This window comes from Pelophylax lessonae (assembly GCF_965119305.1).
Source record: "Pelophylax lessonae genome assembly, chromosome: 6".
NCBI classification, from domain to species: Eukaryota; Metazoa; Chordata; class Amphibia; order Anura; family Ranidae; genus Pelophylax; species Pelophylax lessonae.
This window is the reverse complement of record NC_138773.1, coordinates 34,173,379-34,317,557: the sequence shown is the minus strand read 5'-3', so window position 1 is coordinate 34,317,557 and position 144,179 is coordinate 34,173,379. Positions and strand designations below refer to the sequence as shown.

At 46.4% G+C, this 144,179-nt stretch overlaps 4 protein-coding genes across 6 annotated transcripts; 2 read left to right on the top strand and 2 right to left on the bottom strand.

The window, feature by feature from the left end:
- Nucleotides 1-108: 108 nt before the first annotated feature.
- On the bottom strand, nt 109-1,610 carry LOC309558523 (tripartite motif-containing protein 14-like; the record flags this gene model as incomplete). The annotated part of the gene is made up of 1 exon (XM_082261603.1): nt 109-1,610. One exon carries the CDS (start codon nt 1,608-1,610, stop codon nt 117-119), a length of 1,494 nt encoding a protein of 497 aa, XP_082117729.1. The 3' UTR covers nt 109-116.
- A 24,505-nt stretch (nt 1,611-26,115) lies between these two features.
- NUDT9 (nudix hydrolase 9) lies at nt 26,116-64,850 on the top strand. 3 transcript variants are annotated; one of them, XM_082260966.1, is made up of 9 exons: nt 26,116-26,264; nt 38,125-38,241; nt 39,291-39,509; nt 42,184-42,279; nt 42,361-42,447; nt 43,797-43,908; nt 50,806-50,949; nt 64,513-64,597; nt 64,678-64,850. In XM_082260966.1, the coding sequence occupies exons 2-9, from the start codon at nt 38,171-38,173 to the stop codon at nt 64,821-64,823; spliced, it is 960 nt and encodes a 319-aa protein (XP_082117092.1). In that variant the 5' UTR covers nt 26,116-26,264; nt 38,125-38,170; the 3' UTR covers nt 64,824-64,850. The 3 variants fall into 3 exon arrangements, with proteins under 3 accessions (XP_082117092.1, XP_082117091.1, XP_082117093.1); XM_082260965.1 differs by lacking the exon at nt 38,125-38,241; XM_082260967.1 differs by lacking the exons at nt 38,125-38,241; nt 39,291-39,509 and having other exon boundaries at nt 26,134-26,264.
- A 7,939-nt stretch (nt 64,851-72,789) lies between these two features.
- Nucleotides 72,790-106,170, top strand: GDPD3 (glycerophosphodiester phosphodiesterase domain containing 3). The gene is made up of 11 exons (XM_082261187.1): nt 72,790-72,881; nt 85,624-85,932; nt 91,983-92,025; nt 97,116-97,251; nt 97,383-97,428; nt 97,713-97,831; nt 98,069-98,158; nt 99,259-99,392; nt 99,578-99,637; nt 105,167-105,218; nt 105,782-106,170. Exons 2-11 carry the CDS (start codon nt 85,794-85,796, stop codon nt 105,971-105,973), a joined length of 1,011 nt encoding a protein of 336 aa, XP_082117313.1. The 5' UTR covers nt 72,790-72,881; nt 85,624-85,793; the 3' UTR covers nt 105,974-106,170.
- A 1,469-nt stretch (nt 106,171-107,639) lies between these two features.
- LOC309558522 (uncharacterized protein) lies at nt 107,640-123,279 on the bottom strand. Its single transcript, XM_082261602.1, has 7 exons — nt 123,242-123,279; nt 120,252-120,519; nt 118,056-118,199; nt 116,321-116,391; nt 112,797-112,849; nt 109,903-110,299; nt 107,640-108,191 (listed from the first exon to the last, which is right to left on the bottom strand). Exons 1-7 carry the CDS (start codon nt 123,262-123,264, stop codon nt 107,981-107,983), a joined length of 1,167 nt encoding a protein of 388 aa, XP_082117728.1. The 5' UTR covers nt 123,265-123,279; the 3' UTR covers nt 107,640-107,980.
- Nucleotides 123,280-144,179: the final 20,900 nt, after the last annotated feature.

The window sequence follows — 144,179 nt, the reverse complement described above, 5'->3', positions numbered from 1 at the left end:
ATTTCAAGGGTCCCTCTGTGTTAAAAAGGTTGAGAAAGTCTGATTTACATCAATTGATTCAACAAATCAGTCTTTTATGTCCCAACATTTAGCAGTTTCATCACTGGTCACCTTCTCTAGCTCGGGATTCTCACCCAGGCATCATCTTCTATGGTAAAGACGGCATTAAGGGGCTCTGTGAAGTGTGCCGTAAAAGTATGCAAATGATTGAGGGGGTTGCTAAGCTGATAGAAGGACAACTGCCCGGCGTCATAGTCCAGATATATAAAAAACCTGTGACAGGTCAGTTCGGCATCTACGAGTGTTTCCCTGACGTTATGCTTCACTGAATATTTATTGTTCGATTTTCCTAGGCACCAGGACTTGTCGTTGATCCCAAGGTAGGAGAGGGGTCCTTTCCTTTCTATGCTGGGATAGGCCACCCCTACCATCCAGTCCCCACTGCCACCAGCCTCGACCTCCCAGGCGTGTTGGCCGGCAGAAAATCTCTGGATGCTGAGCACCTGAGGACAGCAAAACTTTTCTCGGGTCTCTGGACGAAGCTGGTTCAGCTTTGACTTGCAGGCAGTTTTCCCGTCTCCCAAAATGAAGACGAAATCCCCAGCTGTGTCTGTGTTGAGCACCATATTGGAGGCCTCTGGCATGCAAAACCTTTGCTTTGCTTTATTTAGAATTTTAATCAAATTAGTGTGCAAAGTCATAGAGATGAACACATCGTCCAGTTCTTTGGTTTCTGGTTCATCACTCATTCTTCTTAAGACCTCCTGAACCAGGGAAGTGCTAGAGTTCTCAAACATCCGCCCTTGCATGACTGCCAACGGGTCGGTCATTTTGCACAGCTCCTCCGTGTACGATATCTGCTCAGAAAGATCCTTAAGTTTTTTTTCCAGGATTTGGATCTGCTCATGAATGGAGTCTATAACCCTCTGCCGTTGGCTTAAGACCTCCTGTACCATCTGTCTCTCCAGAGCATCAAGTTGTCCCCTGAGGTCGGTAAAAAGGGATGTTATGTTACCGGTTATAACATTTCCTTTTCTGCTGGTGTCGATAATTTTTTCCTGCAAACTCTTGATTCTGTTTTGAGTCCTCTCTTCTCTCAAACGACGTTTTTTCAGAGCATTTCCCAGTTTTTCCTTCTTCTTCTCAGAAGCATCATGGAGAGACTCCACCATGTGCCCCCTGTGTTCTTCAACCACCAAGCAACCATGACAGAGAATGGAGGAGTCATTGTAGCAATAGTAGGTTAGAGGTTTCATGTGAATGGGGCATTTTCTTGTGTGAAGGGAAGCCGTGGGTTCAAATAGGTCATGGTTACTGGATCTGCTGTGTTTCGTTAGGTGCTGCTGGCAAAGCGAGGCCTCACAAGTCCCGCAGGTCTTCACAGCGGGTACAGGAGAGTGGATACAGTAGGTGCAGAAGACGGGACTTTCCCTGGTTCCTTCCACAGAGCTCTGAGATGTATTTGTGCTGCCTCTCAGTGAGGCTGTATTGAAGCGGTGCCTCGGCAGGTGTTGAAGATCAGGACATGCCATCATAGAAGAGAGCTGCGAGCAACTGAAATGAGAGGCTCCTCTGCTGCTAGAAATACACCAAACCTTGTTCTTCCACATTCTGCAGAGAACCCAGGGAATTTCCCTTGAGGCTTTGGTTTTTCTGCACTAGAATAACAAAAACATTAAAGGCATTGTCTTAACATTTGCAAAAAATGTACGTTGTATAAAATGCACCCACAATTATATTAAAAAATATTATATTTATTATTTAAAAAAAAAAAGTGCAAGTAATACATTACTAGGGCATTACTAGGGCCACTAGGGCAGGTCAACTGAGCAGTTACCCTTTACACACTTTGCTGACATCAGGGAAGTAAAAAAGGGACACAAACAAGACTAGGTGCAATTATTGTGAGTTACACCCTATTAAGGGGAAGTTAGTTATTCCATTATTACACCGTATCTGGTGTGGGTCAGAGAACATAGTACTCACAGTGTTTATGAAGAAAATAGGAGGAAAGACCCCAAAGAAAGCAGGTACTTTATGCAACCCCAAATGGTATTATTATATAAAAATATTCTTTATTATGGACTTCACAAAATATAGAAAATGACACATAATGCAATCTATACCTCCACCCGACTCTAAAAATTACAACTCTGTCAATTCTTAAACCAACACCAGTCTGGACTCAGAAATGAGTTAAAGTGGTTGTAAACTCCATTCATTAAATTTTACTTGGGCACATATATCTGTAGTGTTTACTTATCTATCTCCAAAGCTCTAAGTGCCGTGTCTTTCTGCTGCTCCATTCCTCTGGTATCAGTAGAGTCACTTTTGACAAGTTCTTGGACACATGAGATTACAGCAGCTGAAAATTTGTGTAGAGGAGGGAGCTTAGAGGGAGAGTAGCAGGGAGCTTGTCTATTCAGCATACAGCTCTGCACGTTCCTTTGTTCCTCTGTCTATGTAGAGGGGGGGGGGGTCTCCCTTTCCTCCAATCAGCTCACACACAGTGTAAGCCCAGACTCTCCACCCACTGCTGAATGAGGAAACAAGATTTCTAACACGATCTGCACTTTTCAAAGAGTGTAGAAAGGGAAAGAGAGCACATACCCAAGTAAAACGTATGTAGTGAGATTTATTTCATCTCTGTATATCATCTGAGGCTATTCACTTCACTGGGTATAGGAAAGGGTTTACAACTACTTTAATTAATGATATACAGTATGGTCACCAAAGCACAGGGAACTCCTTCAGTACTACCAAGCTCAAAAAAGAACATACACAAATGTATCAAGATATATACATCAATAAAAAGGGATAACATGAGTCAATAAATGATAGTGACGGCTCTAATATCTCATCAAAAAATAAACATCAAGCAAAAAGCTATATGATAGTAAAACTGTAAGCAAAAACAGCATGGACAGCAGTGAAATTGGGCCATATGGGCAGGCACTGGACTCGGGACACTGAACAAAATTATAAATGCAACACTTTTGTTTTTGCCCCCATTTTTCACAAGCTGAACTCAAAGATCTAAGACTTTTTCTATGTACACAAAAGGCCTATTTCTCTCAAATATTGTTCACAAATCTGTCTAAATTTGTGTTAGTGAGCGCTTCTCCTTTGCTGAGATAATCCATCCACCTCACAGGTGTGGCATATCAAGATGCTGATTAGAGAGCGTGATTATTGCACAGGTGTGCCTTAGGCTGGCCACAATAAAGGGCCACTCTAAAATGTGCAGTTTTACTGTATTGGGGGGTCCGTAAACCAGTCAGTATCTGGTATGACCACCATTTGCCTCACGCAGTGCAACACATCTCCTTCACATAGAGTTGATCAGGTTGTTGATTGTGGCCTGTAGAATGTTGGTCCACTCCTCTTCAATGGCTGTGCGAAGTTGCTGGATATTGGCAGGACCTGGAACACTCTGTCATATACGCAGATCCAGAGCATCCCAAACATGCCCAGTGGGTGACATGTCCAGTGACAGCGAGTATGCTGGCCATGCAAGAACTGGGATGTTTTCAGCTTCCAGGAATTGTGTACAGATCCTTGCAACATGGGACCGTGCATTATCATGCTGCAACATGAGGTGATGGTCGTGGATGAATGGCACAACAATGGGCCTCAGGATCTCGTTACAGTATCTCTGTGCATTCAAAATGCCATCAATAAAATACACCTGTGTTCATTGTCCATAACATACGCCTGCCCATACCATAACCCCATCGCCATTATTGGGCACTTGATCCACAACGTTGACATCAGCAAACCGCTCACCCACACGATGCCATACACGCTGTCTGCCATCTGCTGTGTACATGTACTATCGCCTATGGATAGTAAACTTTTCTTTTGTCTGTTGGATGTACTGCCAAATTCTCTGAAACGCCTTTGGAGAAGGCTTATGGTAGAGAAATGAACATAAAATCATCAGGTACTGTGACAGACCCATCCGGGACAGGGGCTTTTGGAGGGGACTACAGGGTAGCCTCTTGCCTACTATGGGATTCGGAAGGGGCTGTATTCTTTGGAAGGTGTGTGCCTGGGGGGCCTTTGGATCCAGGTCCATGTCTCCCCGAAACACACAGACTCTGGGAACCTTGCTACAGATTTGGGGCTTCTGTGCCCAAATCAGCAATGACTCCTTCACCCCCTTCTAGACTCAGAGCCCCAGAATAGATGTTAATATAATCAGTTCAAAACAACCTGATGCTTGGGTCTCCTGCTATAATCTATTTACTAAGGTGTCTTTCTCTCATGTTATAATTTCCCAAATGTGTGCCTCCTAGCTGTGAATTCCCATTGTTAAATAAGTCACCTATTGTTTCTGTCTGTCTGCTAATCCTCTTGGAGATGTGACTAGCATTGTGTCCACTTTACCTTGTTACCGAACCATTGTGGGATGTTTATGTGTTTACGTTGGCTGTTCATTAGATGTACTGTTAGATATACTGAAGATATTACTGTTTACAGTTTGCATTGCTTAGAATAAATTGATACCTGATTTTGTGTGGTATATATTCTGTGTATATATTCTGTGTGAGTTTACAATAAAGAGTTCCAGTTTGCACCTAAGCTAGTGTCATCTAGTTCTTGGGTGCAATGCTCAGCTATAGTACCTTGTTCCTGAGTGGAGGAAGCTGTATCTTGGCGGAAGCACCCAAGCGGGGTGCCTAACGGTCCATCACAGGCACACCAACTGTTCCTCCCAAAGACCAAGGTGTACCCTTCCACAATGTATCGGACTCATGTTTCGGCATGGGTAAGATACACTGATGATGTGCTATTGGTATGGAATGGATCTAAAATACAACTTGTTGATACAAGATTGCATCATCACATCCTTTAAAGTCCTACTATTTTTAGCAGGCGTGATTGGGGTGTACTCACCTACCACCAGTCTACGCAGGTCATTTTATGGTTCTTTATGTTTATCGGGATGTTGATGTGATTGTATGCAATGTTATACTGACACCCAAAGAAAATCTATTTAGCTACCTATGTGTTGCTTGTAAAACACCCAGAAAAACCTGGTGCTGAGAACTGACAAAGACCAAAAAAAGAAATTATGAAAACTAATAAATAAAAAATAATGGTGGATAGAAATGTTATTGATAGAAAATGACCATAGATCTTGTTAGGGGTGCAGCTGACCCATACTCAGTCCCAATGAAATAAAGACACGAACAACAAAAATGGGGAAAAAAGCGCTCCCCCCCCCGACCAAGGACAAAACTTGCTTGAAGATTAAAAGTACAAAAGTCACAGTTTATTGAAAATATCACAAATAAATGATCCAAATTGTTAAATAAAGAGCGCTGGCCACCATGTGGAACAACATAGATGGAAATGAGCAGTACCTTAGCAGGAGCCAATGCCGGTTGCAATATGCTGTGAGGGAGGTGACACTCCCAACAGGGGGGATGAGATGGAAAGCGGGCCTGGCAGAGATGGAAGAGAAGTCAGACAGAGGGACACCACATCAGCAGAAGTAAGCCCGCAAGTGCCGACCACTGGGGAGGCAATACACCTGAAAACCCATTTTTGTTGTTCTGTGTTGCTTGTGTAGCAATATTTCCAGGCATTAGGCCTGAGATGGGTCTGCCATTGTTACTGGTGACACTCCCAACACATTTAAGTTGTGAACCCAGGTGTGATAACTGAGACAATGACCATTCCGGCATCTTTGGTTTGTTTTGTTTATGGGGGATACTCCTCTGGCTCAACTAGGTTTGACTGGGACTCTATACAGAAAAATGCCCGTTGGCGCTGTCTTGACGCCAGCTGAATGCTGAACAGCGTTTCCTGGCGTTTAAAGATACTGTTATACTGAACTTGTGCTAGAACTTCGATTTTAACTTGTTTGTTAACTCAGAAGATCCAGGACTGTAGAACACTTGACTCCTGACACTCAATTTAGCTCAAAAGTCACTGAACAGCACCCTTCAGTCCTTCACTGGCTGAGGTAGCTCCTTATCACTGCTTGTGCTGCTGCAACTCTTAACTCTGTACACTGCACACTGTACACAGACTCTTCAGGGCCCAACTGCTGGCGCCCCCTTTACACTTCAGGGTCCTCTGACTAGGCATCCCCTCTAACACTTCAGGGTCCTCTGATTAGGCACCCCCTTTACAGCTAGCTGACTCCTGGATCCCTGGGACCTTCACTGGAGTAGTCCCCTCTACACTAGGCAGATCCCTAGGGGCAGTTCACAGTACTCACGACCTTGGCAGGCTTTCTTGGAACTGAACCCCTCTTCCTCCACTGGTCCCAGGCACATCGGATCCCCTCTGCAGCTCAGCTCAGCACTCTCTGGATTCTCAGGCAGCCACCCGAGACACCCGCTCCTTCTGACAGGAGGAGAGACAGCCGTACTGTCCCTCCTGGGACTCTGCTTCCTGCCAGAGACACTGCGTCATGCATTCCCCTCAAACTTATACCCACTCCCAGAATCCTCTGCGGCAGAATCTGCCTTCTGGGGTAGATACAAGCCTGAATGGGCCACTGATTGGGTTTCCTCCACTGCCCAATGAGAATCCTCTCACAGAGCCAGTGGGGAGACTCCCCTCTCAGTAACCTCACTTGGGAGACATGACAGCCCAGCTGAAAATCCCGGCCCTGCTGTTAGGCAGCCAAGGCCCACTATACTTTACCTAGCACCTATTTGTAGGGTCCTACACATCAAGAATGATGTTTGACTTCATTAACACCTCCCTTACTTTGTTCCTTTATGAAATTTAGAGATCTATATGGACCATATGTCAGTTTGCTTGGAATTTTACATGTTCATGACTTACAGTAGAAATGTAGGTCCTTTCCTATTAAAGAGGCTGATCTTTATTTTTTTCCACAATAAAAGTCAAATACTTTTTACATTATGGTATGTAAAAATTTACGAACATAAACATCGAATATCAAGCATCAAAAATCCAGTATTGAATCCAATCTCTTATTTATGCATCAAAGTATGAACAAGAATAGAAGCTCAAGTGAAGGGACGACTGTAATTAGACAGGTCAGATCTAACACAGAAGTAATTGATAAATTTATCAGACATTCTAGGCTTCGAGCTTAGCTGACTGGAGTATATTGTGTAAAATTAAGATTCAGTATATTAGCGGTATCAAAATCTAGTTGATGAGAAAAGAAAGAAGAAAAGGAGGGATAAAGAGATAGGTGAAGTAGAAAAGGAGGATGGGGGGGAGAGAGAAAAAAAAAGGGGGGGGGGGGAATGCATGGTTTCTAGTTGTCATTGCTTATTGTCTTTTGTGTGTTAGAGATGTTGAAGATGATAGGTTTGTATAGGGCTCAGGTGTTCAAAAGTGAATTGTACGCGCTGGACAACGTCAACATTGTCCAAGCGTCTCCTTCATTTCATAAATAGTCTTTACTTTCATAGGCCAGTTTTGAATAGTTGGTATGTGTGTAGAATGCCAATGTAATGCGATGAGTGATTTAGCTGTATTCAGCATGTGTCTGACCAGCGATTTTTTATATTTTCTGTATCAGTAATCATTCAAATGTAATAGACAGCATGCCACGTCCAGATTAGGTTGCGCGTTGGTAATCTGTGTGGTCCAGCATTTAACCTCATTCCAGAACTTCTGAATATCCTCACACTCCCACCAAATATGAAGGAACGTACCCTTGTATTTGTTGCACCTCCAACACATATCTGAGTTTAAAGTGGAGTTCCACCCTCAAAAACGTTTTTAAGATAAAAATACCCCCCGGGACAGTCAGGGCTAGTGCATTTCAGAATGGATAGCCTCTGAACTGTCCCAGGTTGCATTTACCTTTTAGAAGAAATACTTACCTTGAAAATGTATTGCCCAGCGCTACCAACTCAGGTGTGGGCAGCTGAAGCCAGGGCGTCCTCTTCAGTGTCCTCTTCTGTGTCCTCTTCGGTCCCAGAATGCCCTGCACCGGCCCCGCTCGTCAGTTCCAGGGCAGGCGCCTCATCCCTGCACAGCTTCTGGGCATGCCCAGAAGCTGTTTAGCAGGGAATGACGCGCACCGGAACTGACGAGCGGGGCCGGTGCAGGCGCATTGACTCCTGGGAGCGATGACGTTCAGCTCCCAGGAGTCAATGCAAGCAGGAAGTGACGGCGGCGCCGTGTCCGCAGAGGGAGGAAGAGGAAGTAAGGTAAGTATATTTTCTTCAAAAACAAGGTAAGTAAACAGAAAAAAAAAATCGTCATTATCCATTTCTTTTTCAGGTGACACTGAGCAAGTGCTCCAAAACGATATGGTGATACCACCTTTCTCCTGCGCTTAGGATCCAAGCTCCCCGACCACACTTCCCACGGGACTCACATATAGCGTCTCGGATGGCTAGAGTCTTGCTGCCCTAAAAGGACTGGGGTAGTCCAACAGTAGACACTGAGCAAGTGGATGGGCCAAAGTCATGTTTGAGGGTGGAACTCCAGTTTACGTTTGACCAGGATTTCTGTTTCACAGGGGTAATATACCACTGGGTTCTGACTTTGTAAGAATTTTCTTGTAGTTTAGTACTATTGGAGCATTTATAGGAGAATACCTTCTCCCAATCATGATCAGAAATTTTGTTTCTTAGTTCAGATTCCCAAACAAGCTTGTATTTATCTGCAGCTTCGGTTGTTGGTTGTGTAAGAATATTGTATGCCGAAGAGGTGCCACCTCTAATAGGCTCTTGTTTTAGGCACAATTTTTCAAATTCGGTGAGAGGTCTAAAAAGAGAGTCTTTATGTTTATTGTTTGTGATGAAATCGTGTAGCTAGTATGACCAAGCTGACAAGTGTAAATTTGGCATTTCATTAGACATAGCTAAGGATGTTTTTATTGTTGATCCTACTGTGCATTGTGCAACAAGAAGTGGTTTGAAACTATCTTGATCTTTCTGCTTAAGAGCCGGTTCACATTAGCGCGACTTGTCAGGCGACTTGTCAGTCTGACAAGTCGCGCTCCCTCGCGGTCCATTGACCGCTACAGGACCCGTTCTAATAGGAGCGACACAAGTTGATCCAACTTTGAAAAAGGGTCCTGTACTATTTCGGGGCGACCTTGGATAGACTTCCATTATGTGAAGTCCCTGCAAGTCGCTCCGAAGTCGTGGTGCAATGTAATGCACAAGTCGCCCCCGAAGTAGTAAGGAGTCGTGTCGCCTCAGTGTGAACCGGCTCTCAAGAGTGAGTTGTTTAATCCGGGTGGGAAATCTGGATTGTTAGACAGTGAGGTTAGCGGGCTGGGGTTAGAAGATAGATTATAGAGGCATGCTATTGTATGGAAGATTTTTATAGTAGTAATAAGTGGATGTTCCTTAATCGTGGAGGGGAGGTTAGAAGCCTTGGTCCACAGTAAGAAATGTGTTTGACCCTGATACCATCTTCTTTCTAAGTAGACCCAATCTTTTGTTTTGCTGTGACAATGCCAATCTAAAATTCTGGTGATGTGAGTTGCTATATAATATTTCCGATAAACTGGTAGTCCCATCCCACCTTTGTTTTTGGGCAATTGTAGATAACTCAATTTAATTGGGGCTCTCTTATTAGCCCACACAAATTCCCTTTGCAAAGAAGTGATTACTTTGAAGAATCGTCTTGGGATATCCATGGGGAGGGCATGGAACAGATATAGTAGTCTGGGGAGAATAGTAATTTTTAATATGGCTGCTCTACCAAACCATGAAAATAGTTTGGAGTTCCATTGTGTCAGGTCTGATCTGATTTTTTTTAGAGCTGGGGTATAATTTGCTTCAAATATATCATGTAGATTAGCCGAAAGGTTTATGCCTAAATATTTTAGGGACTGTTTTTCCCATTTGTATTAGCAGTTAGTGATTGTCAATTCCTCCGTTTCTCTGGACAGAGTTAGATTAAGAGCTTCAGATTTGCTATGATTGATTTTAAAATTTGATATATAACAAAAGATTTGGAAATTTTCGGTTTAGATTGGGGATTGTGATGGTGGGTTGGGTGATATAAAATAATAAACCATTTGCATAGGCAGCCACCTTAAATTGTTTTTTGTGAAAAGTGAATCCGTTTATAGCATTGTCCAAATTGATTGTTCTGAGTAGAGGCTCCAAAGCTAAAATAAAAAGCAAAGGGGACAACGGGCAGCCCTGTCTGGTGCCATTCCGTATAACGACGGTTTCTGACAGGATGCCATTAATTTTAATTTGGACGCCAGGGTGATGTGATCCAGGACATTAAGTTCTCATTGAAACCTATGTGTCTACAGGTAGCAAATGGATAGTCCCAGGCCACTCTATCGAAGGCCTTTTCTGCATCCGTAGATAGCAGAAGGCCCTCGATGGATTTTTGTTTCGCTATGTGCATGAGATTCAGAGTCTTGATTATGTTATCTTTTGCTTATCTGCCGGGCATTAAGCCAACTTGTTCTGGTCCAAATAATTTATGGAGAAGTGGCCTTTTGGCGATTACTTTCAATTTACTATCAGTTTCAAGTCCAGGTTTAATAAAGAGATCGGCCTGTAGTTGGAACAATGATCTTTGTCTTGTTTTGATTTGAAATGAACGTGATATGGGCCATTAAGGAGTCTTTGGCAGGGGGGTGGTATTCTTAGTAATGTGGTTCAAGGCTCGGTTAAGGGGTGGAATAAGGGACCTGGGCTTTTGCCAGGTTTTAGTTCCTTAATAGCCTGGTTAATTTCTTCCTCCGAGATATCTGCTTCAAGATTGAGTGTGTCTGTTCGTTGAATATAGGCAGTTGGCTGTGTGTCAAGTAGTCTGCGATAGATCGTTATCTATCTGTTTTGAGATCAGGTGGTTTGGCTTGCATTGGAATATTATATAATTTAGTATAGTACTGCTGGAATATTTCTGCAATTTTAAAGGAGTCATGTTCTAAAGTACCATCTGGCTTACAAATGCCATGAATGTTACCAGACAGGGTCGATTCTCTCGGGACTTTCGCCAGTAATTTGCCGCCGTGCTTGTAATATAAAGATTTTTCAAAAAACTAATTTTGTTTTATTTTGTTATCTTATAGGTCTTTCAAGGCCTTTGTTGTCTTTTGTAATTCCGGTTCTAGATTTAGGGCTACAGAACGTTTGTGGGATGCCTCAAGTAGGGTGATCTTATCTGCTAAGTCATTGAGGTGTTTCTCTCTTTCTTTTTTCTTTCTGGCCCCAAGTTTTATCAGTTCTCCCCTAATAACACATTTATGGGCTTTCCATATTGTCATAGGAGAGACATTAGGATCGTTGTTGGTATGAAAGTAGTCTGTCAATTAATTTTGAATTTGTAATTGTGTTTCTAAGCCTATTAAAAGGGAGGCATTAACTCTCCAGTTAAAGGCTGGTTTGATGTCGTACGTTTTTAGTGATAAGGAGATAGGGGCATGGTCAGAGGAAGATATGAGGCTGATCTTATGATGCCGATTTCCTCCATGCTTTAGTCTTCACATACACTATATCACCATAAATATTGGGACGCCTGCCTTTACACACACATGAACTTTAATGGCATCCCAGTCTTAGTCCGTAGGTTCCAATATTTCGTTGGCCCACCCCTTGCAGCTATAACAGCTTGAAAAACTCTTCTGGGAAGGCTGTCCACAAGGTTTAGGAGTGTGTCTATGGGAATGTTTGACCATTCTTCTAGAAGCGCATTTGTGAGGTCAAGCACTGATGTTGGAGAAAAGGCCTGGCTCGCAGTCTCTGCTTTAATTCATCCCAATAGTGTTCTATCCAGTGGTGGGATTCAGCCGGTTCGCACCGGTTCCATAGAACCAGTTACTAACTTTCTGCAAGTTTGCAAAACCGGCTGAATCCCTCAATCCCAATTGAATGTCCCGCGCTCGGACCGCGCAGCCGCAGATGTGGCGGCCAGGGAGCAGAGCAGTGCGCCCCGACCCGCCCATTCTATGACAATAGCGAATGAGAATTCGCTATTGTCACACGGATCCTCCTCCTGGCCAATCAGGGAGCGGGTCCTCCCACTTCCTGATTGGCCGAAAGGCAAACACCGTGCCATTGGACGAGGAGGAGGCGCCGCGGGAGGACTGAAGACTCTGAGACGCGGGGAGCCGGGGACTGAAGAGAAGCTACGAGACCGTCCGTGAGGTAAGTGCGGGGGGATCGCTGGCACTCTGCAATCATTGGGGGCAATGCTGTGGCTGGCACTCTGCAATCATTGGGCATTGGGGGCAATGCTGTGGCTGGCACTCTGCAATCATTGGGGGCAATGCTGTGGCTGGCACTCTGCAATCATTGGGCATTGGGGGCAATGCTGTGGCTGGCACTCTGCAATCATTGGGGGCAATGCTGTGGCTGGCACTCTGCAATCATTGGGGGCAATGCTGTGGCTTGCACTCTGCAATCATTAGGGGCAATGCTGTGGCTGGCACTCTGCAATCATTGGGCATTGGGGGCAATGCTGTGACTGGAACTCTGCAATCATTAGGCGCAATGATGTGGCTGGCACTCTGCAATCATTAGGGGCAATGCTGTGGCTGGCACTCTACAATCATTGGGGGCAATGCTGTGGCTGGCACTCTAAAATCATTGGGGGCAATGCTGTGGCTGGCACTCTGCAATGATTGGGGACAATGCTGTGGCTGGCACTCTGCAATCATTGGGGGCAATGCTGTGGCTGGCACTCTGCAATCATTGAGGGCAATGCTGTGGCTGGCACTCTGCAATCATTGAGGGCAATGCTGTGGCACTCTGCAATCATTGGGCATTGGGGGCAATGCTGTGGCTGGCACTCTGCAATCATTAGGGGCAATGATGTGGCTGGCACTCTGCAATCATTAGGGGCAATGCTGTGGCTGGCACTCTGCAATCATTGGGGGCAATGCTGTGTTCTGGCACTCTGCAATCATTGGGGGCAATGCTGTGGCTGGCACTCTGCAATCATTAGGGGCAATGCTGTGGCTGGCACTCTGCAATCATTAGGGGCAATGCTGTGGCTGGCACTCTGCAATCATTAGGGGCAATGCTGTGGCTGGCACTCTGCAATCATTAGGGGCAATGCTGTGGCTGGCACTCTGCAATCATTGGGGGCAATGATGTATCTGGCACTCTGCAATCATTAGGGGCAATGCTGTGGCTGGCACTCTGCAATCATTGGGGGCAATGCTGTGGCTGGCACTCTGCAATCATTGGGGGCAATGCTGTGGCTGGCACTGCAATCATTGGGGGCAATGATGTGGCTGGCACTCTGCAATCATTGGGGGCAATGATGTGGCTGTCACTCTGCAATCATTAGGGGCAATGATGTGGCTGGCACTCTGCAATCATTAGGGGCAATGCTGTGGCTGGCACTCTGCAATCATTGGGGCAATGCTGTGGCACTCTGCAATGATTGGGGGCAATGCTGTGGCACTCTGCAATGATTGGGAGCAATGCTGTGGCTGGCACTCTGCAATCATTGGGGGCAATGATGTGGCTGGCACTCTGCAATCATTAGGGGCAATGATGTGGCTGGCACTCTGCAATCATTAGGGGCAATGCTGTGGCTGGCACTCTGCAATCATTAGGGACAATGATGTGGCTGGCACTCTGCAATCATTAGGGGCAGTGCTGTGGCTGGCACTCTGCAATCATTAGGGACAATGCTGTGGCTGGCACTCTGCAATCATTGGGGCAATGCTGTGGCACTCTGCAATGATTGGGGGCAATGCTGTGGCACTCTGCAATGAATGGGGGCAATGCTGTGGCTGGCACTCTGCAATCATTGGGGGGCAATGATGTGGCTGGCACTCTGCAATCATTAGGGGCAATGATGTGGCTGGCACTCTGCAATCATTAGGGGCAATGCTGTGGCTGGCACTCTGCAATCATTGAGGGCAATGCTGTGGCTGGCACTCTGCAATCATTGGGGGCAATGCTGTGGCTGGCACTCTGCAATAATTGGGGGCAATGCTGTGGAACTCTGCAATGATTGGGGGCAATGCTGTGGCACTCTGCAATGATTGGGGGCAATGCTGTGGCTGGCACTCTGCAATGATTGGAGGCAATGCTGTGGCACTCTGCAATGATTGGGGGCAATGCTGTGGTCACTGTGCATTGAAAGGGGGCACGCTGGTCTCTCTGCATTGAAAGGGGGGTACGCTGGTCACTGTGCATTGAAAGGGGGCACGCTGGTCACTGTGCATTGAAAGGGGGGCATGCTGGTCACTGTGCTTTGAAAGGGGGCACGCTGGTCATTCTGCTGGGAAAGTCGGAACTGGTTACTAAAATTTTTGAATCCCACCACTGGTTCTATAAGGTTGAGGTCAGGACTCTGTGCAGGCCAGTCAAGTTCCTCCACCCCAAACTCGCTCATCCGTGTCTTTATGGACCTTGCTTTGTGCACTGGTGCTCAGTCATGTTTGAACAGGAAGGGGCCATCCCCACACTGTTCCCACAAAGTTGGAGCATGAAATTGTCCAAAATATCTTGGTATGCTGTCGCCTTAAGAGTTCTCTTCACTGGAACTAAGGGGCCAAGCCCAACCCCTGAAAAACAACCCCACACCATAATGCCCCCCTCCACCAAATGATTTGAACCAGTGCACAAAGCAAGGTCTATAAAGACATGGATGAATGAGTTTGGGATGGAGGAACTTGACTGGCCTGCACAGAGTCATCAACCTAATAGAACACCTTTGGGATGAATTAGAGTGGAGACTGCGAGCCAGGCCTTCTCATCCAACATCAGTGCCTGACCTCACAAATGTGCTTCTGGAAGAATGGTCAAACATTCCCATAGACACTCCTAAACCTTGTGGACAGCCTTCCCAGAAGAGTTGAAGCGCTTATAGCTGCAACGGGTGGGCCAAATCATTATTGAAGCCTACGGACTAAGACTTGGATGCCAATACAGTTCATGATGTGCATTTAAAGGCAGGTGTCCCAATACTTTTGGTAATACAGTGTAAATCTTACCTTTGGTTTCGTGAAAATAGTTACTAACTCCTTTGATGTACTATTGTGGTTTTTGCTCTTATGGCGCCACCTGCAGTTTATGAGCAGAATAGCAGTAATGTTATCCTACAGCAGTGGTCTCCAAACTGCTGCCCGGGGGCCAGATGTGGCCCCTTGCTTGCCTTTACCTGGCCCCAGGGGCTCTATTACACCAACTGACACCAGTGATGGGGCACCATTCCCCCTACTGGGATGTGAGAAGGTGGAAATGCTTAAACACCTGTATTCATTCCCCCTACTGATGTCATCAATGGCACACTATTCCTCCCATTAAAACCAATGATGGGGCATTTTCTACTACCAATAGCCACGGTCCGGCCCCCCTAAAGCCTGAAGGACAGAAAACCGGCCCCTTGTTTAGAAAGTTTGGAGACCCCTGATCTACAGTATGCCTGCTTGAAGGCCAACCCTTCTCTGGCACTTCTACAAGTTTAAAGCAGTTTTTTTTTGCTAGAAAATTACTTATAACCCCCCTTATATTATATATTTTTTTTTTTAAGCAAAGGCCCTAGGGAATAAAATGGCGATCCTTTAAATTTTTTATGTCACACGGTATTTGCCCAGCGATTTTTCAAATGCATTTTTTTGGAATAAAAAAAAAAAAACATGACACTATACCGCAATTTTTTTTTTTTGTAAAATATGAAAGATGATGTTACGCCTAGTAAAAAGATAAATAATATGTCACGCTTTAACCGCTTGCCGACCGCCGCAAGTACATATAATGTGGCGGTCAGCCCCGTGCAGGCAAAGTGACGTATGGGTACATCACTCGCCTGCGAGGCAATAGGGGGCGAGCGCGTGCCTTCGGAGGCGCGCTCCCGCCCCCGCTCGTTCACTGTGGTCCCGGCGCGTGTGACCGGCGGACCCGATGTCCGCTGGTCACTCGCGATCGTCTGTTACAGAGGGAGAAAGGCAGGCGGCTAATGTAAACAAAGCCGCCTGTCACTCTCCCCTGTGTAACAGCAGAGATCATACGATCCTGCTATGTAGGATCGTAGATCTCTGCTGTTACATGAAAAGCCACATCCCACAACAGTAAGAATCACACCCCTAGGGACACACTTAGCCACTGCATCACCAATAAAGTAAACCCCTTCCCTGCCAGTGTAATTTTTACAGTAACAGTGCATATGTATAGCACTGATTACTGTAGTAATGTCACTGGTACCCCCAAAAGTGTCAAAAATGTCAGTCAAGGGTCCGATCTGTCCGCACAATGTCGCAGTCCCGCAAAAAAAATTGCAGATCGCCGCCATTACTCGTTAAAAGAAAAAACAATAAAAATTACGAAAATCTTTCCCTTAGTTAGTAAATGCAATAACTTTTGCTCAAACCAATCAAAATACGCTTATTGCAATTTTTTTTACCAAACAGATGTAGCAGAAAACAAATTGGCCTAAAATGTTAAAAATTTTGATTTTTACATTTTTTGGGGGAATTTCATATAAAAAAATTTGAAAAATATTGTTATTTTTGCAAAATTGTCGCTCTTTTTTTGTTTATAGCGCATGATCAAAAAATCCCACAGGTGATCAAATACCACCAAAAGAAAGCTCTGTTTGTGGGAAAAAAAGGACGTCAATTTCATTTGGGTACAGCGTCGCACGACCGCGCAATTGTCCGTTAAAGTCACGCAATCGCAAAATACCCCCTGGTCAGGAAGGGGGTAAAATCTTCCGGGGCTTAAGTGGTTAAAATTGCACACGCTCGTGGAATGGCGACAAACTACGGTACATAAAAAGCTCCATAGGCGACGCTTTGGGCCCCCGCACCTGGGAGGGGGCAGGCGGCAGCTTCCACAGTCAGCAAATAGATGTTGCATTAACCATTTCATGGCTGCAGAGGAAGTTTTTGTAGACATAAAAAACTGATCTGTTAAACACGTTACACAAGTGTTTGGATATCTGTTCAATCAGATTATTTCATGTTTTGTTTTTGGCTCTTCAATTCTGTTAAGTTAAGCCCCCGTTCACACTAAGGCGACCTGTGAGGTGACCTGGTCGTCTCACAGGTCGCCGTAGGTCGCCTCCCATAGGGAAGCTGTGGACCCGTTCTAATAGGAGCGACACAAGTCGCTCCGACTTAGAAAAAGGGTCCGGAGCTTCTTTGGGGCAACCAGGAGGCGACCGCCATAGACTTCAATGTTATGAAGTCCGTGGCAGCCGCTCCGAGGTCGCGGCGCGCTGCTCGCACCGCGACCTCGGAGGTCGCGGTGCGAGGTAGCGTCGCCTGCATGTGAACGGGGGCTAAATAGTAATCACAGTAATCTTCTTAAAGGGATATGTCCAGAGTTGTATAAAGTACTCGAAACCCATACTTGAGTAGAAGTGGAAGTGCTCAATCAAAACGCGACTTGAGTAGAAGTACTAAAGTATTCAACATTTTTTGTACTTAAGTATTGCAAGTAGTTTTTTAAAAATTTTGCTACTCAAGTACTGAAAGTAAAAGTACAAGTACTGTGTTATGTGGTTATTAAAGAAAGAAGTCAAAAGTTTGAACATCATATTGTTTTTTATTATTTAAAATGCAGCTTTTATTTATACATACAGTAGCATTTATTTTCGTATGCGCTGATAATACACATGTTTTGAGCTTCATGAAACCTGCCATCTACTGTTCTGGCAGTGGTAATTTTTATAATAGTAACGAGTAACTATGCAGCACAAAAAAAAAAATATTGGAGTAGAAGTATTGAAATCATTGAAAAAATGTAGTGAAGTAAAAGTGGAAGTAGGAGAAAAAAATTCTACTCTAGGAAAGTACAGATACCGCCTTTCCGTACTTAAGTACAATAGTGAAGTAGTTCTACTTAGTTACTATACACCTCTGGATATGTCACATTCTTCATTCCGATCGAAGGGACAGGTTTTCTTGAGAGCCCACACTCTTATACCCGCATTATATCCCCCCCCCCCTTTCATTCCCATGGCAGTGTTGGGGCCAGGCTATTGGCTGCTCAGGCCCAAGCACTGCATTCAGGGAAGAAGACAGAAGGTTCCTTGCTGGGAAGGATTAGTATATAATGCACAGGGGTCTGTAGTATATAATGCACAGTGCAGGAGTGAGGAGTAACACAGAGTGTAGGGGTCAGTAGTATGTAATGCGCAGTGTGGGGGTCAGGAGTAACAGAGTGTAGGGGTCAGTAGTATGTAATGCACAATGCAGGGGTCAGGAGTAACACAGAGTGTAGGGGTCAGTAGTATGTAATGCATGGTGCAGGGGTCAGGAGTAACACAGAGTGTAGGGGTCAGTAGTATGTAATGCGCAGTGCAGGGGTCAGGAGTAACACAGAGTGTAGGGGTCAGTAGTATGTAATGCACAGTGCAGGGGTCAGGAGTAACACAGAGTGTAGGGGTCAGTGGTATGTAATGCATGGTGCAGGGGTCAGGAGTAACACAGAGTGTAGGGGTCAGTCGTATGCAAAGCACAGTGCAGGGGTCAGGAGTAACACATAGTTCAGGGGTCGGTAGTATATAATGCACAGTGCCGGAGTCAGGAGTAACACAGAATGTAGGGGTCAGTAGTATGTAGTGCACAGTGCAGGGGTCAGGAGTAACACAGAGTATAGGGGTCAGTAGTATGTAAGGCGCAGTGCATGGGTCAGGAGTAACACAGAGTGTAGGGGTCAGTAGTATGTAATGCACAGTGCAGGGGTCAGGAGTAACACGTAGTTCAGGGGTCGGTAGTATGTAATGCACAGTGCAGGAGTCAGGAATAACAGAGTTCAGGGGTCTGCAGTATATAATGCACAATGCAGGAGTCAGGAATAACAGAGTTCTGGGGTCTGTAGTATGTGATGCACAGTGCAGGAGTCAGGAATAACAGAGTTCAGGGGTCAGTAAAATGTAATGCACATTGCAGGGTTCAGTAGAATATAACGCACAGTGTAGGGGTCAGCAATATGTAATTCACAGTGTAGGGGTCAGGAATAACATAGTTCAGGGCTCAGTAGTTCATAAGGCACAATACAGGGGTCAGGAATAACATAGAGTTCAGGGGCTTGTAGTATGTAATGCACGGTGCAGAGGTCAGGAGTAACACAGAGTGTAGGGGTCAGTGGTATATAATGTGGAGTGCAGGGGTCAGGAATAACACAGAGTGTAGGGGTCTGTAGAATATAATGCACAGTGCAGGGGTCAACAGTAACACAGAGTATAGGGGTCAGTAGTATGCAATGCACAGTGCAGGGGTCAGGAGTAACACATAGTTCAGGGGTCAGTAGTATGTAATGCGCAGTGCATAGTTCAGGAGTAACATAGAGTGTATCAGTGTAGGGGTCAGAAGTATGTAATGCACAGTGCAAGGGTCAGGAGTAACACATAGTTCAGGGGTCAGTAGTATATAATGCACGGTGCAGGGTCAGGAATAACAGAGTTCTGGGGTCTGTAGTATGTGATGCACAGTGCAGGAGTCAGGAATAACAGAGTTCAGGGGTCAGTAAAATGTAATGCACATTGCAGGGGTCAGTAGAATATAACACATAATGTAGGGGTCAGCAATATATAATGCACAGTGCAGGGGTAAGGAATAGCATAGTTCAGGGCTCAGTAGTTCATAAGGCACAATACAGGGGTCAGGAATAACATGGAGTTCAGGGGCTTGTAGCATGTATTGCACGGTGCAGAGGTCAGGAGTAACACAGAGTGTAGGGGTCAGTAGTATGTAATGCGGAGTGCAGGGGTCAGGAGTAACACAGAGTGTAGGGGTCTGTAGAATATAATGCACAGTGCAGGGGTCAACAGTAACACAGAGTATAGGGGTCAGTAGTATGCAATGCACAGTGCAGGGGTCAGGAGTAACACATAGTTCAGGGGTCTGTAGAATATAATGCACAGTGCAGGGGTCAGGAGTAACACAGAGTGTAGGGGTCAGTAGTATGTAATGCATGGTTCAGGGGTCAGGAGTAACACAGAGTGTAGGGGTCAGTAGTATGTAATGCACAGTGCAGGGGTCAGGAGTAACACAGAGTGTAGGGGGTCAGTCGTATGCAATGCACAGTGCAGGGGTCAGGAGTAACACATAGTTCAGGGGTCGGTAGTATATAATGCACAGTGCCGGAGTCAGGAGTAACACAGAATGTAGGGGTCAGTAGTATGTAGTGCACAGTGCAGGGGTCAGGAGTAACACAGAGTGTAGGGGTCGGAAGTATATAATGCACAGTGCAGGGGTCAGGAGTAACACAGAGTATAGGGGTCAGTAGTATGTAAGGCGCAGTGCATGGGTCAGGAGTAACACAGAGTGTAGGGGTCAGTAGTATGTAATGCACAGTGCAGGGGTCAGGAGTAACACATAGTTCAGGGGTCGGTAGTATGTAATGCACAGTGCAGGAGTCAGGAATAACAGAGTTCAGGGGTCTGCAGTATATAATGCACAATGCAGGAGTCAGGAATAACAGAGTTCAGGGGTCAGTAAAATGTAATGCACATTGCAGGGGTCAGGAGTAACACAGAGTGTAGGGGTCTGTAGAATATAATGCACAGTGCAGGGGTCAACAGTAACACAGAGTATAGGGGTCAGTAGTATGCAATGCACAGTGCAGGGGTCAGGAGTAACACATAGTTCAGGGGTCTGTAGAATATAATGCACAGTGCAGGGGTCAGGAGTAACACAGAGTATAGGGGTCAGTAGTATGTAATGCGCAGTGCATAGTTCAGGAGTAACATAGAGTGTATCAGTGTAGGGGTCAGTAGTATGTAATGCACAGTGCAAGGGTCAGGAGTAACACATAGTTCAGGGGTCAGTAGTATATAATGCACAGTGCAGGGGTCAGGAATAACAGAGTTCTAGGGTCTGTAGTATGTGGTGCACAGTGCAGGAGTCAGGAATAACAGAGTTCTGGGGTCTGTAGTATGTGATGCACAGTGCAGGAGCCAGGAATAACAGAGTTCAGGGGTCAGTAAAATGTAATGCACATTTCAGGGGTCAGTAGAATATAACACATAATGTAGGGGTCAGCAATATATAATGCACAGTGCAGGGGTAAGGAATAACATAGTTCAGGGCTCAGTAGTTAGTGATGCACAATACAGGGGTCAGGAATAACATAGAGTTCAGGGGTTAGTAGTATGTAATGCACAGTGCAGGGGTCAGGAAAAACAGAGTTCAGGGATCAGTAGTATGTAATGCATTACCTCCCAACAGTCCCGGATTGGGCGGGACTTTCCCGCATTTACACCGCTGTCCCATCCCGTATTATTCTTCGGATTATTTCCTAAATTCTAGCTCAGAAGAAGCTGCAGCACTGTGTACATGTAGCAGAGCCAGGGATTGGTGAGTAAATTGGCTGGGTGTGCACTGTGCAGGCTCAATGAGAGACTGCACGTGTCAAAACCAAGGTGTGACGTCTGGAATGGGCGGGACTGCTACCCAGACCCGCCCCCTCCGTCAAGCAACAAGTGAATAGAGAACGAGGAATCTGTACAGTGCTGGCTGGGGAAAAGGTGCCACGCCCCCTGCTTAGCCTTCTGTAGTTGAAAGTGAAAGCAGAGCAGCTCTCCCACTTCCCCAGCCACCCCTGCTCTGCACTCCCATCCTTATCTCCTATCTGCATTCCCATCCTTATCTCCTATCTGCATTCCCATCCCTATCTCCTATCTGCACTCCCACCCCTATCTCCTATCTGCACTCCCATCCTTATCTCCTCCTATCTGCACTCCCATCCTTATCTCCTATCTGCATTCCCATCCCAATCTCCTATCTGCACTCCCATCCCTATCTCCTATCTGCACTCCCATCCCTATCTCCTATCTGCACTCCCATCCCTACCTGCACTCCCAACCCTATCTCCGATCTGCATTCCCATCCCTATCTCCTATCTGCATTGCCATCCTTATCTCCTATCTGCATTCCCATCCTTATCTCCTATCTGCACTCCCATCCCTATCTCCTATCTGCACTCCCATCCTTATCTCCTATCTGCATTCCCATCCCTATCTCCTATCTGCACTCCCATCCTTATCTCCTATCTGCACTCCCATCCTTATCTCCTATCTGCATTCCCATCCCTATCTCCTATCTGCATTCCCATCCCTATCTCCTATCTGCACTCCCATCCCTATCTCCTATCTGCACTCCCATCCTTATCTCCTATCTGCATTCCCATCCTTATCTCCTATCTGCACTCCCATCCTTATCTCCTATCTGCATTCCCATCCTTATCTCCTATCTGCACTCCCATCCTTATCTCCTATCTGCACTCCCATCCTTATCTTCTATCTGCATTCCCATCCCTATCTCCTATCTGCATTCCCATCCCTATCTCCTATCTGCACTCCCATCCCTATCTCCTATCTGCACTCCCATCCCTATCTCCTATCTGCACTCCTATCCCTATCTCATATCTGCACTCCCATCCCTATCTCCTATCTGCACTCCCATCCCTATCTCCTATCTGCACTCCCATCCCTATCTCCTATCTGCACTCCCATCCCTATCTCCTATCTGCACTCCCATCCTTATCTCCTATCTGCACTCCCATCCCTATCTCCTATCTGCACTCCCATCCCTATCTCCTATCTGCACTCCCATCCCTATCTGCACTCCCATCCCTATCTCCTATCTGCACTCCCATCCTTATCTCCTATCCGCACTCCCATCCTTATCTCCTATCTGCACTCCCATCCCTATCTCCTATCTGCACTCCCATCCCTATCTCCTATCTGCACTCCCATCCCTATCTCCTATCTGCACTCCCATCCCTATCTCCTATCTGCACTCCCATCCCTATCTCCTATCTGCACTCCCATCCCTATCTCCTATCTGCACTCCCATCCTTATCTCCTATCTGCACTCCCATCCTTATCTCCTATCCGCACTCCCATCCTTATCTCCTATCCGCACTCCCATCCCTATCTCCTATCTGCACTCCCATCCTTATCTCCTATCCGCACTCCCATCCTTATCTCCTATCCGCACTCCCATCCTTATCTCCTATTCGCACTCCCATCCCTATCTCCTATCTGTACTCCCATCCTTATCTCCTATCTGCACTCCCATCCCTATCTCCTATCTGCACTCCCATCCTTATCTCCTATCTGCACTCCCATCCCTATCTCCTATCTGCACTCCCATCCCTATCTCCTATCTGCACTCCCATCCCTATCTCCTATCTGCACTCCCATCCCTATCTCCTATCTGCACTCCCATCCCTATCTCCTATCTGCACTCCCATCCTTATCTCCTATCTGCACTCCCATCCTTATCTCCTATCTGCACTCCCATCCTTATCTCCTATCTGCACTCCCATCCCTATCTCCTATCTGCACTCCCATCCTTATCTCCTATCTGCACTCCCATCCTTATCTCCTATCCGCACTCCCATCCTTATCTCCTATCCGCACTCCCATCCCTATCTCCTATCCGCACTCCCATCCTTATCTCCTATCCGCACTCCCATCCTTATCTCCTATCCGCACTCCCATCCCTATCTCCTATCAGCACTCCCATCCCTATCTCTTATCTGCACTCCCATCCCTATCTCCTATCTGCACTCCCATCCCTATCTCCTATCCGCACTCCCATCCTTATCTCCTATCCGCACTCCCATCCCTATCTCCTATCCGCACTCCCATCCCTATCTCCTATCCGCACTCCCATCCCTATCTCCTATCTGCACTCCCATCCCTATCTCCTATCTGCATTCCCATCCCTATCTCCTATCTGCATTCCCATCCCTATCTCCTATCCGCACTCCCATCCTTATCTCCTATCCGCACTCCCATCCCTATCTCCTATCCGCACTCCCATCCCTATCTCCTATCCGCACTCCCATCCTTATCTCCTATCCGCACTCCCATCCCTATCTCCTATCCGCACTCCCATCCCTATCTCCTATCCGCACTCCCATCCTTATCTCCTATCTGCATTCCCATCCTTATCTCCTATCCGCACTCCCATCCTTATCTCCTATCTGCATTCCCATCCCTATCTCCTATCTGCATTCCCATCCCTATCTCCTATCTGCACGCCCATCCCTATCTCCTATCTGCACTCCCATCCCTATCTCCTATCCGCACTCCCATCCCTATCTCCTATCCACACTCCCATCCCTATCTCCTATCCACACTCCCATCCCTATCTCCTATCCGCACTCCCATCCTTATCTCCTATCCGCACTCCCATCCCTATCTCCTATCCGCACTCCCATCCCTATCTCCTATCTGCACTCCCATCCCTATCTCCTATCCGCACTCCCATCCCTATCTCCTATCCGCACTCCCATCCCTATCTCCTATCCGCACTCCCATCCTTATCTCCTATCTGCACGCCCATCCCTATCTCCTATCTGCACGCCCATCCCTATCTCCTATCTGCACTCCCATCCCTATCTCCTATCCGCACTCCCATCCCTATCTCCTATCCGCACTCCCATCCCTATCTCCTATCCGCACTCCCATCCTTATCTCCTATCCGCACTCCCATCCCTATCTCCTATCCGCACTCCCATCCCTATCTCCTATCCGCACTCCCATCCCTATCTCCTATCCGCACTCCCATCCCTATCTCCTATCCGCACTCCCATCCTTATCTCCTATCTGCATTCCCATCCTTATCTCCTATCCGCACTCCCATCCTTATCTCCTATCCGCACTCCCATCCCTATCTCCTATCCGCACTCCCATCCCTATCTCCTATCCACACTCCCATCCCTATCTCCTATCCGCACTCCCATCCCTATCTCCTATCCGCACTCCCATCCCTATCTCCTATCCGCACTCCCATCCTTATCTCCTATCCGCACTCCCATCCTTATCTCCTATCCGCACTCCCATCCCTATCTCCTATCCGCACTCCCATCCCTATCTCCTATCCGCACTCCCATCCCTATCTCCTATCCGCACTCCCATCCTTATCTCCTATCCGCACTCCCATCCCTATCTCCTATCCGCACTCCCATCCCTATCTCCTATCCGCACTCCCATCCCTATCTCCTATCCGCACTCCCATCCTTATCTCCTATCTGCATTCCCATCCTTATCTCCTATCCGCACTCCCATCCCTATCTCCTATCTGCATTCCCATCCTTATCTCCTATCTGCATTCCCATCCTTATCTCCTATCCGCACTCCCATCCCTATCTCCTATCTGCATTCCCATCCTTATCTCCTATCTGCACTCCCATCCCTATCTCCTATCCGCACTCCCATCCTTATCTCCTATCTGCATTCCCATCCTTATCTCCTATCCGCACTCCCATCCTTATCTCCTATCTGCATTCCCATCCCTATCTCCTATCTGCATTCCCATCCTTATCTCCTATCTGCACTCCCATCCCTATCTCCTATCCGCACTCCCATCCCTATCTCTTATCTGCATTCCCATCCTTATCCCATGATCACATGTACAGCGTTTCGTGGGAACCTGCTGCCATATATCTGCGGTGGCTGGTCAGCAAGTGGTTAAAAAAGTTTAAAAAGTGTAAAATAAAAATTAAATAAAATAAATAAATAAAAAAAATGTAAAACACCCCCCCCCCCTGTGCTCATGAGTAAATGCAAACATGCACGTAGGTCCGACACGCACAGTGATCGCAGCACACATGTGAGGTATCGCAGCGAACATCAAAGTGAGAGTAATAATTCTACGGCCATTATTTACAATTTACTCCAAACCAATGACCTGTAATAGCTTTTTACACATCACCTAAGGACAATTTTAGGTTGTTATATCATGGGTGTGTTTTAAATCTTGACATGTTTGGTATCTATTTACTCGACACGCCATCTTTTATATTTTTGGGGGTTATTATAATGTGTTTGTTTGCACTAAAATTCATTCAAGCCTATATTTTTCCTGAAAATTTACGTTACATAAATGGCTGCGCAAATATTGTGCGGTATAAAAAATTGCAACAACCGCCATTTTATTCTGAGGAAATAGACCATGTTTGGGGGTTCAAAGTCGTTTCCTAGCAAAAAATAAAATGCAGTTTGTAACACATGTATGGGAGATGTCAGAATTGGTGTGATGGTAAGTGATTAGAGGACACCAGCAGCCACTATGCAGTTTTCAGTCTTGGATAGAACAGAGAAGTGTTATGTTTAGCCACTTCTGCAGCTTAGATCCATTCAGACAACCTAGACTGCATTTTGCGCATGCGCAGTACAATGCAGACTTTATTTCCGCACCGGACGCAACGTTGGTAACCATGGAGAAGCGCACAGAGCCCACCCACAGTCCTTCCCTCCTAGCAACGCCGGGTGCGTGCAAAGGGAGGGACAGGGCTGCGCATGCGCAGTATGGTTCCGGTCAGTCGTCTGAGGAGTGTTGTCGGGCTGTTCACTACCTCGCTCGGATTGTGCGGACTCCGCTCCTCGTGCCAAGGACTCACGCCTACAAGGTAAGAGCGGGCCGCGTGTCACATTCCCTCCCTCCGCCTAGCGCCCTACCAATGCAGGACCGCGCCTTGTATGACTGGCAGCTCTGCCAGCCAATGAGGTCCCAGGGGAGAAAACTCAGCAGGTGTTGGTAGCTGTCAGTGGAACCACAAGTCCTAGAAAAGGGGCTGCAGTGTGATTGGTTTAGAGGGACTGGAGCAGGGAATGCTGGGACTTGTAGTTCCGTAGCAGAAAGATAAAATTAATTACAGTACATTACACCCCACTCACACAGTTGGTTTCCTGGCATAGTCCCTGCCCCCTCCCTGTCCTGGCATAGTCCCTGCCCCATCCTGTCCTGGCATAGTCCCTGCCCCCTCCCTGTCCTGGCATAGTCCCTCCCTGTCCTGGCATAGTCCCTCCCTGTCCTGGCATAGTCCCTGCCCCCTCCCTGTCCTGGCATAGTCCCTCCCTGTCCGGGCATAGTCCCTGCCCCCTCCCTGTCCTGGCATAGTCCCTGCCCCCTCCCTGTCCTGGCATAGTCCCTCCCTGTCCTGGCATAGTCCCTCCCTGTCCTGGCATAGTCCCTGCCCCCTCCCTGTCCTGGCATAGTCCCTCCCTGTCCGGGCATAGTCCCTGCCCCCTCCCTGTCCTGGCATAGTCCCTGCCCCCTCCCTGTCCTGGCATAGTCCCTCCCTGTCCTGGCATAGTCCCTCCCTGTCCTGGCATAGTCCCTGCCCCCTCCCTGTCCTGGCATAGTCCCTCCCTGTCCGGGCATAGTCCCTGCCCCCTCCCTGTCCTGGCATAGTCCCTGCCCCCTCCCTGTCCTGGCATAGTCCCTCCCTGTCCGGGCATAGTCCCTCCCTGTCCGGATATAGTCCCTGCCCCCTCCCTGTCCTGGCATAGTCCCTCCCTGTCCGGATATAGTCCCTGCCCCCTCCCTGTCCTGGCATAATCCCTGCCCCCTCCCTGTCCTGGCATAGTCCCTCCCTGTCCGGATATAGTCCCTGCCCCCTTCCTGTCCTGGCATAGTCCCTGTCCCCTCCCTGGCCTGGCATAGTCCCTGTCCTGGCATAGTCCCTGTCTCCTCCTGGCATAGTCACCACCCTCTCCCTGTCCCGGCCTAGTCCCTGTGCTGACATAGTCCCCGCCCCCTCCTCCCACGCTGAGTTATTTTTTTGGGAGGTAAAATACTCCTGCTAACCCCACAAATGTTAAAATACTTCACACATAATACTACTTTACCGGAGCACGAGGACCTATAAAGGGATGGGCTTTGACACTTCCAGAGGGGTGGATGTCATGCTGGGTAGCTACTAAGTTACCCGGGGGGCAGATAGGAGTGGGAGTGTGTCTGTCCGGTGTCTGATAACCCAGCCCTCCTCTGAGGATCGGTTGCAGTGGGCTTACTGGTTGCTATGGGTTACCGCACTCTGCCTTCGCATCCTTGCTGGTTGCTAGGGGTTGCCTCACTCTGACTTCTTATAGTTGCAGGTTGCTGTGGGTTACCCTGCTCTGCCTTGGCATCTTTGTTAGTTGCTTCAAGTTACTTTTCTCTGCCTTGGAACCCTTGCTGGTTGCTATGGGTTACCTTGCTCTGCCTTGGCATCCTTACTGGTTGCTATGGGTTACTTCGCTGTGAGTTGCATATTGCAGTATGTACTGGATTGTATGATAGGGTCGGACTCTCGGGGGGGAAAACACACCCAGGATCCATCTCACCATCCATCTGTTTACTCCCCCGCCGTGTCTTCTTCTGGCCGGTTATTCAGCTATTTAGTGCAGGAAACATGAAATATTAATGGTGAGAAGCGGTCTTCTCATGTACACTCCATGCTGATCTACACAGACAGGCCACGTCTGACTCAGTTGCAGTGATAACCATGCAGTTGTCATGTCTCCGGGGTTATCGGAGAACGCCATCAGAAATCCTTCCAGTTGTGGATGGAGAGCTCCACTGAGGAACCATTTCCTTCATTGTGGGGATGAATGTGTTATGTTGTGTGTTAGTGTGTATTGGGCTAAGGCAACACATTCAAAACAAATGGACTATCCATGTGGAGGAGAGGAGTTCCGGGCCCGGCCTGTATTCCAATACCAGAACTCCACCCCACTGTGTGTCCTCTCCATGTAGAGGAAATCCGGGCCCGGCCTGTATTCCAATACCAGAACTCCACCCCACTGTGTGTCCTCTCCATGTAGAGGAAATCCGGGCCCGGCCTGTATTCCAATACCAGAACTCCACTGTGTGTCCTCTCCATGTAGAGGAAATCCGGGCCCGGCCTGTATTCCAATACCAGAACTCCACCCCACTGTGTGTCCTCTCCATGTAGAGGAAATCCGGGCCCGGCCTGTATTCCAATACCAGAACTCCACTGTGTGTCCTCTCCATGTAGAGGAAATCCAGGCCCGGTCTGTATTCCAATACCAGAACTCCACCCCACTGTGTGTCCTCTCCATGTAGAGGAAATCCGGGCCCGGCCTGTATTCCAATACCAGAACTCCACCCCACTGTGTGTCCTCTCCATGTAGAGGAGTGCCGGGCCCGGCCTGTATTCCAATACCAGAACTCCACCCAGCTGTGTGTCCTCTCCATGTAGAGGAGTGCCGGGCCCGGCCTGTATTCCAATACCAGAACTCCACTGTGTGTCCTCTCCATGTAGAGGAAATCCGGGCCCGCCCTGTATTCCAATACCAGAACTCCACCCCACTGTGTGTCCTCTCCATGTAGAGGAAATCAGGGCCTGGCCTGTATTCCAATACCAGAATTCCACCCCACTGTGTGTCCTCTCCATGTAGAGGAAATCCGGGCCCGGCCTGTATTCCAATACCAGAACTCCACCCCACTGTGTGTCCTCTCCATGTAGAGGAGTTCCGGGCCCGGCCTGTATTCCAATACCAGAATTCCACCCCACTGTGTGTCCTCTCCATGTAGAGGAGTTCCGGGCCCGGCCTGTATTCCAATACCAGAACTCCACCCCACTGTGTGTCCTCTCCATGTAGAGGAAATCTGGGCCCAGCCTGTATTCCAATACCAGAATTCCATCCCACTGTGTGTTCTCTCCATGTAGAGGAGATCCGGGCCCGGCCTGTATTCCAATACCAGAACTCCACCCTACTGTGTGTCCTCTCCATGTAGAGGAGTTCCGGGCCCGGCCTGTATTCCAATACCAGAACTCCACCCCACTGTGTGTCCTCCCCATGTAGAGGAGTGCCGGGCCCGGCCTGTATTCCTATACCAGAACTCCACCCCACTGTGTGTCCTCTCCATGTAGAGGAGTTCCGGGCCCGGCCTGTATTCCAATACCAGAACTCCACCCCACTGTGTGTCCTCTCCATGTAGAGGAGTTCCGGGCCCGGCCTGTATTCCAATACCAGAACTCCACCCACTGTGTGTCCTCTCCATGTAGAGGAAATCCGGGCCCGGCCTGTATTCCAATACCAGAACTCCACCCACTGTGTGTCCTCTCCATGTAGAGGAAATCCGGGCCCGGCCTGTATTCCAATACCAGAATTCCACCCCACTGTGTGTCCTCTCCATGTAGAGGAGTTCCGGGCCCGGCCTGTATTCCAATACCAGAACTCCACCCCACTGTGTGTCCTCTCCATGTAGAGGAGTTCCGGGCCCGGCCTGTATTCCAATACCAGAACTCCACCCACTGTGTGTCCTCTCCATGTAGAGGAAATCCGGGCCCGGCCTGTATTCCAATACCAGAATTCCACCCCACTGTGTGTCCTCTCCATGTAGAGGAGTTCCGGGCCCGGCCTGTATTCCAATACCAGAACTCCACCCACTGTGTGTCCTCTCCATGTAGAGGATTTCCGGGCTCGGTCTGTATTCCAATACCAGAACTCCACCCCACTGTGTGTCCTCTCCATGTAGAGGATTTCCGGGCTCGGTCTGTATTCCAATACCAGAACTCCACCCCACTGTGTGTCCTCTCCATGTAGAGGAGTTCCGGGCCCGGCCTGTATTCCAATACCAGAACTCCACTCCACTGTGTGTCCTCTCCATGTAGAGGATTTCCGGGCTCGGTCTGTATTCCAATACCAGAATTCCACCCACTGTGTGTCCTCTCCATGTAGAGGAGTTCCGGGCCCGGCCTGTATTCCAATACCAGAACTCCACCCCACTGTGTGTCCTCTCCATGTAGAGGAGTTCCGGGCCCGGCCTGTATTCCAATACCAGAACTCCACCCCACTGTGTGTCCTCTCCATGTAGAGGATTTCCGGGCTCGGTCTGTATTCCAATACCAGAACTCCACCCCACTGTGTAATCAGCAAAAAGTACTTTCAGTTTCTGTTAAAGGTGAAGCGAAACTGAAAATGCAGAATGCACTTGGCCAAAAGTCAAAACCGAAAATTACAGTTTTTTTTTTAAAATACTTATATTTTTATAAAGAATTGTATTAGATTAAACTTTTTAATTATTATGCTGAATTTAAATGAATATGAATTTCTTGTTGGCCATTATTGGCACATTAAGCGCAAGAAAAGCTCAAGAAAAATGTATCCCTTTAGGCTGAGTTCACACTGGTGTGATTGTAGCCATCGCATGTGATTCGCACCGCGTTGCTGTGAAGATCAAATGCAATGTCTGTGCGATGCCATTTTAGCCATACAGTTTGTATGGTTGAACTTTCGCCACATTCCGACCAAAATGGTACAGGACCCTTTTTTTTGGTCCACACTGGAATTGGAACACCCATACGATCGGGTTCCTGTACCATTTCACCAATCGGGGGTGTCAATATTGATACATTGACACCCGCAGCAGTTCACAGATGCCAGTGCGCACCGTCTGTGATTCAGGTGCGATGCGGGAGCCCACACAAGAATCGCAGTGTTTCCTACATCGCACTAGTGTGAACCCAGCCTAAATTCTATGTATGCTTTCACACTGGTCCGTTACGCTTCCATTGTGGTGCTAAAAAATCCTGCTTGCTGCATTTTTGGTCAGCTAAAAAAAATTCACAAAAAAACGCACCTCCCTGTTGAAATGCATTGAAAATGCAGCAAGAATGCATCACTAACGCACCCGTGTTGTGTTGTTGATGCGGTTTTCAGGGTGGATTAAAATCTATTTTTTATTTTATTTTTTTATTATTTAAATCGGATTTCTTTTTTTTGATTGATTTTTATCAAATATATTTTTAATAAAATGCTTGTGTAAAATTATATATATATATATATATATATATATATATATATATATATATATATATATATATATATATATATATATATATATATATATATATATATATATAATATAAATTTTTTTTTTTTCTGCAATATTTACATATTTGGTAAAGCCATTCAATGAATCCAAGCTGAGATGCCATGCACTGCATTGATGCATGCACACAATTTCACACTAACTACCAGCAAGAATGAGTCCTTCCATTTAAAGAGCCCCTGTCATTTCAGATCCATCATGGCAGCGCCTGTTAGCGGGCATCCACTCACCTGCTGCCGCCACATCCCTCTCCTTGTTGTGTCACTGCCGCATCACCAGCCGTCCCATTAAAGTGAATGGAACTGTCGATGAGTCAACAGCAGGTCAGAGGAGCCGCTGCGGGACAGAGATGACAGTTGCTCTTTAAAAATTATGATTTAAATCAAATCCTCCCTGCCCCCACGTAATCTGCGGTTTGTCCTCAAGCTTTGCCGCCTTTCCCCCTGGCAGCCCTGTGCTACTTGATTGACAACGGAGCATTCCCTTAAGTCCTATGTGTCATTCTGCGGCCCATCCCCAGGCAACGCAATTCTATATTCTATCCGTTGTAGCAATGACCTTTTAAATGGAATATGTCGTATTCAGCGGCAGTACACAACTGGGTAAAATTTTACTGCGGCATGTGTACAGCCCTGAGGGGCTGCATGTTCTCCTTTAGGTGGGCAGTAAAACTGCAGCACAACCACATGTTTTTACCGCCATCTGCGTGAATGAGGCCCAAAGGATGATGATGCCCTGATGAATACAGAGCTGCATTATTTTGTCTTTCATTTCTGATTGCAGTTCAGCTTTGACCTTTTATAAAATCTGCAGTTTCCATTTAAATAATCCCTGCCATGGAGGTCTTTGTTCAGGGCCAGGCACTTCCTGTTGTGGGATGATAACTATCCCCTGTGTTCTACCGTGCTGTCAGCCTGTCTCATCCACTCCTGGTGGACTACGGCTGGCTGTGCAGACAGACATTGATCAGACATGGTCACTGTCAGGAAGACGGTCCAGAGCCATGATGTGCAGTCGATAATGGCGAGGGTGCAAGTAGACTGGAAGTGGCTGTAGGAGGCTGTAGGAGATCAGCAGCACTGAGATATAAAAAAGGATACAAATTAAAAAGGGGAAAACCTGGTACTTTATGCCAACATGGCAATTGTTTATGACACATAGAGCTTTACCAAACCAGATGTGATCCAGGTAGGGCTCTGATCTACTTTAACTGACCAGCCAAAACAGAACCCTTCCCTCCATAGGAGGAGGCAGATGTCTCCCGCCTGCGCAATGTTCAGGTACAGAGGTGGTCAGACAGGTTTTCCCATCCGTACAACATCTTCCTGTACGCGGCTTGACTTCATTGGACATTGTCTATTGTCAGCCTTCTGTGCTACATCAGAAAGACAAAGAGGAAGAACTTAGTGTAGAAGACACTTACCATCAAGAAGGCTGCAGAGGTAAGTGGAACATTCATTGTATTATAAAATGTCCACTGGAAACTGATTGTAGTGTTTGGTGGATGCTGGAGAGGTAACCCCTGACAGTCTCCTCTGTCTCTTGTGACTCTGTTGGTGAAATCTCTACTCTGGGGTTCCCACGTCTATACAGGTGCTGTGTCCATTATGAGGGGTTCCCACCATCCCTGTGCTGAGTTCCTGGGTCTGTACACCTGCTGTGCCCATTATGGGGGTTCCCTCCATCCCTGTGCTGAGCTCCTGGGTCTCTCCACCTGCTGTGTCCATTATGAGGGGTTCCCACCATCCCTGTGCTGAGTTCCCAGGTCTGTACACCTGCTGTGTCCATTATGAGGGGTTCTCACCATCCCTGTGCTGAGTTCCTGGGTCTGTACACCTGCTGTTCCCATTATGAGGGGTTCCCTCCATCCCTGTGCTGAGCTCCTGGGTCTCTCCACCTGCTGTGCCCATTATGAGGGGTTCCCACCATCCCTGTGCTGAGTTCCCAGGTCTGTACACCTGCTGTGTCCATTATGAGGGGTTCCCTCCATCCCTGTGCTGAGTTCCTGGGTCTGTACACCTGCTGTTCCCATTATGAGGGGTTCCCTCCATCCCTGTGCTGAGCTCCTGGGTCTGTACACCTGCTGTGCCCATTATGAGGGGTTCCCACCATCCCTGTTCTGAGTTCCCGGGTCTGTACACCTGCTGTGCCTATTATGAGGGGTTCCCACCATCCCTGTGCTGAGTTCCTGGGTCTGTACATCTGCTGTGTCCATTATGAGGGGTTCCCACCATCCCTGTGCTGAGTTCCTGGGTCTGTACACTTGCTGTGCCCATTATGAGGAGTTCCCACCATCCCTGTGCTGAGTTCCTGGGTCTGTACATCTGCTGTGTCCATTATGAGGGGTTCCCACCATCCCTGTGCTGAGTTCCTGGGTCTGTACACTTGCTGTGCCCATTATGAGGAGTTCCCACCATCCCTGTGCTGAGTTCCTGGGTCTGTACATCTGCTGTGTCCATTATGAGGGGTTAATTTTGTTTATTGGAAATTCTTACAAACAATCAACTTATATACAATAAAACCATAATAAATAAATTATAAATAACATATTTACAAAATAATTGAATATAACTATACAAAACAAGAACATAATAAATAAACCAAATTGCACACAGCATAAACCCTACGAGAGAGCCAGACTAAGAAACTTCACCATGCATGGAGCCTTTAATCAAAAATTATATTTTATGACTGATTTTCAGCTGATAACATTATTGGTTGCCACTTTTAACGGATAATTGAGGCAGCCGTTTCTTAGGCTGACTACTCTCTCCCCCTGGAGAACCAGTGCGCTTCAGTGCACCCTGCGACTCATCATCCATGGAAGATTCTGTACTCAACAAGTCCCATTCATCATCATCATCTGACAGGACCCCAAACTTATTTGTCAAAGGCAAAACCTCAGGACTGTGAGTAGCTGAACCCTTTTTTTTCCTTCTTTTGCCCTTCTTTCTTTTCTCCTCCAACCATTCCACATCATCCTTGGACAAATTGGAAATAACAGTTTCCCCACTCTTACCCTCCCCTTCACCCCCACTCTCCCTTACCTGATCTACCACCAGGCCAGCCTCTTCACCATTCTCCCCACTCCTCTGCACCCCATGGTCCCTAATAGAAGCCCTGCAATGTCTAGGGGAGGGGACTGGCACTGTACTTGATGCCCCTGCCTCAGCACCTCTTGCCGCCTCTGCAATTTTGGAAGACATAGACACAGAAGGATTGGACACATTCTTAGTAACCGATACCTTACATACAGACTGGGAAGACACTGACACACTGGGAATCGGCACAGACTGGGGCACCACAGACTGGGAAGAGACAGGCACACTGGGTATTGGTACAGACTCGGAGGGAATCGCAGGCACCCTAGCTGCTGAGCTCTGAGCATCCTCCATGTCCAGGCGGAAGAACTCTCTCATGAGCTCAGGCTGGTTGTGCATTGCCTCAGGACACTGACTATAAGGATGCCCCACCACATTGCACAGGTTGCACCTTATAATATTGCAATCTTTTGCCAAATGCCCTAAATCCTGACACAGAGAGCATTTCATTACTGGACAGGAGGATGCAAAGTGCCCTTTATCCCCACACTTATTGCACAGCTTTGGCTGGCCTGGATAGAATATGGTCAGTCTGTCCCTCCCCAGGAAAGCTGAGGATGGCAGATGCTGGATGACATTATCCATGACTCTTAGTTTTAGCTGCACAGACCATCCCCCCGTCCATATTCCTCGATCATCCATAATTTTGTGTAAGGGGCTCAGGATGTCTCCATATCTCCTCAGCCATACAGATAAATCCCCTTGTGGAATGGACTCATTGCGCACAAGAATTGTCACTATTTTAATAAGTGGCTGACGTGACACAACTTTGGGGATGAGCCCTTTCCAGTCCGGCAGGCTCCTACACACATGCTCATATTTCTCCCAAAATATGTCCAAAGACTCCGGACGGACAAAGGACAAATCATACTCATAGGAGCCGGTCGGACTGATCAGGGCAAAGATATCTGCAGGTTTAAAGCCCATCTGCAGAATCTTATCCACCACAGCTCTCCTATATGGCGGAATACCTTCGCCTTCCCATCTGAGCTGAACCACATTCCTCCTTTTAAATAATGAGGAAGATAAAACATTTCCATGCTCCTTCCCTGCTTGCACCCCCCTCCCAAACCCTTCAGCAGCACCAGCATAGGTTTTCCTCCCAGACATACCACCAGCAATTGCAGCATTGTCTTTGGACACAGACACACCTGATGACAAGAAGCCTGAATCAACCCTTGCAGTCTTTGGAGCAGCAGAGACAAGACCCACCCCCTCCCCCTTCTCTGAGCACTCAGCTGCTTTCCTGGGTTCAATCACAGCCTTGTCTACTGCAGACTCCAAAAAAGTTATAGTACTACTGCTCCCAGCATCTCCTCCACCATGCTCAGGAACAGCCACTGTATTTGGTCCAGGCAAAGCCTCTGCAATGTCCGAGGTGCTCCTCTCTGCAGACTCTTCAACCAGAAGCTTAATGTTATTTTCAGTTTTCTCACCACTTGCATTTAAAAGTGGAGTTTTTTCAGCAGGTGTATCAGGTTGCACTGCATGCTGCACTTTGTTTATGGGTGTGGGCTGACAGCCCATAGCACTACAACCCTCAGCAAGCATATTGTCATTAAAGTTCACATCACCACTTTGCACACACACTGTACCTGCTTGCTGTGTTACCTCTGCAGTGTCATGGCTGATGGTGGGATCAAACTCCCTCCTGGCTGTTACAGATTTTATGGTGAATCTTCCTCTCTCCACAGGTCTCTCTCTCATAGGGCGAGGAACGGTATCCATCTCCTCATCTGGGGAATCTGCAGAAAAATGGAACTTTCTTCCATCCAGAGGGGATTCCAGCTCAGCGACGAACTCCAACATGCCAGTACCCCCCTCAACCTCCTGCTCAGATGTTCCACATTGCTGCTGCAGAGGGAGGGAGACAGAGGCCTCCGCCATTGGGGGCTCAGCAGATGCCTGAGGTGTTGAAGAGCTGGGCTCATCCTCCGGGCCCACTTTCTCACTCTCTGCTGACTCTGTCGGTACCTGAATCTCCTCACTGACTGGGTCACTCTCCATGCTGGAAACGGCTCCTCTCCTCATACGGCTAAAACGTTCCTCATTCCTGTATTTCTCCTGAAGTGCTTCACAGCTTTCCTTCAGAGAGCTCACCAACTCTTTCTGCTTCTTCAAAGCTTGCTCTAAGTCCTTCAATTCAGGCCTCAGAGCCGGTCTCTTCTTACTGTACAGTTTGGCACAATACAACTTTTTCTTTTTAAATTCTACTTTCAAAGTTGCCAATTTCTCCTCCTCTTTCTCAATCTGCCTCAGCTTTTCAACAGTCCTTCGCCTAAAGGTAGGCAGGGATTCACCCCTCCTTGGGCCGAGCTCCATGTCTTCCTTAGACTGAGGCCTAGTCTCAGGCCTATCCAGGGGGCCCCCGCCAGGGTCCTCCCCAGGATCCAGCATCCTTCCTGGGGCAGAGAAGCAACTCTAGCCCCTGGCTTCTGGAAGCACACGAGCTAAGGAACCAGCAACCTCACACCTCGCTGTCAGGGAGTGGAATGGCAGTTTCCCACCATCCCTGTGCTGAGTTCCTGGGTCTGTACACTTGCTGTGCCCATTATGAGGAGTTCCCACCATCCCTGTGCTGAATTCCTGGGTCTGTACACTTGCTGTGCCCATTATGAGGGGTTCCTACTAGGGATGCACCGATCCGACTTTTTTTGGACCCGATACCTGGCGTAGTGAAATCACCGATACCGGAACCAATCCGGAGCTACACATGGCTGCAGTACAGAGCAAAGCCGCTGCTTCATGTGTACGGCTCCTCCATTCATAGGCGGAGTGCATCTGATATCACTCTGCCTGGGAGCCGGACCTATACAGGAAGTAGCGGCTCCCATCCCATACTACTACTGCACTCAGTAAGGGATGGCTGAGCCGTTACCAAACAAAAACCGGATCGGCATGTGGATCGGTCAATGTTACCGATCCCCCGATCCATCTAAAATGGCCATATCGGCGCCGATATCCGATCCGAATATCGGATCGGTGCATCCCTGTGCTGAGTACCCGGGTCTGTACACCTTCTGTGCCCATTATGAGGGTTCCCACCATCCCTGTGCTGAGTTCCCGGGTCTGTACACCTGCTGTGCCCATTGTTAGGGGTTCCCACCATCCCTGTGCTACGTTCATGGGTCTGCACACACTCATGCCCAGTATGAGGGGCTCTCGCTCTTCATGTTGGTCATCCAGTGTTTCAGGGAATGCAGTAATGGAAACACCCAAAACTCTCTGCTTGCCAGCAATGTGTAGATATTTCAGAGTTCCCAAAAAACTATAGAAAGCCAGTGGGTGACTCTGCCCCCCGGGGTTACCAACTGTAACTGAAATCTCACTTATAATTGGGCTGACACTTTGGGGATCCTGTTCACAAGTTGATAAAGTTCCCTACAGTAATGTGTATGAAGTTCAGAGGCCACCATTGGGATGTCTTCCATTTTGTTGTAGCCTGTGCCACACTTTTCTTTGAATTATATAGGAAGCAAGTCATTTGGATGTTTTTTTCTTTTCTCTGTTTGATTTGTGTCTTCATATCCCCCACCTCCACAGCTAGGAAGACGGGCACTACTGTGATTGGTGGATCGGAGTCGCGTAGATGGTGTGGCGTAACCTTCCTCGTTTTCTTACCACAGTTTCCATCACAGCTGCACTAGCTGCTTTTGGAAGGTGCAAATCCAATCCATTTGATTTACATGTTGTTTACACAAGTGACAGTTCAGTTATAGGTGGGGTCTGGTGGGTTAATCTTGGGGACTCCAGATGTAAGATCTCCCTGCCGTAGTTCTATATAGCTTCTGTCCTTGCCCACCTTGGAACTCGAATGATCCCTTGTTCAAGCAAGGATGGTGGGAGCTCTTCATAATGGGCACAGCAGGTGTACAGACCTGGGAACTCAGCACAGGGATAGTGGGAACCCCTCATAATGGCCACAGCAAGGGTACAGACCCGGGAACTCAGCACAGGGATAGTGGGAACCCCTCATAATGGGCACAACAGGTGTACAGACTCGGGAACTCAACACAGGGATGGTGAGAACCCCTCATAATGGGCACAGCTGGAGTGTAGACCCAGGAACTCAGCACAGGGGTGGTGAGAACCACTCATAATGGGCACAACAGGTGTACAGACCCAAGAACTCAGTACAGGGATGGTGGGAACCCCTCATATTAGGCACAGCTGGAGTGTAGACCCAGGAACTCGGCACAGGGATGGTGGGAACCCCTCATAATGGGCACAGCAGGTGTACAGACCCGGGAACTCGGCACAGGGATGGTGGGGATCCCTCATAATGGGCACAGCAGGTGTACAGACCCGGGAACTCGGCACAGGGATGGTGTGAACCCCTCATAATGGGCACAGCAGGTGTACAGACCCGGGAACTCAGCACAGGGATGGTGGGAAATCCTCATAAATGAGCACAACAGGAGTAACTCCTAAACTAATTGAGTGGTTACCAGATTGTGTGTCTCTTGGATACAGCAGAGTCCCCTCCTGCAGAGAGTCCCATCCCCGGGTGATGGAGCTAAGCAACTGCTCCTTGACTATTTCAGTCCGTTTTGCCCCATAGCAGCCAATCTTAGATTGTTGTCCTGGTAGAAGCTTTACAGTTATTGTTTGCTGCCACATGATTGTCATTTGTCTTCATAAATCATGAATAGCTTATGGGCCGAGGAGAACCAGCAATCTGATGTCTGATCTTATTGTTCTTTCCACAGTTTCGTGTTTGCATACTGGTACCGTAACCGCAGTCGGCAGTCTGCCATGACGTGTCACATAAAGGCCCTCACCTCTCCGTATCCAGGCTCTCAGGTGGAGAGGTGGCCAGTTCCCCCTGAAAAGGTCAGCTGGTCTGTGGATTGGCCGGATTACCAGCCGGTAGAGTACACAGCTCGCCCTGTGCTCGCCCGGCCAGTCTGGGCAGACCCAACACACAGGTGAGAGGCTCCGCGGCTCTTCTGTTAGTTTACCTGACTGGTTTTTCCTCTTCTATTTTTGTCGTTATCTTCATCGGGATCTAACATTTTGTATGTTTAAAGTCTGGCGCCGGTAGCTTTAAGCATTTTAACCACTTCTGGACCGGAAGGTTTTACGCCCTCAGTGAACAATCAATGCTGCGCTATGTGAATGCTAAATGACTGTACAATTAGAATATAACAATATCAAAAAGTGCATAAATAGTGAAAAATTGTCCAACATAAACGTGCAATCACCATATAACAACGAAAGAGTCCATGCAAATGATTGCTTGCAATGAAAATATAAAGCAAAAATCAAGAAAAACACACAGTGCTTGATCCGCCATGCAATTCTTTTTCAGTGCAAACAACCAATAATGTGCCACCTCAATGTGCTTCCCCACCACCAGGAGTATTCTCACTTGGGGTAATGTGATCACCGCGATTTAGGCGTTAAACCAAACCAGCTTTTTAGCCCACTGTTGACTATGTCCAACTTCTCCAACCTCTTTCTAGGCTCCTCCCATTACAGATTGTAGTATCCCAATATATTGATTGAAAGATAAGAAAAGCCAATAGTGCTTATACCCTTTTTAAAATTGCATTTATTAAAAAAATCACAGGGTACTCACTCTTTACTTCATTTTTGGGACAATCCAGTGTAATCTTTGGATTGTGAATGCTTGTGTTGGTTTGGTGCGCTGCAAGCACCTGTAAAGAGGGTGTGTGTGTGTGTGTGTGTGTGTGTGTGTGTGTGTGTGTGTGTGTGTGTGTGTGTGTGTGTATATAATGTTTATGAACAAAATGCTGCTTTTCTTTTTTTTTTCTTGCATATTTATTAGGTTATCTTGGCAAAATGAAATTTCACCTCATTCACTAAGCTCTGGGGCAGTGTTGGCGAACCTTGGCACCCCAGATTTTTTGGAACTACATTTTCAATGATGCTCATGCACTCTGTAGTGTAGTTGAGCATCATGGGAAATGTAGTTCCAAAACATCTGGGGTGCCAAGGTTCACCATCACTGCTCTGGGGAAAATTTATTTTGCAAAGTAAAGCGCTTATTTGCCTTTTGTAAATGTAGCACCCTACAAGGTAGGTGCTAGGTAAAAGCATAATGGGCTTTGGCTGCCTAACAGCAGGGCCATGATGTTCAGAGGGGAGTCTCCCCACTGGCTCCATGAGAGGATTCTCATTGGGCAGTGGAGGAAATCCAATCAGAGACACATTCAGGCCTGTATCTACCCCAGAAGGCAGATTCTGCCTCAGAGAATTCTGGGAGTGGGTATAAGTCTGAGGGGAAAGCATGACGCAGAGTCCCAGGAGGTAGGTCACGGCTGTCTTCCCCTCCTGTCAGAAGGATCGGGTGTCTCGGGTGGCTGCCTGAGAATCCGGAAAAGAGAGCTGAGCTGCAGAGAGGACCAGCGGAGGAAGAGGGGTTCAGTTCCAGGCAAGCATTCCAAGTTTGTGAGTACTGTGAATTGCCTCTGAGGGTCTGCCAAGTGTAGAGGGGACCACTCCGGTAAAGGTCGCAGAGATCCTGGAGCCTGCATGCAGGGCAGCCATCAGGGGGGGACAGCCCATACACATGTAAGGGGCCCAGGCGTTCCGAGGGGCCCGGCCGCCCAGGCCCCAACCAAGGAGACCAAGTAGTTGCAGCTGCAGTAACTAGCAATTGCTAAAGCATAGCACCTGCATAGTAGGGATGTCTCTTTGCTGGATTGCATTGTCTCTTTGCTGAAAATATGAGGCTGTCTCTTTGCTGGATTGGGATATCTCTTTGCTGAATATATGAAGCAGTCTCTTTACTTGATTGGGATGTCTCTTTGCTGAATATATGGGGATGTCTCTTTGATGGATTGGATTCATTTTCATTTATTAAGTTGTAAGAGAGTTAAAATAGAAGTAGGTGCACTGAAGGACTCGGTGGGATGGCCAGTGGGCGGATTCGGTGGGACGGCCAGAGGGCGGGCCCTGCGGAATGTTGGTGGTCAGGCCCGGTGGGGCCCAGGCCTTAAGCTGTGTAAGGGGCCCCAAAATTTCTGATGGCTACCCTGCCTGCATGTGTCAGGGGGGTGCCTAGTGAGAGGACCCTGGAAGTGTAGAAGGGGCGCCAGCGGTTGGGCCCTGAGGAGTCAAGAGTGCAGTGTTAGGAGTTGCAGCAGTACAAGCGGCGGAAAGCACGTGTGAAAGGGCCCTTAAGATTACCTAATCGCATGCAAGGAAAAAAAATAGAATTTTTGCATTCACATGACTGGATGATGAAAGTCAGCAGAGTTTCCTTACAGTACTCCGCTCTCAGAGAAAATTCCTTTCAGGGTGCAGGTTCCCGACCAGTCTGTTTGCCTTTAGTAAATTAACCCTATAAAGAGAGAAACCTAATAAGAGACTTCTCTAGATCGCTGCTCTTACAGCCAATTCTTCCACATTTGTGTTCCATACAGCCCCCAAGATTCATTATACAGAACATATACTGTACAGTACAATGCAAAGGGATGAACTGCATTAGAAGAGGTAACAGTGTAAAGGAAATAAGGGGGCTCTGAGGAGCGCACGAAAAGTGTCCTCACTTCTCTGCCCCCTGTTCCTGCACACTGCTCCCTGCAATGCTTATTAAGCCTCCTATGTGTGAACCACGGTCATTGTGTCTTGTAGCGAAGAAGGCTTCCAGCCGCAGTACAACGCCCTGGACGGCCATGTGGAGAGGACAAGCTTTGAGGGGGAGTACCTGATAAAGGACGGGAAGCCCAGGTAAGTGCACACAACAGGTCTTGCTGTTTAAGTTGTGGTTGTGATTCACCTCTGACGTCTGTCACAATGTGTTATTGTCAGGAACCCCAGTGGAAGGACGGGGGTGACAGGAAGAGGGTTGCTAGGAAGGTGGGGACCCAACCATGCAGCCGACCCCATCATAACAAGGTAAGGATTTCCTCCCTACGTTTATGTTGCATACAGATTAAAGCTGAACTCCCAACAAATACTAAAAACCACCATGAATGTATTTATTAGAGCGGATGCAAAACCTTACCTATACCCAGTGAAGTGACTGGCCTCCTGTGATACACAAATCCTCCTACATAAGTTGTACCTGTTTATCTGCAGTGTTCTCTACATCAGAATTTATAAAGCTTGTTTGAGCTGTCAGAAAAAAGGGGGCGGAGAGAGATGAAGTTATACTCTGCAGAGCTCAGTGCAGGGAGCTGAGAGCGCTGATTGGAGGGGAAGGGACACACCCCTCTTCATACAGCACAAAGGAACAGAGCTGGGGCTGTCAATCACAGGCTGTATGCTGGAGATCCCTGCCCCTGCCATCACATTTTTTTTTTTCACTTGGTGTCAGGAATCCAGACACATAGCAGACAGAAAAAAAACTTAGTGCTCTGGATTGAAACAAGTACACACTATACAACCACTTTAAATCATCATTAAAACCACTTGCCAATCAGCGATGTACCGGTACATCGCTGGACTTTGATTATACTGGGATGATGCCTGTCAAAGCAATCCATGTGGCTAATTAGCCGCTGGATTGCTTTTACAAGCTGCAGAAAACTGGGCTCAGAAAACTTGTTAGAGTCTGCAAAAGACTTGACTGGGGCGGAGGTTCACCTTCCAGCAGGACAACGACCCTAAAAATACAGCCAGAGCTACAATGGAACGGTTTACATCAAAGCATATTCATGTGTTAGAATGGCCCAGTCACAGTCCAGACCTAAATCCCATTGAGAATCTGTGGCAAGACTTGAAAATTGCTTTTCGCAGACGCTCTCCATCCAATCTGACAGAGCTTGAGCTATTTTGCAAAGAAGAATGGGCAAAAATGTTCCTCTCTAGATGTGCAAAGCTGGTAGAGCCATCCCCAAAAAGACTTGGAGTTGTAATTGTAGAGAAAGGCGGTTCTACAAAGTATTAACTCGGGGGAGGGGGGGGGGGGGGTGAATACAAATGCACACCACACCTTTCACATGTTTGTAAAAAATGTTGAAAACCATATATAATTTTCTTGCTACTTTGTCGGTCTATCACATAAAATCCCAATAAAATACATTTACGTTTTTGGTTGTAACATGACAAAATGTGGACAATTTCAAGGGGTATGAATACTTTATAAAGGCACTATAAATACAAATCATTTAGCTCTGCAAATTATTTTATATTTGTATTTTAGTCATTTGCCTGATCAACACTGAAGGTAGATTATTAATATTATTATTATTATTTTTCCCCGTTTGGTGCAAATATTAGTAATGAGTTGTCTCCCCCTACAGGTGGAAGAGGAACACTTCAGGAGAGAAAGTGACTAACCCAGAGACAGGGAAAGCCATCCTACAGTTTGTAGCCATACAGAGGAAGGACTGTGGCCAGTGGGCTATACCCGGAGTGAGTACACTGCTTACACTCCAACTCTCTCCTAATGTCACCTTACTGGGCTCAGCCACTCCGACTCTCACCTAATGTCACCTCACTGGGCTCAGCCACCCCGACTCTCACCTAATGTCACCTCACTGGGCTCAGCCACCCCGACTCTCACCTAATGTCACCTCACTGGGCTCAGCTACCCCGACTCTGACCTAATGTCACCTCACTGGGCTCAGCCACCCCGACTCTGACCTAATATCACCTCACTGGGCTCAACCACCCCGACTCTGACCTAATGTCACCTCACTGGGCTCAACCACTCCGACTCTTCTCTATTGTCACCTCACTGGGCTCAGCCACCCCGACTCTCCTCTAATGTCACCTCACTGGGCTCAGCCACTCCGACTCTCCTCTAATGTCACCTCACTGGGCTCAGCCACCCCGACTCTTCTCTAATGTCACCTCACTGGGCTCAGCCACCCCGACTCTCACCTAATGTCACCTCACTGGTCTCAGCCACTCCGACTCTCCTCTAATGTCACCTCACTGGGCTCAGCCACCCCGACTCTCCTCTAATGTCACCTCACTGGGCTCAGCCACTCCGACTCTCACCTAATGTCACCTCACTGGGCTCAGCCCCCCTGACTCTCACCTAGTGTCACCTCACTGGGCTCAGGCACCCCGACTCTCTCACCTAATGTCACCTCACTGGGCTCAGCCACCCCGACTCTCTCACCTAATGTCACCTCACTGGGCTCAGCCGCCCCGACTCTCTCACCTAATGTCACCTCACTGGGCTCAGCCACCCCAACTCTCTCACCTAGTGTCACCTCACTGGGCTCAGCCACCCCGACTCTCTCACCTAATGTCACCTCCCTGGGCTCAGCCACCCCGACATGTACAGGACTTTATACCCTGCAATCCTGTACATGTTTCATGTTTTTTTATTACTTAATTGGATGATACAACAGGAAATAATTTCTGTATTTATAAACCTGTGATAACCCCATGGTGAGTCACCACACACAACTGAACTGCAGGCAATGTATTGTCTAATGAGGGACTGCAGAGAGGCTCCATGCTTCACCAAGAGTCCAACTTCCTGAGGGTGGGGGCCGACACCCCAGGGGTCAGCTGTGCCCACCAATAAAATTTTAAAGCCAAACTCCACTCAGAACTAGTAATTCAAATTTGTTCAGTGTGTTCTCTTACCCTGAATCAAGTAGTGTTCCGTTGACCAGGGCAAAGTCAGAAGACCAATAGCTGCCATTCTTTCTCCCGAAATGCAGCTGCCAGTCGTGTAACTGCCCTCCATGCTTTGTAATGACATCACTACTCTCAGAAATTGGGGGACCTTGGCTGCTGAGACTCCTGTTCTGTCCTCCCCACCCCCTGAATGATTTTATTACCATTGCTGGAAATGCCCTTCTGAGCTCAGCAGGGCGACTATGTGACCAGAAACCGAGGAGTAAGAAAAGCTTACTGTCCCCTCCTACAATCCCGCCCACCACCATTGCTAATATCGTAGTGCATCATGGGACATATAATTCACTGGGATGGGCGGTCTTCTAGCCAAAGGATATGAGTCGTCAGGTGCCTCATTGATCCTAACCCCCCTCCCCAGCAGCCAGATGTTCTTAAATTTTCTCCTACCTACCACAGCTATAAAAATTTGCATTTTTTTCCCCCTGTAACTGACTTGGTTTCACTGAAACGCTGTGATGTCACCCTCTTTACTCTCACTTTGGAAGTATTTTGTATTCTGGAGTTCAGCTTTAACAACTTGATTACCAGGCCATTTTTCAGTTTTAAGTGCTGTGATAGTTTGGCCGACAGTTACTTTAACCATGCAATACTGTATCTAAATAAATTTTGTTTGTTTGTTTTTTTTGGGGGTTTTTTTTTTTTTTTTGCTTTTGTGTAATTTTATTTATTTATTTTATTTGCAATCACTTTTGTTTTTTTTTTTTTTTAACCAAGCTTTCTTTAGGTGGCATTTATCCATTTGCTTATCCGTCCTATAGCAGTTTTACTGCTCTGCTACAGGGAGGCAGCTCTGCGCAGGATCACGTGTATACAGTATATACGTGATCCTGCACTTCTGCCTGCAGGGGGCGTGGACCGCTTCTGTTGTGATTATTCACAGCCAACCTGTGGGTGCAAGGCACTGTGTTCACTGGTACCCATCGAATGTCAGTAAAACATACAGAACGGGTATCTGCCTATATAAACCAGGCAGTTCTCCGTTCTGTCAGTAGAGAAGGCATGGATCTTGTGTTCCTGCAAAGCAGAGACTAGAATCCATCTCTTCCCCTAGTAAAAGCACCTCCCCCGCAGTACACAAAACGCGTTACGCACACAGTTAACCCTTTTGATTACCCAGATGTTAACCCCTTCCCAGCCAGTGTCATTAGTACAGTGACAGTGCATATTTTTAGCACTGATCACTGTATTGGTGTCACTGGTTCCCGCAAAGTGTCCATGTCAGATTGTCCGCTGCAATATCGCAGTCCCACTATAAGTTGCTGATCGCTGCCATCACTAGTATGGAAAAACAAAAATGCATATATGCCATAGTTTTGTAGAGGCTATACCAATCGCGTAAACCAAAAATATGTAGCGGAATACTTATTGGCCTAAATTTTATAAAGAAAAAAAAAATGTTATTAGCTATGCTTTATAGCAGAAAGCAAAAAATCGCTTTTTTTTTTTTTGTAGCACAAAAAAAAAAAAAACCACAGTGGTGATCAAATACCACCAAAAGAAAGCTCTATTTGGGGGGAGGGACATTACATAAATATATTTGTGTACGGCGTTGCATGACCGTGCAATTGTCAGTTAAAGTAAAGCAGTGCCGTATCACTAAAAATGGCCTGGTCATGAAGGGGGGTAAATCTTCCAGAGGTCAAGTGGTTAACCACTTTACCACTAGAGCATTTTGCTGTCTTACGTCTGGGCCACTTTTTGCGATTCGGCGCTGTGCGAATTTAACTGACAATTGCGCGGTCGTGCGACGCCGTACCCAAACGAAATTGACGTCCTTTTTTCCCCACAAACAGAGCTTTCTTTTGGTGGTATTTGATCACCTATGCGATTTTCACTTTTTGCGCTATAAACAAAAAAAGAGCGTTTATTTTGAGAAAATAACAATATTTTTAACATTTTTTTTTATATGAAATTCCCCCCAAAAAAGATGTAAAAATCTAATTTTTTTTAAAATTTTTGGCCAATTTGTTTTCTGCTACCCATGTTTGGTAAAAAAAATCGCAATAAGCGTATTTTGATTGGTTTGCACAAAAGTTATTGCGTTTACTAACAAAGGGAAATATTTTTGTCATTTTTGGTGTTTTTTTTTTTAACGCGCAATGGCGGCGATCTGCGATTTTTTTTTTTTTTTTTTTTTTTTTTTTTTTTTTTTTTTTTTTTTGCGGGACTGCGACATTGCGGCGGACAGATCGGACCCTTGACTGACATTTTTGACACTTTTGGGGGGACCAGTGACATTACTGCAGTAATCAGTGCTATAAATATGCACTGTTACTGTAATAATGACACTGGCAGGGAAGGGGTTAACTTTATTGGAGAGGGAGGGGTTAATGTATGCCTGGTGCTTACTGACGTGTGGGGGGGAGGTGACTTTGTGAGACAGGGACAGATCGGATGTCCAGCTAAGCTGAACACTCCGATCTGTCACTCCCTGTCACTGAGGAGATCCACCCGCTTGTGTTTACACAGGCGGGCGGATCTCCACACTAGATCCCCGACGATCGGGGCAGAGCAGCGGCAATCGCCGCTGCTCCTCCCCTGGCCCGACTCCCGCTGTGAATGAAAACAGCGGGAGCGCGCCTCCGGCGGCGCGCGAGCGCCGCCTACAGGGGAGGAGTCTGACGACGTAGGTCTACGTCGTCAGACGGGAACGAGCCACTTTGCCGCAGTAGTATTACAGTACTTAGCGGTAAAGTGGTTAATAAGCACTGAGTTTTTTGGGGGTTTTTTTGTATAATATTAAGGAAACTTTTTTTTTTTTTTCTAATTAATCTATTTTTACTTTATATTCAAAAAAGAAGAAAACCTAAAAAATACATCACACAAACCTCCACCCAAAATGCAGATTTTAACCTGTACTGCAAGTAACTACTGTACTATACAATAATAATAAAGTACACCCAAAAACAAAACAAAGGTGGAGTGATCCCTACCAATGCAATGGAGTTATTGTTTACAAACAAAATAAACATCGTTCTAAAAATCAATAGAAAAAAAGGAAAAGAAAATAAAAAATTGTTCCAACAAAAATTCCAGGAAAGTACAAAAAAAACTCCCAAATTACTTCTTTTTAGAAAGTAAATGATCTCCTTTTTCCCACAATTATTTGGAAATAAGGAAGCATGCTGGTATTGAGGGGGTTAGAAAAATAGTGAGTGATAATCTAAATTGGCCCTACTATGCATGTATGAATGTGAGTTAGGGACCTTGGATTGTAAGCTCCTTGAGGGCAGGGACTGATGTGAATGTACAATGTATATGTAAAGCGCTGCGTAAATTGACAGCGCTATACAAGTACCTGAAATAAATAAATTGTTCATTAGATACATTACATATGCAGAGGAAGCAGAAGGTGAGGGGTTAATGTACAGGTCACATACAGGAAGGGGGGAGGATGGAGAAGAAGGGGTTAATTTGCAGGATACGGCCCTGTGCATGCTGGGAATTTTGCCCAGGTGCATTCGTTCCAGGAGGAACAGTTGTGGGGTTCAGCCCCGCTGCCTGCAACCTGTCAGCCTGGCTGTGATGGACTGAAATAATGTGCCGCGTGGTATTCCCATTTAGGTCTGCATGCCAGGAATGCAGAGTTATAGAAAGGAATGGGGGGGGGGGGGGTGAAAATGATCTCTCATTCTTTGATTACCTTGAATATCTGCTGTTGCCTGAGGTCTGAAACTAAAGAATGAACGATTCATTTATTAATTCCATCTTTCTCCCTTTTCTCCTATGTAGTAGAAAGGGGGTGAGCTTTCAGGTGTAAACACTACACTGTTTGCATCTGTGATCACTTGGTAGAGAGCCACTCCGATCAGCTCTGTACACTGTTTTTAATGTGAGACATCACTATTTAAAGCGGGGTTCCACTCATTTTTGTGTTTTATTAAAAGTCAGCAGCTACAAAAAGTGTAGCTGCTGACTTTTAATAAACACACTCACCTGTCCCACGATTCAGAGATGCGGCCGCCCGAAGCCTCAATCCTCTCCCTGTCCTCTTGGCGGCGCCGGCATCTCTAGTGTGAAGCTGCCACAGCCGGGTGCGCACTCCGCATGCACCAGTCGCATGGCCGGGCAATCTTCTGGAACCTGTGACGTGTCCCAAAAGATTGCAGGATGGGAGGGGGAGAGGAGAACCTCTGCTCAAGCCTCCTAGGCGGCCCGTGTAGAAGTGGGAGCTGGTACTTGTCAAATCTAGGTACCCGCTCCCCCACCAAAAAAATGACATGCCAAATGTGGCATGTCAGGGGGTCAGCAGTATTTAAAGCGGCAGTTCCACTTTTGGGTGGAACTCCGCTTTAAAGACGTACGGTGATACTAAAGAGGAGGAGAGAAAAGCTTTGCTGCTTCTTTGAATGACTGACTGAGCAGGTCTGTAGGACTTCTTCTATAGGATTAGAATCTTAAAACAATGAGCCACCTCCCCCAACCCCTGATATATAAAGTAATGCCCCGTACACATGTACCGATCGGCCGTCTTTTTGTCCCCGGGCTGTCGTGTCCGCTGAAAAGTGCAAAAGACTGCACACGAATTTTGTCCGCCGACTGCAGAAGTGATGTCATGTAATGGTTAACTTTCCCTGTGTTTTTTCTTTTCTGAGCATGCCCAGTCTTGCAAATCTGCTGTCTGTCGGCCGAATTCTGTACTGACTGGCGAACAATCGGCCGTTCTGGTGTCGGCATACAAAAATTTTAATGCTTGCACGACAGATTCTGTTCGGCCGAAAGTGCGCTGTCGGAAGCATCATACTAACAAGCCGAAAATCGGCCGATCGTTCGGCGGCCGAACATTTTCGGCCGACAATCGGTACGTGTGTACGGGCCTTAAGAGCTCAATTCTGCTGCTACCCACATCACTTGGCACACTAGTATACGAGTGGTGCAAGCAGTGGTTTCCATAGACAACTGTAATTGTTTATGGTCACGCTGCAGTGCTAAATTTCACCAGCAGGTGGCATGTGATATCTGTAATAGCAGCAAACTTAGGAAGTTGGGGATCACGGTTCCCTTTTTTTTTTTTTTGGGGGGGGGAAATATGCTGATGCCATTAAAGACTGGTGTTTCAGGTGTCGAGGGCCGTGGGTGGAATCAATTATGGTGAGATTGCTTGCAGTAGCTTGTATCTCAGATTAGTAGCCGCAGCAAGTCACGAAGAACCCGCTTCATTGGTCATCTAGCACTTTCCTCCCCAATTTGACTGTCCCTGGCCCGCCCCCTTTTATAAATTCGATTTCGGTTCTGTCAATAGTAGAGGCTCCGCATCACATGTGGGCGTTACCATACAAATGCAGCCTACCTAGAAACACCCACTCCTCCAGGCGCAAGACATTTTGATATTTGCATAACCAGCCCACTGCTTGTATCAGGGCTGAGGGCACCTAAGGAGTACTGAGGCATGGTGCCCTGTTTTCAGGAAGCTACGTATAGCACCCTGCTGGCCCCTCCCACTAGCCATGATCTGCTCACATTGCATAGGGAATCACAGAGAGTAAGATAATGTATGTAATGAAATTTTATTAGTATGTGGATAAGGGGGGAGGAAAAACACATAAGCAGCAGCAAGAAACTGATTTCTGTGGGCGGCAGTCATGTTTCTTTTCCCCATTCTTCACTATGAGGACGTCATTCATTGATGGGTGTTGTTTTCCTCCCTTGCAGGGGATGGTGGATCCTGGAGAGGTGATCACGGCGACACTGCGCAGGGAGTTCTGCGAGGAGGCTGTGAACTCTCTGGAGAAGACGGGAGAAGAGGGCGACACACAGGAGAGGATTCAGAGCATATTCTCACAGGAGCATTTACCGGTACGTCACACCCTTACATCAAACAAGGAGAGGGACGTGTCGTTCCAACACTGGGTCAGGTCATATCTGCCTCACCTAAAGTGAACCTGCCGCCAAGTTTCAGTTTTCTACTTGATGCAACTTATACAAACATTTTAAATGTTTATTATTTCTAATCAATACTAGACAGTGATATTTGCCCTCCCCAACTCACTTCTGTGAACTACAAGGGGAGCAACAGGTCCTAAGGCCACAATGGGGGGGGGGCTGTACTGGGAGGTTGGATTGGGAAGGGTTTGGGCTGCACTGGGTGGTGGATTGTACTGGGTTGGAGGCTTATGAGTGGGATCTGTATAGTGGGGAATTTAAGCTTGGGAAACTTGTACTGGAAGGAGGGGTCATTGTACTCTGTACATTGGCCTGTGTGTTATATATACTGTATGTGACTTCTGCACTCCCTGTGCACTTTGCATTTCATATTCCTGACCAGAGCTTTTTTTCAGCAGGAACGCGGGGGAATCCTCCAGCACTGAATGTATGTAATGGCAAGGGGGGTGGTGGGGCATGCTGGAGGGTCTATTGATGGCTGCTGGGGGACGTATTGTTTCTTGAAGGTCTTATGCTGCTGCAGGGTCATTTGTTGCTTGGAGGGATCTACTGTTGAGGGAGAGGTCTATTGATGCTGGCTGCTGGGAGATTTGTTGCTGCTGGGGGGGGTCTAATGGTGCTGGGGTGGATATTTTGTTGCTGGTGGTATTTTGTTGTGGGGGTCCATTGTTCGTTGGGGGGACTATTATTAGCCGGGGGCTATTGTTTCTGGGAGATCTATTGCTGCTGGGTGGTGTCCATGGTTTCTGGGGTGGTTTGTTGCGTGTGAGATCTATTGTTGCTGGGGGGGGTCTATTGTTGCTGGCTGCAAGGGATCTATTTTACTGATTTTTTTTATTTTTTTTTGTTTTCATTAAATTCCATAAAAAAGGATTTGGCACCACAAAATACTTGGTGTCGTTTTGTGTATTCTTCAAACGGGGTGCTACTGGGAGGTAGGTAGGGGGTGGAACCAAGGGATGGTGCTCCGAGGTAGGTGGGTGGAGACCATGGGTGGCTCAGAAAGGGGGAGATCCTGTACCTATTCTGTGAGGGGAAAAAAGCCCTGTTCCTGACCCTTGTACTCTGTGCGCGAAGTACTTCGGACTCCTTCTGCGCACCTTTTCCTTCTACACCTCTGACCCCCATGCACTCTGTTCCTTCTACACCTCTGACCCCCCTGCACTCTGTTCCTTCTACACCTCTGACCCCCCTGCACTCTGTTCCTTCTGCACCTCTGACCCCCCTGCACTCTGTTCCTTCTGCACCTCTGACCCCCCTGCACTCTGTTCCTTCTGCACTTCCGACCCCCCTGCACTCTGTTCCTTCTGCACCTCTGACCCCCCCCCCCCCTGCACTCTGTTCCTTCTGCACCTCTGACCCCCCCCCCCTGCACTCTGTTCCTTCTGCACCTCTGACCCCCCCCCTGCACTCTGTTCCTTCTGCACCTCTGACCCCCCCTGCACTCTGTTCCTTCTGCACCTCTGACCCCCCCTGCACTCTGTTCCTTCTGCACCTCTGACCCCCCCCCCCTGCACTCTGTTCCTTCTGCACCTCTGACCCCCCCCCCCTGCACTCTGTTCCTTCTGCACCTCTGACCCCCCCCCCTGCACTCTGTTCCTTCTGCACCTCTGACCCCCCCCCCCCCCCTGCACTCTGTTCCTTCTGCACCTCTGACCCCCCCCCCCTGCACTCTGTTCCTTCTGCACCTCTGACCCCCCCCCCTGCACTCTGTTCCTTCTGCACCTCTGACCCCCCCCCCTGCACTCTGTTCCTTCTGCACCTCTGACCCCCATGCACTCTGTTCCTTCTACACCTCTGACCCCCCTGCACTCTGTTCCTTCTGCACCTCTGACCCCCCTGCACTCTGTTCCTTCTGCACCTCTGACCCCCCTGCACTCTGTTCCTTCTGCACTTCCGACCCCCCTGCACTCTGTTCCTTCTGCACCTCTGACCCCCCCCCCCCTGCACTCTGTTCCTTCTGCACCTCTGACCCCCCCCCCTGCACTCTGTTCCTTCTGCACCTCTGACCCCCCCCCCTGCACTCTGTTCCTTCTGCACCTCTGACCCCCCCCCTGCACTCTGTTCCTTCTGCACCTCTGACCCCCCCCTGCACTCTGTTCCTTCTGCACCTCTGACCCCCCCTGCACTCTGTTCCTTCTGCACCTCTGACCCCCCCCCTGCACTCTGTTCCTTCTGCACCTCTGACCCCCCCCCCCTGCACTCTGTTCCTTCTGCACCTCTGACCCCCCCCCCCTGCACTCTGTTCCTTCTGCACCTCTGACCCCCCCCCCTGCACTCTGTTCCTTCTGCACCTCTGACCCCCCCCCCCTGCACTCTGTTCCTTCTGCACCTCTGACCCCCCCCCCCTGCACTCTGTTCCTTCTGCACCTCTGACCCCCCCCCTGCACTCTGTTCCTTCTGCACCTCTGACCCCCCCCCCGCACTCTGTTCCTTCTGCACCTCTGACCCCCCCCCTGCACTCTGTTCCTTCTGCACCTCTGACCCCCCCCCCCTGCACTCTGTTCCTTCTGCACCTCTGACCCCCCCCCCCTGCACTCTGTTCCTTCTGCACCTCTGACCCCCCCCCCCTGCACTCTGTTCCTTCTGCACCTCTGACCCCCCCCCCCCTGCACTCTGTTCCTTCTGCACCTCTGACCCCCCCCCCCTGCACTCTGTTCCTTCTGCACCTCTGACCCCCCCTGCACTCTGTTCCTTCTGCACCTCTGACCCCCCCCCCCCCCGCACTCTGTTCCTTCTGCACCTCTGACCCCCCCCTGCACTCTGTTCCTTCTGCACCTCTGACCCCCCCCCCTGCACTCTGTTCCTTCTGCACCTCTGACCCCCCCCCCCCTGCACTCTGTTCCTTCTGCACCTCTGACCCCCCCCCCCCCTGCACTCTGTTCCTTCTGCACCTCTGACCCCCCCTGCACTCTGTTCCTTCTGCACCTCTGACCCCCCCTGCACTCTGTTCCTTCTGCACCTCTGACCCCCCCTGCACTCTGTTCCTTCTGCACCTCTGACCCCCCCTGCACTCTGTTCCTTCTGCACCTCTGACCCCCCCCCCCTGCACTCTGTTCCTTCTGCACCTCTGACCCCCCCCCCTGCACTCTGTTCCTTCTGCACCTCTGACCCCCCCCCCCCTGCACTCTGTTCCTTCTGCACCTCTGACCCCCCCCTGCACTCTGTTCCTTCTGCACCTCTGACCCCCCCCCTGCACTCTGTTCCTTCTGCACCTCTGACCCCCCCTCTGCACTCTGTTCCTTCTGCACCTCTGACCCCCCCCCTGCACTCTGTTCCTTCTGCACCTCTGACCCCCCCCTGCACTCTGTTCCTTCTGCACCTCTGACCCCCCCCCCGCACTCTGTTCCTTCTGCACCTCTGACCCCCCCCCCTGCACTCTGTTCCTTCTGCACCTCTGACCCCCCCCCCTGCACTCTGTTCCTTCTGCACCTCTGACCCCCCCCCTGCACTCTGTTCCTTCTGCACCTCTGACCCCCCCCCTGCACTCTGTTCCTTCTGCACCTCTGACCCCCCCCCCCCTGCACTCTGTTCCTTCTGCACCTCTGACCCCCCCCTGCACTCTGTTCCTTCTGCACCTCTGACCCCCCCCCCTGCACTCTGTTCCTTCTGCACCTCTGACCCCCCCTGCACTCTGTTCCTTCTGCACCTCTGACCCCCCTGCACTCTGTTCCTTCTGCACCTCTGACCCCCCTGCACTCTGTTCCTTCTGCACCTCTGACCCCCCTGCACTCTGTTCCTTCTGCACCTCTGACCCCCCTGCACTCTGTTCCTTCTGCACCTCTGACCCCCCTGCACTCTGTTCCTTCTGCACCTCTGACCCCCCTGCACTCTGTTCCTTCTGCACCTCTGACCCCCCTGCACTCTGTTCCTTCTGCACCTCTGACCCCCCTGCACTCTGTTCCTTCTGCACTTCTCACTCCCTGCACTCTGTTCCTTCTGCACTCCTGCCCCCTGCACTCTTGACACAGAGGGGTTGATTTACTAAAACTGGAGAATGCAAAATCTGATACTGTTGTGCATGGTAGCCAATCATCTTCTAACTTCAACTTGTTCAAATAAGCTTTGGCAATAAAACCTGGAAGCTGATTGGTTTCTATGCAGAACTGCACCAGATTGTGCATTCTCCAGTTTTAGTAAATCAGTCCCTAGGTTGTATATTTCACAGTCCTGAATACTTGTATACTGGTCTTTATATGACACATTCTTGACTGCTGCCCCCTAAGTCCATTATATTCTCCTGAAGTCCTTCAGGAATGCAGAAAAATGTATGTAATGGAAGACTTTTTTGTATATTTAAAAATTAGTGTCCCCACGCTCCAGACAATTAGGGTACATGTACACGTGTATATATGTGTGTGTGTGTGTGTGTATATATATGTGTGTATATATATATATAATTATTATTATTATACAGGATTTATATAGCGCCAACAGTTTGCGCAGCGCTTAACAAAATGAGGGCAGACATTACAGTTACATTACAATTTGGAACAAAAGGAATCAGAGGGCCCTGCTCGTTAGAGCTTACAATCTAAAAGGGAGGGTATATATATATATATATATATATATATATATATATATATATATATATATATATATACATATATATATATATATATATACATATATATATATATATATATATATATATTACTTTTTTTTTTTTTTAATTGGACTTGACTTTATGCGATAATTTATGCAAATTATTCACCTGACCGCGTTATAGCATGCGATAAACCTTAATGAATGTGTCATGTAATATGGAGCACAGCTTCCTAAAGTTGGCTCTTTTTAAAATTGTGTTCTTGTCCTACCCTCATGTGTCCTCTTCCTACAATTTATGGCAAATGTAATTACTCTGTGATCAGTTACCTAAATTATCCCAATCAGCTCTTTTTTTGTAATTAGTAGGTTGAGCAGAACATTATCTCTGGTTGGGGCATTCACAGTTTGACTCAAGAAATTTTTTTGTATTACTGTACATTCAAGAAATGATGACCTTTTGTTGAGTGTGAGTTCCATCTGCCCAGTCAATATGAAGATAGTTGAAGTCCCCCATAGTTATAACATTGCCTCCCGGCTATCTCTTACTGAGAAAGTAGGAGTCTCTTCCTCCACCTTGATAGGAGGAGGCCTATAGCATAGTTCCTACATTTTATTAACTAGACTTCTAGCATTTGTGTACATACCTTTTTGAATCTTGTATATCTGTTTGTTAGACTCTAGCTTGCGGCACAAAATGTAAAGCATATTTTGTGGGTATAAGGACTATGACACGTGTAGTGTGTATACAGTTAGTAGGCACACCCACCATCCTTCTCTGGGTTCCCAGAGGTGATCCAGATCTTTCACAATCCTAGCAACGCCCCTGTGAACAATTATGATTGCATTGTACTCTGTCGGGACGTTGCAAGGAAAATACACGGTTTGTTAGTATGTTGGGTCAGTTAATGCAGTGTTTGACATTGTGATTAGCAGCTACCTACAATCTTTTAAAGAGGTTGTAAACTCGCATTTTTTTTTTCACCTTCAAGAGAAAGACATAATGAGCTAGTAGGCATCGCATACTAGCTCATTATGCAATACTTACCTTAGCCCCCGCCGTGCCGCTCACTCACCTCTATGACGGGCGACATGTCCAGTCGCCCGTCTTCCGGGATCGCGGTGACGTCACTCCCGCGCGAGAGCCGACAGGAACGGCACGGGACTCTGAAGGAACGGCACGGGACTCTGAAGGAACGGCACGGGACTCTGAAGGAACGGCACGGGACTCTGAAGGAACGGCACGGGACTCTGAAGGAACGGCACGGGACTCTGAAGGAACGGCACGGGACTCTGAAGGAACGGCACGGGACTCTGAAGGAACGGCACGGGACTCTGAAGGAACGGCACGGGACTCTGAAGGAACGGCACGGGACTCTGAAGGAACGGCACGGGACTCTGAAGGAACGGCACGGGACTCTGAAGGAACGGCACGGGACTCTGAAGGAACGGCACGGGACTCTGAAGGAACGGCACGGGACTCTGAAGGAACGGCACGGGACTCTGAAAGAAACGGCACGAGCGGCCGTTCCTTCAGAGCGCATGCGCCAGTGACGTCACTGGCTGCATGTAAGGTAAATATCTCCTAAACGGTACAAGTTTAGGAGATATTTACAGTACCTATAGGTAAGCCTTATAATAGGATCACCTATAGGTACAAGTTGTAGAGGAGGGTTTACTTCCTCTTTAATGGAAAGCTATATCCGTGTATCTTGATTTACACCCAGCATGGCAGAGGAAATATAACATGAAAACCTCTGGTCCCCTTTAAAGGGTCAGTCCATCCAAAGTTGGTGTTTGGGTGCTGGAGAGTTCAGCCCCTGACGGGCTCTTCTATCTTTCGGGGACTCTTTTTTTTTTTTTTTTTTTTTTTTTAAGGTGCACACACCTGCTGTGCCCTTTGCGGGGGTTCTAGCATCCTTGGGTTGCATTCATGGGTCTGTACACCTGCTGTACCCATTATGAGGGGTTCCCACCATCCTTGTACTGGGTTCCCAGGTCTGTACAGCTGCTGTGCCTATTATGAGGGGTTCCCACCATCCCTGTGCTGAGTTCCTGGGTCTGTACACCTGATGTGTCCATTATAAGGGGTTAATTTTGTTTATTGGAAATTCTTACAAACAATCAACTTATATACAATAAAACCATAATAAATAACATATTTACAAAATAATTGAATATAACTATACAAAACAAGAACATAATAAATAAACCAAATTGCACACAGCATAAACCCTACGAGAGAGCCGGACTAAGAAACTTCACCATGCATGGAGCCTTTAATCAAAAATTATATTTTATGACTGATTTTCAGCTGATAACATTATTGGTTGCCACTTTTAACGGATAATTGAGGCAGCCGTTTCTTAGCCTGACTACTCTCTCCCCCTGGAGAACCAGTGCGCTTCACTGCACCCTGCGACTCATCATCCATGGAAGATTCTGTACTCAACAAGTCCCATTCATCCTCATCATCTGACAGGACCCCAAACTTATTTGTCAAAGGCAAAACCTCAGGACTGTGGGTAGCTGAACACTTTTTTTTCCTTCTTTTGCCCTTCTTTCTTTTCGCCTCCAACCATTCCACATCCCCCTTGGACAAATTGGAAATAACAGTTTCCCCACTCTCACCCTCCCCTTCACCCCCACTCTCCCTTACCTTATCTACCACCAGGCCAGCCTCCTCACCATTCTCCCCACTCCTCTGCACCCCATGGTCCCTAATAGAAGCCCTGCAATGTCTAGGGGAGGGGACTGGCACTGTACTTGATGCCCCTGCCTCAGCACCTCTTGCCGCCTCTGCAATTTTGGAAGACATAGACACAGAAGGATTGGACACATTCTTAGTAACCGATACCTTACATACAGACTGAGAAGACACTGACACACTGGGAATCGGCACAGACTGGGGCACCACAGACTGAGAAGACACTGACACACTGGGCATTGGCACAGACTGGGGCACCACAGACTGGGAAGACACTGACACACTGGGTATTGGTACAGACTCGGAGGGAATCGCAGGCACCCTAGCTGCTGAGCTCTGAGCATCCTCCATGTCCAGACGGAAGAACTCTCTCATGAGCTCAGGCTGGTTGTGTACTGCCTCAGGACACTGGCTATAAGGATGCCCCACCGCATTGCACAAGTTGCACCTTATAATATTGCAATCTTTTGCCAAATGCCCTAAATCCTGACACAGAGAGCATTTCATTACTGGACAGGAGGATGCAAAGTGCCCTTTATCCCCACACTTATTGCACAGCTTTGGCTGGCCTGGATAGAAGATGGTCAATCTGTCCCTCCCCAGGAAAGCGGAGGATGGCAGATGCTGGATGACATTATCAATGACTCTTAGTTTTAGCTGCACAGACCATCCCCCCGTCCATATTCCTCGATCATCCATAATTTTGTGTAAGGGGCTCAGGATGTCTCCATATCTCCTCAGCCATACAGATAAATCCCCTTGCGGTATGGACTCATTGCGCACAAGAATCGTCACCATTTTAATAAGTGGCTGACGTGACACAACTTTGGGGATGAGCCCTTTCCAGTCTGGCAGGCTCCTACACACATGTTCATATTTCTCCCAAAATATGTCCAAAGACTCCGGACGGACAAAGGACAAATCGTACTCATAGGAGCCGGTCGGACTGATCAGGGCAAAGATATCTGCAGGTTTAAAGCCCATCTGCAGAATCTTATCAACCACAGCTCTCCTATATGGCGGAATACCTTCGCCTTCCCATCGGAGCTGTACCACATTCCTCCTTTTAAATAATGAGGAAGATGAAACATTTCCATGCTTCTTCCCGGCTTGCACCCCCCTCCCAAACCCTTCAGCAGCACCAGCATAGGTTTTCCTCCCAGAAACATCAGCAATTACAGCATTGTCTTTAGACACAACCACACCTGATGACAAGGAGCCTGAATCAACCCTTGCAGTCTTTGGAGCAGCAGAGACAAGACCCACCCCCTCCCCCTTCTCTGAGCACTCAGCTGCTTTCCTGGGTTCAATCACAGCCTTGTCTACTGCAGACTCCAAAAAAGTTATAGTACTACTGCTCCCAGCATCTCCTCCACCATGCTCAGGAACAGCCACTGTATTTGGTCCAGGCAAAGCCTCTGCAATGTCCGTGGTGCTCCTCTCTGCAGACTCTTCAACCAGAAGCTCACAGTTTTTTCCAGTTTTCTCACCAATTGCATTTAAAAGTGGAATTTTTCCAGCAGGTGCATCAGGTTGCACTGCATGCTGCACATTGTCTATGGGTGTGGGCTGACAGCCCATAGCACTACAACCCTCAGCAAGCACATTGTCATTAATAAAGTTCACATCACCACCTTGCACACACACTGTACCTGCTTGCTGTGTTACCTCTGCAGTGTCATGGCTGATGGTGGGATCAAACTCCCTCCTGGTTGTTGCAGGCTTAATGGTGAATTTTCCTCTCTCCACAGGTCTCTCTCTCATAGGGCGAGGAACGGTATCCATCTCCTCATCTGGGGAATCTGCAGAAAAATGGAACTTTCTTCCATCCAGAGGGGATTCCAGCTCAGCGACGAACTCCAACATGCCAGTACCCCCCTCAACCTCCTGCTCAGATGTTCCACATTGCTGCTGCAGAGGGAGGGAGACAGAGGCCTCCACCATTGGGGGCTCAGCAGATGTGTGAGGTGTCGAAGAGCTGGGCTCATCCTCCGGGCCCACTTTCTCACTCTCTGCTGACTCTGTCGGTACCTGAATCTCCTCACTGACTGGGTCACTCTCCATGCTGGAAACGGCTCCTCTCCTCATACGGCTGAAACGTTCCTCATTCCTGTATTTCTCCTGAAGTGCTTCACAGCTTTCCTTCAGAGAGCTCACCAGCTCTTTCTGCTTCCTCAAAGCTTGCTCCAAGTCCTTCAATTCAGGCCTCAGAGCCGGTCTCTTCTTACTGTACAGTTTGGCACAATACAACTTTTTCTTTTTAAATTCTACTTTCAAAGTTGCCAATTTCTCCTCCTCTTTCTCAATCCGCCTCAGCTTTTCAACAGTCCTCCGTCTAAAGGTAGGCAGGGATTCACCCCTCCTTGGGCCGAGCTCCATGTCTTCCATAGTCTCAGGCCTATCCAGGGGGCCCCCGCCAGGGTCCTCCCCAGGATCCAGCATCCTTCCTGGGGCAGAGAAGCAACTCTAGCCCCTGGCTTCTGGAAGCACACGAGCTAAGGAACCAGCAACCTCACACCTCGCTGTCAGGGAGTGGAATGGCAGTTTCCCACCATCCCTGTGCTGAGTTCCTGGGTCTGTACACCTGATGTGTCCATTATAAGGGGTTCCCACCATCCATGTGCTGTGTTCCTGGGCCTGTAAGCCTGCTGTGCCCATTATGAGGGGTTCCCACCACCCCTGTGCTGAGTTCCTGGGTCTGTACACCTGCTGTGCCCATTATGAGGGGTTCCTACCATCCCTGTGCTGAATTCTGAGTCTGTAAACCTGCTGTACCCATTATAAGGGGTTCCCACCGTACTTGTACTGGGTTCCCAGGCCTGTACACCTGCTGTTCCCACCTACCCTGTGCTGAGTTCCCGGGTCTTTACCCCTGCTGTACCCATTATAAGGGGTCTCCACCATCCCTGTGCCAAGTTCCTGGATCTGCACACCTGCTGTGCCCATTATGAGGGGTTCCCACCATCCCTTTTCTTTGTATTGCTGTTTGCGTCTCCAATTCGGAAACCATTTCTTCTGAAAATACCAGCCGCCTTACAAATCCTGCAGCTTCAGTCAGTTTGAGTTGGCAACCAGGAAAAAACATGCAGATTTGGAGCTGTAAAGTGTCAAACTAGATTGACATGACAGCCAGCCAAGGCTGTGTGCGCTTCAAAGTGAAATCATGTATCGGTGTTGTCACCCTATGGGGGATAGGGGAATCTTTGCTGCATATGTAGTCCTTAGATGAACTATAAATAAGCGGCAAACAACTTAAAGCCCAACTCTAGCTAACACTTATTGAGCAGTTACAGCAACGTGGATTCTGTTTATTTTGGAGCCATATTAAAGCCTACTGTTATCAACCCCGCCAACGAAATGTGGTTTTTCCCAACCCTTCCATCTACCTGTTTTGCTGGACAACTGGGCCTGTTGCAGGAAGAGGAATAATAATGGTTCTACTGGCAGAAATGACAAGTAATAAAACTGTTACAGGGAGAACTGAGTTGCACTGTAACTTTCATTTCTCTTGTCTATCCACTTGCAGACCAGTGGCATACTGGTACATCGCTGGACTTCGGGTGGTTATATGGAGATGCAGGCATCACCCCGGTATCATTTTTTTAGATCTGACAGTCAGCTTTCTTGTAAAAGCAATCCTAGTGGCTAACTAGCCATTGGATTGCTTTTACAAGCAGCTGGAGGGGACATCCCCCCCTCTGCTGCTGCCTTCTGTGGCTTTCTCAGGCTGTCCTGTCCCATCTGGAGACCCGAGTGACCAGCTGGTGCATCCGCCAGCTGGTTGAAAAGCCAAACAAAGCTCAGATTGGCTTTGATTGGCTCTCGGCTACGGTACCCCCGAAGCAATGACCTGACTCCCTTCCGGTTTACCCGGATGTAAACGGCGCCATTTTAAAAAATCCAAAAGCATTTGATCACACTGATCTTGGTGTTTTTTGAATGCTTTTAGGTGCGGAGGAGGGATTTGGGGTCTTGTAGACCCCAGATCTCTCCATAAAGAGTACCTGTCACTGCCTATTGCTGTCACAAGGATGTTTACATTCCTTGTGACAGCAATAAAAGTGATAAAGAAATAAAAATCAACAGTGAAAAAATAAATTAATATTAAAAAAAAAATTGAAGTGCCTCCATCCTCTCTTGCTCGCCAAGGTGAACGCACGTGTCTGTCCCACACTCACTCAAACAGCTATCATCCCACATATGTGAGATATCACCACGCACGTCAGATCATGGGTAATAATTCTGGCATTAGACCTCCTCTGTACATCTAAAGTGGTAACCTGTAAAGGCTTTTAAACCGTTGCCTAGGGATAGGAAAATTTACCTAGTTTGTCGCCGTTGCACCGGCGTGCGCAATACTAAAGTGTGACTTGTTTGGTATCTATTTACTCAGCATAACATCTTTTATATTTTACAAAGATTTGGGTTATGTATTGTGTTTTTTTGCATTACAATTGAAAAAAAAAAAAAAGTGTCTCTCTCTTTTTCTTTGATGGACACAGCTCCTGATATTCATAACTTATTGGGCTATGCTGCCCCCTACAGAAGTAGGACACTAGGCAGAATAAAACTCTGGCTACACCTATGGACAGTCCCAGGGGGTATACTCCCTCTCTCTGCTATAGCCACTTTTTTATGCTTAGTCAGGAGAAAGGACCTAGTTCCTTGCTGGGATCTTTGGTCCTGGCAACATTTTTTAGATGGAAAATGTTTTCCTCCTGAGATCTACAGTCAACTGCCGGACTGTGCGATGGACTGGATAATCTAGATCCAGTGGTCACCACAGTCTGGACAGCGAGCGCGCGCAGACCTCAGCTCCAAGCTAGGTCAGCTGTGACATAGCCCCACTGGACAGGGGCTGGCCTGCGAGGTAAAAAGCCTCGCGAGGTCGCATATGACCGGGTCTCAGCCTGAGTCTAATCGTTCCCCCCCCCCCCCCCCCGGCCGACAGCTTCCCCATTTCGATGGAGAGGGGTTCTGTCTGGAGCAGTGCCCGTCTAGTTCCTGGTATGGTGGGTAGCTGTCCCTCCTCTCCCCGCGCAGGGTTTTTGGGTGGACGTGGACCCCTCCTTGGGGTGGTCAGACCCCCGGGTTCCCCTCCATCCTGCAGGCACCCCCTGGGGGGTGTGCTGCCAGCGACCAGACGATCGACTGTGCGGGAATGGTTGTACCAGGTGGGGGGCTCCTGCAAGGACCCCCTGTCCTGGATCTGTCCTTGAGGCCTGGTCGCCCAATCCTGGGTCCCTTTATGCCTTGTGTTACTGCCATTTTGTTGAGTCAGCGATTCCTACCCTGTTGAAAGCTAGGAAATCTACTTTTAGGAAGATCTACCATTGTATGTAGATGTACGTTGTGTAGTGTGAGTCTCCTTGGGGTTCCTCTTCGCTCGTTCTTGGTGGCTCGGATCTTAACCTTCCTTAACCTACCTGAGACCAAGCTGGAACGCAGCGTACTCTGCGTGAGCTCTGAAACGCGTTGTGTCATCGCCTGCTCCGGTGACGTCATGCAGCGTACGCTGCGTTCCAGCTTGGTCCCAGGGACGATCCGAACCCGGAAGACGGGAGTTTCTCTGGCCAGCTTCTTCCTGTCCACAGCAAACATCGTATCGGCTACTCTCCATCTTTCCGGGACTTCTAGATTAACATCTCCTACTTGACGAACCACCGGAGCCTTTTAAGCCTATCCATGTTCATTACCATGTGAGTGTATACCATTGTGTGTTCACATTATCTTCATTAAATACTGCACTTAGAGGCGCTCTGTTCTTTGTCTCTCATTGCATTCATTCACAGAATCGACTTCACTGTGTCTCGGAGCCAGCCCTTGCAGCAGTAATGAACTCTTACCCCCCCCCCCCCCCCACTTCATACAGTTACTCTTTCCATTGGGACATTGTTTTTATTTGAATTTATTTGGTTTTATGCAATTTTTTTGGACCTGATTATTTTCACTTTTTCATGTAACTACCAACTTTTGACCAACTATATAGCCCATAGTTCCTTGTTGGTCCTTTTTGACCCACTAGCACTGATTCCACCCCTATAAGCTGAATCTTCAGAGCGCTTGTTTTTTCCTATGTCCTTTATCAATTTTATTTGGGTACATCATCGCATGACCGCGCAATTGTCAAAGTAACGCAGTGCCATATTGCAAAAAAATGTCCTGGTTATCAAGGGGGTAAAACCTTCCAGTCCTTAAGTGGTTAATGGCTATGTGATTTACAGGTCTACAAGGGGTATGTGGATGACCCACGGAACACGGATAACGCCTGGATGGAGACACAAGCAGTTAATTACCATGATGACACAGGTGGGGATACTGATACCTAACGCAAGTCTTCCCTCAAGTTGCTTCTTTCCGTTTACATCCATGTTCTTCTTGTCTGACAGGCCACATATTGGACCAGCTGGCCTTAGAGGCGGGCGACGATGCCGGGAAAGTGCAGTGGGCGGATATCAGCCAGAACTGCAGTCTGTACGCCAACCACGCCCACTTCATCCAGATCGTGGCTGAGAAGAGAGGTGCACACTGGTAGACCCCCATAAAGGGCCGGCCGTGTACTTTTCATCAATATGGAAGGTCCAAAGCTTTTACTGCATTTCTAGGCATGAACCAAAGAAGAACTGATTTTATGGTTCTTTTTTTAATATAAGATGGAGGTTTTTAAGCCCAACACCGGACAGAACATATGTTTGGTAGGAGTGGTGAGGGGTATAAATCTCTGTCAGGTTTTTTTTATATTGCTGTTCTTTTGTTGTAGGTGTGGTAATACTGGATTGGGATACATAAAGCTGGCCATAGATGAAGCAATTTTCTTTCCTGCAAAGAAAACCCCTTGATTCCCCCATCAATGCACTCAGTGTTGATGGAGGGAATCCCTCCCTTTGATCCATTATGTTCTCACGGCAGAGGGATGAATCTGTCTCTGCCAGGAGAACACACTGCTAGCAGCTATAATAGCTTCTAGCAATAATGGCATGTAAAATTCGACAGGCTGGTTGTACCCATGTTGATTAATCAACTTGGGTACATCAGCCTTGCCCATACATGGCTCAAAATCTGGGCCGGTCCCTGTTGAACTGTCGGTCTATGGCTGACTTCAGGTTTCCTTAAAAAGTTTTGTGAAATTTGGATTTGTTCATATATGTTTTGGCTGCACACCTGGATGGGAACCTTCCAAGAGAAGAGTTCTGTAATTTATGCCTGTATGTTGGTGTATGAAATGCCAGAGAATATATGATTAGAGAGGAAGAGGCCAAAATCTGATCTTTAATTTAATGAAAATGATGAAGGCAAGCCAACATGCTTTCGGGATTCTCAGAGCACTTCTTCAGGGCTGGGTCAGATGATAATATACATTAATCTAAACCAGACTCCATGGAAGCACATGCTCCAATCAGTCCTAGGTGCACAGGGCTCTTTGGGATCCTCCTCTTCTCCTTAAAGCATAAAAACACCTAAACGTATAAACCGCACTCCTCTGTGACACGTTTTTATTGATGCCGGATTAGGTCACACATCAATCCACACACTGATGCATTTCACCCAGTGAGCCTAAAGCGGTGTGCCAGGTATTTTTGTATTTATTAAAATTAAGCAGCTACAAACTTTTGATAAACACACACTCATCTGTTCCATAATACAGCGGTGCGGCTGCCCAAACCCTCGGTTCTCTGCCCGGCGCCGGCATCACAAATGTGGGCTTCTGGCTGTGACCACTTGCAGCTTAATAGCCGGGTGTGCACTGCACATGGGCGAGTTGCGCTGCACCTGTGACGTGTCCTAGAAGATTGGAGGGGGGGGGTTGGAATTTCCACTCAGGGTGCCGGGTACCTGTCAAAACTAGGTACCCCGCCCAAAAAAATGACATGCCAAATACACCTTTTTCTGCAAATATATTGAATTTTTTTTTTTTGCAAAATGTGGCCTTTAAAGTGAAACTGCACTGCGTTTTTTATTTATTCATTTCTTTTCACAAATTGTCATTTGTTTTTGCTGGCTGCTGTTTTCAAGTGTTTGGCGCGGTAAATATTTCTAGAAACATTTAAAGTGAAACAAAAAATTGGAATTCTACTTTTAAAGGTTAACTCCACTTTCGTGGGGAAGAAAAATAGCAAATAAAGAAAAAAACAATATAGCGTATACAATTGCAACACAAATCATATTGTAATTGAATGTTATTAAAAATGACCTTTCCTTTTGAATCTGCAGCTGTTGTCATTTTCTGGAAATGCAATGCAATATGGCCGCCTGGAGCTGTACTGTACACAGAATGTATACTGACCACACCCCCAGAAACATAATTTCCTGCTTGTGTGATTGGCTCACCAATTTTCCCAGAAGTCTGCAGTAAGATACAAATCAGATTTCTGGCATCCCCTGCAACAAAAATGTCATTTTTGGTGAGATACTCCCAATAGGAACACGTCTAAAGGGATGCAGGCCCAGCAGATTTCCTTAATAGTGCTCTGCAGCTGCACAGCTGATAGATAATTATGAAACCACTCCCATTAGACTCACTCAGCACAGAGGAACAAAAAATGATTTTTTTCACAATAACAAAAGGTAGGAATCTGCAACAAAGTTTGCTAAAATCCTTGTAATGTACCGAGATCACCCAGAGGGGAATGTTTTTTTTTTTCCTCAATAAAAGTGGAGTTGCCCTTTAATTATTGGAGCCACGGGAGCAACTGTGAATGAGGGTGGGAATAGCCACCAATTTACCAATCCCAATCTTCTGAATAAAGCTTAGTCCTGAAGACCGTAACAAAAAATTTGCAGCAGCCAGACACCAAGGTTCTGCACTTTGGGGTTAATGACTGTATAACCTGACGGAGTATTTTCCATCTGTTCTTGGCAGGAAGGGATATAATGTATTCTGCAACCTTTGGAATGAGATGTAATAAAATGTAATAAAATATTCTAAAAGAAATTGTCGGTTACTTTCTGTCCTCTTCTCTGGTCATGAAACAACACAACAGGCTCAATCTCAGTGCTATTCTGGGGGCTGAAACCATCCCTTTTGTATTTGTGCTTCTATTAATAAAATGTAAAAGTGTAGCGCTAAAGGTAAAAAATGATAAATAGTGTCCAAATGAATAAACAGCTGATAATCAGAATACTGTGTATATGAGAAAAAAGGAAAAAATTAGTGTCCAAATGAATAAGTCCCATAGAAAACTGGTGTGAAGTCAAATCAATCCGCATGCACAATAATCCAAGGGGGGATCTTCCCGTGACACCAAGGGTATGTGGAAGAAAGGAACACCTCTGTGATGGGATAATAAAAGCAGCTTACCAAATTTCCATGGCTGCTCAACTTAATGAGTCAGCCTCTCCCAGTTCTTAATCAAGACCACTGAAGATCTGATATTACATGGATGCTTATTCAGTACAGATGGACCACCTCTCAAGATGTGTAAAGGGATCAATACAGGATAAAGTTTCCTCAAAATTTTCCAACAGTCATAAATGAATATGTAGGGAAAAAGAAAACAAAGCCCATAGCGTGATCCCGTTTAAAAATACAATCTTATTTATTTAAAATGGTACTCACAATGTGGCATGAATAAAAGGCAAATCGATTGGTATTCCAAGGGATGGAGGTGCGGCGTCCCGCAGGTTATCCCAGGCAATAAGAAAATGAAGGCCGGCAAAAGTTGCAAGGGGCGTGTGGACGTTGCGTCTGGAGTCGCCAACGTTTCGTCTCAATAGACTTCGTCTGGGCGTCTATTGAGACGAAAGTCTCATTGAGACGAAACGTTGGCGACTCCAGACGCAACGTCCACACGCCCCTTGCAACTTTTGCCGGCCTTCATTTTCTTATTGCCTGGGATAACCTGCGGGACGCCGCACCTCCATCCCTTGGAATACCAATTGATTTGCCTTTTATTCATGCCACATTGTGAGTACCATTTTAAATAAATAAGATTGTATTTTTAAACGGGATCACGCTATGGGCTTTGTTTTCTTTTTCCATACATATTCATTTATGACTGTTGGAAAATTTTGAGGAAACTTTATCCTGTATTGATCCCTTTACACATCTTGAGAGGTGGTCCATCTGTACTGAATAAGCATCCATGTAATATCAGATCTTCAGTGGTCTTGATTAAGAACTGGGAGAGGCTGACTCATTAAGTTGAGCAGCCATGGAAATTTGGTAAGCTGCTTTTATTATCCCATCACAGAGGTGTTCCTTTCTTCCACATACCCTTGGTGTCATGGGAAGATCCCCCCTTGGATTATTGTGCATGTGGATTGATTTGACTTCACACCAGTTTTCTATGGGACTTATTCATTTGGACACTAATTTTTTCCTTTTTTCTCATATACACAGTATTGTGATTATCAGCTGTTTATTCATTTGGACACTATTTATCATTTTTTACCTTTAGCGCTACACTTTTACGTTTTATTATTAATTTGAGTCATTGTTGGTTGATTTTGTGTTGGCTGCTGACATTTATCATTATCTCACCTATCACACTAGCGCGGAAATTTTTTTGAATTTTATTTATATTTGTGCTTCTATTGTCCGGTGAACAGCAGGAAAAAAAAAAAAAACAATAGTTTTGTTGCTTTACTTAAAAGAGAAATATTGCAAAAAATGATTTGGTCTTCTTTTGTGGGTCACAGAAGTGCACTCCTGTGACCCAGAATTAGCCGATGCCTCCTAAAGCCCGTTGACGTAACAGAACCGCTCCAATCTCTGATAGGATCCCGACAATAATGTTGGGATTTACCCAGATAATTTACAGGCAGCTGGCTCAGCCTATCAACATCCCACTGAGAGCCTAATGTGGTTCAGCAGAGGACTGGCCTAGATTCGTTCCATGTATGGGGAGACTGATTGTATCCAAGTCGATGGATTGATAGACTTTGTTACAACCAGCATGCTGGATTTATACAGGCAATTATTGCTGGCAGCTTTAGTCCCTAGCAATAATCACTGCGTTCTTCCAACAGGGACAGCTCCCCGCTCTCCACCACTGGGACGACTCCACACTGTCCACTGCTGGGGCGGCTCCCCGCACTCCACCGCTGGGACGGCTCCCCACTGTCCACCGCTGGGACCGCTCCCCGCACTCCACCACTGGAACGGCTCCCCACTGTCCACCGCTGGGACGGCTCCCCGCAGTCCACCGCTGGGACGGCTCCCCGCAGTCCACCTCTGGGACGGCTCCCCCCACTCCACCGCTGGGACGGCTCCCCGCACTCCACCTCTGGGACAGCTCCCCGCTGTCCTCCGCTGGCACGGCTACCCTCACTCCACCCCTGGGATGGCTCCCCTCTGTCCACCGATGGGACGGCTCCCCGCTCTCCACCGATGGGACGGCTCCCCGCTCTCCATCGCTGGGACGGCTCCCCGCTGTCCACCGCTGGGGAAACACAAGAGCTCCGCCGGAGGGATTCCTCTATCAACAGTAAAGAAAAATTGCATCATCTATGTCCTCCCTAAGCCAGCTGCTCCCACCCCTCTCCTGCCGGGCGTTCCAGTAAGCGCTGGAGGGGAGGAGCAGAGTGCAGTGACTGACAGTCACCACCTTCGGTGCATATTTGCACCGTATCAAAATTGAAAACTGATTGCGAAGTGAATCTTATGTTAAGGACACCCCACAATCAGTTTGCAAAATGCAGTGCGATCCAATTTTGGTGCGGACAAAAAAAGGTTCCTGTACAGTTTGTATGGCTGAATTGGCATTACACAGACATAGCATGTGATCTACACAGCAATGCGGTTGCACTGTCATTGTGTGGTGAGGAGATCTGATCAGCGGCTCCTCCTCAAATGATCAGTGCCCTGGTTACAGAAAAGTAAAAAAACAGTGCCCACAATCAGTGCCCATAGTGCTGCCAGTCAGTGCCCACCTGTGCTGCCCGCCAGTGCCGTCTTTCAGTGCCCATCAGTGTGGCATATTTGTACCTCCTCATCGGCGCACATCAATGAAGGAGAAAAATTACTTATTTTCAAAATTTACTGACAGAAAATAGGAAAAACATTTTTTTTTTTTTTCAAATTTTATGTCTTTTTTTTGTAATAAATAAAAAGCCCAGTGGTGATTAAATACCACCAAAATAAAGCTCTATTTGTGTTAAACAAATGATACAAATTTCATATGGGTACAGTGTAGCATGACCGCGCAATTGTCATTCAAAGTGTGACAGCGCTGAAAGCTGAAAATTGGCCTGGGCAGGAAGGGGGTGAAAGGGCCCTGTATTGAACTGGTTAAAGTGGTTGTTAACCCTTCCATATACCCAGTGAAGTGACTGGCCTCAGGTGATACACAGAGATGAAGCAAATCCCCCTACATAAGTTGGACCTGTTTATCTGCAGACTTTTCTTCTCTATATCTGTTCAGAGTCCAGAATTTATAAAGCTTGTCTGAGCGGTCAGAGATGTGAAGTTAAACTTTGCGGAGCTCAGTAAGCTGATTCACACAGAACAGAGCTAAGGCCATCTTTCAGCTGGAGGTCCCTCCCCTGTCACCATTTTTCTCTTGGTGTCAGGAAAACTTGTCAGAAGTGACTCCTGCAGAGGACAGAAATGACACTTTGTGCTCTGTGAGACAAGTGCACACTATGGCCTCTTTCACACGGTCCGCCTCCATAGGCGGATCCGTGTTGCTCAGCGGGGATCGATCCGCGTTCCATGATGAGCCGGCGGATGACAGCTCCGTCTCCGCTTGCAGAGCGGAGAGGGAGGTTTCTCAGCCCCCCGCTGCTCTCTATGGGGGATCGGATGAGAGCGGACCGCCTGTCCGCTCTCATCCGATCCCCAGGACGGATGGAAAATAGGGTTTCCATCCCTCCGGATTTCACGGACAGGATCGGATACGGATGGCAGCGGGTGTCAGCGGAGGGGTCTCCGCTGACATCCGCTGCCCCATAGGGATACATGGAGGATCCGATCAGGTCTGCCTAAAAAACTGACAGGCGGATCTGATCAGACCGCCCGTGTGAAAGAGTGTATTTCATGTGTGAGATTTACAACCACTTTATGTCTCAGTCTCTTAAAACAGGCGGTCACAGCCCCAGGGGTTGAAAACATTTTAGCAGTGTGAGGAGCTTATGTTAGTGCTCATTTGCTGTCCCTTCCTTCTTGTCCTGCTGACAACTTCTTCACCTATTTCTGGTCCTGGTGTCACCGGGGCGGGAAGTGTAATAAAGTCAGTTTATAGAAAACTGTTACTGCAATACTTCTCCAGGACAGGAGGTGATGGGAAATCTCCAGGATGAGCACATGGGGGAAAAAAGTACTCTATCCAAAACCCTTTTCTATACATGCACCTGTACATGCTGTTAATTCCATGGGTTTTCCTATAACCATTATTTTAGTAGCAATTGATGACATGCTCTATACCAGCTTCCCACCAGCTTATCTAGATATCTGCAGGCTGCCCTGGGGACGGGCAGGAAAAAGTCACAACTCCCTGACCCTAGGCTGCCTCCCAAACAGGTTCTGTCCATGTGTGATCAGGTGAGCGGGCACATACCTGCCCAAGAATGCGGGTGGGTGTGTTTGCAATCGAGATAGGGAGTTAACCTCTCAGCTGCCTGGGAACAGACTTTGCTTCTGTACAGGTATGAGACGTGGCTTCAGAAGCCCAGCAGAGGAGATTTGACATCACACCTGAGCCCCGTGACATCAGAAGAGGTCAGTGTCCGGTGCTGGAACCTCTACAGGGCCAACACACTGCTGACCTTAAACTGCTGATTGCTGCTCTTCTGTTCTGCTGATGCTCAGCATTCCCTTCCAGTCCAGAGAACAAGTAGAAAGATGGCACAGCAGAGTGCCAGGACAAAGAGAGGGGGGGTAGTGTGCTCTGTACCAAGAGAGGAGCCAAGGGCAGTTACACTGTAACAAGGGAGAGCACAGAAGGACTCTGCCAGGAGAGGAGCTGGAAATCTGTGCCAGTAGAAGAGCTGGAATTCTGTGCCAGGGGAAGACCTGGAATTCTGTACCAACGGAGGGACTGGAATTCTGTGCCAGTAGAAGTGCTGGAATTCTGTGCCAACAGAGGGGCTGGAATTCTGTGCCAGGAGAAGACCTGGAATTCTGTGCCAACGGAGGGGCTGGAATTCTGTGCCAGGAGAAGAGCTGGAATTCTGTGCCACCGGAGGGGCTGGAATTCTGTGCCAGTAGAAGAGTTGGAATTCTGTGCCAACAGAGGGGCTGGAATTCTGTGCCAGGAGAAGACCTGGAATTCTGTGCCAACGGAGGGGCTGGAATTCTGTGCCAGGAGAAGACCTGGAATTCTGTGCCAACGGAGGGGCTGGAATTCTGTGCCAGGAGAAGAGCTGGAATTCTGTGCCAACGGAGGGGCTGGAATTCTGTGCCAGTAGAAGGGCTGGAATTCTGTGCCAACGGAGGGGCTGGAATTCTGTGCCAGTAGAAGAACTGGAATTCTCTGCCAACAGAAGGGCTGGAATTCTGTACCAGGAGAAGAGCTGGAATTCTGTGCCAGAACAGGAGCTCAAATTGTCTCCCAGTGGAAGGGCTGGAATTCTGTGCCAACAGAGGGGCTGGAAATCTGTGCCAGGAGAGGAACTTGCTTTTTGAGCCAAGAGAGGATCCAACTTATTATACCAGGTAAGGAATCGGTACCGTGTATCAGAGTGCATCAAGATACTTTGTGCCAGCAGGGGAGCTAACATGAGCAAGCAAAACCTCGAAGTGGGTGTTTTTTTTGCCTGGAACAGAGGACATCTTAGGACAGAAAGAAGGGCCAAGGTTAGGAGGGAAGCAAATACATTATGCCATTAAAAATCAGGAAGTACCTTTGATCTAAAAGCACAGCAAGTGCTGAATATCAGAACACCACTAGGCTGCAATCTACCAAAAGAGGAAAAAGGACCCAGTACCACACAGTCTAGTACTAGATGAGAAATTACCCAGTTCCAGGTCAGTATAGATGTACACAGCCCAGCACCAGCAGAGAAGGTACCAAGCGCCAGGACAGTGTTATATGTGCACAGCCCAGAAGGTGCCAGGACAAGCTAGATGTACACAGTCCAGTACCGGTAGAGAAGGTACCCAGTGTCAGGTCAGTCTAGATGTACACAGTCCAGTACCAAAGGAGAAGGTACCCAGTGCCAGGACATCCCAGTAGCAGTAGAGAAAGTACCCAGTGCCAGGGAAGTCTAGATGTTCACAGCCTAGCACCAAAAGTGAAGGTACCCAGTGCCAGGACAATGTTATATGTGCACAGCCCAGTACCAAAAGTGAAGGTACCCAGTGCCAGGACAATGTTATATGTACACAGCCCAGCACCAAATGTGAAGGTACCCAGTGCCAGGACAATGTTATATGTGCACAGCCCAGCACCAAAAGTGAAGGTACCCAGTGCCAGGACAGTGTTCTATGTACACAGCCCAGCACCAAAAAAAGAAGGTACCCAGTGACAGGTGTTCTGCCCGCCAGACTTCTATTCAGATCACTTGTATTTATGTTGCTTAACCTCCCTGGCGGTCTGATTATGTCAGGATTTCTGTGCTAAAAGCGGTACATTGTTTTGCATGGAAATATGTTGTTTTATTTTTTAAAACTCACCTTCCCCTGCGATCCCCCGCCGCCCTCCCCCCCCCGCCATCCTCCCCCACCGTCCTCCAGCCATCCTCCCGCTGTGTGCTCGGCCGATGCGGGCACCTGTCTTCTGGTTCCCTTCCCTGCGAGCGTTGCGACGCAGGGGGGTGGAACCAGCGGCAATTTAAAAAATTTAAATACACGACATGGCATGATAGAAAGCTGTGATCCTAACGGATTACACTGTATCATCCCATTTCTCCACAGGATTTCACCTGGTGACTTTTCCAGTGCCCTGCCTGTGCTTTTCCAGTTCTTTGTGCCTGGAAAATAGAGAACGACCATGGCGTCCAAAAAGCGTTCTTTTTGCGCAAAATCGCTTTTAGATGAACTGGAAAACAGCGACAGCTACTTTAGAACTTGAAGAAGTTACTTAAAGAACTGAGCGATAGCGATTTGTGGGAAAATTTGTCATCAGGTACGGAAAGTGACGACAGTGACGATTCTGATGTCTCTTTCTGGCACACCGTTCCGTTGGAAATTCTGAATAATCATTTGATAGACTTCCCAAATTCCACAAGCGATGTGCCAGAAAGAGACATCCGAATCGTCGCTGTCGTCACTTTCCGTACCTGATGACGAATTTTCCCACGAATCGCTATCGCTCAGTTCTTCAAGTAACTTCTTCAAGTTCTAAAGTAGCTGTCGCTGTTTTCCAGTTCATCTAAAAGCGATTTTGCGCAAAAAGAACGCTTTTTGGACGCCATAGTCGTTCTCTATTTTCCAGGCACAAAGAACTGGAAAAGCACAGGCAGGGCACTGGTAAAAGTCACCAGGTGAAATCCTGTGGTGAAATGGGATGATACAGTGTAATCCGTTAGGATCACAGCTTTGTATCATCTCATTTGTGTATTTACACTTTTGAATTTGCCGCCGGTTCCACCCCCCAGGAAGGGAACCGGAAGGCAAGTGCTTGTATCTGCAGAGCACAGAGCGGAGAGAGAGTGTGAGGATGCCGGGGGATCGCAGGGAAGGTGAGTAACATTATGGGGTAATCCTGAGTGTGGTTCGGGGTTACCGCTTTTGGTACTGAAAGTTAACCCCGAGCCACACTCGGGAATACCGCCAGGGAGGTTAAAATAACATGTTGGGTTTTCTTGATTCACACAAGTTAGTTATATGCAGAGCGCCGGCGCCATCTACTGTCCTTTTTTGATATAGCTTCAGTTGTTCTGCAATATTGTAAACTCAGAATGTGTTTAATAAATTTGTTGGGTGGGTGTATGGCTGTGTTATACACTCCCGGGAGACTAGTCCTGACTCCAGATGAGGCTGTCCAAGGTGAGGAAGGCGGCCTAAGAAGGCAGAAGGTTAGGCTGATCCCATGCCCACATTGTTTGTGCACGTGTTGCACACTGCTGCTTTTCCTGGAGATGGAGACGAGAAATAGTCCCAGATCACACTTTTACCTTTTCTATCTGCATCCATCTCCATTTGAAAGACACTACTGAAATTGAATATAGGGTTAAAAAAACTGGCTGGCTGGCACCCTGTGGTGGGTGGCTGGCTGGCACACTGTGGTGGGTGGCTGGCTTGCTGGCATCCTGTGGTGGATGACTGGCTGGCTGGCACCCTGTGGTGGGTGGCTGACTGGCTGGTACCCTGTGGTGGGTGGCTGGCTGTCTGGCACCCTGTGGTGGGTGGCTGGCTGGCTGGCACCCTGTGGTGGGTGGCTGACTGGCTGGTACCCTGTGGTGGGTGGCTGGCTGGCTGGCACCCTATGGTGGGTGGAAGGGTGGCTGGCACCCTGTGGTGGGTGAGTGGCTGGCACAGGGGCTCTGCGTGGCTGGCTTGCTGGTATAGGCCCTGTGGGTGGCTGGCTGGCTGGTACAGTGCCTGTGCCTGGCCGGCTGGTACAGGGCCTGTGGGTGGCTGGCTGGCACCGGGGTGCTGTGGGTGGGTGTATGGCTGTGTTATACACTCCCGGGAGACTAGTCCGGACTCCAGACGAGGCTGTCCAAGGTGAGGAAGGCGGCCTAAGAAGGCAGAAGGTTAGGCCCAGTGCGCGGAGGCGCGTGGCGCAACATACACAATGACATCACAACAATATCGGTAATATTGTCAAGTTCCGGGGCCGATACCGATATATAGGGAAAAGTGAATATCGCCCCTTCGATAATCGGTCGATCCCTACTATGCAGAATCCATACAGTCAGAAGCCTTAGATGAAACAGGCCTTCAGCAAGTTAAGCAAGCAGCCAGGCTATGCAGAGATGCGCTCCGTCACGCACTCGACACTACAGCAGTCTCTACACAGCAGGACAGCTTCTTCCCCGCAGCCATGTCTCACAGTGGAGCATCCTCTTACAAAACACGATCACGAGCAAGTTCATCCAAGTCATCTGTCGCAAATGCAGCAGCATCACTCGTCTGAAAGCAGAATCAGCGAGGGCCAGGGTCGCATTCACAGACCAAGAGTTGCAGATGAAAAAAGAAAAGGCTCACCTTGAAGCAGAAAAGGTGAGGCAGGAGCAAGAGAGAGAGAGAAAGAGAGAGTACGCATGGAGCAAGAGAAAGAACAGCAAAAAATACGCCTGGAGGCTGAACTAGCTCAGCAAGAGGCATCTCTGAAAATGCAGCAGGCTATCCTAGAAGCTAACATGGAGAGACTGGCAGGGGACTGAGACGCTGCTGCCGCCATTGCAGAAGCAGAAGCATTAGAAGCAGCTGTCTACTATGAGCCAAGAGTAGGTAGCATCATACTGGGTCTAAAGGAGGACCACCAAGACCCCATGCAGCGCACTTCAGATTATGTCTACCAGCACTCTAACCCAAGCAGTTCTCCACAGCAAGAAATCAAACATGACGACAGTGAGTCACATCAAATAAAGCGGCAAGAAGCCGACCTTGAACCCCAGTGCTACAAGCAAGAAAAATCTGACCGAGATCCATGCTATCCAGCTCCAACCAAACCTTCTTCTCAGCAGGGTACTCAGCCTTCATTCAAGCATCAAACACCTGCTTTACCTCCAAGGAAGTATGCAACAAGCTGGTACGAGCCGCCAACCTTATGCAAGTATGAGCCCAGCCCACCTAAAGAAGAGACTTCTACCATTACACGATACGCCAGCAGCCTACCCCAATGCGAATCAGGCTACTGTAGACCTTGCTAAGTTCCTTACAAAACGTGAGTTAGTTACCCAAGGACTTGTCAAATTTAGTGATCACTCCCAGCATTACAGGGCATGGCGATCTTCTTTCTAGAGTGCCATGAAAGGTCTAGATCTATCCTGCAGGGAACGGATAGATCTCCTCCTAAAGTGGTTTTGCAATGATTCTGCTGAGCATGCCAAAAGGATCAGAGACATTAACCACTTAAGCCCCGGAAGATTTTACCCCCTTCCTGACCAGGACCTATTTTGCGATTCGACACTGCGTGAATTTAACGGACAATTGCGCGGTCGTGCAATGCTGTACCCAAATTAAATTGACGTCCTTTTTTCCCCACAAACAGAGCTTTCTTTTGGTGGTATTTGATCACCTGTGCGATTTTTTGATCATGCGCTATAAACAAAAAAAGAGCGACAATTTTGCAAAAATAACAATATTTTTCAAAGTTTTTTTATATGAAATTCCCCCCCAAAAAAATGTAAAAATCAAATTTTTTTAACATATTTTAGGCCAATTTGTTTTATGCTACATATGTTTGGTAAAAAAAAATCACAAAAAGCGTATTTTGATTGGTTTGCGCAAAAGTTATTGTGTTTACTAACTAAGGGAAAGATTTTTGTCATTTTTATTGCTTTTTTTTTAACGAGTAATGGCGGCGATCTGCGTTTTTTTTTTTTTTTTTGCGGGACTGCGACATTGCAGCGGACAGATCGGACCCTTGACTGACATTTTTGACACTTTTGAGAGAACCAGTGACATTTCTACAGTAATCAGTGCTATACATATGCACTGTTACTGTAAAAATGACACTGGGAGGGAAGGGTTTAACTTTATTGGAGAGGGAGGGGTTAAGTGTGTCCCTAGGGGCGTGTTTCTTACTGTGATTGGATGTGGCTGTGTGTGTAACAGCACAGATCAACGGTCCTACATAGCAGGACCGAGTGATCTGTGCTTTTACACAGGGGAGAATGACAGGCGGCTTTGCTTACATTAGCCGCCTGCCTTTCTCCCTCTCCACACGACGATCGCGAGTGACCGGCGGACATTGGGTCCGCCGGTCACACGCGCTGGCTTCTTCGAGTACGAGCGGGGGCGGGAGCGCGCCTCCGGCGGCGCACGCTTGCCCCCTATTCGCTTTCAGGCTAGTGACGTACTGGTACGTCACTTTGCCTGGGAGGGGCTGACCGCCGCCGTATATAGTCGGGCGGCGGTCGGCAAGTGGTTAATATAAACCACCCTGAGATAGGCCTTACAAACATCTGGAGCAGACTGGATAGATGTTATGGCTCACCAGAGGCCATAGAGAGTACACTATTTAAAAGAATAGAAGACTTCCCAAAAATACCTGGCAGAGGGTTCCAAAGACTTCAGTGACCTGCGTATGGAGTTACAAGTCGCTAAAGCAGAAGGAGACATACCTGGCCTTTCTTATCTTGACTCTGCTAAAGGTATTAACTCCTTAGCAAAAAACTTCCTTATGAGTTGCACGAAAGATGGATCGCTCATGGCTGTAACTACAAACGAAAACACAATGTACCTTTTCCACCCTTAAGAGAGTTTTTGGACTTTGTAGACAGACATACAGGAGCGAAAGATAACCCCAGCTTCATTTTTCCAGTGTCTTATGACACTTCTTCTGGCCTTAAGCAACACAGGGTTCGTGTAGCAGTGCACGAAACTAACATTTCTTCCCACAGATCTGCAGAGTCACAACCAGAGGACCAAGACTGTGACCTTGCTAAGTTCTTCCCTCTGCATAAGATGCCACATCCTCTTCTGAAATGCAGAACCTTCAGGACAAAAACCATTCGGGATCACAAGACCTTCCTCAAAGAAAACTTCTGTTACAAGCGCTGCTCTTCAACACATTTCGCCAAGGACTTCGCCAAGGACTGTAAGGTCAGTGTTAAGTGTACCGAGTGTGACAGCCCCAAGAACCTTCCCACCTGCCCATAGTGACAAGGAGCAAGGTTGGAGGCCATAGACTCTAGTACAGATGCAATAGAAATCTCTTGACAGTGCACTGGAGTCTGCAAAGGAATTACAGGTGGCAGATCCTGTTCCAAAATCTGTCTAGTAAGAGTTTACCCAAAAAGACGAAGAGACAATGCAGTCAAGCTCTACACCATCTTGGATGATCAGAGTAATAAGTTACTAGCTAGAGCTATGTTTTTTGACATTCTGAACATTAAGGGCTCCAGCAGTCCCTACTCCCTTAGGACCTGTGCAGGTACAGTGGAGACAGCGTGATTGCAGACTTTAGGCAAAAAATGCCATTGTTCTGGGCGGGTGGCAGCCTACAAATCGAATTTATGGACAACAGATCTGAGATTCCCACACCAAATGCAGCAGTTCACCAGACTCACTTGAATCACATAGCACATCTCATACCAGAACTAGATGATCAGGCTCAGACAATCTTACTCCTAGGGAGGGATATCTTGCAAGCCCACAAAGCAAGAAAACAGATCAATGGTCCTCACAACACCCAATATGCCCAAAAACTTGATCTTGGGTGGGTTATACCCATTATACGTGATGTTTGCCTGGGGGGCGCACACAAACCGACATCTGTTAATAACTTGTTCACTAGTATACTAGAGTATGGTCGTCCTTCTCTTTTCCAGTCCTGTCAAAATCTCATCCTCATAAAGGAGTTACCACACAGCAACCCTGTACCTCTTCCTTTCCTAAGTTCCCTCTGTGACAGCAATACCTATGACGGTGACCAAGACAACTAAAGCCCCGTAGAAATTCGGCTGGGAAGTTTCGTCCGACGACCGATCTGCCGATTTTCGGCTTGTTAGTATGGTGCTTCTGACAACCGACTCCGACTTTTTGGCCGAAAAAATCCTGGTGTGCAGGCTATAAAATTTTTGTCGACCATCAAAACACGTCCGATTTTCGTCTCATTAGTACAGATATCGATGGGGAAAAATCTTATGAGCTAGACTAGGCATGCTCAGAGATGAAAGAACACAAAGAAAGCAATCCAACACATGACATCACTTCTGAAGTAGAATTCTGTCGTGCGGGAAAATTTGTGTGCAATCTAGAGCACATTCCAACCAACAGACACCACTCTGGACAAAAGACAGACGACCGGTCCGTGGAAATTCGTTGCGTGTGTACGAGGCTTTAGGATGCACAGTGTTCAGGAGAGCAAGGGAAGACAATCGGGTAGCAATGTCCATTGAGGATAGGCTCTTCCTGGAAGTTATGGAAAAGAGTATAGAAAAAGACGAGTTTAAGAGCCGGTTCACACTACCACGACCAGAAAGTCGCCCCGTGACTTGAAGAGACTTGTTTAGAGACTTGTTTAGAGACTTGTTTAGAGACTTGGAAGAGACTTGGAAGAGACTTGGAAGAGACTTGTGCACTACTTTGAAGAGACAGGCGACTTTGTCTGTGGGGAATGCCTGGCTAATCTCTTTCTTCTTCCTGGAAAGTCTGATAACAAGTCGTGTCAATTAAGATAAGGAGGCGACTCCCATTGAAGTATATGGGACAGTCGGATCACAGGTCACCTCAATGTAGTACAGGACCCTTTTCTGAAGTCGGAGCGACTTCAGTAGTGCCAATTAAGACGGCACTGATTGATTAACATTGCTTTTGTTATGTCAAGCGACCTGGGGCTACACAAGTCGCCTCACAAGTCGTGCTAGTGTGAATGGGCTCTAATAGCTGGGTTGCACCTCTTTCCTTTTGGCCACAAAGACGACGTTTGCCTAACAACAGGGAGCAAGTAAATAAACGCTTCACTTCCCTAATGGGCCATACACACTATACAATCGTCTTTAGATTTTTTTCCTTTAGATTTACCAAAACCATATAATATGAGGTCAAATCTTAACACTTTCAATTTGTATGCAATCAGGCAGGCCCTTGCACTACATAGTTGCATAGTTGAAGGTACAGTAATTGTAAAGGAAATCTAACAATAAAAGTTGTATAGTGTGTATCCAGCTTAAGACACAATCTTTAAAGAAAACTAGAGATGAGAGAACACTTCTTTTCCTTCATGGAGAAAATATTCCAGAATGGTCATGCTGAGATAGCCCCAAACCTCAAAGACTCAGAGGAATGCTGGTACTTACCAATATTTGGAGTCTTATCACCCTAAGAAGCAAGGGCAGATCAGAGTGGTGTTCGACTCCAGCGCCAAGCATGAGGGTGTCTCCCTATATGATGTCCCTTTCTCTGGCCCTGACCTTAACAACAGACTGTTAGGAGTACTCTGCTTCCGTAAAGATTCAGTTGCATGTATGGCAAACATACAACAAATGTTCTTTTGCTTTCTTGTTAAAGAACACCAAAACTTTCTGAGGTTCCTTTGGTTCAGGGGCAACAACCCCTCTGGAGACATCACAGAATACCACATGAGGGTGCACATATTTGGCCAAAGTCCTTCCCCTATAGTTGCTGTTTATGGCCTCAGACACAAAGCTAGAGTTGGAAAGTCAGAGTATGGTTCAGATGTCAGACAATTTGTGGACAAGGATTTTTATGTAGATGGCTGCTTGAAATCACTACCCGCAAATGAAGCCGCAATCAGTCTCCTCAAAAGAGCTCAGGCAATGCTTGTTCCAACCTAAGACTCCATAAGACTGCTTCCAACAGTAGGGAAGTTATAGAAGCTTTTCCTGCCCAAGATCATTCTAGCGAGTTAAAGGACTTAGATCTAGGCACAGACTCACTTCCCATGCATTGCAGCCTTGGTTTGCTTTGGGATTAAAATCGGACACTTTTACCTTCCAAGTAAACGCTGACCCATAGAGGTGTCCTGTCTACCATAAACAGCCTGTATGATCCTTTGGGCTTTGCAGCACCTGTTACCATCCGGGGTAAAGCACTACTAAGTGCCGGTTCACAATGTTCCGAATTGTCAGGCGACTTGGTTGCCTGACAAGTCGCGGACCGTGCTGTGCAATTGGAACCGTTCTAATAGGAGCGACTCAAGTCGCTCCGACTTAGAAAAAGGTTCCTGCACTACGTTTGGAAAAAGTCGGAGCGACTTGCATTGACTTCCATTATTTGAAGTCGGTGCAAGTCGCGCCGAAGTTGCGGTGCACGGCGACTTCATTAAATCGCCCCAAAGTTGTGTCGCCATAGTGTGAACCGACACTTAGAGATTTAACCTGTGAGACATTAGACTGGGATGACCCTCTCCCCACCCTCAAGAAGTACCTATGGGTAGAGTGGAAGGACTCCCTAACAGCTGTATCTAGCCTCAAAGTCCCACGCCCATATGCCCCCGTGTACTCTACAGAAGTTCAGATGCAAAGACTTTGTGTGTTTTCAGATGCTTCTGTTAAAGCAATTGCTGCTGTAGCTTACCTCCAAAACCATAGACACTAAAGGGCAATGCCACATAGGGTTTGTAATGGGTAAAGCAAAACTTGCACCACTCCCCGAACACACCATACCTAGATTGGAACTTTGTGCTGCAGTATTGGCTATAGAGCTAGCTGAACTACGGTAATTTCAACAGAGACAAACCTAGAAATTCAGGAAGCTGAGTTTTACACAGACAGTAAAGTAGTTATATCTATAATGAAACTAGGCATTTCTATGTCTATGTAATTACAGTGTTGAGGATAAAGAGGTCCACCCGCCCAGGACAATGGCATTTTGTGCCTAAAGGCTGCAATCCTGCAGACCTAGCAACCAGATCTGTTGCGGCCAGCCACCTCAAAAGTACTTCATGGTTTACAGGTCCCACCTTTCTGCGCAGTCCAGACTGCAATACTAATGACCCTGCCACATTTGATTTAATAAATGTAGACAAGGATCCAGTGATTCTTATACCTGCCATGTTACTCACTCAAAAGACTGGCCTTGCTGGTGCTCCAGCTGGAGAGTTTTGTGAAAAGGACCTTTACAAACGTCAGTGGAGACAAGTACAAACCCTTGCCAATACCTTCTGGAGTCGGTGGAGGAAACAATATATCTCTACCCTTCAACCAAGGAGAAAGTGGCACATTGAAAATCAGAATCCTAAACCTGGTGATGTACTCATGAGAGATTGCCAGACACAAATGAATGAGTGGCCTTTAGGAATGGTCACCAGAGTAATGCCAAGTGAGGATAAGCGTGTCTGTAAAATTGAAGTCAAGATCTTCCAGCAGAATGAGGCCAATGTAGTTTTAAGACCAGTGGCTGAACTTGTTTTGTTGCTTTCTGCAGAAGACTCTGTTAGTGACGTCACATGGTGTCAGGCGGGGAGTGTTCTGCCCACCAGACTTCTTTTCAGATTACTTGTGTTTATGTTGCTTAAAATAACATGTTGGGTTTTCTTGATTCACACAAGTTAGTTATATGCAGAGCGCAAGCACCATCCGATCTGCTGTCCTTTTTTGGTATAGCTTCAGTTGTTCTGCAATATTGTTTGTGTTTAATAAAGTTGTTAGGAACCATAGCATTATGGGTAGGATTTCTACAGGAAATGTATCCGCCACCATTTTGAGAAGATACAGCAAGGCAGCAAGACATGTTTTCTCAATCTCTCGCCATCATCGCTGAGAGAGCTTAAAAAAGAGTGTAAAAAGTTAGTTCTTGTTACCTCATCCTGTATTATAAATCATTGTTTCTTTATTGTATGCAATTTTGTACTGATTGATGTTTATTTTTATCAATTTATAGTTTCACCTGGCTTGTAATAAATTTGAGATCAAAGAAATATGGTATCTGAAGTTTATGGAGCAGGAGGTTTAGCTCTCTGTCCTAGAGACAGAACAACAGGACAGTTTAGATGTACACAGCCCAGTACCAGCAGATAAGGTACCCATTGCCAGGACATTGTAGTTGTACACAGCCCAGTACCAGCAGATAAGGTACCCAGTGGCAGGACAGTCTAGATGTACACCACTAGGCTGCAATCTACCAATGGAGGAAAAAGTACCCAGTACCAGGACTGTCTGGTTGTACACAGTCTAGTACTAGATGAGAAATTACCCAGTTCCAGGACAGTATAGATGTACACAGCCCAGCACCAGCAGAGAAGGTACCAAGCACCAGGACTGTGTAGATGTACACAGCCCAGTACCAAAAGAGAAGGTACCCAGTGCCAGGACAGTCTAGATGTACACAGCCCAGTACCAGCTGAGAAGGTACCCAGTGCCAGGACAGTGTAGTTGTACACAGCCCAGTACCAGCAGAGAAGGTACCCAGTGCCAGGACAGTCTAGATGTACACCACTAGGCTGTAATCTACCAAAGGAGGAAAAAGTACCCAGTACCAGGACTGTGTAGATGTACACAGCCCAGTACCAAAAGAGAAGGTACCCAGTGCCAGGACGGTCTAGATGTACACAGCCCAGTACCAGCAGAGAAGGTACCCAGTGCAAGGACAGTGTAGATGTACACAGCCCAGTACGAGCAGAGAAGACACCCAGTGCCAGGACGGTGTAGATGTACACAGCCCAGTACCAGCAGAGAAGGTACCCAGTGCCAGGACGGTGTAGATTTACACAGCCCAGTACCAGCAGAGAAGGTACCCAGTGCCAGGACGGTGTAGATTTACACAGCCCAGTACCAGCAGAGAAGGTACCCAGTGCCAGGACGGTGTAGATTTACACAGCCCAGTACCAGCTGATAAGGTACCCAGTGCCAGGACAGTCTAGACAGCCCAGTACCAAAAGAGAAGATACCCAGTGCCAGTACAGTCTAGATGTACACAGCCCAGTACCAGCAGAGAAGGTACCCAGTGCCAGGACAGTGTAGATGTACACAGCCTAGTACCAGCAGAGAAGGTACCCAGTGCCAGAACAGTCTAGATTACCATCATTCTGATTGATAATAGTATCAGTTTAGTATCTGTACAATTTTAACTTGCGTTATTATGCCCTAACTGATATTTGATTTTGTTCTTGAATCGTGTTATAAAGAGATATATATATATATATATATATATATATATATATATATAAAATAAAAGTTGGTAAATGATCAATAGGATTTGAAAAAAATTTTTCAATATGTACACATATTTATACATAAAATTTAGGGTAAGTCACTTTTTTTATATGTAGTTCAAAATTAAAGTATGGCAGCAACCAGAGGCTCCAATATACCATCCATGCTAGAAAAGCCTTATACAGTGGTTGCTAACTGCCAAAATGTCCAATTCCGGTGCAGCCAATGGGACTTGACTGATTTGGGTGACTCAACAATAAGTTCCCCAGACGTTACAGACATGTTATCCATGAACGCAGCGCTGCACACACTGATGCAGCAAATATCATTTTTTATTAAAGTACTTTGAACTATTTTGCATCTGGTTTTATTAAATGCATTTTTTTTTAATTGCAAAAATTATAACTTTGATGGTTAAACATTTTATGCACAATGTTATAAGAGGGCACCAAATATATATACAGTCTAATTCAAATTCATTTCTATTACCAGAGTAAGAGGGTCAAATGTGGCGCAAAAAAAAACAAAAAACTGGTTTGCCATATTTGTCCCAGGCAGTGTTCCAGTCCAATGACTGTGGCGGGGGTGGAGGAGGGAATGAGGCAGAGCCAGTATTGCAGGCAGAGTAACAAGTGAAAGGGACATCAAGAGGACGGAGTGGCGGGCAGGCAGGGGTTAATTGCTGGCACATCTAACCTGCTTCCATCTTCTGTTCTCTCCGTCAGCTGCTGCGTCTCCTCTACAGATCCACCCTGCAGCTCCTATTAATGATTATTTTCCTCCGCATCATTGCTGAGACCGTCTCGCTGCCAAGATCCAATCGGAGCCTCCCCGCTGCCTACCTGGAGATCTCCCCCTGCAAACCCGTCATCAACCCCACTGAGCCCCTGACGTCATGCTGCCCTCATTGTACTACCTGGTGCCAGTTCTGGGGGGCTACGCCGCCACCTCCTATTACCTCCTGAAGAATCCTCACGTTCTGCACCGGAAGAAGAGGCTACCCTTTCATTGCCGGCACATTTCCCACCGAGGAGGTGAGTACGCACCCGGCCACAGGTAGTGGGGGGGGTTCACTCACTCTACACCCAAAAGAGGAATGTCAAGCAGCTCTGTCAACTGTAACAGGCAAGGTAGGTGCCTGTGGGGGCTGCCAGTCATTATATGTGTCATTACAATTCCCAGGGAATAGAAGGATGGGATACCTTCTCCTTCTGGAAATGCTAAATATCTGGCTGTCATGCTGACCCTCTGTGCCTAGTACTTTGGGTCAGTGACTTAGAGCAAGCACTGGCATTTTCAGAACAAGGTGAGCAACTTCAGCCCCCTCTAAGGATACATTCAGGGCTGGGACAAGGGGTGGGCAGGAGCAGGGCCGACGCTACCATGGGTCCCGCTGGGTCCATTGGACCCAGGCAGCACTTGGAGAGGAGCGGCGAATTGACTCCCAAGATTTTTTTTCAAGCAGTTTTGTGTGTCATCAGTTTGCGGCGGGTTACGGGTGGCATTTCCCCATCTCATACTGCTGCCCGTAGTGGAAACTGATGAGTATGAGGCGGCGAGGCGTCTCCTCGGGGGAACGTCCCTTGCGTGATCGTGGCGTGCAGACGTCAGCGCACTCCATCTCATGCAGGACAGGCTGGATGTTCTAGGGCATTGGCCGCGGCAGACACAGTAGGACTGAGGACAGACAGTGGGTGTTTGGTGGACCGGTCCAGTGGTGAGTCATGGAAGAAGATAACTGTATACCTAATATTTTCTAAATTTTAGATTTATATAAAATAATGGATATGGGTGCCTTTTGTTATGTATGATTTTTTTTTTTTTTTTTTGGGGGCGGGGGGCAGCATTTTATTCTTGGTCCCAGGCAGCACAATGTCCTGGGCCAGCCCTGGGCAGGAGGTGTAGTTGCCCTGGGCAGAACGGAGCAAGGAGGCAGAGAATGGACATAGGGCAATAAACAGGTTCTACAGCATGCATTAATAGTGGGGGATGGGGCGCAGTTCCTCATCTTTACCCTTGGCGCTAGACAAACCTGTCCCAGTAATGGATACATTTAAAGTGTGTATTTTTTTTTTTTGTTTTAGAGCTGGTCCACACTAGCGCGACTTGTCAGGCGACTTGTCAGCCTGACAAGTCGCGCTCCCTCGCGGTCCATTGACCGCTACAGGACCCGTTCTAATAGGAGCGACACAAGTCGCTCCGACTTAGAAAAAGGGTCCTGTACTATTTTAGGGCGACCTCGGAGCGACTTGCATAGACTTCCATTATGTGAAGTCCCTGCAAGTCGCTCCGAAGTCGTGGTGCATGGTAATGCACAAGTCGCCCCCGAAGTAGTACAGAGTCGTGTCGCCTTAGTGTGAACCGACTCTTAAATGGAGTAAGAAATAATTAGAACCCCTGTCAGGTCTGTGCCCCCGTGGGGTGATTCACTCCTGTCTATTTGTCCTTTGATCAAAATTTTAAAGCTGTCACCGGAACAAGAATACCTGTTCCAGTCATAGCTGTCTAACAGTGGACCCCCCTTTACCATTCACTTCCTGTTGTGTCTCCAGAGCAGGAAGTAAATGGAAATCTCCATAACAGGATACAGTTTAAAGCTCCAGGTGCAAAAACTTTCATTTAAATATATTCCCTAATACCCACAAAGGGTATAAATACACTTTGTGTGCACCAAATGCCTTTGCAAATCCAGATATTGCTTTGTAATAGTAGCAGTGACATCACTGCGCTGTATATAGCCCGAGCAGAGCTGTGGGAGGGACCCAGCAAGCTCCACCCACTACATGAGGGGGCGGAGACAAGACCAGTCACCCTGCACTAGGAGAAAGCGCAGCAGTGAGCGGTCTTTATTACAGGAAGTGGATTACTGCACAGGTCTGGAGGAAATACAAAAAGCACACCGAGATTCAAGGAAGAATACACATGATGAATGAATTTAGACAATATTTACTAAATGCATGTTTAACCCTTTCCTACTCCGTCCAAAACGTTAAGGCTTTACACTTTTCTATAAAAGCTGTAGCTAAAGTTTTACCAAACTTTGAGATATCAATGCCCAGGGCTTTTTTTCAGGGGGAACGTGGGGGAACGCAGTTCCGGCACCTCCAGAACTGAATGTATGTATGTAATGTATGTTGCTGGGGGTCAGTTGTTGCTGGGAGGAAGGTACTGTAGAACAGTGGTCCTCAACCCTGGCCTACAGGGCCCACTAACAGGCCAGATTTCCAAGATAACTGAAATACATCCCAGGTGATATCATTTGCTGCTCAGTGATTGCAGTACCCTAGTCTGCATCTCCCCAAGGTAATACCTAAAATCTGGCCTGTTAGTGGGCCCTGTAGGCCAGGGTTGAGGACCACTGCTGTAGAGGAAGGGGTTTATTGATGCTGGCTACTGAGGAACCTTTTGTTGCTGGAAGGGATCTATTTTTGCAGGGGGGGGGGGTCTATTGTTGCTCGTAGGGATCTATTTTTGCTGGGGGGTGAATCTTATGTTGCAGGGGGTCAATTGTTGCTGGCAGGGATATACTGTTGAGGGAGGGGTATTTGTTTCTGGCTGCTGGAGGGTCTATTAATGTTGGCTGATGGGAGTCTATTGTTGCTGGGGTGGATCTATTGTCGTTGGAGTGTCCATTGTTGCTAGATCTATTTTACTGTCTTTTTTGTTATCATTAACAAATTCCATACAAAATACTTAGCGCCACAAAATAATACTTGGGTCTATATTCTCTAAAAGGGGCGGTATTGGGAGGTGGGTAAGGGGCAGAACCAAGGAACGGTTCTTGGAGGTGGGTAAGGGGCAGAGGCGAAGGGTGACTTAAAAGGGAAGAGTTCCTGAACCTATTCTCTGAGAAAAAAAGCCCTGTCAATGCCACAATTTTCCAAAATGTATAGACGCCACACTTCACATTAAGGGACATTTGTAGAGTGCGGTCCAGCTCTGACTCCATTCTAGAGGAGAAAGAGAGTACAAAGGTCAGTTGTATAGTTACTGGTCCCTTTGATAGCCAATCACAGCGAACGTGTTCTCAAGCTTCCAATCGTTAGAACAAGACCCAAAGCTGTTAATGATAGCTTGATCTCCATGCAGGGAGCGTGCTCCCAACACAGACACAAGGGCACAAATATATTGTCAGGGCCGGCCCTACCATGGGTCCTGGTGGGTCCATTGGACCCAGGCAGCACTTGGAGAGGGGCAGCAAATTGACTCCCAAGATTTTTTTTCAGCAGTTTTGTTTGTCATCGGTTTGTGGTGGGTTATGGGTGGCATTTCTCCATCTCATACTGCCGCCCGTAGTGCAAACTGCTGAGTATGAGGAGACAAAGTGTCTCCTCCATGAAACTTCCCTCACATGATTGTGGTGTGGGCAATGACCTCAGACATCAGTGCACTTCATCTCACGCAGGGCAGGCTGGATCTTCTAGGGTGGTGGGCACTGCAGACACAGGAGTGACAGGAGGACTGGGGACACACATATATTGTCAGGGTCGGCCCTACCATGGGTCCTGCTGGGTCCATTGGACCCAGGCAGCACTTGGAGAGGGGCAGCAAATTGACTCCCAAGATTTTTTTTCAGCAGTTTTGTGTGTCATCAGTTTGCGGTGTGTTGCGGGTGGAATTTCCCCATCTCATACTGCCGCCCATAGTACAAACTGATGAGTATAAGTGTCTCCTCCATGAAACTTCCCTCACATGATTGTGGTGTGGGCAATGTCATCAGACATCACCGCACTCCATCTCACGCAGGGCAGGCTGGATCTTCTAGGGTGGTGGGCACTGCAGACACAGGAGTGACAGGAGGACTGGGGACACACATATATTGTCAGGGTCGGCCCTACCATGGGTCCCGCTGGTTCCATTGGACCCAGGCAGCACTTGGAGAGGGACAGCAAATGGACTCCCAAGATTTTTTTTCAGCAGTTTTGTGTGTCATCAGTTTGTGGTGGGTTATGGGTGGCATTTCCTCATCTCATACTGCCGCCCGTAGTGCAAACTGCTGAATATGAGGAGACAGAGTGTCTCCTCCATGAAACTTCCCTCACATGATTGTGGTGTGGGCAATAACCTCAGACATCAGTGCACTTCATCTCACGCAGGGCAGGCTGGATCTTCTAGGGTGGTGGGCACTGCAGACACAGGAGTGACAGGAGGACTGGGGACAGACATGGGTATTTGGTGGACCGGTCCAGTAGGGAATTATAGAAGTAAATAACAGTATATATATAATATTTTCTAAAGGTTATATTTATATAAAATAATAGATGTGGGGGCCTTTTTTTGGGCGTGATTTTTTTTTTTTTTGGGGGGGGGGGGCAGTATTTCATTCTTGAACCCAGGCAGCACAGTGTCTTGGGCCAGCCCTGCATATGGTGCCCCCATGGGAGGCAGTCCACCCCTGTGAGGCCACATATTTGCATACACTCTTTGGCAAGGGTTTAGGAAAGGAATGATAAAAAAAAGTGATTACCAAGTTCATGCCAGAAGTTCCATTATTTGGGATGTGCAAAAAATGGGTGCGCTAGATGTGAACAATGTGTGTTGAACCAAAAGGGAAAACACAATGAACAAAATTCCTAATATATAAATATACACAGATATTATAAATGATGCACAATGTGAACATAAACGTGCTATAGAAATATGAGCAGTCCAAAAGAAGTCCAAAATGAAAAAAAGGCTGAAATCTTCTTGATGGTGAATGAAGGTGAAGAAGAGGACATGCAAATACCAAATCCCTCTTGGCACCCACGTGTAAAGAAAAGAGAGGTAATACCCTTACCAACTCAACATAATAAAACACTTGAGAAGATGACACCAGCCAGTGTAATAGATATAAAGTCCTCCCGATATGTGGTATATCAAAACTCTTACCAAAGGCAAGTATTTCACAGTTCTCCAAATCATCAGGCAAATTATCCAGACTAGCGGGCAGTGAATTTTCTTGTAAATCTTGTTCTGACTCCTGTTGCTGTATGGGGGTTGGTTTCTCTCCTATACCCCTCAAACTCAGTGACAGATAGTGCCCAAAAAAGAATGGAACAGGCAATAATGCATTACCTCTTAAACGACTTTATTAAAAAAGGATGGAACACTTACAGTTAAGTTGATTAAATAGGCGAATACAAATTCAAACGTGGCCGCTCTGCAGGTTATCATGGTTAAAGTTTCGGTTGCTGCTGGAGATTCATTTTTTGTTTGCGCACCTCATTCTTCAACATTATTTGGGATACACCCAGTTTTATTCTTCTGACTATAGTATAATTTCCCTAGGTTAATGGAAGCAGGCATACACTCTTCTCTTTCTTTGTGTGTTGGGTATTTTGTCTCATCTCCAATATTTTGTTATAAGTGACTTAGCCACCATCAAAAGAGTAAGACCTGAAGGAGCTCTATGGGTGAAAATGCTGCTCCAGTTTCTCCAACAGTGTTGGTTTAATAACTAGAAACCGCCTAGCCATTTGGTCACAGGATAGACCAGCCTTTCTCAACCTTTTCAACATGGAGGAACCCTTGAAATATCTTTCCGATCTTAGGGAACCCCACCTAAAAATGACTGTATCGATAACTCATGATACATTAGTGTAATGGTCAGTGGGAAGAATGCTCCTTACACTTGTGGTCACTGGGAAGAATTACGCACTTACAGATAGCTAAAAAGATCAATGGTGTCAGTGGGAATTTATCTGAGATCAAGGAACCTCTGAAGGAACCTTATTTGAGAAACCCAGGGATAGACAGTCAAAGTTCAAACTGGCTGATACCTTCAGCAGAGATCATGTGACCAGGTGCCTAGGCTTCTGCTTTCACGGTCAGCACTGGAGGGAGCTCGGAGCAGCATATCATCATGTCTTCGTGGAAATGGAATATCTCTCTATATATTCCTATTTACAAGCTTTTGGTTTTTGATTTCCACCATCTCTATATTTCTGTTCTTCAGCAGAGTCCTAAACAGGGGGCACAGCAGGGAGCAGATCTATAGAACAATAAGCATGATATGTAAAATATAAAATAAATAGAACTCAGTTCACAAAGATTTGTTGAGATTACATTGGCCTTTGCATTATTCTATATGTGTGTTTTCCAGGAGCCGGAGAGAGGATCGAAAACACCATAGGAGCATTTGACAAGTAGGTCTGGCACAGTGGACCTGTTTATGTTCATGTGTATATTTTGTAATCAAAACTTCTGCAGTAATACTATGGCTCAGAGCAACCAATCAGATTGTGACGAGCAACATTTCAGCCATTTTTTTTTTTGTGAGAGAACACCACTGGAAGTGAGGGCAACTACCTGATGGGATCACAGGCAACATAACATATGAAAGATGAAAGAGTTAATTTCAGATTCGAATGCGTTGTTGTAGGGTGGTGAGGACATTTTCAGGTCTCTGATAAAATGATTTTAGTTTTAATTATCTCAACATAAGGTCTACCTTTTGAGGCTAAACCTGTTGATGTGCTCAAGCATTACCCCCTACATGCTCCTGGGTGGGGTTAAATGTCACATAATGATGTACCCCACTGATCCTCAATGTTGCCCTCCAGATGAGCATTTTGATTGGATGCAAAGCACTTAGCAAATTCTGCCAGTGTCCTCATCGACCCAAGATAAAGGATTTCCACCATATATTAGCAATGACCAGCAACATTCTAAACCCTGCTTTCTTATCTCACCAAAGGCAGCTAACGTAAGTGAGGTATAGTGCACATTGATTTTACTCATTTCTGGTGGGGGGGGATATCTTCCCACTGACCATTAATGTAAGGAGCATTCTTCCCACTTTCCATTATTGTAAGTAGCATTCTTCCCACTGGCCACCAATGTAAGGGCTATTCTTCCCAATGACCACGAATGTAAGGAGCATTCCTCCCACTGACCCCCAATGTAAGGAGCATTCTTCCCACTGACTGCCAATGTAAGGGGCATTCTTAACACTGACCGCCAACGTAAGGGTCATTCCTCCCACTGACCGCCAATGTAAGGGTCATTCTTCCCACTGACCGCCAATGTAAGGGTCATTCTTCCCACTGACCGCCAATGTAAGGGTCATTCTTCCCACTGGCCACAAATGTAAGGGTCATTCTTCTCATTGACCACCAATGTAAGGAGCATTCCTCCCACTGACCACCAATGTGAGGAGCATTCTTCCCACTGACCATCAATGTAAGGGGCATTCTTCCCACTGACCCCCAAAGTAAGGGTCATTCCTCCCACTGACCACCAAAGTAAGGGTCATTCCTCCCACTGACCACCAAAGTAAGGGTCATTCCTCCCACTGACCACCAAAGTAAGGGTCATTCCTCCCACTGACCACCAAAGTAAGGGTCATTCCTCCCACTGACCACACATGTAAGGGTCATTCTTCCCACTGACCACCAATGTAAGGGTCATTCTTCCCACTGACCACCAATGTAAGGGTCATTCTTCCCACTGACCTCCAATGTAAGGGTCATTCTTTCCACTGACCGCCAATGTAAGGGTCATTCTTCTCATTGACCACCAATGTAAGGGGCATTCTTCCCACTGACCACCAATATAAGGAGCATTCTTCCCACTGACCATCAATGTAAGGAGCATTCTTCCCACTGACCACCAATGTAAGGGTCAATCTTCTCATTGACCACCAATGTAAGGGGCATTCTTCCCACTGACCACCAATGTAAGGAGCATTCTTCCCACTGACCACCAATGTAAGGGGCATTCTTCCCACTGACCACCAATGTAAGGAGCATTCTTCCAATGGCCACCAATGTAAGGGACATTTTACCCACTGACCACCAATGTAGGGGACATTCTTCCCACTGTTTACCAATGTAAAAGGCATTCTTCACTATCCATGTAATGGGACTCTTCCCTTCTCCCAGTGTGCAGGGTGGCCAAAAATGTCAAAAAGGTGGTTCTTCACTGACCACCTATCTAAAGAGAACACCACCAACCACCAGTGTTAGGGGTACTGCACTCCAAGAGGGTTCCCATCTACTCTGGTCACCAGTGTAAGAGAGCATTTCTCCATTGAGCACCAATATTAAGGGACACTACAATTTTCACTTTCCGCCTTCTATTCAGGCTATTTTTTTTTTTCCATAAAGATTTTTTTATTTTTATTAAGAGGTATATAACACAGGTTAAACAAAATGTGTTACAAAGAATTTTCAAGAATGCACTATAACATGTTAACATTTTCAGTAATGAGATTAGACAAACCACTGGTGATATCGCCTGTCACACTCATAATAGATAAAAAAAATAAAAAAAAAGAGAGACAGATGAGAAAAGAATAGCCCCCCATTAAAGATGCACAGCGCGTGGCGCAAAGCCAAGAAAATAAACTTAGCAGCTGGCCCCTTGACCTCTATTCGCTGGAACCCTGCTTTCGCACCCGGGATGTCTAGCTCCTTCCTTCACGACATCTGGCCATACGAAAGAGTTCCAGCTAAACACTTCTTTCACAAGGGCTCTCCCTTGTCCTGGGAGGCACTCAACCAAAATCTCCAACCCCACTCCATTCCGCTATGGATATTCAGGCTATTTTTATTGTATCCCTTTACACCTCTCTAGCATACAGGTGATGGAAGGTTCAGTGGGGGCCGATTTCCTCGTTAGGTTTCAGTCAGGTAATGACAAGGCTGAACAAGCTCAGGGAGGCGTTGGGATGTGTGACATGAAAGCATGCCAATATCCAAGGCAGAAACAAATGAGTGGAGGTTTGTAAACCGCACTTGTGTAATAACAGGAGTTACCGTTTACCATCGTAATTACTGCATCATGTTCTACATCACTCGGGGATTCTGGAAATCATAACCTCAGACCTGTGGCTTCGAGGCCTATGTATCACAAGTGCAGACACAGTGCAAAGAGGAGAGCCTTGCAGCATGACACACAGCAGGACAAGTTAGATAATAATGAAACTGAGCAATAGTTAGTAGCCAATGATGTAGGAAAACCTTGTCCAAAAAGAGGTTAAAAAACAATGCAATGTTGTCCAATATTGCAGAATAAAACTAAGTAATAGTAACAAAAGTGTGAAACGATATATAAAACAACTGCCTTATGGTGGTATAGGCTCATGGGTATATCAATGTATTCCCACCTGACCTATGGCAATATCTCCTGGTGGGATACGGGGAACACTCTCAGGAGGTTTTTCCAACTGAATCTGATACTCGTTGGTCCACCCGGCTCCTTAGCGCTTAGCCCTACTCTGTTTTTTACAATGTACAGAGCGCTCAGGCTAGAAGCCCTCCTGTACCAGGCCCCAACTCCATTAACCCAGCAGTGGGCCCAGGGGCAGAGGGGACTTTTAATTTTCCATGATGTGCAGGTAGTGTATTACAACTGACAGTGGCTCCCAGCATTTATAGTAAAGTCCCCTGGGCTTTATGGGAGTTCCTAAGCTGAGAAAGAACTCATTTTTCTTTTTCTTTTTTTTGCTTTAAGGAGCAGGTGGACTAATATTAAATGACTTGGCTCTTATACATAGAGCAGACCCCTGCACTTTGTACATTACATACTCCTGATGCCTGTATTTTGTGCATTACATACTCCTGACCCCTGTACTTTGTTTATTACCTGTGCACTGCATATGTTACCTTCTCCTGAACTGTGCACTTTGTACGTTACATACTACTAATCTTCGCAATCTGTACGTTACCTTCTCCTGACCTGAACACTCTATACATTACCTTCTCCTGACCTGGGCTCTCTGTATGTTACCTTCTCCCGACCTGAGCTCTCTGTCCCAACCTGAGCTCTCTGTACATTACCTTTCCCTGACCTGAGCTCTCTGTACATTACCTTCTCTTGACCTGAGCTCTCTGTAGGTTATCTTCTCCTGAGCTGAGCACTCTGCACATTACCTTATCCTGACCTGAGCACTCTGCACATTACCTTATCCTGACCTGAGCACTCTGTACCTTACCTTCTCCTGACCTGAGCTCTCTGTAGGTTACCTTCTCCTGACCTGAGCACTCTGTACGTCACCTTCTCCTGACCTGAGCACTCTGTACGTCACCTTCTCCTGACCTGAGCACTCTGTACATTACCTTCTCCTGACCTGAGCTCCCTGTATGTTACCTTCTCCTGACCTGAGCTCCCTGTATGTTACCTTCTCCCGACCTGAGCTCTCTGTCCCAACCTAAGCTCTCTGTACATTACCTTTCCCTGACCTGAGCACTCTGTACATTACCTTATCCTGACCTGAGCACTCTGTACCTTACCTTCTCCTGACCTGAGCTCTCTGTAGGTTACCTTCTCCTGACCTGAGCACTCTGTACGTTACCTTCTCCTGACCTGAGCACTCTGTACGTCACCTTCTCCTGACCTGAGCACTCTGTACATTACCTTCTCCTGACCTGAGCTCCCTGTATGTTACCTTCTCCTGACCTGAGCTCCCTGTATGTTACCTTCTCCCAACCTGAGCTCTCTGTCCCAACCTGAGCTCTCTGTACATTACCTTTCCCTGACCTGAGCACTCTGTACATTACCTTCTCTTGACCTGAGCTCTCTGTAGGTTATCTTCTCCTGAGCTGAGCACTCTGCACATTACCTTATCCTGACCTGAGCACTCTGTACCTTACCTTCTCCTGACCTGAGCTCTCTGTAGGTTACCTTCTCCTGACCTGAGCACTCTGTACGTTACCTTCTCCTGACCTGAGCACTCTGTACGTTACCTTCTCCTGACCTGAGCACTCTGTACGTTACCTTCTCCTGACCTGAGCACTCTGTACGTTACCTTCTCCTGACCTGAGCACTCTGTACGTTACCTTCTCCTGACCTGAGCACTCTGTACGTTACCTTCTCCTGACCTGAGCACTCTGTACGTTACCTTCTCCTGACCTGAGCACTCTGTATGTTACCTTCTCCTGACCTGAGTACTCTGTACGTTACCTTGCAAGTAAGAATTTAAAGCACCAGATTGTTCTGAGCTTTTTCTTGCAATTTTTAAACTTGCATACAGGGTTTTAAATCTCCTTGGCCCTGGCATTCCATCTTTATAGTTCAAAGGGCAGCAGCGATCGCCCTAACTGATTGCAATTAGTCGTGTTTTGTCATCGTCTTTGAACTATCAGAACTAGGAAGGGTGATTTCTGATTGGTTGCCACCATGGGCTAGTGCACTTTGCATGACAGATATTGCCTGTAGCTCAGTGGGGTGTGGAGTGGGTGGGTTAATTTCCAAAGGCAGCTCTGTAAATGGTTAAACTTTTCTGCTTCTGCAGTGCCACGGCCAATCATACGGACCTCTTGGAGCTGGACTGTCACCTGACTAAGGACGGGCAGGTTGTGGTGTCACATGACGACAATTTACTGCGGCAGACGGGACACGACGTCAACATATGTGACGTAAAATACGAGGTAATGACCATGTGACATTTCTATAGATTGTCTGATCCTGAGCAGCTCTGCAGTGCTTTACACCTTTCATTGTAGATTATATAGGTCATTGACCTTTCTGTGATGTATATGTTCTCTTTCCTCCCCATCAGGACCTTCCGCAGTATAAGGAGACGCTGGAGGTGACATTTTTTCCAGGTAAATCCTGACGGCTCCATCAAGGCATTTTGATATTTGCATAACTCCTCTGAAGCCGGCCCACTGCTTGCATCAGAGGCTGAGGGCTCTTGAGCTGTTCTAAGGCAAGGGTGCTGTGATGTTTTCTATGTACAGCACGCTGCTGGCTCCTCCCACCAGCCGTGGATAGGATGTAACCCCAGATTACTATACAGGACAACTTAGGACTCAATGGCAGTTGATGAAAAATCACATGACCTGTACAAGTACTGCCAGCAGAATAGTCACATGTTTATGTGTTGCAGGTCACATGTCGTCTGGACATGATCGTCAAATGCCACTGCTGGAGGAAGTCTTCAAGAGATTCCCTGAGAAACCCATCAACATAGAGATAAAGCGAGACTGTGATGAGCTGATTAAGAAGGTACTTAGTTAATAGCGCGTTATGTCCCATTCCCACCTTTGTGCGCATTAAAAATAAAATCCTGCTTGAAGCATCTTTGATGCGCTTTTATCAAAATGCACGTTATATAAAGTTCAATGAGATTGTCCCTAAAAAGGGTGTAAAATGCAGTGCTCAGATGTTAACCCGGCTCTTAGTATGGTCACTGCGCCACTCTGTGGTGAGATTATGTAATGCAGCTATACTGTGCTCTTGTAGGTGGCAGACCTGGTGAAGAAGTACCAGAGGACAGAAAAGACAATCTGGGCCAGTACCAGCGATCCGGTCATGAAGAAATGTCGGAAGGAGGTAAAGAGGCATCCCAAGAGAAAAACGACCAACCCGACCCCCACCCCCTGACCCCCAGTCCATCAAAAACACTTCCATGTAATCACTGTTCAATAATTGGATGGGATGTGACCTCAGATTACTATACAGTGTCTCTTAGGTTTGGTAGTTTAAGAAAAACTATCAAACAGAACCCCCCCCCCCCAAACCCTGATTAAAAACACTCTCCCCTGATCCCCCAGTCTACCGAAAACACTTCCATGTAATCACTGTTCAATAAATGGATGTGATGTGACCCCAGATAACCATACTAGGCTTCTTAGGTTTGGTAGTTTAGGAAAAACTACCAAACAGGCCCCCCCCCCAACCCTGGTTAAAAACACTCTCCCACCCCCCTGACCCCCAGTCCATCGAAAACACTTCCATGTAATCACTGTTCAATAAATGGATGGGATGTAACCCCAGATAACCATACTAGTCTTCCTAGGTTTAGGAAAAACTATCAAACAGAACCCCCCCCCTACCCCCCTAACTAAAAACACTACCCCCCCCCCCCAGCCCCCTGACCCCCCAGTCCACCAAAAACATTGGATGGGATGTGACCCCCAGATTACTATTCTAGGCTTTCTAGGTTTGGTACTTTAAGAAAAACTACCAAAAAAAAAACCCTACCCCCACCCCTCTGACTAAAAACACCCCCCCCCCACACACACACACACCCCTGACCCCCAGTCCATCGAAAACACTTCCATGTAATCACTGTTCAATAAATGGATGTGATGTGACCCCAGATAACCATACTAGGCTTCTTAGGTTTGTTAGTTTAGGAAAAACTACCAAACAGCCCCCCCCAATCCTGGTTGAAAACACTCTCCCACCCCCCTGACCCCCAGTCCATTGAAAAAACTTCCATGTAATCACTGTTCAATAGCTGAATGGGACGTGTCCCCAGATTACTATACTGGGCTTCTTAGGTTTGATAGTTTAGGAAAAACTACCAAAGAGGCCCCCCCACCCCCCCCCACTATTCCCAATTCCCATTGCACTGTTCCCTGTATCCTCCCCTGCTCTCCCCCTTATCTCCTATCCTCCTTGTCTTATCCTCATCTTTCCCTCTCCAGAACCCTGATATGCCTTTCATGTTCACACCCCGTCGAGGGATCATCCTCCTTGTCCTCTACTACACCGGCCTCCTTCCCTTCGTGCCGCTGCCAGAGTCCGTGGTGGAAACCTACATGCCGTCCATTATAAACAGGTCAGTCTGAACTATCATCTCTCATGGGCCATTCCCAAGGTATGGGGGTTTCCGGCCCATTGGCCAGTACCTGCCATAGATAAACCCAGCAATGGGCCATCTCCCTTTCCCCTGGCCAGATTCAGACCATTGTGTTGTGTAAACTGGATAAACCGGTCTCGGTACTAACACTTGTCTCATCACAGGACGTATTTCCCCCACAATCAGCTCATGAGGAACCCGTTTCTGGTCCGCCTGCAGGACAAGTAAGTGCATGCTGTGTAATGAACTTCATATACAATAACTGGCAGGAACAGTATGTGGACTCCCTGCCCCCTCTGAATTGTTGAGTTCTGGTGAGCAAAGCCAGCTCCATAAAGACATGGCTTGACCAGTTTGGTGTGAAGGAACTCTAGTGGTAGAAGGGTTGAGCCCCAACCTCAACCCTACTAAACACCTTTGGGAAGAATAGCAATGCAATGCAACTCAAGTCCAACATCAGTACCCTAACCTTTACAAATGTTCCCCAGGACTCCTAATGGGCTCAGTATATCCCTGAGCATACAAGTGTCATCCATTGACACCTATGTGTCCCAATGACTCCATGACACCCCTAAATGTGATCACCCAGTGATTCATGTGTGTCACATGACTCTGTGGTGCCTCTGAGTATCCAATGTCATGCAGGGACTCATGTGCATCCGTGTTTTCCCCCGTGATTCTAAGGCAACTCTTTACATCCAGTGTTATCCAGTGACTCCTGAGTGCCCGTGACTCCATGAGACCCCTGAGTATCCAACGTTTTCCCAGTGACTCAAGAGTGCCCCATAACTCTGTGACACCCCTGTGTCATCCTGTGATTTTGTGACACTCTTGACCATCCAAATTGAATCCAGTGACTCCTGTGTGCCCCATGACAGTGTTACCCCAACCCCCCCCTCCCCCCCCACCCGAGTATCCAATGTGATCCAGTGATTCCTATGCACCTTTGTTCATCCCCTTGATTCTGTGACACCCCTTTGCATCCAGTGTTATACAGTAACTCCTGTGTGCCCCGTGACTCCCCTGAGTATTCAGTGTTATGCAATGACTCCTTTGTATCATATGACCCCCAGAGCATCCCATGTCATCTACTGACTCCAGTGGACCCTGTGCGCCTCAGTGACGCCTGTGTCTCCACACAGCCTCCAGTATGCTTCTGCTTCATCTGCACAATCCTTCTTTCTCAAAACTATGTTTGTCGCTATCAGAAAGCTGCACACCTCATAGGAGGCAATGGATGGACATAATCACCTCCTATAAATAAACTATCCTGTAAAGCAGGGGTCTCCGAACTTTCTAAACAAGGGGCCAGTTGACTGTACTTCATACCTTAGGGGGGCCAGACTAGGGCCAGTGGGAGTAGAAAATATCCTGGCATCCAGTGGGAGTAAACAATGCCGCATCTTTGGTGTCAGTGGGAGGAATAGTGCCCCATCATTGGTATCAGTGGGAGGAATAGTGACCCATCTTTGGTGTCAATGAAAGGAATTCTGCCTCATTGTTGGTGTCAGTGGAAGGAATTCTGCCCCATCGCTGATGTCAGTGGGAAGAATGTGCCCCATCATTGGTGTCAGTGGGAAGAATAGTGCCCCATCATTGGTGTCAGTGGATGGAATTGTGCTCCATCGCTGGTGTCAGCGAGAGGAATAGTGCCCCATTGCTGGTGTCAGTGGGAGGAATAGCGCCCCATTGCTGGTGTCAGTGGGAGGAATAGCGCCCCCATTGCTGGTGTCAGTGGGAGGAATAGTGCCCCATTGCTGGTGTCAGTGGGAGGAATAGCGCCCCATTGCTGGTGTCAGTGGGAGGAATAGCGCCCCCATTGCTGGTGTCAGTGGGAGGAATAGTGCCCCATTGCTGGTGTCAGCGAGAGGAATAGTGCCCCATCATTGGTGTCAGTGGATGGAATTGTGCTCCATCGCTGGTGTCAGCGAGAGGAATAGTGCCCCATTGCTGGTGTCAGTGGGAGGAATAGCGCCCCATTGCTGGTGTCAGTGGGAGGAATAGTGCCCCATTGCTGGTGTCAGCGAGAGGAATAGTGTCCCATAATTGGTGTCAGTGGGAGGAATTGTGCCCCATCGCTGGTGTCAGTGGGAGGAATAGTACCCCATTGCTGGTGTCCGTGGGAGGAATAGTGCCCCATCGCTGGTGTCCGTGGGAGGAATAGTGCCCCATCATTGGTGTCAGTGGGAGGAATAGTGCCCCATCTCTGGTCTCAGTGGGAGGAATAGTGCCCCATCGCTGGTCTCAGTGGGAGGAATAGTGCCCCATCGCTGATGTCAGTGGGAAGAATAGTGCCCCATCATTGGTGTCAGTGGGAGGAATCAATTCCGATTGTTGGTGTCAGTGATTGAAATAGTGTCCCAAGGGCTGGATAAAGACAGGCAAAGGGCCGCATCTGGTCCCCGGGCCGCAGTTTGGAGACCACAGCTGTAAAGGAAAGTTGTCTATACTTTTCTCATGTTGCTCCGGTCCAATCGTGTTGTCGGCTCCCAGTGCCAGCTTCATGGGTGAGGAGGGACAGCAGACAACGGATGCCCCATAGTTAGTCTATGGGTGACATCACTGCAGAGGCACTGCAGCTATTGTCGGCAATCTCATCTCTTCACCGAAGTCGTCCACAGGGGAAATCAAGTGACTGGACCAGAGTGCCCTCAGAATAAGTAAGTAAAGATATCTTTACTTTACAGTATATTTAGTATAGGACTTATAATAGGGGTGGGAGCAGGTTTAAGCTTAGATAATATTAGCCCAGACTTCCAATTTAGGCCTATTTGGTGAAATGCGTCAGTTGTGATGACAACCTCTGGCACAATTGATCCATAGGACTTACTCATGGATGAGATCACTTTTATGACCCTCTATGATAAAGCCCACTAGGTGAAACGCAATGTCACGTCTGATGGGGAAGAAAGAGTCTGTCTTGCCTAATCTGGCATCAATAAAGCTTGTTGCGGCTTAGCAAAAAAACAAAAATGCAGCATAGTGTGGCCTATGTATTTGTATGCCAGGAGGGGAGAATGCAGATCCCGGGAAGCCCTTGCACCCGTGGCCGGTGGCGGTAGAGGAGAAGCGTTTTAACCTCAGGCAACGTGGGGGGTTCTTTACTGTTAGGGCTACAAGATTGTGGAATTGTCTACCACAAGAGGTGGTTTCTGCGGGTAGTATGGTGACTTTCAAAAGACTCTTAGACTTACATCTCAAGGATCAGGAGATTGAGGGCTATGTTAGATGAGTACAGTCACACACACCTACACAGGTTGAACTGGATGGACTATTGTCTTTATTCAACCTCACCTACTATGTAACTATGTAACTATGTAACTATGGATGGATTTGCCTGGAGTGTTGTCATTAATACATGTTTACTTGTATTTCCAGTTAAATTCAATTTAAACGATGTGTGAATCTTGGGTGAAAACCTTTCAAATAGATTCCCTTTGTTCGCTAAGCCAGTAAAGGATTAACACAGTTTTAGAAAATATATATTTATTGGTCTGTACAGAGCAGACAATTGTATACTGTACATATGTACACACGGGTAAGACAAAACTTAACGAACACGAACATTCATCACACACCATCAACCCTGCATCCATCTTTCAGACATAATAGGAAATACGGATCATATTGGAGGGCTTTTTTTTTTTTTTTTTCGCTATACACATTTACTGCTTATTTTAGATTCTAATCTAAATTGTGATCAAATAATTCGTTTTCCCTTTTTTTTTTTTTGCTTGCGTGCTTTGAAAGATCAAATAAATAAAGAAAAATGAGTCAGTTCTATCACACATTATGCAATAATATTGAACACAATCAGACTTTTCCATCCTGACAACTTCATTCCTTTTCCATTTAAACTGAGAAAAATTCTCGGAAACTCATCAAAATATCACTTGGGTTGAAGTGGCAAGAACGAATAATCTTTGCTGCTCTCTAAATCATTTTGTATTTGTAGATTTATTGCTTATGGATAGGGCTGCCAATGCGGCGGTGCAAACAATATGCCCCTCTGGACTAAGGCTTCATCAGGTCAGCTGGGGGGCTCCAGCCCAGTTGGGTCTGCCTGTCCTGTCATATAAAAGTTTTAAATCAGGGGTCTCCAAACTTTTTAAATAAAGGGCCAGTTTACTGTCCTTCAGACTTTAGGAGGGCTGGACTGTGGTAATCTGGAGTAGAAAATGTCCCAGCATCAGTTGGAGTAAATAATGCCCCATCTTTGGTGTCGGTGAGAGGAATTGTGCCCCATCATTTGTGTCATTAGGTGGAATTGCACCCCATTATTGGTATCATTGGGCCCCATCATTGGTGTCATTAAGTGGATCTGTGCCCCATCATTGGTATCATTGGGCCCCATCATTGGTAAGAATTGTGCCCCACTATTGGTGTCATTGGTAGGAAATGTGCCCCATTATTGGTATCATTGGGCCCCATCATTGGTGTCATTGGTAGGAATTGTGCCTCATTGTTGTTATCTTTGGGAGGAATTGTGCCTCATCATTTGAGTTATTGGGAGAAATTGTGCCCCATCATTGGTGTCATTGGTAGGAATTGTGTCTCATCGTTTGTGTCATTAAGTGGATTTGTGCCCCATTGTTATCTTTGGGCCCCATCATTGGTAGGGATTGTGCCCCATTGTTGGTGTAGTTAGTAGGAAATGTGCCTCATTGTTGGTATCATTGGAAGGAATTGTGCCCCATCATTGGTGTCATTGGTAGGAATTGTGTCATTAAGTGGATCTGTGCCCCATCATTGGTATCATTTGGCCCCATCATTGATAAGAATTGTGCCCCACTATTGGTGTCATTGGTAGGAAATGTGCCCCATTATTGGTATTATTGGGCCCCACAATTGGTGTCATTGGTAGGAATTGTGCCTCATTGTTGGTATCTTTGGGAGGAATTGTGCTCCATCGTTTGTGTTATTGGGAGGAATTGTGCCCCATCATTGGTGTCATTGGTAGGAATTGTGCCCCATCGTTTGTGTCATTAAGTGGATCTGTGCCCTATCATTGGTATCATTGGGCCCCATCATTGGTAAGAATTGTGCCCCACTATTGGTGTCATTGGTAGGAAATGTGCCCCATTATTGGTATCATTGGGCCCCATCATTGGTGTCATTGGTAGGAATTGTGCATCGTTTGTGTCATTAAGTGGATCTGTGCCCCATCGTTGGTATCATTGGGCCCCATTGTTGGTAGGAATTGTGCCCCATTGTTGGTGTCATTGGGTGGATCTGTGCCCCATCGTTGGTATCATTGGGTCCTATCATTGATAGGAATTGTGCCCCATTGTTGGTGTCATTGGTAGGAATTGTGCCCCATCGTTTGTGTAATTGGGAGGAAATATGCCCCATTGTTTGTGTCATTGGGAGGTATTGTGCCCCATTGTTGGTGTCATTGGGAGAAATTGTGCCCCATCATTGGTCTGATCGCACCCCCATTGTTGATATCATTGGGAGGAACTGTAACCCGTCGTTGGTGCCATTGTTAGGAATTGTGCCCTATCGCTGGTGTCATTGGGAGGAATTGTGCCCCTTTGTTGGTGTCAGTGAAGGAAACAGTGCCCCAAGGCCCAGATAAAAGCAAGCAAATGGCCGCAGTTTGGAGACCACTGCTTTAAAGGGTTGGCTGGATCCCCATTCAGCTACAGTCATGGATAGCAATCAGCCATCCTTCCATCTATTCTACCTGTGTACTTGGTTAAAGAACCTCTCCAGTTGTAGTAATGAGAGAACCATGTTTGCCTCTTTTGCAGATTAATGATGAGGAAAGGTCTCTTCGAGCATCTGCAAGCCCGGGGTATTCAGGTAAGGCGAGGAGGACACTTAGGGGTCCTTTTCTAAATGTTCTCACACATTTTCCAATTGAATCCAAGTGTGAATTTCTAAATGTTGGGCTGCCCCTAGACACAAGATGAAAGCTGATAATGGGTGGCTTGGGAAATGCCTGCATATCTATGGTAGACCAGACCCGTGTCAGAGGAAGGAACCGATCATTCAAGAATGGAGCATTTCAGTTAATTATTACTGATCATCCAAGGCCTGGATTGGAAGTGTCTTCTCAGGACATAACCATGAACGTTGAGCTGGTACAAGTGTGTGCACAGAACGGTCATCCTGGGGAGGCAATACAAGGCAAAACATTTAATGAAACCAGACCTCGGCCTTCCCTTCAGTCTTGCACGGTTGTACCGGCTCCTCCCCTGGATTGAAATGGCTTCCTCTGATTTCACTGCACACTGTGAGCTTCTCACAATGTGCATTAGAAGCTGCAGCAATTCAGATAGACTATAAAAGTGACATCTAGGAGCTGATTGGTTGCTGTAGGCAGTGCAGACACTCAATATATAATCTCTCTCCCATCTCTACAGGTCTACCTCTGGGTATTGAACCAGGAGTCGGATTTCCAGCGAGCCTTTGATTACGGGGTCACTGGCGTTATGACAGATTACCCATCCAAACTGCACCGCTTTCTAGAGAAATATAAAGGGGAGCAGAGGGCCCGGGACACAGAACCTCAAGAGCCTGCAGAAGAAGAAGAGCAGCAACAACATCGATGCTGAAGGCAGAATGCTGCTACTGCTTGTGTTTTGTAAATATGGAGCTTTATCAATAAATTGCTTCTAGTTTTCCAATAAAGGGGACAGTTTTGGCCGCCTGTGTGGCTGCGGTCACTTCCTGACAACCTGCGAACAGGATGTTTGTTTGGGTCAAGTACTGAATGTGTTATCCCCTGAGCCACCAATCAGGCTTCTATCTCTCGGGGACTCTAGTGTGAGATCTCTGTACACCTGCTGTGCCGATTATGAGGGGTTCCCACTATCTCTGCTCTGAGTTCCCAGGTCTGTACACCTGCTATGCCCATTATAAGGCTTTCCCACCATCTCTGTGCTGAGTTCCTGGATCTGTACACCTGCTGTGCCCAATAGGGGGAGTTCCCACCATCCCTGTCATGAAATCCTGGGTCTGTACACCTCCTGTGCCTATTATGAGGGGTTCCCACCATCCCTGTGCTGAGTTCCCCGGTCTGTACACCTGCTGTGCCCATTATGAGGGGTTCCCACCATCCTTGCCATGAGTTCCTGGGTCTGTACACCTGCTGTGCCCATTATGAGAGGTTCCCACCATCCCTGCCATGAGTTCCTGGGTCTGTACACCTGCCCTGCCCATTATGAGGGGTTCCCACCATCCCTGTGCTGAGCTCCTTGGTCTATACACCCGCTGTGCCCATTATGAGAGGTTCCCACCATCCCTGTGTTGAGTCCCTGGGTCTGTACACCTGCTGTGCCCATTATGAGGGGTTCCCACCATCCCTGTGCGGAGTTCCCGGGTCTGTACACCTGCTGTGCCCATTATGAGGGGTTCCCACCATCCCTGTGCGGAGTTCCCGGGTCTGTACACCCGCTGTGCCCATTATGAGAGGTTCCCACCATCCCTGTGTTGAGTCCCTGGGTCTGTACACCTGCTGTGCCCATTATGAGGGGTTCCCACCATCCCTGTGCGGAGTTCCCGGGTCTGTACACCTGCTGTGCCCATTATGAGGGGTTCCCACCATCCCTGTGCGGAGTTCCCGGGTCTGTACACCTGCTGTGGTCATTTTGAGGGGTTCTCCCCATCCCTGTGCTGAATTCCCAGGTCTGTACACCTGCTGTGCCCATTATGAGGGGTTCCCACCATCCCTGTGCTGAGTTCCCGGGTCTGTACACCTGCTGTGCCCATTATGAGGGGTTCCGACCATCCCTGTGCTGAGTCCCTGGGTCTGTACACCTGCTGTGCCCATTATGAGGGGTTCCCACCATCCCTGTGCTGAGTTCCCGGGTCTGTACACCTGCTGTGCCCATTATAAGGGGTTCCCCCCATCCCTGTGCTGAGTTCCTGGGTCTGTCCCCCTGCTGTGCCCATTATAAGGGGCTCCCACCTTCCCATTATAAACTTTAAAATATGAACAATGTAACACACAAAGCAAAAAAGTAAATAGAAACAGTCAGCAATAGTGTCAGGGAGAGCTCACCTCTACATCCCCTGGATTCCACCAATAAGTGCATTGAGTGAACTACAAGGGCTGCCATTGCTGACCTGAGGAAGCTATCGGCCTGTCTGTTTTTGGGTTCCAAGCTTCCTGACTCTGGAGAAGTTCTATTCTCAATGAAGACTTCTCAGTAAAGTCCATTTTGAAAAACGAAATGATTCTGGGATTGCAGGGGTGCCTAATCCCAGGTGTGTGCAGCTTTCTTCACCAATAACCCTCAAGCCTGGTCTTTTTGTAGCATTGCACTTTTCCTATTGGCTCGCATTGAACCCTTGTGCTCCAGTTTGTATCGGCAGTCATCCACCCAGTATTCAGCGGCTCTGCTCAGAGTGCTGTGCGGCAGGCCCACTAATCATTCCAGAAGAGTGCTATGCGGCAGGCCCACTAATCACTCCAGGACAGTTCTGTGCTGCAAGTCCTGCTAATCCAGCAGAGTTTTCAAAGCTCCAGAGGGGAATATCCCAAGTGAGCCAGCTCTGCCGTGCCAGATTCCATCATATGTCCATTGTTCTGCGCTCAGGCTTCCTTCGCGCTCCTAGATTCAGAGTCCTCTGGAGGTTATCTGTGGGGACAGGTACCAGGGCGGAGCACACAGCTGCTGCTGGAAGAACTGGGGGTTAAGTCCAGGATGGGGATGACTAAGCCTGCCTGGTGGTGAAGTCCAAGAGCCAAGGAAGTAGGGGGCAGCGGGAGGAGGAAATGAGGGCAGAGTAGGGAATGGGGCCACACTAGAGTGTGCAGGCTGGGCAAATCTGCAAAAAAAAAAGAAGAGCAGACGGTCACATGACTGCACCTACACACAGTGATAATGTGAAAAGCAGCAGATTGAAGCATGTAGAGGACAGGGAACAAAGAGACAAGCAGAGCTGCTAAATAGTCATTTTTAAATACATATAGAGGATTTGGTTTAATGGCTAAAAAACTCTGTTCAGCCAATCCAGGAAAAAACTCTGGGGTTCCACTCAAATTTTTCTACAGTAATCAACATGAACAGCAAAAAATGGGGAGGCAAAGATGGCAATAAGAATACAATTGCATAAAAGTTGGGCAATTAAAGAAGTATGCCCAAAGCTCTTTTGGCCCTACTTCCCCTGTAGGTCACAGGAGTTTCATTTAGTTCTATACCTGTGACCCATATTCAGTATACTGTCAGCTGCCATCACTCAGCCGGTCCACAATCTAAAGGGACACCGACTTTAATGTCGGGATTCACCTAGATACCTGACCGGCAGTTGGTTCAGCCTCTCAGTGAGCTGCTGAGAGCCTAAACCAGCCACTCCCACCCCCTCCACAGCTCAGTGCTCCAGTGAGCTGCTGGGAGCTTGAACCAGCCACTCCCACCCCTCCACAGTTTGGCGCTCCAGTGAGCTGCTGAGAGCCTGAACCAGCCACTCCCACCCCCTCCACAGCTCGGCGCTCCAGTGAACTGCTGAGAGCCTGAACTAGCCACTCCCACCCCCTCCACAGCCCAGCACTCCAGTGAGCTGCTGAGAGCCTGAACCAGCCACTCCCACCCCCTCCACAGCCCAGCACTCCAGTCAGCTGCTGAGAGCCTGAACCAGCCACTCACCCCCTCCACAGCCCAGCAATCCAGTGAGCTGCTGAGAGCCTGAACCAGCCACTCACCCCCTCTCCTCAGACCGGCACTCCAGTGAGCTGTTGAGAGCCTGAACCAGCCACTCCCACCCCCTCCACAGCCCAGCACTCCAGTGAGCTGCTGAGAGCCTGAACCAGCCACTCCCACCCCCTCCACAGCCCGGCACTCCAGTGAGCTGCTGAGAGCCTGAACCAACCACTCCCACCCCCTCCACAGCCAAGCACTCTAGTGAGCTGCTGAGAGCCTGAACCAGCCACTCCCACCCCCTCCACAGCCCGGAACCCCAGTGAGCTGCTGAGAGCCTGAACAGCCACTCCCACCTCTTCAACAGCCCGGCACTCCAGTGAGCTGCTGAGAGCCTGAACCAGCCACTCCCACCCCCTCCACAGCCGGACACTCCAGTGAGCGCTGGATGGGCAGATCAGAGAGCCAATGACTGATAGACACAGCTCTCTGCTCTCTGAAGACCAAGAACTGAGCCATCAGCCATCTTTGATCACTCAGTTCCTGGTCCTAGAGGTGGTGGGGGACAGATGCAGATCTCTTTTATGGGCAAAACATCTTATCAGGCAACAAATATAAAAACAATTTATCCTAACGTATGGTCTGTGCTTTATTACAGCACCATCTTGTGGTAAATATTGTTAATGCAGGGATATAATTTGACTATTATTTTCAATAGACATTACAGTCTCTTTTGAATATTACAGAATTTTTCTCATTGGGTTTAGGTGGAAAATGTGACTCCTAGGTGAAGGTTGTGTGAATCTTGGATGTAAACATTTATGAATAAACATTTTTTTTTTTTACAACATATAGAAAATAAGCTAAAAAGAAGCAAAGCGCCCCCTGTAGCTTTTGGTTACCTGTGTCCCATCAGACAGGCAGAGGGAGCGTACGATGTCAGGGCTAGTGGAGAGAACGTAGGGGGCGACAGCCATGTTCTCTCTGTCAGCGGTCCCCATTGTACAATCATGTCCGTCCTTTGTCCTCCGTCTTCTCTTTTCTCTGAGCTCTCATGAACAACCTGATCTCTCCTGCATTCCAGATTACTGTCCCCTCCCAGACATCTGTTCTCGCTGGCTCTTGAAGTGTCTTTTCCAAGCGGTTGTGTCTCTGCTCTCTCCTCCTTGGTCTCTTCTAAAGATTCTTGCTTTTCCTCTGCTTCCCCAGAACTCTCTTCTGAGACTACTTGTGACTCCTCTGTGTCACCTCCAGCCTGGCTCACTGGGACTTGTGCGCTCTCTTTATACCGCTTACACTCTGGAAGGACACACAGGACACTTTATTACATGTGCGGCTTAGCAAACAGGGCAGCAAGCAAACCACAAACACAAAGAATGGAAATACGTGGTGAGAAAGGGTGAGATCTGGACCGCTTGTTAACTACTTGCTGACCGCTCTATAGCTGTTTTACTGCTACAGGGTGGCAGCTGTGCGCCAGATCACTTACAGGATCTCACAAAAGTGAGTACACCCCTCACATTTTTTTAAATATTTTATTCTATCTTTTCATGTGACAACACTGAAGAAATGACACTTTGCTACAATGTAAAGTAGTGAGTGTACAGCTTGTATAACAGTGTAAATTTGCTGTCCCCTCAAAATAACTCAACACACAGCCATTAATGTCTAAAGCACTGGCAACAAAAGTGAGTACACCCCCTAAGTGAAAATGTCCAAATTGGGCCCAATTAGTCATTTTCCCTCCCCGGTGTCATGTGACTCATTAGTGTTACAAGGTCTCAGGTGTGAAGGGGGAGCAGGTGTGTTAAATTTGGTGTTATCGCTCTCACTCTCTTATACTGGTCACTGGAAGTTCAACCTGGCACCTCATGGCAAAGAACTCTCTGAGGATCTGAAAAAAAAGAATTGCTGCTCTACATAAAGATGGCCTAGGCTATAAGAAGATTGCCAAGACCCTGAAACTGAGTTGCAGCACGGTGGTCAAGACCATACAGCGGTTTAGCAGGACAGGTTCCACTCAGAACAGGCCTCACCATGGTCAACTAAAGAAGTTGAGTGCACGTGCTCAGCATCATATCCAGAGGTTGTCTTTGGGAAATAGACGTATGAGTGCTGCCAGCATTGCTGCAGAGGTTGAAGGGGTGGGGGGTCAGCCTGTCAGTGCTCAGACCATACGCCGCACACTGCATCAAATTGTTCTGCCTAGCTGTCGCCCCAGAAGGAAACCTCTTCTAAAGATGATGCACAAGAAAAAAACAAGCAGACTAAGGACATGGATTACTAGAACCATGTCCTGTGGTCTGATGAGAACAAGATAAACTTATTTGGTTCAGATGGTGTCAGGCGTGTGTGGCGGCAACCAGGAGAGGAGTACAAAGACAAGTGTGTCTTGCCTACAGTCAAGCGTGGTGGTGGGAGTGTCATGGTCTGGGGCTGCATGAGTGCTGCTGGCACTAGGGAGCTACAGTTCATTGAGGGAACCATGAATGCCAACATGTACTGTGACATACTGAAGCAGAGCATGATCCCCTCCCTTCAGAGACTGGGCTGTAGGGCAGTATTCCAACATGATAACCCCAAACACACCTCCAAGATGACCACTGCCTTGCTAAAGAAGCTGAGGGTAAAGGTGATGGACTGGCCAAGCATGTCTCCAGACCTAAACCCTATTGAGCATCTGTGGGGCATCCTCAAACAGAAGGTGGAGGAGTGCAAGGTCTCTAACATCCACCAGCTTCATGATGTTGTCATGGAGGAGTGGAAGAGGACTCCAGTGGCAACCTGTGAAGCTCTGGTGAACTCCATGCCCAAGACCGTTAAGGCAGTGCTGGAAAATAATGGCGGCCTCACAAAATATTGACACTTTGGGCCCAATTTGGACATTTTCACTTAAGGGTGTACTCACTTTTGTTACCAGCGGTTTAGACATTAATGGCTGTGTGTTGAGTTATTTTGAGGGGACAGCAATTTACACTGTTATACAAGCTGTACACTCACTACTTTACATTGTAGCAAAGTGTCATTTCCTCAGTGGTGTCACATGAAAAGATAGAATAAAATATTTACAAAAATGTGAGGGGTGTACTTACTTTTGTGAGCTACTGTACATCTTTTTTTACACATGTTACTCAGCATAGGTATTAGAAGGGGGAGGGAACATTTTTAAAGTGGAATTAAACTTCCATCTATTGTTTGTACCTATAGGTAAGCCTATAATAAGGCTTACCTATAGGTACTGTAAATATCTCCTAAACTTGCACCATTTAGGAGATATTTACTGTAATTGCCGCCTATGACATCATCAGCGCATGCGCTTTGAAGGAATGGCCACCCATGCCGTTCCTTCAGAGCCCTGTGCCCTGACCAGCAGCTCCGAGTGACATCACGCGGCTCTGACCAGTCACACAAGGGGAGTCCATGGACCTGGAAGGAGGATGGGTGAAGATGGATGTGGCCACTGGCCGAGTCCAGCAGTTACCTGCAAACTAAGCCCTCATTGTAAGTTTCACATAATGTGCTAGTATACGATACATACTAGCACAATATGGCTTTACTTTTGCAGGTCAGGAAAAAAAACGGCTCTTTACTTCCTCTTTATGGCCAGTTAGGTTTAAACTGGAATTCCGAGTTTCAACAAATCTAAAAACATTATCCCAGTACATTGACTGTGCTTTCTTACAGCACCATCTTGTGGTAAACATTGGTAATGCGGGAATATGATTTTCAGTAGACATTTCTGTTCTCTTGAATGGCAGTATGCAGAATGTTTGCCTGCACACCCTTTATTCCTTACCCGAGTCTCTGTCATTATGTTCTGGCCCAGAGATCCTTTTTTTCGGTGTGTGGCTGAAAAAGAGAACAATCCACAGCTCAGCTTAAAGTGATTGTAAACCATCACATTGTAAAACAATCCATTCAATTTAAAATACAAATTAAATTCAAAACATTTGTGTATAGATTAGTGATCAACCGATATCGTTTTTTTGTTGCCAATACCGATATCGATATTTTGGCCAATGCATATCGGTATCAGCCGATATTGGCCGATATTTTTGTACATTTAAAAACATTTTTTTTTTTTGGCAGGTACTCTTGTGGAGGAATCTGGGGGTCTAAAAGACCCCAAACCCCTCCTCTGCACTTTAAATCAATTTACAAATACCTCAATGGTGATCTCAGCATAGAAAAAAAGCTATTCAGTCACAAGGATTGCATGAGGACTCGAGGACATACTGTACAATGCGATTGGAGGAGAAGCGTTTTAGCCTCAGACAATGCAGGGGGTTCTTTACTGTTAGGGCTACAAGATTGTGGAATTCTCTACCACAAGAGGTGGTTTCTGCGGGAAGTATGGCTAAAGACTCTTGGACGTACATCTCAAGGATCAGAACATTCAGGGGTATGAGAGATGATTACAGCCGCACACACCTACACAGGTTTAACTGGATGGACTATTGTCTTTATTCAACCTCACCTACTATGTAACTATGTAAGTATGTAACTACTATGTAACTATGTAAAAGCATTCAAAACGCCAAGTTTAGCTGTTTTGAATGCGGTAATTTTTTGGAATCTGACGCCGAGTACCCGGAAGTGATGTCATGACAACACTTTCGGGTTTTTGCATGGAGACCCGATCAGAGCCGAATGCGGCTTTGATCGGGTCTTCGGTGGCCGTGCAGGCTGGTTGCCCGGGTCTCCCGGTGGGACGGTAGACCTGGGCGAGCCGTGGAAGGCGGCGGGAGGGGGTGGGGGGGACGTCCCCTCCCGCTCCTTGTAATGACAGCCGAGTGGTTTCTCAGCCGCATCGGTTGTCATTACAAGACAGCCGACCGTCGGCTATGGACGCCGGTACAGGGGTGATGCCTCTAGTTGCAGACATACTCAGGTACAAGCACTTTCCCGAAATATCGGCAATATCAGTAACCTCAGGGGCCGATTCCGATATATCGGGGAAAGTGCATATAAGCCGTCGATATATCTGCATTGCCGATAATCGGTCGATCCCTAGTATAGATAAAAAAAACATTATAAATACTGATTTTCCCGGTGAAAGGCTGTGCAGGGGGGGGGGGGGGTTGTTCAGAACAAGTCTGATTACCTTGAAAACAACCCATTAAGTTTAAAGTAGAAATGAACGCAAAATATATCTGTATAGATATATATAAAAATTATAAATACCTTTTTTTCCTTTTTTTATAAGTGATCACATTCCCTCTGTTCTCAGCTGCATAAGAGATGGGGGGAGGGAGAAACAGCAGCGCACTGATCTTCCCAGTGAAAGGCTGTTCAGAGGGAGAGGGGGTTGGGCGGGTGTCAGGACAAGTCTGATTACCTTGCAAAACAACCCATTCAGTTTAAAATAGAAATGAATGCAAAATATATCTGTATAGATATATATATAAAAAAATTATAAATACCTTTTTTCCATATTTTATAAGTGATCACATCCCCCCTGTTCTAAGCTGCATAAGAGCTGGGGGAGGAGAAACAGCAGAACACTGATCTTCCCAATGAATAGCTATGCAGGTAGGCATGTCAGGGCAAGTCTGATCATTGAAGGAGAACAGGCTGAGTTCTCAGCATAGCTAGAGAACTGATCACGCTGTGCTCTCATGCCTAGTGTGGTCAGTTTTTAATAGGAAAGCAGAGGGACTGGCAGGAACACCAGGGATTTCACACAAAGGAAGCAATACAAAGAGATCAGGAGACTTTCTCATACAAGTACATGGTACAGCAGCCACATATCAGGAATATGAAATGTTGGCTTTACATATTCTCTAAAAAGAGTGCCCAGTATTTCCAAATATTTCTTTTGCAGCGATTCTGCCCGCGATCCGATACACCAGTATGTGAAGGGAGCCTCATGCATTCCCTGAATGAAGTCACAGTGCTTGTCATACCTCCCAACTTTCTATGGACATCCATTAGCAAAAATTTGTAGGCATAAGACACACCCCCTGCCACACCCCCTATAAAGGAGAATTGTGCAAGAAAAAAATAAAAATTGATTTGCTAAACCCAAAAGTGCTTTTTTAACCCCTTCTTTTCCTTTATACTGGCTTTTGGAATTTACGGATGCAGCGATTTAGTAACTGGATGAAAGGTTTAGCACTGGGAAACACTTATAAAAAGTGCATTTTATATACAACTATATATAGGTCAGACCAAAATGAGGGAGAAATGAGGAGGAAAGAGGGACTTTGTTCCCAATCAGGGACAGTTGGGAGCACTGGTGTTTGTATTGTCCCCTCACCCCCTTATACTTACCTAGTCTATCTCGATCCAGTGCTGCTCTTTCTTCCTCCCCCCTCAGAACCCAGTGAAGGAGCCGTTGGCCCCTGCTGCTGTCAATCAAATCCTGTGAGGAGGGGGCGGGGCCGAGCCAGGCTGTGTGTGTCTATGGATGCACACTGCCTGGCTTGGAAGCAAGCCCACATGTGTGTCCCCATTTGAAGTGGCTTCCTACATGCAGAAGAGGAGGAGCCAGGAGAGCTGGCAGGGGACCCCAGAAGCTTCAGGTTTAAAGATAAGGAATGACTCTTTATATCTTTCCTAAAAAACTCCCGCTGTCCTTATATTGGAAGAGCAGCCATTATACACACTGAGTGCCTGACACCTTCACACACTGTGGGGTCCATGTATAAAAAGTTTGCTGAACGATCAACATTTTATTCTCTTTGCCGAAAAAAAAATATATATATATAATTCTTGGGGGTTCTAAGTAATTTTTTAGCAAAAAACACTGATTTTTACTTGTAAGGACACTTGTGCGACGTATAATGCGATTTGGGACTGCAAAATCGCATGACAAGTCGTTCTTCATTATTTCCAATGAGTGGCATTCATATTTGTGCGACTTGAAGTCACACCGACTTTGATGCGTTGTGAGGTCCAAAGACATTCAAGCCCAGTCAAACTTGCATCAAAATTGCGGCAACAAAGTCGCGGCATAATCGCGGTAAAATCGTGCGACTTTAAAGTCGCACAAGTGTGAAAGGGGCCTAAACCAAAATAAGTGCCAGAAAAGGCCCGGTCTTCAGGTGGATACTTAGACCCCTGTGTGTTTGTTGGCTGACCCCTCCACTGCAGCCTGCTGGGTGACACCGCAGCAAGGAAGGGTCCCATTGCATTATGGGAGCTGATATTTAATTTTCTGATTCTGGGCAGTTCAGCTGGGGAGGAGGAGTGGCCACATGGGGGAGCTCAAATGTAAATTCTCACACCTGTATCTGGCAGTTAGATTATTGTAATTATTATTATTATTATTATTATTATTAGAGGCACAATACAGAAAACAATAGAAGACCCATTTACCTCTCTTGTTGATTCTTGAAGTATTTTATTCCTTTGGCAAATGGATTCTCCTCAATCTTCAGCAGAGAGAGCTGTTGGAGAGAGCAGAGAGAGGAGGATAAGGGGGAGGGGTATGAATATAAGTGGGAGGGGTCTATGACAGATGGAAGGACTAATCTACTACTATATTAATTGGAGTCATTAAATAATATCCTATCATTATTTTATTTTGGTGCTTTTTGGGTGGAGCATGCTATGCATGGCCATCTTTAATATTGATTGGACCCTGGGCAAAAAATTTTTTGGGCCCTCCCGAATTCACTTATCAACTATTTGCGGGCTCAAGGGGCAGCTGCTTTGGGCCTCACAATAATGACTGGGCCCGGGGCAGCTGCCCCTTTTGCCCTGCGTTAAAGACGGCCCTGATACTATGGATGAAATAATAATCAAGAAGCTTGAGTTAGCTGTGAGCTGCACTGTGCACGCCTGCTACGCTTCATTTAGCGTGACATACAAAAGTGTGAGGAGCCAATGTAAAAACGCAGAAAGCAATGTATTAACCACTTGCTGACCAGCAGTTATTACGGCGGCAAGTCGGCAGGTTCCCGCAAATTGCTGTACCTGTACGGCGGTTTGCGAGAGCGATCCTGTGGTGTGACCGCTCGCCAGCAGGGAAGCCAAGGCGCGCAGGGCCGGCGGCCGCGATTGCCATGGGCCCCCCGCGATCGCTCCCCGTGAAGAGAGAATGGCAGTCTGCTGTTGTAAACACAGCAGACCGTTGTTCTCTCTCCTATCAACACAGAGCTCCTGTGTTCCTCCTATTTAGTATCAAAGGTCTCTGTGTTGATATTACAAGTCCCATCCCCCCACAGTTAGAAAACACTCCCCTAGGCTCACACTTAACACTTTAATCGCCCCTGGGTTAACCCCTCCCCTGCCAGTGACATTATTACAGTAGCAGTACATATTTTTAGCACTGATTACTGTAGTAATGTCACTGGTCCCCCCAAAAGTGTCAAAAATGGCAGTGAGGGGTCCGATCTGTCCGCTGCAATGTCACAGTCCCGCTAAAAATGGCAGATTGCCGCCATTGCTATTAAAAAATAAATAAATAAATAAATAAAAATGACATAAATCTTTCCCCTAGTTTGTAGAGGCAAAAACTTATTGGGAGTTTTTTTTTACCAAAAAGATGTAGCAGAATACAAATTGGCCAAAAATTATGAAAAATTTAGATTTTTAATTTTTTTTTTATTGGGAATTTTATATAGCAGAATGTGAAAAATATTGTTTTTTTTTTTTTTTTTTTTTTAGAATTGTCGCTCTTTTTTTGTTTATAGCGCAAAAAATAAAAATCGCACAGGTGATCAAATACCACCAAAAGAAAGCTCTGTTTGTGGGAAAAAAAGGACATCAGTTTTATTTGGGTACAGTGTCGCATGACCACGCAATTTTCCGTTAAAGTAACGCAGCACCGAATTGCAAAAAATGGCCTGGTCATTAAGGGGCAAATCCTTCCGGTCCAATACTGGTTAAAGATCTTAAGATTTACCAACAACTATGTAACAATTACAACTGGTCAAAGCAAGTTTCTAATCCTTATCCAATCAGGGGGAGCTCTTGCAATACATAGTTTTTTGGTAGATCTCAAGGAGATTGTACAATCAGATTGTAGGGGGTGTGGTCAGATGGGTTTTGGTGAGTTGGGCTGGCAGAGATTGGTGGGAAGAAGAGGTGTGATGAGGACTTCGCTGACCCTGGGGTTCTGGTAGCTGGTCACCGCAATGAAAGACGTCTCAGGGAAGGAGACGGAGGTTGCCGGCCGGGGTGGAGATCCGCCATTGGAGGTTGGGATGATGTAGAGGTGCAAGGAGTAACGGTGCATGGACTGAAGAACGATCTGGGGGGACATAAAACATCACATGAGCCGATAACTAGAGCTGAGAACTCTGCCGAACCTCCAAATAAAACCCAAAGCTGTCCATAGATGGGTCAAAATTTGGCCGGTGCAGCAGGGACTGCCCAAATTTCATTCCATCTATGGCTGTTTCTGATAGAGAGAAGTCGATCCAACGATCAACAATAAACAAAAATGAGGTGAAAAATAACATAAAAACCACTCAAACAAAATGAAAAAAAAAAAAAAAAAAACATTCAAACTAAATAAGGAAAAAAAAACACCAAAAAAGTGAAACAAAATAAAGAAGTAAAACCAAAAAAATAAAAATAAAATACTGGTAAAAAAAACATAAAAAAATGAAAAAAAACTATTTTAAAAACATGAAAAAAATAACACATTCAAACAAACAAAAACAAAATTGAAAAAGATAAATAAAAAATGAGGGGGAAAAAAAAAACATAAAAAATGTAAAAAACATGAAGAAAAAAACATAAAAAAAATAAAAGAGTCAAACAAAAAGAGAAAAAAGACATAAAAGAGCAATAAAATAGTCAAACAAAATGAAGGAAAAACATGAAAAGAAAAATAAAATATCCAAACAAAATAAGGATAAGAAACACTAACAAGGTAAAATAAACAAAATAAAGAAATAACACATAAAAAAAGATAAAATACTCAAGAAAATAAGGGGAAAAAACATAAAAAAATATGAAAAATAACATTAAAATACTCAAGAAAATAAGGGAAAAAAATATATGAAAAAATAACATATTCAAACTAAAGAAAGAAAATTAAAAGGTGAAATAAACAAAATGAGGGGGGAAAACCCCATAAAAAAAACTCAAACAAAATGAAGAAACAAAATACACAAAATGAAGAAAAAATTAAAAATAAAAGGAATAATATATGCAAACAAACTGAGGGGAAAAAACATTTAAATAAAATGAAATAAACAAAAGGGGGGGGGGGGAAAGTAAACATAAAAAAGATGAGTAAGAAAAATGAGGGGAAAAAATAAAAAAAATAACAGCCAAAAAAAATGAAGGAAAAACATGAAAAAATAAAATACTCAAACAAAATGAGGGGAAAAAACATAAAACACAATAAAATATTCAAACAAAATGAGAAAAAATTCAAGACATAATAAAATTAGTGGGTAGGTTGGGGGGGGTGATATAGGGTTAAATTGGGGGGAGTTAGGTGAACGGTATTTGGGGATTAATCTGTTCTGGTAATCTTATGTGAGATGTGTGTTTATGTCTCTCGTTTTTACTGTATTTTGGAAAATTAATAAAATATTTATCAAAAAAAAAACCCATAATAAATATAGTGGGTAGGTTGGGGGGGGGGGGTGAGATAGGGTTAGATTAGGGGGAGTTGGGTGGAGGGTATTTGGGGATTAATCTGTACTGGTAATCTTATGTGAGATGTGTGTTTATGTCTCTCCTTTTTACTGTTTACAGTATTTTGGAAAATTATTTATAAAAAAACAAAAACACAATAAAATTGTAAAACAAAATGAGGGAAAAAAGACATTTAAAAAATGCTCAAATAAAATGAGGAAAAAATATAGATATAAAAAACTGACAAAAATGAGGGAAAAAACCCTGAAAAATCTATACATTACCAAAGTAAAACGGAAAAAAGCATAAAAACAAAAATATTGAAACAAATTAAATATTTTTTTAATACACTAACAAAAAAAAAAAAAAATATATATATATATATATATATATATATATATATATATATATATATAATGATAAAAAAGCTCAAAATGAGGGGGGGGGGGGAACTGAAAAATAAATAAATAAATAAAGTACTCAAGATGAGGGAGGAAAAAAAAAGTACTCAAAGTGAAGAAATAAACATAAAACAGAGTGAAATAGAGAGATTTTTTTAAGGTGTATTTGTTTTCCAAGCAAATTTCACTTAAGCAGAGAAAATGTTGAAATTGGAAGCTAATTTTGCCAAGTTTCTGGCGAATCAAACCGATAATTTTGCAACAAAATCAATTTCACTGAAGCGCCTCGACTCATCGTTACTCCTTACCTGTCCCCCCTGACTAAGGGTGTTGTTGGTCAGTCGGATCTTGTTGAAGCAGATGGGTCTCTCCATCCAGCGGTGGCCAGGGGCCGGAGATTCTGGGTGGAGGTAGAAGCGGGTCGGTGGTCCCGGTTCTGCTCGGCCGCTCCTGCTCCATACTCCATCCCTCCACTTGTAGCGATTCTCACCCTCCGGCACAGCCTGGACACACAGGGAGTAGAGACGGTGCGGATCCAGGCCGGAGAGGGACACCAAGAACTCTGGGAACATGCGCCTGATAGAAAGAGGAGTGAGATCAGTTCATCGGATGTCACTAATATATTCAAATAAACTACAATGTTACAATACACAGTATCTCACAAAAGTAAGTACACCCCTCACATTTTTGTAATTATTTTATTATATCTTTTCATGTGACAACACTGAAGAAATGAAACTTTGCTACAATGTAAAGTAGTGAGCTTGTATAACCACTTCTGGACCGGGATGTTTTACCCCCCTAATGACCAGGCCCTTTTTTTGTGATTTGGGACTGCGTTACTTTTACTGAAAATTGCGCAGTCGTGCGGCGTTGTATCCAAATAAAATTGATGTCCTTTTTTTCCCCCACAAACAGAGCTTTCTTTTTGGTGGTTTTTGATCACCTCTGCAATTTTTATTTTTTGCACTATAAATAAAAAAAGAGCGACCATTTTGAAAAAAAAAAAAAAATTTTCACATTCTGCTATATAACATTCCCAAAAAAAATGTAAAAATCCAATTTTTCATCCTTTTAGACCAATTTGTATTCTGCTAAATATTTTTGATAAAAAAAAAAAAAAATCTCAATAAGCGCAAGTTATCGCATTTACAAACTACGGGAAAGATTTATGTCATTTTTATTTATTTATTTTTTTACTAGTAATGGCGGCGATCTGCGATTTTTAGAAGGACTGCGACATTGCGGCGGACAGATCGGACCCCTAACTGACATTTTTGAAACTTTTGGGGGGACCAGTGACATTACTACAGTAATCAGTGCTAAAAATATGCACTGTTACTGTAATAATGACACTGGCAGGGAAGGGGTTAACCTAGCGGTGTTCAAAGGGTTATATGTGTCCCTAGGGGGTGTTTACTAACTGTATGGGGGAGGGACTTGTGAAATGATCATAGAGACCTGTGATCCTACATAGAAGGATCACAGACGCTCTGTGATCATTTCAGAGAGAAGAACGGTCAGCTGTGTTTAGAACAGCTGACCGTCCTTCTCTCTTAGCGGGGAGCGATCGTGGGTGGCCGGCAGCAATCAGTGCTGCTGGTCCCGTAGATCGGCATCACCACTGCCTAGTGGGGGCAGGTGCACGCCGCCGGCAGCGCACGCTCGTCCCCCAGCACCATGCTCGCGACCGACGTAGGGCTAGTACGGCGGGTGGTCTTAATGTGGATAACAGTGTAAATTTGCTGTCCCCTCAAAATAGCTCAACACAAAGCCAATAATGCATAAACCGTAGGCAACAAAAGTGAGTACACCCCTAAGTGAAAATGTCCAAATTGGGCCCAATTAGCTATTTTCCTGGTAGCTCATCTCCCTGTCTTGGCTGTAGTCCATCTCCCTCTCTCAGTGGTAGCCTGTCCCCCTTTCTTGGTGGTAGCTCGCCCCTTCTCTTGGTTGTAGTCCATCTCCCTCTCTAAGTGGTAGCCTGCCCCCCTCCCTGAGTAGTAGTCTGTCTCCCTCCCTTAGCAGTAGCCTGTAGGTCTCCTTTGCCAGTAGTCCATTCCCCTCTCTTAGTGGTAGCCTGTTCCTCTCTCTCAGTGATAGCCTGTCCCCTTCCCCCCAGTGGTAATCTGTCCCCTTCTGTCAGGGATAGTTTGTTCGCTTCTCTCAGTGACAGCCTGTCCCCTTCTCTCAGTGGTAGCCTCTCTCCTCTCTTGGTGGTAACCTGTCCTTTCCCCTAAGCAGTAGCTTGTCTCTCTAACTTGGCAGTAGCCCATCCCTCTCTCTCAGCATTGCCTGTCCTCCCTTTTTTGGTGGTATCTTGGCTGTAGTCCATTGCCCGCTTTCAGTGGTTTCTTGTCCACCTCTGTTGGTGGTAGCTTGCCCCCTTCTCTTGGCTGTAGTCCATTGCCCCCTCTCAGTGGTAGCCTGCTCCCCTCTCTTGGTGGTAGCTCATCCCCTTCTCTTGGTTGTAGTCCATCTCCCTCTCTTAGTGGTAGCCTGCCCCCCTCCTTGAGTAGTAGTCTATCTCCCTCCCTTAGCAGTAGCCTTTAGGCCTCCATTGCCAGTAGTCCATTCCCCTCTCTTAGTGGTAGCCTGTTCCCCTCTCTCAGTGATAGCCTGTCTCCTTCTCTCAGTGGTAGCCTCTCCCCTCTCTTGGTGGTACCCTGTCCACCTCTCTTGGTGGTGTCTCATCCCCTTCTCTTGGCTGTAGTCCATTGCCCACTCTCAGTGGTAGCCTGTCCCCTTCTCTTGGTTGTAGCATATCCCCTTCTTTTGGTTGTAGTCCATCTCCCTCTCTTATTTGTAGCCTGTTCGCTCCCTGAGTAGTAGTCTAACTCCCTTCCTTAGCAGTAGTCTGTAGGCCTTCCTTGCCAGTTGTCCATTCCCTTCTCTTGGTGGTAGCCTGTTCCCCTCTCTCAGTGATAGTCTGTCCCTGTTTCTCTCTCAGTGGTAGCCTCTGCCCTCTCTTGGTGATAGTCTGTCCCCTTCTCTCAGTGATAGTCTGTCCCCTTCGGTCAATGATGGCCTGTCTGCTTCCCTTAGCCATAGCCTGTCCCCCTTTTTTGGTGGTAGTCCATCCACCTCTCTTGGGAATAGCCTGCCCCCCTTTTTTGGTGGTAGTCCATCCACCTCTCTTGGGAATAGCCTGCCCCCCTTTTTTGGTGGTAGTCCATCCACCTCTCTTGGGAATAGCCTGCCCCCTTCCTTGGAGGTGGCCTGCCCATCTCATTCAGAGGTAGCCTGCCCCCCTCCCCCCACAGTGGTGACCAGCCTCCTTCCCTTGGTAGTAGCTCACCTGCCATTTTTGGTTAGTATCATTTCGGTTCCCACAGAGTTGAACTTCTCCCACAGTTCCTTGTTCTCCAGCCGGGCGCTAATCCGTGGAGAGGTAGGTTGTGGCAAGGCAGAGGAGCAGTACTGAGGGGGAAAATAGTACCCGGCCGATGGGGAGAAGTTTGTACCTGAATAACAAAGAATGGAAAAAGTTACACCACCATCTTTATGACTTGGGACCCTAAATACTTCATGTACATGGTGACAATGTCTGCGCTCTACTGCAACCCAAAGGTTTAGAGCACATTGGAACACTGAGGGGTCTCCTCTTGTAAGCTAAAACACAAACGTTGCTGTTACCCATAGCAACTGCATTCTATCATCACCTTCCCAAATTAGGCTGGAAGATTGCTATTGGAAACAGGTCTGCTTTGGTTTCACAAAGAATGCTAAATAATAGAAATCGGAGCGAGGAAATTCATCAATCACTTTTTCAGTTTGAGAACTACAGGATTTCATTAGAAAGCATTTATTCATTGACTGTTCTAATTATTGAAAAGGTATAGAGAAGGAAGTGAATGAAGGAAGGAAGGAAGTGAATGAAGGCAGGAAAGAAGATGGGAAGATCAGACAGTCCTTTGTAGGGTTCCTCCAGAGATTGCTAGGGGTTCCTTAAACTGTGGTCGATTGACCTCCCATCTGATGATGCCTGCAAAGTTCCATTGGCACTGAAACCAACTGCATGACACCAATGATCATTGTAGCTGTATGTAGGGGCTATTCTTCCCACTGACCATAAATGTAAGGGGCATTTACCTAATAACCCCTAATTAATGTATTTAGGCGGGGGTTCCCTGAGACCAGAAAGTTATTTTAAATGTTCCTCTGGTGTAAAATGGTTAAGAAAGGCTTTTCTAGATGAATAAATTAGACAGATAGATAGATAGACAAACAGACAGACAGACAGACAGACAGATAGACAGACAGACAGACAGACAGACAGACAGACAGATAGATAGATAGACAGATAGATAGATAGATAGATAGATAGATAGATAGATAGATAGATAGATAGATAGATAGATAGATAGATAGATAGATAGATAGATAGATAGATAGATAGATAGATAGATAGATAGATAGATAGATAGATAGATAGATAGATAGATAGATAGATAGATAGATAGATACTCACCCATTTCTCGGCTGAGCGGGGCAGGTGTGGTCAGGCAGCAGCCTAGTGTCAGCGTGTTGTGCATTGTGTGGTCTAGCCCCGGGGGCAGAGGATGGATGTTATATACAGGGGGTGGGGTGACAATATACAGCCGGGAGGGGTGTACTCATCACTTTAAGGAAAAGAAAACAAAATACCACAAATTATGGCGTGAGAATCACCCAAACCATTCCACACCTAACATGACTATGCTAACCCATCCCAACCAATCACACTTTATTCTGCATGGGTAGACCAGTAAAAGGTCAATTGTATTTGATCCCTATGGGTTATTTTAACTTATTTGTTTGCTATCTATCTATCTATCTATCTATCTATCTATCTATCTATCTATCTATCTATCTATCTATCTATCTATCTATCTATCTATCTATCTGTCTATCTGTCTATCTGTCTATCTGTCTATCTATCTATCTATCTATCTATCTATCTATCTATCTATCTATCTATCTATCTATCTATCTATCTATCTATCTATCTATCTATCTATCTATCTATCTAATCCTATTCACTGAACTTCTTGGGGTTTTTTTCCTCTTTTATAAGATGATGTAGAATTAGCAGCATACAATGACGTATAATGAATATGCTTTAATGGGGGCATATTATAAATATATTACAGTGGGGGCATATAATAAATATATTACAGTGGGGGCATATAATAAATATATTACAGTGGGGGCATATAATAAATATATTACAGTGGGGGCATATAATGACATAATAAAATATAATGTAGTGGGGGCATATAATGACATGTAATGAATATACCATAGCGGGGGCATATAATAAATATATTACAGTGGGGGCATATAATGACATAAAACAAATATATTCAAGTGGGGGGCATATAATGAGAGGGGATTATACAGTAATATAGTATATAATGACATGTAATTAATATATTATAGTGGGAACATATAATGTCATATATTAAATAAATGATATTGGGGACATATAATGACATAGAATAAATAAATTGTGTTGGGGCATATAATGACATATAATAAATAAATTGTGTTGGGGCATATAATGACATAATAAATATATTAGAGTGAGGGCATTATATTATAGTTTGGCCATATTATTACATATAATTGATATATTATAGTGGGAACATATAAATAATGTCATAAATTAAATAAGTTATATTGGGGACATATAATGACATATCATATGACATATAATAAATATATTAGAGTGAGGGCATTATATTAGTATATAATGACATATAATTATTATGTTATAGTGGGAACATATAATGTCATATATTAAATAAATTATATTTGGGACATATAATGACATATAATAAATAAATTGTGTTGGGGGCATATAATGACATATAACGAATATATTAAAGTGGGGGGCATATAATGACATAATAAATATATTCGAGTGAGGGCATCATACTATAGTGTGGCCATATAATGACATATAATTAATATATTATAGTGGAGACATATAATGTGATATATTAAATAAATGATATTGGGGACATATAATGACATATAATAAATAAATAGTGTTGGGGGGCATATAATGACATATATTACATTGTTAGTGCTAAATAAATCCTGTATTAGAATAATAATAATAATATTATCATGAATATGTTATAGTGGGGGCATATAATTAAAAAATATAGTGGGGGCATATCATGAGATGACATATAATGAATATATTATAGTGAGGGAATATAATGACATGCAATGAATATATTATAGTATTAAAGTGGGAATGTATAATGACAAATAATGAATAGATTATAGGGGGGCATATAATAAAATACATTTTAGTGGGGGTGGGGGGAATGATGTGTCATCATACTGTCTATAAGATGATGTAGAATTAGCAGTATATAATGACATATAATAAATATATTATAGTGGGGGTGGGGGGGGGGCAGTGGATGTACACACCTCCCTCTCTGTTTATATAGACTTAATCTCCTTCATTACACACTTATCACCTTGTTTCCTGCCCTCCCCCCTCCTCTAATGTCTCTTAGTCCCTATAATGTCCCAGCTGTTCCACAACATCTGCTGGGAGATTCTGCCCCATACATTGAACAGATTGGAGTTATTACAGTCGGATTGTATGTGGAAGTTTCTCTAAAGAACTACAAAAGACCAATGACATCAATTTCCCATTTCCAATTCCACTTCACTGCTGTTTTTTTAATTTTTGGATGAATTTTGATTGGTCACTCCGGATTATTATTATTATGTCAGGTACTTATATAGCGCTGTCAATTTACGCATCGCTTTTTACATATACATTGCACATTCACATCGGTCACCACGTACATTAGTTATTTCATATCTGATCTCATTTAAAAAACACATTTCTAATAGAAAAGTAACAATCAAAAAAAGTTAAAAATGAACATTCTCATGGTTCCAGTGAGAATCGCTGCATATGTGGATGGGGCCCCCTCTGCGTGTTTTCGGGGATGTGGTATGCAGGGTACAGTATTACACACGTGGTGGACAAGCCCTAAGGTGGAGCGTTTTTGGATTCGGGGTTTATAATTTTATATACTTTATATATAATTTTATATACTCACTTACGCAAGTCAACTTACCCAAATCTCCTGAGCAAGCTCTACTCGGACAATCCTCTATGGGTTACATAGTTAGTGAGGTTGAAAAAAGACATTCGTCCATCCAGTTCAACCTATGATGTGTGTGTGTGTCTACTGGTAACCGTACATTGTATACCCCTGTATGTTGTACATTGTATACCCCTATATGTTGTGGTCTTTAAGGTGCCCATCTAATAGTTTTTTGAAACTATCAATGCTCCCTGCTGATACGACTGTTTGCAGAAAGAGAATTCCACATCCTTACCGCTCTTTCAGTGAAGGACCCCCTGCGTATTTTAAGGTTAAACTGCCTTGCCTCTAGTTTTAGAGGCAAGGCATGCGTGGGTGTGCCGAACAGAGCTAGAAAACTTATAGCTTTTAATTTTATGGCGGCTAGATCATGGAGATCGCCGACCATCCCGTTTGATCTTGTGAAGCACAAATTAACTTGGATCATGCTTGATGAACGCCTCTCGGCAACCCTCTTGGATAAAACAGCCCAGATTGACAAGACAGGGGAACCCTGGATCAACTACCTGTCCGCTCCATTGTAGCTTGACTATTGTGATGGATCCTAAAACATAGATGTACGGAGTGCACTCATCTCCTTTTGGGATACTCTCCTCTTCTTCTTCTATTTCTTTCTGGTGACTTTCCTTTTTCTACTGGTTTTCTCTTCTGTCTCTCTTCAATGTTTAATAAAGTTATGGTTGGAGGGGACGTTATACCCCTCTGTAATTTCCGCCGCGGTGCCCACCTTCCTGCCTCTGGACCCTGTATGGTTTTCTCGGTTCGACAGGAAGGGGGGAGGCCCGTGCCATACCGGGGCGCCTAGGCGACAACTGATAGGATGATCGCCGGGCGCATCTGCCACCTGATTCTCCATGACCACGAGATTGGCAACTATGGTTATTCTATGTGAATGTGCAATGCCTTGCTTATTTTATTTACTAAGCTTAATTGCCATGCAGCATTGGAAGTTTCTGTTATCTGTATGTTATGCCCTGTTATATTTTTTTGCAACTCAATAAAAATCATTGAAAATGAAAAATTTAAATTCAATGCAATATAATAAAAATAAAAAAGCTGCAAAGTGATCAATATTTTTCCTAGAATTGATCGAAATATTAACCAATCTGACTATCAACAATTGGAATTGTAATACGAATCATTCTAAATGTAACCCGGCAGATCTACCCATACAGCTCGCAGCCCTTTAACAGATCCACAGAGAAGAAGGTAATCTGGCTTCTATTGGTTGAGGGCCCATTTACACTTCCCCAGAGAAACGTGTGTGACGCAAAGTATGGTAATGCATATAAAGTGCCATTTATTATGAAAGGAACCTTAATGTACTCACATTGTAGCAGGCCACAATGCATGGTAAGGTGTTGTGTTGCAACTGCATTAGATAAAAGGGTCGGCTACCATTTTTAGCACATTAGGTTGCATTGTCAGCCCATTAATTTCAATAGGTGGCCTTAAACCAATGCACATTACCGCACAACGCAATGAGCACTAATGCAGGTGAGGTCACACACCACATAGTAGTAAATGGCAACACACCTGCTATATGTGTCTTGCAGTGCAGTTCATGGTGAATGGCACCCCAATGCATTGCACAGTAGAGCCCAATGTACTGCAGTGCATCACAACGCATATATTGTGTGTTGTGCACTGCATTATTAAAAAAAAAATAGTAATGCAAGTTTTTTTCCTTCATTGTGGTGCGTTGGCAGCCTATTCAAAATGCAATAGAGTGCTGGGCCCTGAAAGTCCCATTCATAGAAGCCAGATTACCGTCCCGCCTGTAAATCTGCCCATTAAAGGGTCGCAAGGCGTATGGGTAGACAGTGGAAGTATTAATATCCCAGAGATGTATAGAACATGAGTTGACATGTAGATGTCATCTTCTGGGTTCACACCCAGTGATGACAATAAATAGCTGTCCGTGTGACACGTAGCCTGTGTAAATACAAAGTGTTTCCCATTTGTCCCCTCTCTCCATGTTCTCTCTCCCCGGCTTCCTCTTGGTATTTTGCTTTCTCTCTCTGTCGTGTTATCCCAGCCTATGATCAGAGGTCCTTCTCTGCTGGGATGTTGCTGGGTGCGCAGGGCCCTTTAATCTGCCCGACGCCCCAAGTGTCGCTTTCTGCACCTGCCCAGCAAGACAGTGCAAATGTCCACTGCCCCTCCCCCCCAATCCCAGGAGCAGAATCACACCAGGTCCCCCTTCTGCCTGGGATGAAAGCCTCTGATCTTGGCTGTATGGTGCATTGCTGTTGGATGCAAAACACCACAGGCCTCCCAGAATCCTTTGGGGCAGCCAGTACAGCCTCTACTAGCTGGAAAATAATGGTGACCTTCCCGGAATCCTCTGTGCACTAGAATGACATATGTAGGATCTACCAGAATTCTTTGAGGCAATCAGTGTGAACAGGTCAATGCAGAGGCGTAACTAGAACCTTCAGGGCCCCAGTGCAAGAGACCATAAGTGCAAGAGACCTGGCCGGGGCGGCCCTTCCCTTCAAGCCTGGGGCTCTTCCCACTGATCCCGGGGCCCTTTACTCTTGTAATGGGGCCCTTTATCATGGTCCTGCAGCGGGACCCTTTCACAAGTTCTGCAGTGGGCCCCCTTTCCTGCCATCTTGGTGACTCCCCACAGTGGTGGAATGCCAGGGCTCTGTTGCAAGTGTGACCTTTGCGATCCTGGAAGTTCACCCACTGGTGTCAGTAGTTTTTATTTTTTGGTATTTTAATTGTATTATTTTTTATCATTTTATTTATTTTTTTTACAATGTGACTGACTATGACTCTGTCCATTCAGAAAAGGAAGGAGCTGGTAAATTACATATTTACCGACCCCCTCCTGGTTCTCTATTGTGACACATCCCCTGCAGCAGCCGGCAGGAGAGGGCCCGGGGAGGGAGCACAGTGGGGCGGGGGGGGCAGCACAGTAGGGGGGGGGGGCCAGGGGAGCACACAGGGGCCCAGAGACAGCAGAAAACAAGTGAACTGGATAGGAGGAGTGGCGGGGGCAGCATACAGAGGAACCAATCTCCTCCATTTTCCTCCTGCGGCTACAGAAGAAAAAAGGAGGACAGTAATTTCTCTACATGCTTCCCCCGCCGCCCCTCCTATTCAGGTGTACAGGGGAGCTGCATGGGCCCCCTGGAGCATAGGGCCCGGTTGCAATTGCAACCCCTGCAACCCCTGTAGTTACGCCCCTGGGCAAAATAACCTTCCCAAAATCACATGCGCTCTAGAACCACATAGCACCTACCAGGGTCCATTAGGGAACCCTTTACAGATTCTACTAACTAGAAACAATAGCGATCTTCCCAGAATCCTCTGTGTCCTAAACTTATATTGGATCTACCAAGATCCTCAGGAGCAGCCATTGTAGACTCTACTAACTGGCAGATAATGGTGACCTTCCCAAAATCCTCTGTGCACTAGAATGGCATATGTAGGATCTACCAGAATTCTTTGAGGCAATCAGTGTGAACTCTACTAACTGGAGGACAATGGTAACTTTCCCCAAATCCTGTGCGCTCTAGAACCACATAGCACCTACCAGGGCCCATTAGGGAACCCTTTGCAGACTCTACTAACTGGAAATAATAGCGATCTTCCCAGAAAATAAAATGTTATCAGAGGAGCCAGATTCCAACCCCTCAAGGGGATATGGCACCGGTTCCTCTAAATAAAAGGAAATGGATTGTTGAGGAGGACTCCTGATAGGTGAGCGTAAACTCAAATGACAAAATACGTATTCCAAAATATAATAAGTTTATTAAAGAGATAAAAAAGAGCATTTTATATTAAAAGAGAATAATTCTCACAATACATTTTCCAAAAATATACATGTAGTGTAACTGTTGTAGTCTCAGCCAGAAGGGACGGGGCTGACGCGTTTCGCCCAGAGGCTTTCTCAAAGACCACGTAGTATCCCAGGCGGACAAGTTTCAAAAATTGGTAGTATAGGACCACTGTGAAATCCGGTCACTGACCACACATGCGCAACCAAAAGCGACCAAAGAGAACCACGTAGAGAGGGCTCACAGCCCAAGGAAACCACCAGGGCTAGACCCAAGAGGGGGTGTCGAGTCTGATGTCCTGAAATTGGTCAATCAAAACCAAAACAGGGGGGGGGGGGAACCGGAGTAATTTTTGCTGTTTAATTTATAAAATTTTGCATTTTAATTTAACTGGTAATTGGGCGATCATTCACCAATGTACCCAAATAAAATTTATATCATTTTTTTCACATAAATAGAGCTTTCTTTTGGTGGTATTTGATCACCACTGCGTTTTTTTGCGCTCTAAATAAAAAAAAGGCTGAAAATTTAGAAAAAGAAAAAATATTTTTTACTTTCTGATCTAAAACATCCAATAAATAATAAAGAAAAATTAAATCTAATTTCTTTATAAATTTGGGGAAAAATGTATTCTGCTACATGTCTTTGGTAAAAAAAATACAGTAAAACCTTGGTTTGAGAGCGCTTTGCAAGACAAGCACATTTTTAAAATAAATTTTGACTTGATATACAAGCGATGTCTTGATATACAAGTAGCGTCATGTCACAACTGTGTATAAAAGAGAAGAGAGTAACAATACAATACTAAGTATGCAGGCATCCAGGGTAAAGCTGTCCACATTGAACATCCTCCGCACTGCCATCTTCATCACACCCTTCCACTCTGCGCTCCACGAGCAATTCAAAGCCTCGCTTTCAGATCACTCTACTGCAGGGTAATCTTCCCAGTCACGATTGCAGACGGACATCGTTGAGAGCCAGTGGTTCAGAAGATGATCTATGTGGACAGCTTTACCCCGGATGCCTGCATACTTAGATGTGCCTCTTAATCATCAACCATGTGAGTTGCTAAATGTTGTACCCTCATTATATGTCCCCATACTGCTACACTTAGAGGCGCCTCTCTTCTCTTTTATACTCCGTAGCTCCTGCTGGATTTTGCTTCTAATCCCCTTGTGGAGGCGCCATTTGTGGATGGACATTTTATGGTTACACAACCTATCACATTGCTTTAATCTTTGTATGTAGACTATAAACTGAAAGACTTATGAATAATGGTTGTGGAACGAATCATCTGAGCTTCCATTATTTCTTATGGGAAAATTTGCCTTGATATAAGAGTGCTTTGGATTACAAGCATGTTTCCGGAACGAATTATGCTCGCAATCCAAGGTTTTACTGTAATTCCAATAAGTGTATATTGATTGCTTTGCATGAAGGTTATAGTGTTTACAATCTATGGGATATATCCTGGATTTTTATTTTATTTTTTTATACTACTAATGGCTGTGATCAGTGACTTATATTTGGACTGTGACGGCCAACATGACACTAAGTGATGCTGGGGGGAAATCACCAGTGACACGATTCTGATGTCTCTTTCTGGCTCATAGATGTGGAATAGATTGTGGAATTTGGGAAATATATCAAATGATTTTTCAGAATTTCCAACGGAGCGATGTGACAGAAAGAGACATCAGAATCGTCGCTGTCGTTACTTTCCGTACCTGATGACGAATTTTCCCACGAATCGCTATCGCTCAGTTTTTCAAGTAACTCCAGTTTGTCTAAAAACGCTTTTGCGCGAAAAGAACGCTTTTTGGAAGCCATGGTCGTTCTCTATTTTCCAGGCACAAAGAACTGGAAAAGCCCAGGCAGGGCACTGGAAAAGTCACCAGGTGAAATCCTGTGGTGAAATGGGATGATACAGTGTAATCCGTTAGGATCGCAGCTTTCTATCATCTCATTTGGTGTATTTTACATTTTGGAATTTGCCGCCGGTTCCACCACCCCCTGCGTCGCAACGCTCGCAGGGAAGGGAACCGGAAGACAGGTGCCGGCATCGGCCGAGCACAGAGTGAGAGGACGGCGGGGGATCGCAGGGAAGGTAAGTATGATTCTGGGGTAATCCCGAGTGTTGCTCGGGGTTACCGCTTTTGGTACACTATATTAACCCCGAGCCACACTCAGGAATACTGCTAGGGAGGTTAAACCCCAGTCATGTGATTGGATGTCACCCCTCCGCTGGGTCCAGATAGACATGCCATGACCCACGCCACCCATTGCATCAGGGTGATTTCACACATTACAATGTAAATGTACACCAATTAGCACCAGGGCACCATAATGTCACTCATTATGTGTGTGTGAAGGCTCTAATACAGTGCACAGGGTCCACCTGTCAGATGGGGGGTGTCACCGGGATGTCATCTGCCCACACACACTCAGGACCCAGCCAGGTGCCACCTAGCCGGCCCTGCGCTGAGGACCTGGACACACTGCACCCTGGCTGTACTGATCAGAGCAATCATATCTATGGACTGATAATGACTGTGGATTCCTATATAGTCCTTCATCCATAATTATGACACGTCCATTCAGTTCAACCAAATATACAGTATATATATTACCAAAAGTATTGGGACACCTGCCTTAAAGCGGAGTTCCGGGCACAGATGTCATTTTTTGATGAACATACCCCCGGGACAGTCAGGGCTAGCACATTCCACAATGGCTAGCCTCTGATTTGTCCCGGTTCGCACTTACCTTTTAGAAGAAATACTTACTTAGAAAATTTCTTCCACAGCGTTTCCATCTCTCTTGTGGGCAGCTGAAGCCGGCGCGGTCCTCTTCTGCGTCCTCTTCCGCGTGTTCGTGTCCCAGAATGCGCCGCACCGGCCCCTCTCGTCACTTCCGGCGCGGCGCCGCATTCCTAAACAGCTTCTGGGCATGCCCGGAAGTGACGAGCGGGGCCGGTGCCGTCGCATTGATTCCTGGGAGCGATGACGTTTAGCTCCCAGGAATCATCGCGAGGCAGGAAGTGACGGGGTGAGCCGCGGCTCAGAGGGAGGAAGCAGTCAGAGGTGAGTATTTACGATCTTCAATAAAAAGGTGAGTAAACAAAAAAAATAAAAATAACTATCCAATTCCTTTTCAGGTCAGGTCTACCTAGCGGAGGGGCACAAAAAAAAAACGTTTTTGTGCCCGGAACTCCGCTTTAATCACTTCTGGACCGGAAGGTTTTGCCCTCTTAATGACCAGGCCATTTTCTGCCATTTTTGGCACTGCGTTACTTTAACGGACAATTGCGCGGTCGTGCGACGCTGTACCCAAATAAAATTGATGTCCTTTTTTCCCCACAGATAGAGCTTTCTTTTGGTGGTATTTGATCACCTCTGCGATTTTTATTTTTTGCGCTATAAACAAAAAAAGAGCGACAATTCTGATAACAACAAAACACAATATTTTTCACATTCTACTATAAAACATTCCCCAAAACAAAAAAAAAATCTAATTGTTTTCATCCTTTTAGGCCAATTTGTTTTCCGCTACATAATTTTGGTAAAAGAAATAAAAACAAAAATGCAATAAGTGTGTTTTGATTGGTTTGCACAAAAGTCATCACGTTTACAAACTAGGGGAAAGATTTGTTATTTTTATTTTTTACTAGTAATGGCGGCGATCTGTGATTTTTAGCGGGATTGCGACATTCCGGCGGACAGATCGGATCCCTAACTGACTTTTTTGACACCCCCTTTTTGGGGTGACCAGTGCTAAAAATATGCACTGTTACTGTAATAATGACACTGGCAGGAAAGGGGTTAACCCAGGGGTTTTCAAAGGGTTACGAGTGAGCCTAGGGGGTGCTTTCTAACTGTATGGGGGAGGGACTTGTGAAATGACCACAGAGACCTGTGATCCTAAATAGGAGGAATACATGAGCTCTGTGATCATTCCAGAGAGAGGAACGGTCGGCTGTGTTTACAGCAGACCGTCCTTCTCTCTCAGCGGGGAGCGATCACGGGTGCCCAGCGACAATCACAGTGGCCGTTTATATGGATCGGTTTCCCTGCTGCCTAATGGGGGCGGGCGCCCCCAAGGGCGCTCCCATGAACTGCCATACCTGTATATCTGTGGCGGGCACATGAACTTTAAAACCACTTCCAGGCCGCCTGCTGCATAAATACTCTGCAGCAGGGTGGCCCGCCTGCGCAAAAACACGTACATGTACATGATGTTATGCACAGGTTTTTGGGGGCGCGCGTGTGCTGCCGAGGCGCCGCTCCCGCTGGGATTGGACTTAGCTGGAGCCAATCAGCAGGTGCGGCGGCGGCCACGATCACCTCCGGGAACCGCCGATCGTTTGGCAGAATGACAGAATGGCGGTCTGCCTATGTAAACAAGGCAGACCGCTGTCCTGTCAGGGAGGAAAAGAGAGATCTTGTGTTTCAGCCAAACACAGATACAATCGGTGCATCCAACGGCGCCTTTTTGTGCGAAGTTCCAGATGTGAAGGAATCCTCCGCACTATCTGAGGTTTGCGGGCGCATGATCGCAGATCCAGCAGGATGACCCACGTCTGCAGCGGCCGAATCAGAGTCAGGATCTGACGAGACAGATGAGGCAGAGGAAGGCGGGGGGGGGGGGGGTGCACTTTTGCCGAAAACTGCCTCCACCCGGGACACAAAGGACTCCAGGACCGCCGTCAGTGCATCGATGGATGGTTGGGACCCGGGGGGCCCCGCAGCCTCAGAGAGGGGAACAGGTGGGGAGATGTGCTCCAAAGACTCCATGAGTCACCAGGGGGACCCCACAAAAAGTGTAAAACACTGCAAGGGACAACCCCCACCGTGCTGGCAGCACCACCTGGTCGCCAAGTGATCCTCAGCAGAGAGGGAGAGGACCCCCCCAGACTCACCACCCACAGAAACAGGCACCTGCAGCCACCAGGATAATCTGCACTCCCCGTGCGGCGATCAGGAAGTGAAAAGATCCAGGAGTCAGCACCAGGGTATGAGGAAGGGCTCCCACCACCGAAATCGCTGCCCACAGGGCTCCACTGTCATGGCCACCTCTATTTTCAATGGCAAATCACCGCAAAATGGCCACCAGACTACACAAACATGGCTAAAGCAAAATGGCGGCACCATGAGGCTCCCAGGAGGGATCCCTAGGCCACAAGGACAGACCCAGGCAGAATGGGGGGCCCTGGCAGGAGCCCCCATGAGGTACAATCCCCCCCCCACCCCACACACAGCTGATCGTCTGGTCGCTGGCGGTGCACCCCCCTGGCCCCCATTGCCAGCACAGTGCCCTTCCACCACTCGAGGAGGTGGACCAGACCCCCCATACAGCCCCAGCATAAGTGGAAGGGGGGGTAGGATGGTGGAACAGATGAAAAGGGGGGTGCCTGAGGGGAAGGAGGGGAACCCAGGGGTCCAACCATCACAAGGAGGGGCCCACGTGCACCCCAAAACCCTCCAGGGGGAGAGGAGGGAAAAGCTACTCACCATACCAGGAACCAGGCGGGCACCGCTCCAGACAGAACCCCCTCGCCATCTAAATAGGGGGGGGGGCTGTCGGCCAGGAGGAACGCTGCGACTCAGGCTGAGACCTGGTCTTATGTGACCTCGCAAGGCATTTAACTCACAAGCCAGCCCCCATCCAGTGGGGCTATGTCGCGGCCAACCTAGTGCAGAGCTGAGGTCTGCGCGCGCGCTGGCCAGACTGGGGTGACCACTGGATCTGCAGCGTGTTCCCGCATCGCATCCGCACATCTGGCAGTTCACATTGCCATATGCGATACGCAGGGGATGTCAATTAAATGTTAACGACACCCCCAGTTGCGATCGCATATCGCAGTGCGATCTGCAAGTTCGCACAGAATCGGATCGCACAAGTGTGAACCATTCTGATTCTGATGCGGCTCAAAAAAGCCTCATGTGTGAGTTTGCTGTGGATGCGCTGCGAATTCAGCCATACAAAGTGTATGGCAGAACTCGCATCCGCACATGAGATCGCATGTAATGAAGGAGCAGTGCGCTCCGAATTACATGCGATCTCGCAAACCGCACATATGTGAACCGGCACTGACAGCGCTATATAAGTACCATAAATAAATAAATAAATAAATAAATAAAGAAAGAAAGAAAGAAAGAAAGAAAGAAAGAAAGAAAGAAAGAAAGAAAGAAAAAGCTGTTTTTGTTTATGATTTACCTGTGCAGCAAAATGGAGGTGTAGTTCCTATGGTTGGTGCAGCAGAGGGCGCTGGAGAGCACTGCCTGGCTGAGGCTGTTAATCCCACCTAATGAAGCAAGAATTGACAATAGTAATTGTTTTGGGGGGTAATAGTTGAGTTCCTGCACATATTTTCTGAGAGAAAAAGCCCTAGTCTTATGTATTATTCAAATTTTCTGAGATACTGAATTTTGGGTTGTCACTAGCTGTAAGCCAGAATCATCAAAATTAAAGGAAATAAATGCTTGAAATATATCGCCTAGTGTGTAACACATCTATATAAAATATATATATTATATATATATATATATATATATATATATATATATATATATATAAAAAAATATATGAGTTTCACTTTTTGAATTGAATTACTGAAATAAATTAACTTTTTGATACTCTAATTTTATAATTTTATTTTACTCTAATTTTATGAGATTAAATTTTAAATGAGATTAAATGAGATTTTATGTGCACTGTCCAAAAAATGTGTTCGCTCAAGAAACATTTTCTATTCTGCCCCTTCGAATTTTCCTGATTTGACCCCACTAATAATTAGAAAATCAAATTAATATTTCTAAAATGAACATTTTTCTGTCTGAAAATCTGAAAAAAAAAATGTTTTCTTCTGGACTGGAAGATTTTCCCCCTTAATGACCAGGCCATTTTTTGCGATACGGCAGTGCGCCACTGACAATTGCGCAGTCGTGCGACGCTGTACCCAAACTTAGAGCTTCCTTTTGGTGGTATTTCATCCCCTCTGCGATTTTTATTTTTTGCGCTATAAACAAAAAAAGAGTGACAATTCTGAAAAAAAAAAAAACAATATGTTTTACTTTCTGCTATATAACATTCCCAATAAAAAAAAAAGTAAAAATCTGGATTTTTCATAATTTTAGGCCAATTTGTTTTCTGCTACATAATTTTGGTAAAAAAAAAAAAAAAATTGCGATAAGCGTATTTTGATTGGTTTGCGCAAAAGTTATCGCGTCTACAAACTAGAGGAAAGATTTATGTCATTATTTATTTATTGTTTACTAGTAATGGCAGCGATCTGCGATTTTTTGCGGGACCAGTGAGATTACTACAGTAATCAGTGCTAAAAATATGCACTGTTACTGTAATAATGACACTGGCAGGGACGAGGTTAACCCAGTGGCAATCAAAGGGTTAAGTGTTAGCCTAGGGCAGTGATAGCGAACCTTGGCACCCCGGATGTTTCAGAACTACATTTCCCATGATGCTCAGTAACACTGCACAGTGCATGAGCATCATGGGAAATGTAGTTCCAATACATCTGGGGTGCCAAGGTTCACTATCACTGGCCTAGGGGGTGCTTTCTAACTGTGGGGGGGGGGCTTGTAATATCAACACAGAGATCTGTGTTCCTAAATAGGAGGAACACAGGGGCTCTGTGTTGATAGGAGAGAGAACAATGGTCTGCTGTGTTTACACTCTTCATGGGGAGCGATCGCGGCCACCAGCCCTGCGCCTCAGCTTCTCCTCTGGCGAGGGGGCGCGGGCGCGTGCCCCCAGGATGACTCCCACGGACCGACGTACGGGTACGGTGGTTCGCAGAAATGTGCCGACCTGCCGCCGTATAACTGGTCGCAAGTGGTTAAATAAAAATGTTGATCTCTGAGTCTGATGATATGTACCAGATCCAACCTCTAATGGTCTAAGAGTGGATTCCATATTTTTTCCCCAATCATATTGCTGGTTATTTTTATTTTCCACTGCATAAAGATATTTAAAAATAAATTGTCTTTTTTTTAACCATTTGCAGACTGCCTCACCTATGAGTATGGCAACAGAGTGGCTCTTCTGTGCCTAGTATGTGACCCGGTACTTCCAGGTAGGGGGGGAGCGTGCACGCCGCTAGCGCACCGTCTGTGCTGTAATTAGACAAAGCACTAGCCGATCAGCGGGTGGCAGATAATGGGTGTCCACCGGCACTCGCTGATCAGAGAAGAAGAAGACAGGGCAGAGCTCTGTATATATAAACATTGCAGAGCTCTCTCCTCTCAGTGGGACGTTGCTGGATTTTGTTTCCATGTAAAGCACATCCCTTAGCAGACCTCCCAACATTCTAAGAGGGTTTTTTTTTCAGCGGGAACACGGGGGAAACGCATTTCCGGCACCTCCAGAACTGTATGTAATGGCAAGGGGTTCTGGGGTGTGCTGCAGGGTCTACTGATTGAAGTCTATTGCTGCTGCTGGGGGATCTATTGTTGCTGCAGGTGGGTCTCATGTTGCTGTGGGGTCAGTTGTTGCTAGGAGGAATCTACTGTTGAAGTAGGGGTCTATTGTTGCTGGCTGTTGAGGGCTCTATTGATGCTGGCCGTGAGAAGATTTGTTGTTGCTGCCTTGGGTCTATTGTTGCTGGGGGATGGGGTTATATTGTTGCAAGCAGTCCATTGTTGCTGGGGGGGGGATCTATTGTTGATGGGGAGTCATTTATTGCAAGCGGTCCATTGTTGCTGGGGGGATCTATTGTTGATGGGGGTCTATTGTTGCAAGCAGTCAATTGTTGCAAGCAGTCCATTGTTGCTGGGGGGGTCTATTGTTGATGGGGGGGTCCATTGTTGCAAGAAGTCCATTGTTGCCGGGGGATCTATTGTTGATGGGGGTCTATAGTTGGAAGCAGTCCATTGTTGCTGGGGGGGATCTATTGTTGCTGGGGGGTCTATTGTTGCAAGCTGTCCATTGTTGCTGGGGGGTATCTATTGTTGCTGGGGGATGGGGGTATATTGTTGCAAGCATTCCATTGTTGCTGGGGGGATCTATTGTGATGGGGGTAAATTGTTGCAAGCAGTCCAATGTTGCTGGGGGGATCTATTGTTGATGGGGGGTCTATTGTTGCAAGCAGTCCATTGTTGAAAGCAGTCCATTGTTGCTGGGGGGATCTATTGTTGATGGGGGGGGTCTATTGTTACAAGCTGTCCATTGTTGCTGGGGGGTATCTATTGTTGCTGGGGGATGGGGTTATATTGTTGCAAGCAGTCCATTGTTGCTGGGGGGGATCTATTGTTGATGGGGAGTCGTTTGTTGCAAGCGGTCCATTGTTGCTGGGTGATCTATTGTTGATGGGGGTCTATTGTTGCAAGCAGTCCATTGTTGCAAGCAGTCCATTGTTGCTGGGGGGCTCTATTGTTGATGGGGGTCCATTGTTGCAAGGAGTCCATTGTTCCTGGAGGGATCTATTGTTGATGGGGGTCTATAGTTGAAAGCAGTCCATTGTTGCTGGGGGGATCTATTGTTGATGGGGGGTCTATTGTTGCAAGCTGTCCATTGTTGCTGGGGGGTATCTATTGTTGCTGGGGGATGGGGGTATATTGTTGCAAGCATTCCATTGTTGCTGGGGGGGATCTATTGTGATGGGGGGTACATTGTTGCAAGCAGTCCATTGTTGCTGGGGGGATCTATTGTTGATGGGGGTATATTGTTGCAAGCAGTCCATTGTTGCTGGGGGGATCTATTGTGATGGGGGGGTAAATTGTTGCAAGCAGTCCATTGTTGCTGGGGGGATCTATTGTTGATCGGGGGTATATTGTTGCAAGCAGACCATTGTTGCTGGGGGGATCTATTGTTGATCGGGGGTAAATTGTTTCAAGCAGTCCATTGTTGCTGGGGGGGATCTATTGTTTATCGGGGGTATATTGTTGCAAGCAGTCCATTGTTGCTGGGGGGATCTATTTTTGATGGGGGTATATTGTTGCAAGCAGTCCATTGTTGCTGGGGGGATCTATTGTGATGGGGGGGGGTAAATTGTTGCAAGCAGTCCATTGTTGCTGGGGGGATCTATTTTTGCTGGGGGGATCTATTGTGATGGGGGGGGGGGTAAATTGTTGCAAGCAGTCCATTGTTGCTGGGGGGATCTATTGTTGATGGGGGGGTCTATGATTGCTGGCTGCCAGGGATTTATTTTACTGCTTTTCTTGTTATAATTGTCAAATTCCATACAAATTCCCTAGCACCACAGATGTTTGTATTCTCTAAAAGGGGCGGTATTGAAAAGTGGGCAGGGATTGGAAAGAAGGGACGGTGCTTGGAGGTGGATAGGGGGCGGAGACAAGGGGTGACTCTGAAAGGGGGAGTTCCTGCTCCTATTCTCTGAGAGAAAAAAAAGCCCTGGGGGGTCACCTATTAGCAAAAGTATGTAGCTACAAGACACACCTCCTGCCACGCCCCCTTAAAGGAGAAATCTACAAAAAAAAAATGATTAGTTAAACCCACAAGTGCTTTTTTTTTTTTTTAACCCCTTCTATTCCTTTATATTGGCTTTTGAAATTTACAAATGCAGCGATTTAGAAATTGGATGAAAAGGAAACTGGGAAACACTTTTTTGATAGATAAATAGTGCATTTTATATACAACTATATAAATCAGACCAGAATGAGGGACAAATGAGGAGGAAAGAGGGATTTTGTTCCAAATGAGGGACAGTCCCTTGAAATCGGGGACAGTTGGGAGCTATGCCTTGATAAAAGCACCTTACAGTACACACATAAACACTGGCTAGGCACACATTTAACCCTTTGATTGCTCCTGATGTTTACCCTTTCCCAGCCAGTGTTATTAGTACAGTGACAGTGCATATTTTTAGCACTGATCCCTGTATTACTGTCCCTGGTTCCCACAAACTGTCAGTTAGTGTCAGATTGCCCGCCATACTATCGCAGACCCACTATACGCTGCTAAACGCCGCCATTACTAGTATTAAAAAAATATATAGTAAGGCCCCTACATACGAACAGGTTCTGTTCCGAGAGCACGTTCGTAAGTCCTGTTTGTTTTTAGGTCCAACACAGCTAACCTAGGTACACAACTAACACAATCTGCCCAATAAAATATTGTAATAGGTTTATAAGACATTTCACACAAATAATACATAGAAAAAAGTGGAAATATAGATACAGCCAAGTACACAGAACCACAACCACCAGAAATGTGAGCTAACTCACACGATTGGACATGCAAACATAAGTCCGCAACTCGAAGGTTCGTATGTAGGGGACTAACTGTAGATAAACATAAATTCCATAAAAATATCCCATAGTTTGTAGACGCTATAACATTCGCGTAAACCAATCAATATACGCTTATTGGGATTTGTTTTACCAAAAACATGTGGCAGAATACCATTCTGAGTCGCTGCAATGAAATTTCAGGGAAATGGACTAGCCTGCTGCATCATTTTTTCACTTTGATTTTCGGGGTGTCTTTTAATTCAGCCCTCTGTAGGGTGATAATTTTCATCTCCATCAAATTATGTGGCATCCTTTCCTTTCTAACACATTACCCAGTCCATACCAGTATAGATTTTCACACATCATCCAGTCCATACCAGTATAGATCCTAACACATTACCCAGTCCATATTCATATAGATCCTAAAATATTACCCAGTCCATGCCAGTATTGATCCTAACACATTACCCAGTCCATACCAGTATAGATCTTAACACATTACCCAGTCCATGCCAGTATTGATCCTAACACATTACCCGGTCCATGCCAGTATTGATCCTAACACATTACCCGGTCCATACCAGTATAGATCCTAACACATTACCCAGTCCATACCAGTATAGATCCTAACACATTACCCAGTCCATACCAGTATAGATCCTAACACATTACCCAGTCCATACCAGTATAGATCCTAACACATTACCCAGTCCATACCAGTATAGATCCTAACACATTACCCAGTCCATACCAGTATAGATCCTAACACATTACCCAGTCCATACCAGTATAGATCCTAACACATTACCCGGTCCATACCAGTATAGATCCTAACACATTACCCGGTCCATACCAGTATAGATCCTAACACATTACCCAGTCCATACCAGTATAGATCCTAACACATTACCCAATCCATACCAGTTTAGATCCTAACACATTACCCAATCCATACCAGTATAGATCCTAACACATTACCCAGTCCATACCAGTATAGATCCTAACACATTACCCAGTCCATACCAGTATAGATCCTAACACATTACCCGGTCCATACCAGTATAGATCCTAACACATTACCCAGTCCATACCAGTATAGATCCTAACACATTACCCGGTCCATACCAGTATAGATCCTAACACATTACCCAGTCCATACCAGTATAGATCCTAACACATTACCCAATCCATACCAGTATAGATCCTAACACATTACCCAATCCATACCAGTATAGATCCTAACACATTACCCAGTCCATACCAGTATAGATCCTAACACATTACCCGGTCCATACCAGTATAGATCCTAACACATTACCCAGTCCATACCAGTATAGATCCTAACACATTACCCAATCCATACCAGTATAGATCCTAACACATTACCCAATCCATACCAGTATAGATCCTAACACATTACCCAGTCCATACCAGTATAGATCCTAACACATTACCCAGTCCATACCAGTATAGATCCTAACACATTACCCGGTCCATACCAGTATAGATCCTAACACATTACCCGGTCCATACCAGTATAGATCCTAACACATTACCCAGTCCATACCAGTATAGATCCTAACACATTACCCAGTCCATACCAGTATAGATCCTAACACATTACCCAGTCCATATTCATATAGATCCTAAAATATTACCCAGTCCATACCAGTATAGATCCTAACACATTACCCGGTCCATACCAGTATAGATCCTAACACATTACCCAGTCCATATTCATATAGATCCTAAAATATTACCCAGTCCATACCAGTATAGATCCTAACACATTACTCAGTCCATACCAGTATAGATCCTAACACATTACCCAGTCCATACCAGTATAGATCCTAACACATTACCCAGTCCATACCAGTATAGATCCTAACACATTACCCGGTCCATACCAGTATAGATCCTAACACATTACCCAGTCCATACCAGTATAGATCCTAACACATTACCCAGTCCATATTCATATAGATCCTAAAATATTACCCAGTCCATACCAGTATAGATCCTAACACATTACTCAGTCCATACCAGTATAGATCCTAACACATTACCCAGTCCATACCAGTATAGATCCTAACACATTACCCAATCCATACCAG

Excerpts from the sequence above, each read along its gene's own strand:
- NUDT9 (XM_082260965.1), top strand. The coding sequence starts at position 26,155 with ATGCGCAGTATGGTTCCGGTCAGTCGTCTGAGGAGTGTTGTCGGGCTG. Across the intron at positions 39,510-42,183 it reads TGGGCAGACCCAACACACAG|CGAAGAAGGCTTCCAGCCGC; the intron begins GTGAGAGGCTCC and ends TGTGTCTTGTAG. Across the intron at positions 43,909-50,805 it reads GCCAGTGGGCTATACCCGGA|GGGATGGTGGATCCTGGAGA; the intron begins GTGAGTACACTG and ends CCTCCCTTGCAG.
- GDPD3 (XM_082261187.1), top strand. The coding sequence starts at position 85,794 with ATGCTGCCCTCATTGTACTACCTGGTGCCAGTTCTGGGGGGCTACGCC. Across the intron at positions 97,252-97,382 it reads TATGTGACGTAAAATACGAG|GACCTTCCGCAGTATAAGGA; the intron begins GTAATGACCATG and ends CCTCCCCATCAG. Across the intron at positions 98,159-99,258 it reads TGAAGAAATGTCGGAAGGAG|AACCCTGATATGCCTTTCAT; the intron begins GTAAAGAGGCAT and ends TTCCCTCTCCAG.
- LOC309558522 (XM_082261602.1), bottom strand. The coding sequence starts at position 123,264 with ATGATACTAACCAAAAATGGCAG. Across the intron at positions 118,200-120,251 it reads CCCTTAGTCAGGGGGGACAG|ATCGTTCTTCAGTCCATGCA; the intron begins GTAAGGAGTAAC and ends ATGTCCCCCCAG. Across the intron at positions 110,300-112,796 it reads ACATAATGACAGAGACTCGG|AGTGTAAGCGGTATAAAGAG; the intron begins GTAAGGAATAAA and ends GTGTCCTTCCAG.